The sequence below is a fragment of the Vicugna pacos genome, chromosome 1, assembly GCF_048564905.1.
Source record: "Vicugna pacos chromosome 1, VicPac4, whole genome shotgun sequence".
In the NCBI taxonomy this organism is placed as follows: Eukaryota; Metazoa; Chordata; class Mammalia; order Artiodactyla; family Camelidae; genus Vicugna; species Vicugna pacos.
In genome coordinates this window covers 38,147,028-38,268,923 of record NC_132987.1, presented here as the reverse complement: position 1 = coordinate 38,268,923, position 121,896 = coordinate 38,147,028, and the positions used below count along the sequence as shown (strand labels likewise).

Here is a 121,896-nt window from a genome sequence, read left to right as displayed (position 1 = left end):
ATTATTTGAGGGTGGAACTTGGTGATCGTATAGTTTAAGTGTTTTTTTAAAGTAACAACTCCTAAATATATACCACATATATATGTGTGTGTGTGTATGTATGATGTGTATATATGTATATATGTATCTTTTCCACATTTCATATTTATATTCTTTATATTTATATTCTTTAATATTTATATGTATATTATTTTCTATAATATCCCTATAAGAAAGCAATGTTGAAATTGAAGAGCAATAGTTATAGTAGGAAGAATTGGATTTTTTGACTTTGAGAAAGTAGCTTTTTTCTCTAAGCTTGAAGTTCCTAGTGAGTAGAATGTGCATACTGGTATCTCCTTCATACAGTTGTTGTGGAGCTGAGAAATACAGTGTAAATACGGGTTTTCTTAGACTTGAAAAATACTCTAAAGTGGGAGAGTAATACACACCTACTTGGAGATCTTTTTTTTTCCCTTTTATATTTTCATATTAGTATACTACTTTGACATGCATCATTAATTCATTATTTTGACTTAAAATAGCATGTGTGTTGTTTACACTTTTGCCAATGTATATTATTTGACTATAAACTGATAGAGCTGTCTGCAGCTCTGCTTATGTTGTACTCAGCAGAAAAAAATATAGATAATTTTATGATAATAATGGTGGCTTTTTGTTGTTGTATATTTTACATTTCAAACATCTATTTCTTTTCTTTCTTTAGATGGCAAAGAAGAAATTTACTAGATTAGAAATCTTTCTGATTGTCCTCTTTACTATAGTTACAATAATAGCTATTGCCCTGGTTGCTGTTTTAGCAACTAAGACACCTGCTGTTGAAGGTAAATAATGTTGAAAATACTTACACATTATAGTGAGCTTGAGATAATCCACAATAATTATGGATTTTTAAAAGTAATCTATATGAGATGAAATACATGAAGAAAGATCTCAGGTGAGTTACATAATTACCCCCATTTTTTCTATCTGTTATATTCCAAGTGTCTTAATGAAGAGTCATTGTAATTAAGGAATCTATGTGCTTTGATATTAATGGCCTTTCCCACATTGTGTTGCTTAAGAAACAGCAAAAAGGCAAAGGAATCAAGATGTTAATAGATGGTGGAATAATGATCTACTGTTACCAGTTCTAATTAGTGGAAAACCTAATCAGTGAGGTTTTGCTCTGGCTTTCAGACACTTGCAAAGGGGGATGGGAGACAGGGAGATAACCTCTTTGTCTTAGTTTAATTTTTTAAAGAGTGAAGTTGTATGAGAAAAACAGGTAAAGGGGACGTGAAACAGGCTTGAAATGTTTATCTTTTTTTCCTGAATATTTCTATCCTAATTTAGACTTGATGCATACTACTCTGGTCCACCTTAACTACTTTTTCTTTCTCATCATTCTCTCTTGACCAAATCAGAATTGGTAAACACATTACAAATTATCTTCTAGTCTAACCATACTTAGTGTTTTCTACTGCTGCTAGTCTTTTGTTTTATCTTTTTCTGGAAAACTGAAAGCTCACTGTATTATGAAGCAATCAAATTTATCTTAACCGTATCTGGTTGCCAGAAAGTCCCTTTTTATTATATAGATTTGGGATTTTAGCTTTCATTGCTAGTCCCTACTTTCTCTACTATTCAATTCAAAGTATCTTCTTCCTCTATTTTTCTCTTTCCTTCTCTAATTCTTTTCTCCTTCTCTACATCCTTTTCCCACTCATGTTTCTCCATTTTCTTTTTTCATCTGTAAAACACAATTTGTAAGTGCAGTCGAATGTAAATTTTATTTCCTTTTCAATCTACCTCAAGACCTTCTGGGAATATATTTTGTTTCTCTGAAGGAACAGTTAGTTAATAGAGCTTTGTACAGTCAGTTTTAAATATCAGTTGGATCTTTTCCTTTTGATGACTGGGACTTGAATTTGCAGGTCCTTTTTCAATGCAAGTTTTATTTTCATTATATATAAATCTATGTATACTTTCAATGTTTTCATTACTTGAGAATCTGAAAAATTAATTTAACCATGTTTTCTTTTATTGACCTTTTCTTTTCCAGAAATTAATGATTCTACTTCAACCCCAGCTACCACTCATACAACCACTGTGTATCCTGGTTCAGGAAAATGTCCAAGTGACCTAAATGATCCTGTCAATGAGAGAATAAACTGCATTCCAGAACAGTTTCCAACACGGGTCTGCAACAAAAGTCTTTGATATATTTATGAAAAGATATATAGTATAATTATATTAAGCTAATTATTCAATATTGGATCAATGCCATACTTTTAAAACTAGCCATCAGTTAGGCTGCATTTTTTTTATTGTATTTCTGTATGAACAGATAAGAGAGAATAGAAATTACTGAGCTTGCTCTTCTATAATTCTGTTCAATTCTAATTAAGAAATTAATGTTTTCCCATGTTTAACAAGCTATTGCTAATTTTTTAAATCTTTAGGAAATTCTGTCCTCTCAAATCTTCTTAAGAAGTATAACCTTTTACAATATAGAACATTTGAGAAAAAATATCTATATTCCATTTAAGTATTTGTGATGATGACATTAAAAGTGTCTTTGGAAAATAAAGTAACACTGATTCTTCTATTATTATTTATTTTTTATTATTTGGTAATTGGGGAGGAAAAGCTCAAATGGGAGAAAAGTAAGTGTAACTTAATGGATCACATAACCCTAAATTGACTTTTCCTTGTTCTTCATAACTTGCTTGGAATTAAAGGGTAAATGACTGAATGTGTGTGTGTATGTAGTGTGTGTGTATATATTGCCATTTTGCAATATTATATACTATATGCAAATCTGTAATATCTATATAATCTAAATGTTGTATTATATATTACTCACTACAATATATTAAATATTTATTAGAACATAATGAATATTATAATATATCTCTCTATATATGTATATCTATAATATATGTTATATCTAAAATACGTATTTTATCCTTAATATGTATATCTGAATCTTACCTCTCTCCCTTCACCACACACAAAATAACTAAATGAACTATAAAATTTCTATAGGTCCTATCCTACCCTTGCTACATCATAGTAAACAAATAATTTTCTGATAATTTGTGATGAAAAGTTGCAAATAGATGAGATTTTTTTTTAGGACAACATTAGAAATAGTGAGTCCTATTGCTTACCTCCTGATAAAAGAGCTGGATTAGATAATGTTTATTTTGATGCACTGAGCAAATTTTCCAGATATTCTCTTTAATTAATATTTACTGAGGACATGATTGAAGCTTAATATAGAATTCTGTTAGGAATAATATGGAGTGCTAGGTCCTTAGAAAGAAACAACATTTAAAAGCCAATGATTTAAGGTTTTGGTGCCTACTGTCAGTCTTTAAGTTCAGCCTGTTAGGTTGCTAAAGAATGTTTTCAATGTGAAACAAATTAAACTTAAGAATTTAACAAATTTCAGCTAATATATTTTATATTTGTCATCTAAGAAAAGAGGATGAACTTAAAATAGTAATTTAAAAACAGCTATAATTCTACCCAGAGTATATTGTCATTCAGACTTCCATAATATAATCCCACAGACTGGGTTTCAGACATTTGTTTTGTCACAGTTCTGGAGGCTAGAAGTCAAGGTGCTATCAGGATTGGTTCCTGGTGAGACCTCTCTTCCTGGCTTGTAGACAGGTGCATTCTTTCTGCATTCTTGTGCCTTCATATAGCCTTTCTTCTGTGCACACATACAGAATGAAAAAGAGAGAGAGAGAGAGAGAGAGAGTGTAAGCCCTGGAGTCTCTTCCTAGTCTTAGGGGAACACCAGGCCTATCAGATTAAATGTAGCCACATTGAAGATTATGGTTTTGTACATAGCGGGGACACAAATTCAGTCCACAACAAAAAGTCAATCTACTATGTATTATTACATATAATTCTATAGACATACACACACAAATAATAAAAGTAAGGCTGTAACAAACTTACTGTATTTTTACCTACAAGAGTTCATGCCTATTGATTAGTATTTAATGTATTTTAATCTTTTGTCTTTTCCAATGAAGCAGAGAGAACATTGAAGTTGGTTTAGGAATTAAAAATAATAAGGGAAAATGCCTGAAATTCTGAAAAATAGGTAGAATGACTAATCATAAAAAAAAGTATCAAAATCTATACAAAATAAACCAATTATTATTATTTTAAGCAGCAGTGGGGATATACATTGTTAAACTAATATTTTGGTATGTATATGTAGTGGGTTGAATAATGTCCTCCCAAAATTCATATTTACTTGGAACCTCAGAATGTGATCTTACTTGGAAGTAGGATCTTTATAGATGTAATTAGTTAAATGAGGTTATCCTGGATTAGGGTGGGACCTATGTCCTTATAAGAGGAGGGGATGATACACAGAAAACCATAGGGAAGAAGGCCTTGGGAAGATGGAAGTAGAGATTGGAGTAATGTACCTTCAAAGCAAGGAATGCTGAGGAATCCCAGGAGCCACTAAAAGCTAGTCTTCTTCCCTAGAGCCTCAGAGAGAGCATGGTTCTCCTAACACCTGTTCCCAGCTGTTATGACAGCCCTTAGAAACTAATACAGTATGTTTGGAGGAACTTCATGCAACATCATTTTACTATATATATATATTTTTTGAAAGATGTGATAATTTGCTTATTTCTTTTCTATTGCTTTCTCTTTGTTTTGTACCAATATTTTAAAAAATCTTTTATTAGGTCTACTATAAATGACAATTTTATACAATTATCTCTCTGAATTGCTGGAAGTATTTCTATAACTTAGATGACTAGAGGTAAAATTGCCTGATCAAAAGTCACACATACTATGAACTTATTTACAAAACAGAAACAGAATCACAGACAGAAAACGAACTTATGGTTACCAAAGGGAAAAGCAGGGGAGGGATGTGTTAGGAGTTTGGGATTTGCAGATACTAATTACTATATATAAAATAGATGGACAGCAAGGTCCTACTATATAGCACAGGGAACTATATTCAATAGTTTGTAATAACCTATATGAAGAAGCATTTGAAAAAGAATGTTTATATATGTATGACTAAATCACTATGCTGTACACCAGAAACTAACACCACATTGTAAATCAACTATACTTAATAAAAAAGTCACGCATACTTTAGATTCTCTTAGGTAGGCTCTCCAAAATGCTCTGATCCCTTGTACCGCTATTTGCAATGTTAATGTTTACATGTTTATGTGTGTGCACATGTGCATATGTGTACCTGATGCCATTTTAATTTTATGTTAAAATAGGAGAGAAGTTAACTTGTATACTGTCAGCTACTAACAGTGGAGGCTTTTAACATTTTTCAAGGCAAATAGACAAATGAAAAATACCCACAGATGCTCAAATTATGAAAATGTGTCACACTATTACATTTAAATATTAAGTAGATTTTTAACTGTACCAGTGTTAACACACAGCATCACCATATGGCTCAACTTTTAATATAAACATATGTAATTTTTCTTTCACTTCACCTAGTCTTTCCATATGGATGATAAAATTACTGAGAAATTAGTGTTTCACTTTATCTATTGGATGTAATGGCAGCAGCTAGTTGCAACACCTGGCATGTGAACTAGTTTAAATAGTTTAAATAATATTGAACTAATAATTATCTGGACATAACAACCTCAAACATTTTATGTAGGCTTGAATATAGGGCCATCTCTTCATCCTTATAGCTTCACTTGCAGCTTGATACATAATTGGTACACAATAAATATTTTAATTCTTCTGTGCTGACTACATGACAACAGAATAGACTAATTACACAAAGGACAGGAACCTTTAAAAGAACGTGAACTTACAATAATGTGTATTAATATGTGAATTTGATAAATCACAACTCAGAGCATCAGTCTTTGATAGGGTGTAATTTATTAAATTCATCAAATATTTATTGTTCTCCCAAGTGAAAGGAACAAAAGAATAAGTGATAGTTTAACACATATATTTGAAGAAGTAAGATTAACAATACTAACCATATAATTCCTTTTATAAATGTTTTATCAGGCACTTTGTGCAACTCGAGGTTGCTGCTGGAGGCCATGGAATAATTCTGTTGTTCCTTGGTGCTTCTTCGTAGATAACCACGGCTATAATGTTGAGGGAATAACAACAACAAATACTGGTGAGAAGTGTTCTATCATGATGATCCAGTATATGTTAAGTTAAATTAAAAAACATATTTAAAATTTTTCTTTAGAAAAGTAATTAAATAAAATCAAATGAGAAATAGGTACACAAGAATGTTTAAATTAGTTTTATTAAGGATTTATTTTTGCATAATTGTATCTTCCAAATGAAAAAAAAGGTCATTATTTGTGAGAAAGGCAATAAAATTAGAAAAATATGAAAATATTTAATTATTAATCTCTGTAAATAAAGTCAATGCATGAAAAATTTTTATTTCTCTAAGGACTTGAAGCCAAATTAAACAGGATACCTTCACCTACACTATTTGGAAATGACATTAACAGTGTTCTCCTCACAACTCAAAGTCAGACACCCAATCGTTTCCGGTTCAAGGTTTGGTTTTTGAGATTTCTAAAAATAAGTTAACAATAAAACGCATGTTATGAACACACCCTTCATCCTAACAAAATATTTTCCGTCTTAAGAAATGTTTATTCCAAAGCAAGGAACTAAGTAGACAGGTTACTCCACTTGTCTGAACCTGTCTACTTAAATATAACATAAAACGTAGTTCCTTTAGCAGTTGTTTTTAGACAATTTAATAGTATAGTCAATATGAAATATTTGATAGAGTCCTGAAAAGAATAAAAAATCAATAAACTTTAGTAATCTTTATTATTCAACTATTAAACTTTGATGAAAGATTAGTTCATCATAAAATTTAATTTGAGAAAGGTGCTAATTGTTCTATATAAATGTGACTTACACTGACTAGATCTTTTTAGTGGTATCACTTGTAGTCATGATTTTAAAGAAACTTCTGCTGTTTTTTTGGCAAGTAGTTTACTAGCATGGTCTTTCAGATTTGGCAATGAAAATACTATAGCCACCTTTTAGCAACAATTTCACGAGGATTAAGTTCTTTTTAAACAATACTCAAAATCCTCATAGGATTTTTAAGCAGGTGACCACTGAAATGCAACAAGGATAATTAAATTCATAAAATCCTAGTATTCAAGAATCAATATATAATAATACAATCAACAATTTTTATATTGGTCAATAAAAATCTTTATTTGATATTGTACTTTTATAACCAACTAATTCTATTTATGCCTTAATTTTTACAGTTTATTCTGGGCATAGCCTTTCAACAGTGTTAAAGTTAAGTTTATGACTAGATTAACAGCTCATCTGTAAAATTATTAAATTTATTATTGGCCTTTGGAATCTGCATTTAATATCTAAGTCAGAATTGAAAAAATTAGATAATAGTTTTGAATCAAATAATGCTAATTTTAAAAAATCTTTACAGTTTACTGATCCAAATAATAGAAGATATGAAGTTCCTCATCAGTTTGTAAAAGAATTTAGTGGATCAGCAGCTTCCGATACCTTGTATGATGTGAAAGTTACAGAAAATCCATTTAGCATCAGAGTTGCTAGAAAAAGCAATAATAGAATTCTGTAAGTAATTATTTTACGTTTATCTGAGTTTAAATAACTGGTCAATTTTATTCTATTTCATAGAATTATGATTCTTAATTTCAATGCATTTTCACAAAGAATGAATTTCCTCCCAAAAGAGGGTGGGTGTACATGTTTGTAAGGATTATAATGTTAAAGAGATTTTGATTTCCCATGAATGAAAGATGCAAGACCGTGAATTAAAATATAGAAATGGGACCAACCAAAGTTGAAGGTGGAAAGCATCACATACAATTTTAGTCTTGCCTATATTTTTGTATGCCTAGAACTCTTGTTGTGTCTTTTCCTCATTTATCATATTCTGTTTCCAATTTGTAGGATCAAATACAGAGAGGGAGTAATTTCTATAGTACTACTGAAGAATTTTTCATATATATATGCATGAAATTAAATTTATTTTTATACACAATATATTTATATATAATACATTTAAATTACTATATATAATTTAAATATTACCTAAATGCCCTCATTATAAATGTATTTTAAGGGATGTTTGTGGCAAAGAATTTAGTAACTTTCAAGATGTCTGCTCTTGACTCTCCCAGCAAGGTTAATTAAACAATTGTCAAGATTGAATCTCAGAAATTACTTTTCTTGAGTATATTTTAATAACTTTCAATTGACTTTATGTTAAATCACAAAAAAAGAAATGTTATTTGAGACTTATCATAGTATATATAGATAGATAGATAGATATGCATAAAGCATACAACCTTTTTCTTTTTGGAAAATGATTCTAAACTTAATTTTAGTCTATGTATTAGAGATGTGGAAGCCAGTATAGTACTGTATTAAAATCCTGTCTCTGAAGCAAGGCAAAACTGGTGTGAAATTTGGTGCTACTGCCTACCAGTTTGTCACCTTGAAAGCATGAATAAATTTGTCCAATTTGTGCCATTTGTAAAATGGAATTGATAATGATAGTTGTGTTTTAGGTTTGTGGTGAAGATAAAAGGAGAGAACACATGAAGGATCATATTGGTGATGATGAAGCAAATTGTGTTGGTGGAATTAACACGTTGTGGTTGTGGTATAATTCATATGTTCCTAAGAGGTGATCACAGCTCAAGATTGACATATTAAAATTGAAATATTCTGGATAATAATGTAGACCCATATTTGGTAGAACATTTTATATGTTTCTAGATTATTTATTTATTTATTTATTTATTTATTTATTTATTTATTTCATGGTACAGGTTTGACACCAGCATTGGTCCCCTGGTATACTCTGACCAATATTTACAGATCTCAGCCAGACTTTCTAGTGAATATATGTATGGTATTGGGGAACATGTTCATAAGAGATTTCGTCATGATTTAAACTGGAAAACATGGCCAATTTTTACTCGGGATCAACTTCCTGGTGATGTAAGGAACTATCTTTCTTGTTATGAATAAAATATTTGAGCAGATGATAATTTTAACCTATTTGAAACCATCATTTATTTGATGTCAGTGACACATTTTCCAGAAGCTTATTTACTTTAGGGGAGAGGAGTGATATTAGAGTTCTAAATTAACTCAATAAGTGACCAATAGATTTTATGAATATTTATAGATAGTTCCAGTTTACAAATGTTTTCTTTTTATTTTCATTTTTACATTTTATCATTCCCATTTTGGTCACCCTTATATTTAAATCTATCCATGGCTAGTTATTGCACTAGAATAATTCCAAACACTTACCTTGCTCTCCATAGCTTTGTATGCTATGTCATTTGCCTGTCTGTTGGACATCATGACCTGCATCTATACTTTCTCTTCTTCCATAACATATGATAATCTTTAATAAGTTCACATATTTTCGTAAAGGTTGATTCTCTTTCTAAGTGCTTTGAAGTTCTTTATTATTTTTACAAGTCATTGAGAGTTCATTTGGTTTTATTTCATAAGAACTCACCCCAAAGTCCCCCATGCAGGATTAGTCTTTACTTTCCAATCCTTTATTCATTTTTTATGACAATTATCACAGCATATTATTTGTATATATATTTATCTGTATTTCTAGAATATGCGATTCTTCAGGACAAAGACCATACCATTAAAAAAACTCTTTTTAAAAATAGATTCATGATTGCTTTAAGTCAAATGTTAGTGATTTTTTTTAAATATTAGTGTTAACTACTTCATTCCCCAAAATGAATAAATGAATTGTTGTTTGGTACAAAAATATTAATAAATTCTATCAATCTTTTTTAACAGCATCATTGTTTGTGATAAATACCTAATAAACACCAGACTGAGAATCTCATAGCTGTTTTTGTACATGTTTTCCTTTAAACCTCCATATCCAATCAGACAAGAAGTCTTTTTTCATTTACTTTTTAAGTGTATTTCCAATTTTCTCCACCACTTCTTCTACTTACCAGTTCTCAACAACTGTACTACAGAAGTTCTTTGAGGGTGGAAATCATCTTGGAATTCCCTGCAATACCTTGGGCAAAAATGGGACATAATCGATAAACATGCTGTTGTCCTATCATGAATAGCTCTTTAAAACTCATTTAATCATAATAAAACACAGAGTAAAGTTAAGTAATCTATGAATAGTATAATATATAGTTAAATAATATTTATGTTTTGATATATTCATAATTTTAAAAAGTTCAGTGTTTCTTATGTACAATGTTTCATATGGTCCATAGAGTAGAGAATTATGGCAATATGGGAGTAAGTTAAATATGAGGAGTAAATTACAGAAACAAATTGGAATTCATAAAGGCCATTTTAAATATAGAATCTATCTTTCAAAAATGTTTTAACTTTTAATTTTGAAATCTGTGCCTTATAGAATAATAATAATTTATATGGTCATCAAACATTCTTCATGTGCATTGAAGATACTTCTGGAAAGTCATTTGGTGTCTTCTTAATGAATAGCAATGCAATGGGTAAGAATAATTTACCTAATATTATGTTTAAATGAGACTTAACTTGAAATGGTTTAACTGCTTTATTTATTCCAATCATATATATCACATATCAGAGTAAAATTTGTTGTTAATGATTTAGTGTGTGAGATTATTATAAGCAGGTTTTACAGTTAGTTGGACAATGGATTTTTGCATATCAGTGCTTCCGTTTTGGGGACAGTATGCTATATTGTGATATTCAGGCACTTCCTTTTCCCTCCAGATGAACACTGAAACACATCCAGGCAAATAAAAAGTCCCATTCCCCTAGTCTTGTTTGTTAAATAAGTTAATATAAGATAAAAAAGAGAAAAGTCTATATGGGGATAGAAGAATGATTTTTTAGTTTATCATAATTCAAGTAATGTAGAATCTTTTGTTTTTAATGTTGTGAATGCAAGACCTATATTTGATAGGTGAATCAGTGATAAAAAAAGTTACAAAATTAATAATATTCCAGCAAGAGCACTCTACTATATAGTTAGTCAAGCAATTACTATGTCCTGCATATAGAAAAATTTAAAACCTTTGTATTTTTCTTAGAAATTAACATGTGGTAATAAGATCTTTCAGAGAATCTTCAATTAAAATAACCAACTAAAATGCTATTGTAGAAAAAAATCTTTTTGTTGTAAAAGGACTGATCCTCTATCCCTTGCTAAGCAGTTACAAGAGGAACTTTTGCCAACATCCATAAAAAGAAACATCTGGAATATCCTATCATAAACCTCATACATGGTGGCATTTTTCTCCTATATTCTTATCTTCAATATCTTATTTCCTCTTAATTGTATAAAAAGACTGTAAAATTATGTGATTAATATGAAGTACTTTAAATAGACATTGCAATTATTTTATCACTATGTACATTTTTACTATTTACATGTGCTCTTCAAATTTTACTTTGTAGAGCTTTTCATCCAGCCTACCCCAATAGTAACTTACAGAGTTACAGGAGGCATTCTGGACTTTTATGTCTTTCTAGGAGATACTCCAGAACAAGTAGTTCAACAGTATCAAGAGGTATGTGTACTTCAGGTCTATTTTATAAAATTTTTTCTACATGATTTTTCTTTCATCTAACATGTCCACAAATTTAAGTGATTTTAGCTAAAATATTTGTGACCTCTTAGTTAAGTGTATTTTTAAACCCTACCATTTTTCAGGTATGAGAAGGTAGTTTTATTTTCTTTTTCTTATATGACACCAATATATATTTAAATGTCTATATTTCTGATATCACATTGTTTCTTGCTTCTACACAGCTGAGATCAGGAATTGAATTTCTCTAAGATATTGCATGTTAAATATTTACTTATTTATGACCTTCTTTGGTGGGCTAAAATAGAAGGAAGTATCTTCAGGACTGAGCCTAGGCAATGGATATATATAGGTCATACATCCCTTTGGTAAGAATTCTGGAGGCAAGTGAGTTATAAGGAAGACTAGTGAAGCTTGCTGTTAACGTACAGTAGGTAAACTCCAGGTATACTGGCTCTTAAACTCAGGCTTAGAAGGGCAGATTTTGAAATATAGTCCAAAATTTTACATCTTAAGGTTACTGTCTAAACAACTCTCACTTACCAATTAAACAACTTCTTAGTGTACCTGAGCCCAGGATGGACATTAGAGAGGTGAGGAATCCAGGGTTTATTTTGAACGTGATTCTAAACTTTTCTCCCTTGTAATTGTTCTCTGATGACTGTTAGTGTATATAATTAATTTGTGATGTTGTCATGAAAAATAAATTATTTTTATTGGTATGAGATGTTCTTAACACCTTGTTTTATAGGTAAATCTTTTGACATATAATTCCCATTTCCTAAATGATTTCAAAAGGGAAGTAATTATCAAAAACTTTAATTAGGATGTAAAAATCTGAAATAAGAGTAGCTAGTGTTTTACACAATTGAATAATTTACACTAACAGTTCCCAAATTGCTGTTCATAAATTGAATTTCAGAAAAGCACACAAAATTTACAGTGTTTATAATAAGCAATCATAATTACTGTGTATGGTTATCACACTATCAAAACAGGCTGTAGCACATTTTTTTTTAAAGAATTTGACATGTGATTTGTGAAATGTTAGTGGAATAGTTGTCTGTTACATGCTGAGTAATGTCTGTGGTCAGCAATAGTTGAGTTTGAGTCATGCTTGACCTGTGAGTGCTGCATGCATGTAACATAGCACTTACATACATCATTTTATGGGTAGACTTGCAGAAGCTTGAATTTAAGCAATAAGATAAAAGACTCGTGTAGAGTATAGCACTATTAAGCACTGCTGCATTTCAGTGAGGCTCAAATTTTGTAGAGCATAGGCAAAAGAGACTTTATTTCTTGTTTGAAGGAAAACAAATTATCCTTTCTGTATAAGTTAACCCATTAGTGGTCCCAGTATGTTACACTTTAAAACATAATTCATTTGAATGACCAGATAGTTTTATAAGTTTTAAAGATAATATATGTATATAAAGTATATGATGAATAGTACACAAGTTAATATAATATATAATTATACATATTTTATATACTTTTATAAAAATAAGTTATGAATACATATAATGCACACACACAAAGAAATTTCAATCGCATGTCCAAATCTTTAAAGAAATTCTATGGAACATAAGATGTTTATGAATAGAGTTTAAAAATACTGATTTTGGGGGAATTATTTGATACCAAGTTATCTTAAAAATAAACTTAATCCTTAAACTGAATAGAATACAATAACCCAACATAGGTAATTTAAAAAAATTTTATTTAATAGTTTTTAGACATACATGATGAAGAAATAATGGATGCCCCCAAATATAAATATAAATATTTATATATAATATATACTTAAAAATGTAAATATTATAAGTATTATAAATATTATAATATATATAAATATGTAAGCCAAAGAAAACCCAATATACCAAATAAGTTGTTTGTCTTAACGTAACCTAACACTTAGTTTTCACTGAAAAAAATTAATATCAGTTACACTCATTTCCATGTGCAAAACCCCGTGCTCTGTTGTGATGAGACACTGGTATTCTGTTACGTGTGGCACTGAGCCTGCTTGAGCCATCAGGGAGTGAGGAGAGGTCAAGTGTCCCATTTGGCCCTTGGGGGAAGAAAGAAACCAAGCCCCTATATGTGAATAAGATAAATACCTTATGAAATAACTGGCTGAGAGCCTTGTAGACACATATTTCATTAATATTTTTGAAAACTGGAGAGAAACAAGTGTCAAAATGTAAGGGAATAGAAATCACATACTTTAGACATCTTTTCCTTCCATTATGACCATTCATTCATTCATTTTCTTGCTACAGGAAGTGGGAGTGTGGTGGGACAATTTATTTCTCTCTTATCTCTAGAGCTTTCTTTTCTTCTTTTCAACTTTCCATTGGGGCATAATATACTTTTGCAAATGCTACTTTTTAAAGTGCTACCTTTCTAGTTTTTTTTTTAACATAAAATGAACAAAAGATGAGGGACAGACATACACTTGTTAAGTGTTCATAACAACATTTTAACAGACTATCCATGACACATTTTAGAATGCAGATAACACTAAATCTTTGTTTAAATATGTAGTTAAACTCAAATCCATACTAGAGAAGTAACAATAAGGAGCATATTAATATTAGTTTCTAATGCTCATTGTAGAAACTAATTAAATATCCATTTACTTCAAGCTCATTGGACGACCAGCAATGCCAGCATATTGGAGTCTTGGATTCCAACTGAGTCGCTGGAATTACAAGACACTTGATGTAGTGAAAGAAGTGGTACAAAGAAATCGAGAAGCTGGCATACCATTTGTAAGTGGGATGATAGATTTGTGGGAGTATACACCAAGTTAAATATTGTCACGTAATAATAAATATGGGAAGCTGTCAGGATTACCATATATGTTATATATGGTATATATATATGTATATAGAGAGTATAGATAGATAGATAATTAAGATTCATTTTAATGATAAAGTACACTTTATGTCCATTTGCAATGCCCACGCATACCTGAATTTTGAGAACTGATTATGATTTATACTAAAATAGAACATATGTTTAAATGTGAACAAAATTATATTCATCTTTTAAACAGACTTTATTTTTAGAATCTATATACTTTTTAATGTAATAAAAATTTAATGTGAGGGAAAGGTGTAGCTCAGTTTGTAGAGTGCTTAGCATGCATGAGGTCCTGGGTTCAATCCCCAGTACCTCCATTAAAATAATAAGTAAATAAATAAGAACCTAATTACTTCCCCCCAAAATAAAAAATAAAAAAAAATGATAATTAGAATTTTTAAAAAAAGTTAAAAAAAATTAATATATTTTATGTAATGTGTAGGTTTTTGTTTTTTATACAATGAACCCTTTATTTGTGGGTTTATTATATATATGACAATACATATCCGGTGATCATAACTGAAACACATGTGAATAATCACTTAATGCTTTTGTACTTCAGAATTAGAAAATCTTGTTTTATAAACTATATCATTGCATCTTTAGTGAAATAAAGGGATACAAGCTCATTTACCTTTTAATTGTTTGTATTTATAATACTAATTCATTAGACTTGAAATACATTCTGCTAATTTTCAGGATACACAGATCACTGATATTGACTATATGGAAGATAAGAAAATCTTTACTTATGATAAAGTTGCATTTAATGGGCTACCTGAATTTGTTCAAGATTTGCATGACCATGGGCAGAAATATGTCATCATCTTGGTAATAACTGATTATATATGAATATATTTTTAGTATTTACACATTTATAGATTAATAGATTTTCTATAGTTTCTTCTTTCTATTGTTAGGACCCTGCAATTTCCATAGAGAAACGTACCAATGGAACAGCATATGAAACCTATGATAGGGGAACTGAACAAAAAGTGTGGGTAAATGAGTCAGATGGGACTACAGCAATTATTGGAGAGGTAAATTATGATATTCACTAATATATTGCTCCAATTTTCTATTGTGCAACAACAAATTTTTTCAAAGTGTGTATATGTATGTGTGTGTGTGTATTTGCTCTCAGATCTGGATTTGATATAATAATTGCATTGAGAAATTTTAGAAGAAATATTCTACTTATCTCTAAAACAGTTTTTGCAAGAATACAATTTTCAATTACGTAAACAATTAAAACTAATGGTAACAAAATATGAGATAAATTTAGATTATTATAAAAATTCTGATAGTTTGATATGAAATAATTACATATATAAATTGAGCACTTACATGCAGGTTATTAAGATTTATGGTTTACATCTTCATGATAGAATTGTGAGATAGCTATGATTAAAATTATTGCTTTACATGTGAAAAAAGTGAATTTAAGAGAGATAACTTTCTTCATATAACAGAACTAATAAGGAACACTGTCAGAAAACTGCCTTAACTTCAAAAGACATAATTTTAAACCAGGATAAATATTCTTTTGGAGACAACTTTGTAAGACATATCAAAAACCATTAATATCTAGATACACTGACTTGATAATTCCACTTCTGTAATTTAGTCAAAGGAAATAAAACAGGAGAAATTATCAATTTATAGAAACATATTTATTGTAACATTGTCTACAATAATAAACACTATCTTAATCATCACTTTTTTAAATCACATTCATCAAAGTTAAAATTTCTGATGAAAGCTTTCCTCAAATAATTATGAGTTCCATCAGGAAACAAAAACCAATATTCCTCCTCATAATGCCCAGTAATATCTCACAAAATACATTTTGTTATGACCTGTTCTATTGAATTTAGACAGATCAGATTGCCAATATACATGGATATAAAACAGTATTAATTATCCTAATACATTTGAAATTGAATTTCTATTGCCTAATATCATTATGTTAAATTTTAATTTAAATAATTTCAAGAAGCACAAATCATAAAGTGGTAGCATTGTAAATGTAATGTTTAATAACATGGACTCAGATATAAGATTGTCTAGGTTTGAATTTCTTTTGTGCCACTTATTAGTAGTGTGATTATGCAAATGTTATTCAACTTCTCTGTTCATCCCTTATTTCATCTGTACAAGGAGTTTAATTATACTGCCTACCTCATCTGTAAAGGGATGATAAAAATAGTATCTATCCCATAAAGTTCTAGTGAAGATTTAATGATTTAATAAGTACAAAAATAATTGGGACAGTACTTAGTACACAATAAGTGTCATATTCTCTTTTGTTAAATAAAAAATAAATACATAAGGAATTCTCTTGCTTAAATTTCTTGGGGAAAAAATGCCTTTGGAAATGAACTAGTGTGCTTTATTTTATCAGACAATGACTAGTATATAGTTTTTGTTTGTTTTTTAACTTAGCCTACTAGGATGCCAAGAAATAAGTTTAATTGAAGTCAAAACTAGCAGCTTCATTCAATGTTCGTATATTTTTCCCTTCTTAAATGCTTCATGTTCTCACTTTCTCTTTCTTTTCTTTAGCTACTTTCCCTTACATGCACTTTATAATAGGCCTGAAATTATTATAAATATAGATAGTACATGAGTCATTGTAACTTTGATAATATTTTACTCTTTACTTAGTTCATTTGAATTTTTATTTATTTATGTTTCCTTTTATTTATGTATTTGTGTGAATGATCTGTTCTTCCAGGTATGGCCAGGATTAACAGTATACCCTGATTTCACTAGTCCAAACTGCATAGAATGGTGGGTAAATGAATGCAACCTTTTCCATCAAGAAGTGAATTATGATGGGCTTTGGATTGTAAGTAGTTATTTGAGACCTGTGATTTTGGACAATGAATATAGATTTATTTTTCCATAAAATAATAACTAAGTTGCCAAGATATATTTTATAATGTATTGAACTTAAAAATAATGTTCTTATTATATTTTTCCAGAATGTATAGATCTCATACCTGTCATGTTCATGGGTGAGAAAAATAATAAAAAGTAAAAACTGTAAATTGAGATTTTTCTCATCCAGTAATATACTTTATAGGATAAATTTCATTTCTGTCACTAAGGTGTTATATCTTTATGACTAATAATTTTTGTTGAAAAATCATTGACAAGATTTGAAGATTATCCTATAATATAGTACAACTCCAAGGACATTTACTGAAGTCTGCAGTAGTCAAGCAATTGCAGCAACATGGACCTGAATAAGCCCTCACTCTTTAGAAACTTTTTTAGTTAGTCATGAAATACAACACATCAAGATTGGCAATAGGTTAAGTGTTTTATCTCAAGGTAAACAATAACAACAGCAAATAAAATTCTAGATTACTGGCAAAGTTATTAAAGAAAAATACTAATGTTTAAAAATTTCTTTGGATGAAGTTTTATATCTGTAGCTATTGTTGCCTGCTGCTAAATTTATTATTTAGAATAATGCTATATGATAGTTAACAATTTAGTGTCTTTTGTTATGGAAACTATAACACCATTTGGGAAATGAAACTACTGGTAACCCCAGAATTCTGTATTCCAGAAAAAATGTGTAATAAGCCCGAACACAGAGAGAACACCAAGGATGTTGTTCAAAGTATTACAACTGCCCAGAATTTTGGAAGGGGATATAATGGATGTCTAGAAATAGCTATATTTTCTTTGACTGTTTAGATCACAATACCTCTACTTTCCTGAAGTGCTCATTATTTAAATTATTCATTTAATCATTTCAATTATTTATTTATTTAATCAATTAAAAGTATTTATTTTGCACCATCATGAAAACATGGAGTTGAGTAAGTTAGGATAATCTTCAGGATTCCTACAATTGGTAGTAGAATGAAAATGGAGAGGATTTAGTCATTTGATGCAAAATTAGTGAGATTGCAATGATAATACGTAGCTTCTGGTAGAAATAACAACAAAAAAATTGTAATCTGCTCTTGAGTTTTGTTTTTAATTTTTGCTCCAATTTCAATGAACTATTTAATTTAAATTAAAGGTGCTTTTCCCTTTCTTTCTTTCTTTCTTTCTTTCTTTCTTTCTTTCTTTCTTTCTTTCTTTCTTCCTTCCTTCCTTTCTTCCTTTCCTTCCTTCTTTCCTTCCTTCCTTCCTTCCTTCATCTTTCTCTCTTTTTTTTCCTTCCTTATTTCTTTCTTTTTCCTGCATAAGAAACAGTTTGAGTCCTTTGGAGCAGAGTTAGAAGTATAAATGACGCCTAGGAATAGTGAAAGAGAATCTGATTTTACTATATAGAAAGATAGAATGCTCCATTTCCTACATTAATTGAAGACCGAAATACATGATTCATCTCCAAAGAGAGGAAGAGGATGGGAGGAAGAGGAGCATCTGAGAAAGGCAGGGTAGTTATGATTCTAACACAGAAACATTGTGACTCATGCTTTAAAAAAAACCCAAAACACAACATAATAATCAGTATGATTTCATAGGTCAGTAAATATCACTGAATTAATTATACTATGTACAAGCAGTAGATATTCTGCTTCCAGCTTTTTCTTGAAAAAGTACCGAATTCTACTGCTATGTTGTTTCTCTAATACTTTCACTTTCTTCAGATTATTTTTTCTGATTGAAAAAATACATAGTAAAAAGAAGTGTTATTTAAGTGATGAAATTTTACTTTCATGTCAGATTCTAAAATAGTTTTATAATTTACTAGATTTTTAATTTAGGTTCAATGCTAAAGCTTTTGAAGTTTAAGTTTAAATCACTTCAGAAAATGATAGCTTAATTGTAATTATAAAAGTAGATTTTGCATATAAACATGTTACACTTGAATTCTCTTTTTTTGTATCATTCTTAAGGTAATTTCCTAATATTTGAGAAATAAAAGCCTACTGTATTTGGTATAATTAAGACTGAAGCTGAGATTTCAAAATAAAAGCATTAGTCAATATTTTTAAAATTCAAAGACCATTTTCATTTTTCTGAAAATATAAGTATATTTTTGTGATCATGTTACTATTATAATTTTACTCTTTAAAATCTAAAAGCAGAATTCTTCTATAATAAAGTGTAATAAGTTAATATATATGATTGGGAAACAAAATTCATTGAGAATATATAGCCAAACATTTATATATCTAAATAATTGGAGGCTTAATTTCTCATATTCCCTCTATATTTTATAAGCTTTTTATAAAAATTGAAATATTTAAAATTTTCTATAAAAATAGGGTTATTTTTATTTAATTTAGTTTAAATGTGAAGTTATGGAATGCCACCAGCCTTTCATACAGTTTTCAATGGATTTTGGTGACAATGGTGACAATTCCTAGAAATGATCATTACTAGATCTGAGATGATTTGAATGGTACTTGAATATCTGTAGGTGTACTTACTATCACTGCACTGAGTCCTTTGCTTCACAACTTAGAATACTTTAAATCTACTGACTGTAATATTGAAAATATTAATCAAATTCAGTTTTACATGACATTAAATAAGTGTAGCATCACTAAATCATTTGAATAGGTTAGGGAAAATATTTTCAGAATTTTCAAAGATGCAAAAATACAAAACACATTAAAAGAAATACTAATAAATTGTGTTAAATTATGAGTAGTAAGTTTAACCTGTTAAAAATACATTTTTGCCTTATAGACAAGACATTTTAATAAAGGATAATCAGATGTCTAATGTTATGTTTGTTGCAAAATATGGTTAAAATCATGTAAAAGTGTTTAAATTTTATTTTAAATTGTTATTATATTACATTTTAAATATTTTATTTTTTTCTTAAGCTACATAAATAATGTCTATTTTGAGTGAATGCTGAAAGAGCTTGCGAATTTTATTGCAAGTTTCATAATTCAATTAGAATATATAATTCAAATAGAATAACATTAATTTCATGGTTAAATGCCTTGTTGTTGTATTTCCTCAGTGAATATTATATGTAAGAGGTATTAAAATGGCTTAGAAAAAGATTCTTAAAATTTAAAATAATGCAATTCAATTCCAGTTATGGGTTTCAGTAGTTAAAGCTGTTTTTTAATTTGATTCAGTTGGTGCATTCATGAAGAAAGAAATACTTAGGTTCATCTAAAATTATTGACTGTACAACTATAGTATGTCTTTGTATTAATTTTACTGGACATAGGAACACAAAATTAAACATCAGGTAATTTCAGTAAATGAATTTAAAAATGAATATATCAGTAAATTTCAGTAAATAACCCCAATGTATACTTTAGAAAAACTACATAATTGTCCTTCTTTGTGGTTACTAAGAAGATATTTAGGAAATGGAAACATTTACCTTTTAAAATCTGTATCACAATGAGAAATGTATTCTTTTCTCCCTTGAGCAGCCTTAATTTCTCACATTAATTCCATCTGGGCATGTGGATGGGAGAAGGGGACAGTGTTAGAGAGAACATTCTTCCTCTGAGGATAACAAAATAAACAAGGCACTTGACTGAGGATGATGCCTTTGTGAGAGCTGACAACATATTACAGAGATGTGGGAAATAAGGCTCAAAATGTACAGAAGTCATTTGGTGCAATTAACAGACGAGTAAGAAATACATATTTCTTGGCCATGTGTAGTGTAATATATGATTTTACATGAATTATCTGTTTTTAGTCTAAATATTTTACATAACTTGTTATGCACATAGAACTAGTAAATAGCAAGACAGTTTGGGGCCTCAGTTTACATGGCAAGAAAATCCATAAACACAATACCCCACTATAATAATCTCTGACTCCAAGAGATGTTTAGGTCACTGGTTCTCACAATGTGACCCAGCAGCCATAGGGTTTCTTGAGACTTTTCCAGGGATTCAATAAGGTCAGAAACTATTTTCATTAGAATACTAAAAAGCTATTTGCTTTTATTCACTTTCATTCTCTCATGAGAGTGTAGGACTTTTGGGCTAGGCAGAGTGCTGTGCCTAGCTGCTAGCAATGTACATCATAGAAGCTAGATATATGCCAGCGAAACTAATAAACTATGTTGAATAAATGAATGTGCTGCAACTATGTACAATAATAGACTCACAGTGAAAATACTGATACAACTATTTGGAAAAGACAGTTGCTTAATTCTTCTAATGTAATTAGTGCTTTATAGGTATAATTAAAACTAGGTAAATGAAATACATTTTGGTTGTATATAATTCCTTAATTCTATCTAAAATACCTCTCTTATCTGGTATATACATGCATGCAAAAGCAAAAATATTTTTCTAAGTATAATGACTTGTTGATACCCAGAGGTAGATCAGATAGTGGGTATAGTTAAGCAAGTTTGCAGGTTGTCATCTAGGACTTATGGAACATAATGGTTGCCCTAGATAAAATGTTTGCAAACAAACAGAGTTTTTGCTTCTATAATTTATAATTACTTAAAATCTGCTGTTCTTTATCTTATATCCACTCAGGACATGAATGAAGTTTCCAGCTTTGTTCAAGGTTCAAAGAAAGGATGCAGTGACAACAACCTGAATTATCCACCTTTTACTCCTGGTAAAGTTTATTTAATTATCTCTTTACTATTAACTGAGGATAACTGTCCTTATTTACTGGTAAATTCCAGGATATATTCCCAAATCACAAACTTTTATATAATTTTGAGAGCCTGAAATACATGTGTGTTTTTTTGTTTATTTGCTTGTTTTACTTTTGGCCAAAATATTTATGCCTAAGAAATGGAGCATACTTCTAAATTTTGGTGTAAAATATTGATTTATGTTTACCACTGATGAATTTCCCATTATTAAATAATTAATGAAGACAAACAGAATTTGTTTGAAATCATAATTTAAGTGACCATTTTTTTTTCCATGAGCACTTTGCTGTAAGTCTGTGCAGTTTATTAGATGTACCTAATATGAAGAGTTACATCTCACGTATTCTAAGAACCTCTTTTCACCATTAAAATTGGGTAAAAATTTTACCAAACAAAAAGAGGTGATCTTAGCGGAATAGATCACTTTAAGGCAATCTGAAGAAAGATAACAATAATTGTCACAACATCACATAAGTCTGCAAATTAAAGCAGAAAAACTGAAAAGCAGAGATTTAAATGATTTATAATTGTGTGACAGGTCTGCATGTATGTAATTAGATTATATTTAAATAAATTATAAAGCTTTCAAATGGGTCTGTAGTTACATGATTTACAACACAGATGGATATATTTCTATACACATGTTAAAGCCTATTTTTCATATGATTGTAATTAGGAAATGGAATATTTATTACTATAGTGCAAATCTAATGGTTAATCAATATGAGTGGAGTCCTAATTGGAACTTGGTGTAAATTGTCAACTTTCATTATTTTTAACTAAATATGATATTACATAGCATGTCATTTAAGGATTATAAAGTTTAAAATGGCAAAATATTTCTTAAGAAATATTTCTTTTATATTTTTTCTAAGATATTCTTGACAAACTCATGTATTCCAAAACAATTTGCATGGATGCTGTGCAATACTGGGGGAAACAATATGATGTTCATAGCCTCTACGGATACAGTATGGCCATAGCCACAGAGAAGTAAGTGCAGTTTCATTCAGAAATCCCTTTCATAATTATTGCCTGACATATATTTGGTGATTTACATATATTTGGATAATAATAAAAGTAAAAAAGCAAAGAAAGATAATATTTTTATAGTAAAAGATTAGAACATTAAAAACATCACTTCTTTTACTAATATTCACAAATTTGGAACTTAGTTATTAAGAACTATCTGGTATATGTATTTAGCTGTAATTCTGTTTTATTGTATAGATTTATCCTTACAAATTTTGATTCAGTGTGCTATCGCTGAATATTTGTTCTAAGCATGAACCTCACAACTGACCTCAGAGAATGGTGCTTTTAGAACAAACCTTTATTTTTTATAAACAAGGGTTTCAACTAAAATGTAGTTTTTTATTTAGTATCTCAAAAAGGAATTTTCTAATGGAATATGTTAATTGTATATTAAAAAGCAACATGATTACCTCCCCCCACCAAAAACAACAACAAAAAAAGCAAGATGATACAAAACAAAGGAAAAGGACAATCATATGTTGATTGCATACTTTTTCCAAGCATTGTACAAGGACCTATGATGCAACAGTCAACCCTAGAATCTGGGTCAAGAAATTTTAAATTTTCTCACAAACAATTGTGATCAAGTTTTAATACAAACCCATGTTTGTCTGGTCCCGAATCATACCATGATACCAAAAATTTTATACACTGTCTTCATAGTGTTTATTTACTTCACTTAAACTCAGTTGAGCATTATATATCATAGTGCATAAATAAGTAAATTTTAGAAAAGAAAAAGCAACATTGTAGTTCATATTATAAAGGTAATATTATAGAAAAAGCACCTGAGAATATTATTGTATTTTTACTATGATAGTGTGGATAATTTTATATACTATATTAATTTTTGTCTCCTTGTTCTGATTATTTTCTAATTATAGAAAAAAAATTGTCAGCAATACTCAGGTATCAATAGAAGTGAGATGAAAAATGCTCGTATTTGTTGATGGTGAACTTCTTGAAACAAATAAAATAAAATGCCTTTCAAATATGTAAATTTTATTTCAACATTGCTTGCTAATATTTGAAAATGCATGCATTAAGACATAAATAACATCATTGTGCCACAAAAATGTCTATCAGTTTCAAATTCTGATTATCACATTTTATAGTATAAAGAGATTTCAATGAGTTTAAATCATATATTTCAAAAACAAATACTGAGTAGATACAAAAAGTACATGTTTAATTTGGTAAAGAAAATCACTCATAAGTTTATTTTCTATATCTGTGAGTCTGTCTTTGTTTTGCAAATAAGTTCATTTGTGTCATATTTTTCTAGATTCCACAGATAGTTATGATGGGATGGAGGGATAAATTGGGAGTCTGGGATTTGCAGATACTAACTATTATATAAAAATAGATAAAAAACAACAGGAAACTGTATTCAATATCTTATAATAGCCTATAATGAAAAAGAACATGAAAAGGAATATATATATAGAATCACTATGCTGTACACCAGAAATTAACACATTGTAAACTGACTATACTTCAATAAAAAAGGAAGAAAATTATTCAAAGTCTAAATCATTTCTAAAAGATTTCTTTTCTCTCTGTTGATTCAAATGTATTTAACTAAGTAAATATTGATAGCTAAATATGGAATTGATATAATATAATGATAAAATGGTGGCAAATAATATGGCTTGGCTCTAGGAAATGTAATATATGAATTTAAAATTAAGATATTATAATTGATAAATGTCAGTATTTTAAAATAAATGTTATTTATTAATTAAATTTTATTTTTAGAGCTATACAAAAAGTTTTTCCTAATAAGAGAAGCTTTATTCTCACCCGGTCAACTTTTGCTGGAACTGGAAGCTATGCTGCACATTGGTTAGGAGACAATACTGCTTCATGGGAACAAATGGAATGGTCTATTTCTGGAATGCTGGAGTTTGGTTTGTTTGGAATGCCTTTGGTAAGCAGTTTTATACAATGTTATTCATAAAAACAGTAATTACACTTAATTTTGTAATTTTATCTGAGTGGCTTTTGGTGAAATGATTCAAGATATGTGACAGAAGATTTCAAGCTTTATTCTTAGAGAATTTATGAGAAAATTAAGAATGTGGATGATGACTACAACATTCAAGCTATTAAAGTGGGAATGAACAAAATTCAATCAAGTCAAACTAATTCATGAAACAAATATCAATATAAACAAGGCATAGAAAAAGCTTACATAATAAATATAAAGTACCAGAGAAAATGGTAAAGGAAAATTCACATTTGAGATCATAATAAAAGTAAATGTCAAAAGTCTAGATATATTTAAAATACTACACAATCAGTTTAGGTTAAAAAATAATAAAGCTGTTTCTCCTATTTAAAAGATAAAATAAAAGAACAGAAAAATGTATATGAGGCAATTCTAAACATAAGAAAACTGGTAAGTCCCTATAGCAAACAAAGAAAAAATATACATTGTTGATATTCAACACTAAATAGAGCCATTACATAACAAAATAAATTTAGAATATTTAAGAAATTATAGTAATTCATTTATTCCTTCTTTCATATACATTGAACAAATTGAAAACCAAAAACAAACCAAACAAACAAAAGAAAAACTAACACACACTGAGTTTTGAATTTGGAAACTAAAAAAATAATATATTATCAAATGATTCACCAAAATAACTGAATGGAAATGGGAAGAAAAATCTTAGAACTGAATGTGAACAATTTTATTTCATATCAAAACTGTGGGCTATCAGCTAAATTCATACTTAAAGGAAAAATTTTAGCCTTAAATGCTTAGATTAAAAATAAGAATGGTTAAATATTAGTGAAATCCATGATTAAGAATGCAGAATGAAAAACCAAATAAAGCTGTAGGTAGTGAAAATAAGAGAAGAAATGAATGCAATGAAAACAATGTCTTTAGAGAAAATTAACAAAGTTGAAGTACAAACGTGTCTGAAAATTGAATAAAGTTACAAATTAATGGCAAATTTTGTTCAAAAAAAGAAGAAATAAGCAATGTTACAAGGTATTTCAAGATAAGTTGTTAGTGTAGCAACTGATTAATAAACAATAGCTAAGAATAAATATTAAAACCAAGTGTAGGAATTTTTTGAGAGAATTTTAATAACTAAATAAATTAAAGATATACCATGTTTATGGATAAGAAGTCTCAAAATATTAGAAATATGCATTCTCCCCAAACTATTGTCCAAATCAGTGATATTCCAATTTAAACTAAAGGGAATTTGGAGAACATAAAAGATTATTCTAAACTTCATGTGGAAGACAGTACAATTTAAAGAAGTAGAAAAGAGCACAAGAATTTACCTTACCAGGTAAAACAGTAATATAACACAGTGATACTTAACTGTGAATATTCAAATAGATTAAGTTGACAAAGTAAGACATGGGCCCATGCGTTAATGGAAATGCGTTTAATGATAGCACTATCACTGTAAATCAACCATTCATATGAACAAATGATTATCCATTTAAGAAACCAAATAAAATGGATCCATGTCTCATACTGTACACAAAAATCAATCCCAGATGGACTAAAGACCTACATGTGAAAAGTAAACTTTAAACATCTAAGAAGAAAATATAAGTGGGTAAGTTTTTGACATAACGTTAAAAGAAAAATTTCTTAAACAGAACATAGAAGGGACAAATAATAAAGAAGCAAATTTGATTTCAACTAAATGAAAACTTCTGTTCATCAAAAGTCTATTTTAAAAAGTTAAAAATAAAATATTGCCTACTACTGGAAATTATATTTTCAATTCATATAGCCAATAAAGGATTAGTATTTAATTTGAAGTAAATTCGTAGAAGATAAAAACAATAGAAAAATTTAAAAGGATATAAATAGGCTATTCTATAAGAAGAGAAACCCATATGGACTCAATACAAATATGAAAAAATTTTCTGCTTTTCTTATAATTAGAGGAATGCAAGAACTTTGGTAAGATATATTGTATATATAGGTAGTAAAAATTAAAAGTCTAAAAATATCAAAAATTGTCAAGAAAATAGAGCAATTGGAAATTTTATGTATTGTTACTGTGATTATAAATGGTTATAACCAGGTTTGATTAAACAATGTACATTTCCAATAAATCAAAAAAAATCCTATGTAGATATATGTATTACAGAATGAGTAAATTTTTTACATATTCAGAAAGAAGCCAACATACACATTTCATAAAAGTATATTTTATAGTGATAGGATCCCATAAAATACAGAACTACAGCTACATTGACATAATTAAATCTCACAAAAATAATGCTTTGTGAGAAAAATGAAATGCAGTGTAATACATTCAACATATAATTTATATAAAGTGAAAAATCATGTTAAACAATGTTATATATTGTTTATAGATACAAATATACTATTTTGAAAAAAAAAGAAATGCTTGTAAACAGTAAGTACTTAATTAAGGGTAGTATTTTTTTCTGGAGGGTCCTTGAAGAAAAAGGAATGCAATTTTATATGAGTATATATCTGGCAATTTTTTTTTTACTCTTTTATTCCTACACTAATATATTATCAATGGGAAAAATCAAATCATAGGATGTGAGCCTTGGATTAAGAAGCAAAACATTTTACTAATACAATTTCAGCTTTATACGTTAGAGGCAAGTATATGGCAAAAATGGAAAATAAAGAAACTAGGCTAAGGAAGAGTGTGTGAAGACAGTGAAACAAAGTTTCTAAATAGTGCAAATTAATCATTTGAGGCATAAAATGTGATGTTCTGGGCAAATTTGAGAATCTATACATGATAAATTTTATATATATATATTACTTAGGTTGGAGCAGATATCTGTGGATTTGTGGCTGAGACCACGGAAGAACTTTGCAGAAGATGGATGCAACTTGGGGCATTTTATCCATTTTCCAGAAACCACAATGCTGATGGATATCAGGTAAATGCCTCTTGTTTTTCATGTTTCAATATAAAACACAAAAACAGTATTTTTAGCAATGTACTTAAATTTATATCTATAGAGGATCTGGGCTGAAAGTTTGTAGTATAATTCTTAAAGAAGAATTAGAGCTTCTCTTCTCAAGGCCTATACATATTTTGTATATTAAAATATGGTCTAATAAGGAAATCATAGAACATAATATAGTCACACCATAAATATTTTATTCAAGCCTAAGGCATATATATTTTCAATTAAAGCCAAAGATTTTTGTGAGTCTAAATTCTTAGATTCTACCAATATAAATTCCAGGTGACTTTTCTTCCATGAAAAAATATAATATACTATTAAGGATTTCTAGTTTTTGTTTCATTAAAGATACACAAGAAATTAAAGATATTGGAAAGCAGTTTGAGTCCAGAATCTTTCTATAATAAATAAAATTGGAATGACAGGTGGGGAAAAAATAAAACTAACACATTTACAACATGCATCTGAACCGATGGGGAGCTATTTTACCAACCCTGAGCACTAAGCATGCCGTAGGTTCTCATAGGCACATTTTTCAGAGGGAATGAGGAAATTAGGTGAAAACATAAGTCAACTAAGTGCATGTTGGTTGAGAAATTATTCACTCTTCACACACTGGGGCTTAATTCTGTTTGAGAAGAGGGACAACCACTCAGAGCTCAGCCTGGAAGGAAGCATGATAGTACAGAAGTAAAAGGTATAAATTGAGTGTTAGTCACTTGCTAAACTGCCTAAATGATGCTTTCAAGAAATGTATGTTATTGGGAAATCTTGGTATGAAGTGCATTATACTCTATGTTTATTTCTGTCCTCCAAAAAAGTAGATGCCAAGGCAGAATTAGACATGTTAGAGATTTATTGGTGAAATGCTTGTGAAGAAAAAAGGAAAGGAAGCAGGAGAAGGTGGAGATAGCCTTCAGATCACAATCCAGGTCTGAACCTGATGAAGATATAGGCAAAGAAGGAGGTTTGATTGGGAGAGTCACATACTACAGCCCAGTTCTAAGGAAGCCTCTGTCAGCCCCGTGGGGAGACTCCAAGGCAAAGTTGATCACTGGAGGAATCCTTTATCTCCCAGGAATGGGCCTGAACAGTAGTCCTTCACTGCTCATTGATTACCTGGGAGCAGCCAAAGGGAAATATGGCTTTAGGGTAAATATGATGGTGAATCCAGGGAGGCAATAGCTGGTACCCTCAGTTAATTTTGTTACCCATAACAGGCAATCTCAGTAAATTGCTCACATCGTTACACCTTGGCTGAGAGAGTCAGTTGATCTTGCTTGGGCTCAGCAGGGAGGCTGTCCTTCAAGCTGCAAGCCTACAGGCTGGCCAGGCAGCTCTGTTTCCCTTATCCCTGGGCTAGCTGACCACCTGGGCTTATCGTTCTAATGGCAATGGAAAGGGACAAGACAGCAAGTCCTCATGTAAGCACATTTCAAACCCTTACTTGAAGGTAAAGGCGTCACATGTACTAAGACTCCATTGGCCAGAGTATGTCATGTAACTGAGCACAAAGTCAAGTGGTGGGGCAGTACACTCCACCTTTAGAGGTAGAGACTGCAATGTTTATGTAAAAGATTATGTATGCAAAAATTGTGAGTACATGGAAGCATGAAAATTAGAACCAATAATTCAATCTACCACAATAATAGAAATAAAGTATTCTTCGTTAAAATATTTTTTTCATTTTCTCTGTGTATATTTAAATGAGAGATGCCCACTTTACAATAAAGTTTAATTAATAATATATGTAAATGAATATATAAAAATAGAAATATTCATATACTTTGATGATGGAAGTAGGAGTAATCACAACTTTTTATAAACAAGCTGAAAAGTATTCAATTTGATTTTCAAAAATGGATTAATGCTTCTATTTTAATTTTTATTCATATTCTAGCTTTCTTACTTCAATTCCTCTGTTTATCCCACAGCATCAGGATCCAGCATTTTTTGGACAGAATTCTCTTTTGGTTAATTCATCAAGGCATTATTTGAATATTCGCTATACCTTACTACCTTTCCTCTATACTCTGTTTTATAAAGCCCATATGTTTGGAGAAACAGTAGCAAGGCCATTTCTTCATGAGTGAGTATTATGTTCAATGTCTTTCAAATTATATTCAGACATATATTGAAAAATGAATGGAAGTAAATCAGATGTCAAGCAGATTTCTGCTGTTTGTTCTTACATTTGTATAAATGATTTGATGAATTGTGGAATGCTAGTAGTAAATATAATTAATTTGGTGAATTGGACAGGAATAATCTAGAAATGAAAGAATTATGTAGAATTTAAAAGCAAAAGATATGTAGAATATATTAGAGAAATATCAGTAAGCAAGATGAAATACAGAATTATTAAAACACAATCATGCACATATTATGACAATTATCTAAATATAGATCGAGTATACTATCATTACAAAACAACAAATTGTGCTTGTTTTGTATATCTTGACCAAAGCAGGACCTTCCCTCAAGAAATAACTAAAGATCCTTTCAAATCCAAGTTAAAATGGGAGTTTATAAAGAAAGAGTTTAAAGAGAAGAAAGTAGAATGTGAAAGATTTCTGACACTTTATGAACCTATCTTACAGGAGAAAATGAATTAGCCAAAACAATTGTTTACTACAGATAAAATTGAGCCTTATCATATATGATAGATTTTTTTTGAGTCCCAAATGAACTAATTTCCTCTCCTCATCTCTCCCCACTTTCTCATCTCTCTCCCTTCCTTCCTGCCGCTCTTTTTTTTGAGTGTTAGATGAACCATAAGGATGTAAGAACTGTTGATTCAAAATGACATATCAAACAAGTAAAATTAAAGTTAATAATTATTCCCAGGGAAAAACTTAAAAGATAAACCAAATGAGAGATTTGGATAAACTTATTTTTTATCTTTATATTGTAAACATTGTTGTTGTTCTTAGATTTTATGAGGATACTAACAGCTGGATTGAGGACACTCAGTTCCTGTGGGGCCCCTGTTTACTTATTACCCCTGTCTTGAGACAGGTAGGTTTTACAATTTTAATAAATTTATTGCTTAAAGGGAACTTTGTATAACCAAAGCCACACTAAATTACAAAACATTTGGATAATAAATTTTACTCAATAGACTGTTTCAGCCTGGTAAATGTCAAATTGAATTCTAAAATGTAGAAGAAATTTTGAAAAATTATAATAAATATATTAAGTAGACTTATGCTTTTCAAATATATAATATGTAACTGTAATTGGGGAGAAAATTATATACAATTAGTATTCTTCTTAAAAAGAGAACTATTTAAATTGTGCTGAACACTGGAATTTGACACAACACTGTAAAATTATTATGAATCAATAAAAAATGTAAAAAAAAAAGAGCTATTTATGAAATCAAATCAAATCTTATAATAATAAGAAGAAACTCTCATTTAAGTAGACAGACATTAAAATTTTGCTATATTGTAAATAAAGGAGGACTTGAAAAACAGTAGATCATATGAAAATGTTGAAAAACAGTAGAATGAGATATTTGTTTTTTACCTATTATTTAAAAGTCTGTATGTCATGGAAATATACAGAAATGAATGTGTTCACACTCACAATTACCATGTAGGATATAATAGTACAGATGCGTGCATCCACTATTTTAATTGCCATTTAAATTCATTTCATTTTTGCTTTTGGAATATTTTATATTGTGATATTATCTTAAACTAGTAAAATAGTCTTTTGAATATTACTTATAGAAATATTTAAGTGTAACAGTACAAAGAAAGTTTTATTTCCCTTCACTATGAAAATCCAACTTAATATTTGATGTGTTTCTCTTCTGTTAAGTATTGAAGTAAAAAAATATATGTATGCATATAAATTATCTTGCTTTATTTTAGGGAGCAACTATAGTGAGTGCATACATCCCTAATGCTACTTGGTATGATTATGAAACTGTAAGTAACCTAATATAATAATAGACTCCAAAGTATTATATTATTCAACATCTGTAAAGGAAACTTAACTCCAAACACACAGCATATTTTATTTCAGTATTTGTTATTATTATTAAAAACTTCTAAGTTTTAACAATGTGTTAAAGTCTATGCAGGTATATATACATTTTGTTGCACATGATTAATATGAAGTTATATTCTTTAGTATAAAGGCTTATCTGTTTTAAATTGTGGAAATAAAAGGTCAAGAGTAATTTTAGGAAGAAGTGGTAACTTATTTTAATACTTTTCCTATTTTACATATTTATCTTACAGCCAAAAAAACTGAGTATTGAGCTAATCATAAACATTTGTTTTTATACATTATATTGAAATGTTAGGGAAAGATTTTCATTTCAACCTTGAAAAGGCAACATAGCAGGATTCATACACACAGCCTATTTTTTTTTAATTGACCAGGACCTTCTGAGTATTTATTTTAAAGAGAAATATTTTGTATAGCATTTATATTTGCTAAGCAGATTTATTTTATAAGAAACAGTGATGATTTAAAAATCCTTTCTAAAGATGTGGTTAACTTTAAACAAAAACAAAAAATAAAAAGCAAGGCTAATTAAGAATATTGTTAATTATTGTAGAAGAGAAATGGATTTCTCTATGTTGATTTTTTTTTGATAAAGTGAACTTATTTTCCTATTGATTAGTTCAGTAAACTGAAAAAAAAGTTTTCTCTGAATGTTAGAAAACATGTTAATATTCATTAAAATGATATGAATTGCTAGTAATAAAAATTATTTCTGTGTGTACATTCTATGCGTAATTCTTGTGAAATGGGATTTAATATCCTTGAAATAATAAAAAATGTTTTTATCTTCCAAACATTAGGGTGCAAAAAGGCCATGGAAAAAACAACGTGTTGATATGTATCTTCCAGGAGACAAAATAGGATTACATCTTAGAGGAGGTTATATTATCCCCATTCAACAACCTGCTGTGACTACAACTGCAAGGTAAAATGAAAAGACATTAACTGAAATCTGAAATATAATTCAAGTTTTAATATTTCATATTTTATTAAGAATCAAAGATTCATGTTTAGTTTTTTTCACCAGAAAATATTTGACATATGTAAGGAATTCTTAAATATAACCATCATAGTTATGAAAAAGAAGAATAAAATTGTGTATATTACTACAAATTTCTTGATTTAAAAAGTGAACAGTTAGATTAGAAATTTATTTCCTGTGTCAAAAGTGTACTGACATTCTCTAAAGAATATGTATGATTAAATTGCTGATTCTTAATAAAAAATGAAATATTAAACTAAGTTATATAATTGATCAAATTGTCACTTTTTACATACTTGGATTCTCAAAACATGAATATCACAATGTTTTTCTTTTGGCTAAAATATTTTAAGTTAACAAATGAGGTAGATATTCCTGTTTAGGTAAAGAACAATATAGAAACTAAGTTTGTCAGTAAGAATAAATTTCATAAATATTTAGAAAAAAAGAAGAAACTTGAATATTCTGGTGCTTCATTTGGTAACATTCATTCTGGGCACCTGGACAGAACATGTCATGTTGAGTCCATATGTATCCCCATCTTCTACAGCACCCCAACAGAGAGACGCACTCTATTCCTTACCCTGCTGTATCTTCTTCATAGCATTAAGAATATCTGGAATTATACTGTTTACTTGTTCTTGTATGTAGTGAGTCTCTTCCTCTAGACTATAAACTCCATGAAGGCAGAAATGTCACTTTTCACTACTTTAGTCCCCTAACCAATAATAGTGTCAACCTATTATGGAATAGGATTCCTATTTTCTCTGAATATTTGTTAAAAGGAACAAGTTACTGAGTGAATCAATGAGTGTTAGTAATTTCACTAATTTTGCATTCTAGAATTATTTTCGTACTGTAACTGTTTCATGACTATGTTCTCAAAAAAATTGGTTTTACTCTAGTGCTATATTGAACAAGAGAAACATTCATTTTGATGAGTGCATGGTGGAAGAAATATATTCTTTATAGAGCAGTTACCTGGATTCTGTAGCTCCATGGGTACTATTTTAGGTTTAAAAACCTATAGTAATCTATAACTAAAAAAAAAAATCAAATGTTTCATTTCTCATGATAAAGTTAGCTTCACTTGTAAGATTATTAGAGATTCCACTTAGCATTTAAAATATTATCATATTATACTTCTCATTATTTTGTAACCTTGATACGTTATAATTTAAGATTAATTTATATGTGCCAAATACATGTTGAATTGAGCATTCATAAGATATATTTAATTTTATTGTTTGCGTTGAAATAGTATCACATTGTTTCATTTTTGCAGATGTCTTGGCCTCTAAGAAATTCCATATTATTTACTATATTTATTCCTTTTATTTATTTTCCACGTATATAAATTATTTTTCTCATTGATAAATTATTAAAAAGTATAGACATGAATTTTATTAATATCAATGTTCTTATGTGAATGCAGAACTCCTACAAATCCATTCTGTTGAAATTGATTTATGTATAGGATATTTCACTATTACAAATTTATTTTTAACATATATACATCCTAACTTGCTTAACAGCCGAATGAACCCTCTAGGACTTATAGTTGCACTAGATGAAGATAACACAGCAAAAGGAGACTTTTTCTGGGATGATGGAGAAACTACAAGTAAGTCTCAAAGTGATATACTTTTAAATGTTCATTTTGATGATGGGAAATTTTGCCTTCATTATAAAGTTGCATCCATTTAAAAAATGTGACAAGTTTTCATTTTTAATTTCTGTTTTTATCTATCTTAGGACTTTAAGTTACTTTATGGAATTTAACATTGTTATTTAAATTATATATATTTAATTACAATATTTAGTTTTGCCTTTTTGTTCATTGTAAAAGTCTTTGACAAGCATAGATATCTTTATTTATTAGATTATTATTTTAATTAGTTAATAAATTCATAGATGTGTAAATTGCATCATATTTTTAACTATCTTAAATGATTATAGTGATTAAAACTAAAATTTTATTACTATAAAAGAAAGCCAACATTAAAGCTTAAGTTAATTAATATCAAATTATTTAAGATAAGAATCTTAACATATAAATATTTCAAAATTTATTTCAATTATTAAGTGTCTTTAATTTCATTTCATGAGACCCAAACTTGAGAATTCAGCACACCAAAGAAGTTAAAAAAAGAGTCATTTTTTTTTACTAATATCTAATTATGCCATAGAAAACTTATGTTTGTATTTACTTAGTCAATTACAATTATCCTCATAGTTTAGATTTTTAAATGTTACTTCTTTTAATAGAGGGATTTTAGGTATGTATTTGGAATATGTATGTATAAAAAATTATAGTTTAGCTTCTATTATAGTTCACTAGTTCTCAGATGTATTAAAGAATGTCCTATATGCCTTTATACATAGTATATGAAACATCCAAATATCTCTAACTTAACTCCAAGAAGCAGTCTACTATATATGGATGTACTCTTACATTTGAAAATATGGAATCTATGAAAAAAAATCCTGTTCTTTTTAAAGTCTTATCTGTCTATAAAAATATAGATGATGACAATATATCTGCTCCACCAGAATATATATATATAATGTATGTATGTATATGTATTGTCTTCCCCTTGTCAGTTGATGGTAATTTCATCTCTACAAGATGCCAAAAACTTTAGAGTTGACTCTCTTCTCTCACAGCCTAGGAATTTCTCTTGGTAACAGCTTGATCCAGGTTCTCTCATCAGCTCCAGTATTATTGTAACTACTTTTCATTTTAATTACTGTAGTAGCTCCCTAACAGATCTATAGGTCAAAAGCTCTTGGCAGTCCCTTTTTACATTCTATTTACTACCTAGCAGATAGAGTAATCCTTTTAAAAGATGACTCAAATCATCACACCTCTGTTCAAAATCTTCTAATGATTCTCCATTTTACCCAGTTAGGAGCCACAGTCTTTACCAAGAGACAGAGTGGTCACCATGTCCCCCTGTACATTTTAAGCACATCAGCCTTCTTGTTCTTTTTCAAAGCCTAAGCACACTAGGTTGAGCTCTGCCCTAAGAATAGGTTACAAGAATTTAACTCATAGAAATTCTATAAGAGTGGATTTCAGCAGAACTAAATTTTTTATAATTTTCAGTTAAAGAATGTTGTTGAGATAATATCTCTATTTGTTGCACATGGGACTTCTAAGGTTATTATTATTTCTCAAATTTTATAAATATTCCAAATGCATTCCTTTCTTTCTACTTGCAAAAATGTATATTGATAATTTACTTCATATAAGATGTTTAAAAATACGAGTCGTGATTTAATCAATCTGACATCTATATACTTACGTGTGCTAAAAAATTAAAAATCAGAATTTTCTGAATAATGAATCAAACATGCAAACAATAAAATGACTTTCAATTCAGATTCTGATTCAAATTTTATTTCTTAGTATTAAGATTTTAAGGAAATTAATGTTACTGAATGTACTGCACATCAATTCTAGGATTCCCTTTATATTTTTCACTCTTATTTCTTTCTAATTATTTTAGTTATAATCTTTAGTTTACTGTTAAAGAAACATGTTGATATAAAGTTTTGTTACATATATGATGCAGAAAATAGTTGTTTTCTTCCATTTTCCTTGTTAAAATTTATTTGAATCTTTAACATGTCTCCACAGTCACTCTTTTTTTCTTCAAATAATTTTTAAAAATTGAAAGATGCAAAAGAAAATTGTGGATTGTTGTATTCCTGAGATAAACTGAATGTTATATGGTTTACTAGAAAGAGATAAAATATCATTCAAAACAACAAATTTAGAATTATATGTATTTTACTGTAAGCTTTGCATTCTCTGAATTTCCATAAATATTTAGCAGTATTTGAAAAATCGAGCTAGGCAAATATGTACTCATTATCTTTAATTCCTCAGAAAATAGGCTACCAAAATTGTTTCATTTGAAGATAATTAAAAATATAATCTATTTAATTTGCTTCCTTATAGTAATTTCTGTTTTTTTCAAATTTCCTGTGTTGTCTAACTATAAAAATAAAACAGAGAATTTAACATTACATTTTGTTCTGATAACTTTATTTTTTCCTATTTCAGATACTATACAAAATGGCAACTACATTTTATATTCATTTTCAGTTTCTAATGTAAGCATTCTCCTTGGACACATAGTTAAATATATACCTTGTTAATATCTGGGTTATGCCTTTATTATGGACCTTCCTTGGAAAGATGTTTCATTTACCTCCAGAATTCGATGCAAAGAAATGCAGTGAACTGTTAAATTGCTAAATTATAAATAAATTACTGTAACTTATAAAATTTGAATATAATAGATGAGTTTCTGATAATGAAATTCATTCACGGAAATATTTAGACTTCTTGTAGCACTATGTCTGGTTTAAGCAACATGTCTGTCCTAGGAAAATAATTTTTGAAAATGTTTTAATTTATCAATCACTGCAATATTTTGTCATGGCTTTGGAGTGAAAATAGTAAAACTATGCACAAGGTTAAATTTTGAATAATTAGTAGCAGTGATTTTTGTAGATGTTGGATTTCTTCATACATTCTTTTTTGCCAAAGCTAAGTTATTCTTCACTAACTTTAGGGCTAGAATGAGAAGGGATATACATGAGTTGAATCATGCATAATTTAGATTATCTCTGAAAAAAAATTAATGACATGTATACCAAAAATTTGAAAAGAGTTAACTAATTAGTATAATTTATATAGGGTACTTGAATGTGGAAAGCTATTGAGAATGGAGGATTAAATGATTAGTTCTTTTCCTATTATACTATATTATTAAATACTAAGTAATGCTATAATTAAATACTAAATACAAAATAACACTAAATAACTAGTAATATCAAATATCAAATATCAAATAAATAAATTCTTTGTGTAGGATAGAATATTTTATTAGAATTTCGTCTAATTCCTAAGTCCTTTGGCCTAGGATTTTTCACTTAGCAATTTTCATAAAAATATGTTTGGTTAATTACTTTTTTATTCAGTAAATATGCTATAATTTCTATATTTCTAGGACTGTAAGATTTAATCAATATAAATGTACACTTGTGCTGTTTGTATTCTATGACTTTCTACTTGATATATTATATTTCCTTTTTTCAGAACAAATTAGATATTATATGCACACATTCATCATACCAGGAAGGAACCACTTTAGCATTTGAGACTATAAAAATCCTTGGGTTGATAGACACTGTTACAGAAGTGACAGTGGTGGAGGATAATCAACCAATGACAGCTCACTACAATTTCACTTACGATGCTTCTAACCAGGTAATCTTTTTAAGATACAATCTTTTAAGATATTTTAGCTTTCACATACTGTTAAATTTAACATTATATAACCATTCAGGCTCTTGACTTTGTGATTTTTTTTTCTTCATGATATATCCTTCTTTTCGATCCCTTTTGCTGCTGACATTCCAATATTTGGTCATTTCAATTTATGTTACCATGTCAAACAAGGGAAATCCATACTAATTCTCTCTTTCTCTTTCATTTTATCTTGGCTGTTCACTAGTGTATGACTTCCTAATATTTTTATATCATTTCCCTAACCCTGAATTGTAACTTACCTATTGCATACAATAAAAATCTACATGTTTCAGTTTCTCATTTAAGACTCCTCTAAGGTGTTGATTTAATATGTTTCTTCAGTCAGTCTTCCTGCTTCTCCTTTCATGAACTCTCTCTTCTTTGATACATCTAGTGCTTTTTTCCCCCCAAATTTTGTTTACACTCTTCCCTTCTAGTAATCCTTTCCTTATCCTGTAATTTTTGCTTCTTTCAGCAGGTGTACTAAAGAGGGAAAAGGAATGGCAGAATTGGGCTGAAATTCCAGCCCTACAGTCAGTGCATTTAAGCATAATAAATTAATCTCTTGTTATCTCACCTTCCTCATCTGTAAAATGTAGTATTTAATAATAAATGTTATTGGGTAATAAATTAATGTATTTTAAATGTTAGAGAAAAATAATTTAAACATTGGAAGTGATTTTCATTGGTATTTGCTTTGCTGCCATTCATATAATCCTAATTATTAGTAATATCAGCATAAGTACTAAATTGTGATACAGAACATTTTCTATGGAGTATTTCTGTCTAACTCCTAAGCCTTCTGGCTCAGAGTTTTTCACTTAAAAATTTTCATAAGAATATGTATTGGTTAACTATTTTTTTATTTAGTAAAGACACTGTAATGTGTATATATATATATATATATACACACATTATATATATATATTCCTAGGACTGTAAGAAATAATCAGTGTAACTTAAATAATACAGGCTTATTGAGAACTTTATGACTCTAACAAAGATTATCAAGAGGGCATAATACAAAGTAATTTGATTTGGTTTTTATAATCTCAGTTTATATTTTCTATTTTTAAACTTATGTAGAAATTTACACAGTTGTAGATACATGTTTCTAATTCTGCTGTGCTTAGACTGATATTTATATGAATTTTTATTCCTGAATTATTAAAGTTAAGTTAAATATAAATAAGTAAGCTATGCATATTATTCCCAAGGCATATAAACAATAACCAAACAAAAATTTACAATATTCCAATAATGGAAATAACTGTGTACTAGAATGTGTGTCTGTGTGTGTGTAAATATATATATATATACATATGTATATGTGTATATATATATATATATCCTCCATATATAGAATGTGTGTATTCTATCCTCTTAATTTTTTTCTTTTTGTATAATACCGTATTATCTTCCCTCTAACTTGTCTCTCAAATATTTATAAGCAGTGGATAAAACTACGGAAATAAATAAATAAATATTCTCCTCCTCTGACTCTGGGAGCTTCCAAATAAACCAGAGCAGTCAATTTTTTCTTCGGTTTTTCTTCCTTGTGGGAATTAACATTTATTTCATACCGAGTATGCCCCAGGCATTGTGTGAGGTGTATTAAATTTTACATATTCATTCTATATAGCAACCTCTTTTAGTAGGGATCTTTATCCCCATTTGACAGGGGGAGGAAATTGAAGATGAAATAGGATAAACAATTTCCCTAAAGAATCATGAGCAATAAGTGGCAGAACTGAGAATTGAACTCATGTCTGCATTTCAAGACAATGTTTTTCATCAGTATTCTACAGTTTCACAGTTTTCCTGTCTTGAGGTTCTAGCTATTTCAGTGGCATGACATTTTTTCTCCTTTCTAGTCTTTTCGTTTAATATTGTATTAAAACTATTCATGATTTGATTTGAAAAAATTCTGTGGGGTTGCTGAATTTTATGAATATTAAGTATTTTTAAATTGTCCAGTAGTCACAAATACTCTTTAATGTTTTTTTTTTAATCTTCAAAGAATCTCCTAATTTATAATCTCAAGTTTAACCTTGGAAGAAACTTTACTGTTCAATGGGATCAAACTTTATTGGAAATTGAAAAATTTACTTGTTATCCAGATGCAGGAACTGCAACTAAAGAAAGCTGCGAGGATCGTGGCTGTTTATGGCAAACGGTAATAAGAATTTTAATTATTCGTGACATAGCTGTCAATGTAAACTTTACATAGTTTAATTTTAATTCTACTGCATGTAAATTAAATTCATCTAGAGAAGCATCTGAAATTTGAAATCAAGACTTTTGAAATTAGGAAATTAAGGAATACATAGAATCTATGCCACCATAGAAATCGCCCCCATCCCTCTCCGTTGCTTGATAAAGCAGCATAATCTATACCATTATGAACGTTTATGGAAGAATTGAAGAAAAGAAGTGAGGAAGGGAAAGAATTCTGAAATCAATGAAAGCCAAATAGTGAAGTATCTTTCCAATATACCTCCAATATCTTCTCTTTAAATTGCAGCTCTTCATTCAACTCCATACCCATCCCCCATTGCATTCAGTCCAAGGTCATTTATTTCCATTATCAAAACGAATCTAAAGGATGGGTACTAAAGTTCAAATAACCTCTAACGAGAAAATGTGAAAAATTTATTTTTTCCACTACTGTTAGTATTCAGCATCTTATAGATTTTTAGGTCAAATAAATGAAGCTTTAACATTAGAAGTCCATTAAATATGACGATTTAAGGTACAGATAAAACTTATGTTTCTTTAGACTTTACTGTTGATTCATTGATTCATTTAAAAAATATTTGAGAACTACTATCTTCTAGGCACTGTTCTAGATTAAAAAAACAAGCAAAAACCCTCTTCTCTGAAAGAGCTTATGTTCTAGTGTGGAAAAACAAACAAATAATCTAAAAATTATGTGTTATGTTGGATAAGTATTACAGAGAAAGATAAAGCAGGAAAGGGGAAAGGCAGGAGGTGGAGAATGGCAAAGGTGTAATTTTAATGATTGTACAGAGAAAGTTTCTTTGAGAAGGTGGCATTTACTAGAAGAGATGAAGGAAAGAAAAGAAAGAACAATATTTAAGAGGAAAAAAAAACAAAAACCTGAAGTACATCTGAAGTAAGAATGTACCTGGTATAGTCCACAAACAGCAAGGAACAGCAGAAGATGATATTATAGACATATGGAAACTGATAATGTAGACCAATCACTTAGACCATTTTTAGGATTATTATTTTTACTATGAAATAGAATGCTAATGGGGAGTTTTGAAGATGAATGAGAAGATTAATTTCCATCTTAATGGGACCATAATGGCTTCTGTGATGAGAACAGACTGAAGACTAAGACAGGGAGACCAGGAAAGAGGCATTGCAGTTATCAAAGAAAGTATTGGTAGACTGAGCCAGAGTGGTAGTGGTAGAATAGTAATAAGTGATTGACTTTTGTGCATGTTTTTAAGATAAAGCCATAAAAGGTTGTTACTTGATTGGATGTGGAATATGAGAGGAGAGAAGAGTAAAAGTGACTTGAAGTTCTTGGTTTAAACAACTGGAAAAAAAGAAGTAACAAAGATAGACCAAACTGGGGTGGGAAGGGACAAACATGGAGGGAAAGAGTTATGTTTTGGACAAATTAAGGTTGAGATGCTCAAATACAAATCCAAGTACAATTTTTCAATAGTGAGATATAAACCAAGGAAATTGAACATTTTATATCACTGGTAAGGTATAAAATTTAGATTCAACATATATACAGCATTGAAAGTCAAGTAATAGGATGACATCATGAAAGGAATGAGCTTGGATAGAAAAGGGGAAAAGTTCAAAAACTAAACCCTGAGTCATCCAACATTCAGCCTCAAGCAAATGATAAGGAACCAAAACAATTGAGAACAAATTGTTGAAGAAATAGGTTGAAAGCAAAGAAAATGTTGGTTCCTGGAAGCAAAGTGAACACGGCATTTCAAGACAGAGAAAATTATCAACTGTGCAAATTATGCTTATAAATCAGTAAGATAAGAACTGGAAGCTAGCATTTGTTATTTGGCAACATGGAAGTCTTTGGTAACTTTTATGAGAGAAATATTGATGGAGTCATGGGAGTAAAAACCTGGTCAGATTGAGAATGAGATTCAACTGAGAATGAAGAGACAAATTGGAGCTAATAAGTATGGTGAACCTTTTGTATTTTACCCTAAGGAAAGCATGAAAAATACAGCAGTAGTTGGAGAAATAAATGAGGTGACAGTTTCTCTTAAGATGGGAGAAATAAAACTGGTTTTTTCCATTGAGAATAACCTCTAGTGAATGGAACATTAGTGATGCAGGAGAGTTAAGAATTGCAGAAGAAATGTCTGTTGGCAAGAAGACATGGGATTGGGTGCACACATGACATGGTTCACTTTAGAACTTAGATAGAAGCACAAGCAGTACATATTTTGTAACAGGAGATAAAGAAATGGGTGGGTAGATGTGGTGTTTTGCTCTGACTTTTGTTCTGATTGTTTTCCTTTTCATACTAAAATAACTAGGAAAATCATTAAGAGATGATGAGAATAGGGAAGACTTTTTGTTGTTGGAGAAGAAAGAAAATGTTATCCAGGGCAGTATGATAGTGAGTGAACTAGGCAAATACAGTATGATTGAATCTTTTGGACAAACTCTAACTTTTATGATTACATAAAGGGAAAGCAGTCTGCATGACTGTATGCATTTTTCAAGCCACATTCAGCCACACTACTGCAGGTACTGAGAACTTTGAGGATAGGTTTTTTTCCCAGTATTGTTGTTCTGCAACTGAGCACAAGGATGCAAGTGAGGGGCATAGGGATTGAGATTATATGAAAAAGGGTGATTTGGAAAAGAAAGAAGCTTATTGAGGAAGGAGGTGATGATATCAAGAAGTGAGGGTTAAATTACAGTTGTGTTGTGTGGTTACTCTGGTCGTGGTCACTCAGCACATGACCCTTAATTTACTTATTCTGATAGGATAAAAAGAAAAAAAGTTAATCTTTTTGAAGGTTTAATATAGCAAAGAATTGTTGATACTTCCTAAATATTGATAATTTTAGAAAAATTTTATTTAGAACTTCTCAGTATCTCTCTGATTCTTCAAAATCATCTCTGTATTCACCTAATTTCACATTTGTACTAAAGCTGACATCAGATCATATTAACTCTAAGGTTTCTATTGCTCTAATGCCATCTAAAAACCTTCGATTTAAAAATCTCAGAAATGATATTACAATAGATAACTACTTCTCAAACATATAGATGTATGGAAAAGAGCAAGTTTGAACATTTAGAAAGAGAGAGAGAAAATACAATGATGCTTTTTAAATTTAATCAGTTAGATATTTCTTGGGTAAGACAAATTTTTAAGGAATTATCTGTTGACTACTTAGCCTATAGCAGTTATACGGTTTCCATAATTAACGAGTAAGATTATTTTCATCCTAACTAAAAATATCAATGCTGATAAACTATCAAGAAAGATAAATAAGAATACTTATAAAATGATAATGGGAAAGAAATAACGGGCAGAAAGGTAGCTACGAGGGAGATATATGCCGACTTTGCAATTTTCTTAAGTCTTTCATTTTCCTGGTTCCACTGGCACTCAATTTCATGCATTTGGAATGAGTACTGTAGTATTGCCATCAGTTAAGGGCTGCTTGAAGCTGAGAGTATTGGAAACATAAAATTTGATTTGGTTAAACAAAATAAGATTTCCTTTTTCTTATTAAAAAAAAAAAAGAATTCCAGGCCTAATATTCTGTTACCTCAATGTCATGTGTCTCCTGTTTATCATTTGTCTTTCATCCTCAAAGTTTTATTATGCTATTAAATATGCATTCCAAGCCTGGAAGGTAGAAGGCCAAAGAGCATCATAACTTAATCAGCTTATACCCTTTTCTTTTACAAAGGTCTGTGTTGGGGCTGGGAGGTGGCGGGGGTGGGGGGTCACATACAACTTCCTCAAAAGAGACTGGGAAATGTAGGTGGGCATATTGCTCCTCCCAACAATATATTAATTTAATAAATAAGAAGATGATAGAATGGATTGTGGTGAGGCAACCAGGCATCAGTGCCATAATGTATCATTCTTTTTCAGAGACCCTAGCTTCTACCACTATACAAAAGCTCTGATCTTTGATTATAGTTCCTATTTTAAATACTGGTCAGGATGTAATTAACCAATATAAAGCCCAGTCATGAAATAAGGAATCATACAGTTTGATTTGAACTGAAAGAAAAGAACTTTAAATTCATGACCTTCTAGGTTTGTTGTAGAGACATTTCACAGACAAAAATGGCAATAATCCATACTAAGTGTAAAAACAAGCATGGGATCAAAATTTATGAGTAATACACTTAATTACTTTCAAAGGCAGAACAGTTATTCTATATTCTGAGTTGAAAAATTGTGGCATTTGATTGTTCTGCTCTACTGGCCTATCTTTAGAGTCAAAATACAAATATTCTATTTAACATTTTAGTACATAATGTGTCATGTTGTATAATAAATATTTTGTGTTATGACTGCAGTTTCATTTCAACATTAAACAATAAAAAGTGTAAGTCATACAACATGTAATTAAACATGTCTACCTTATTTTTTTATTTAAATATTACAGTGCTTACATTTTCTGGCAATGAACATGTATTGTTTTTAGGCTCCTTTCGGATCCAAAGCACCTGAATGTTACTTTCCTAAAGAAGACAACTCTTATTTAGTCCATTCAACTCAGTACTCATCAGTGGGTATAACAGCTGACCTCCAGCTAAATACTGTAAATGCTCGAATAAAGCTACCTTCTGATCCCATCCCAGCTCTTCGTGTAGAGGTGAAATATCACAAAGATGATATGCTGCAGTTTAAGGTATCATTTATAAACTATTACAATGGATGATTCATCTCTCAAGGCAAGAGATCTTTAAATAGGTTAGGTGCTTGGATTTTTAATGTAATATTAAGGATTATTAATTGGGTTGATGACATTTTGTTTCTATAAAAATAAAGCTTTTTTTTTTGCTACAGAGCTTATAGCTAGATGCACAATAAATGAAACTTTTCATTTTTGCTAACTTGAGAATAATTAGGCAGATAGTGGTGTTTTTTTAATTATTTAATTCTTGATAAATCAATTAATCACTTAGAATTGGACTATATTGGTTGTCCTATTAAAATAAATGATTCAGAAAAAAAAATGCAACAGGATGCTTACTGTTTCCATTGTTTTTAAGTAGTGATATGAATTTTCTGACCAGTGCAATAAGAAATACAAGAGAGAATTTCTTTCAATAGTTACACTTAGCAATTATGTTTCACTTAAGAGTTCTGAGGAAATCCACTGAGAAAACTACTAGAAATGGTAAGAAAGATCAGCAAAATTACTGGATATAAAATAGTTATCTGCAAAAAATGTTTTACTGTAGACAATTACTCACCATTTAAAAGCTGAAATGTTGGCAGATCCCATTTGCAAAATCAAATGAGAAAAGCAGTCCAACAAACAACAAAAATATCAAAATCACAGGGATAATTTGACTGTTTGTAAGAAAAAAAACTATTAAAAAATGTTGATAGGTATTAAATAAGTACCAAAAAAATCCAACTGAATTGCTTTAAAGGTAAGTAATTTTAGATCAATTGTTGCTTCTAAAGTATTTCCATAGACTCTTGGTAAAATATTCTTTGAGACTTAATAGAATAACCTTTAAATAAAATAAACATGACAATGGCAATAGTTAAAACTTAAAAACAAGTGAAGATGCTAAAATGTACAAAATTAAAACACTATGGAGCTGCAGGTAGAAATACCTGATAGTTTATTGAAAAAAGGATGTCATAGGAGATGTAATATATATTATTTTTAATAAATATATATGTTTACACATAAAATAAATCAAACATAAGCCCAGATAAAAAAATTAGCTGCATATTTATCTTGTATCTGCCTAGTAAAGGACTTTAAAATTACAGATACAAAGGAAAAATCCCATGGATAAAAATCTATCTTGTATTACGTAAAAATGTAAAATATTTCAACATCAATAAACACTAGAGACAATTAGAAGGCAAACAAAAAATGGATAAGTATCTGACACATATATGACAAATGGAAAACAATTTCAACTCATACAATCATGAAAAATATTAAGACCTCATAAGCAGACATTCAACAGAAGAAGAAATAAAATTTGGAACAAAATGTTAAAATACACTTATAAAAATGAAAAGAACAAAGGCAGATACAAAGAATAGGAAAACTAACTGTTGAATAATCATGTAGCAAAAGGTTTATCCTCATCAGCAAGGAAATAAGTAAAAATTTTAGAAATAAAAATGCTTTTTAATTTAACATAAAATAGTATTAAAGAATGCATTTGGGTGAGAGTATTAATTAGTACACTAATTCTGGAAAACAGTTTACCAACAGATATCATAGATCCTACAAATGTTAGTATACTCTGACCTAATACCTTCACTTCTAAGTAATGTACTGGGGAAAGACATAAATGAATATAAATTAGCATTAGCATTCTTTGTAAGATCATACATAATGGCAAAAATATTGAAACAATTTTTTGTCTAATCATTAGATGGTAAATAACTTTGTATATCCAATATAAGAGAATGTTAGCTCTAAAAGTTATGTTTTTGAAAATTTCTCATTGTATGGAAAAATAAATTATAAGACATTAAAACAGATAAAATGCAGTACATAATTTGATTCCATTACATGTCGATGTATGCATCTGGAATTCTATATAGATATATGGGCCATGGAGACTGAATTAGGAATTATATAAATAAGAATTCTAAATATTCTTGTTTGAACCATTATTTAAATTATTTAATAATATGTACACAATATGTCAGCAATAAGAGCAAAACATATCTGTTGTCATTATTTCTCGGTGATAGATTTATGATCCTCAAAATAAGAGATACGAAGTTCCAGTACCATTAAACATTCCAACTACACCAATAAGTACTTATGAAAATAGACTTTATGATGTTGAAATCAAGGAAAATCCTTTTGGCATCCAGATTCGAAGGAGAAGCACAGGAAGAGTTATGTAAGTGACTGAATTATTTGACATGAAGGATACTTTGATTTTAGTTTAGGAGGGAAAAAATTAGATATTATTTTCAGACTCTACAGTGCTAAAGTGTCATCAAACCAAAGGTCGTTTTAGGTGTATTAAAGAACTTGGGTTATTTTAACATTTACAACTGAAACATAGTAAACCTGTGAATTACCATTAAGGATTGGTCTAAAATTTCATTTACACTTTGGATGTGGTTGATTTCATTACTAAATATCAGACCCATTTTTCTAATCAAGTGGGGAACAGAAACTGAGACTCCTATTGAAAAAGCATGATAAGTGCTGGCAAAATAGTAATGGAAATGTGTTATATAAATAATTTACTAGAACTGTTGAAATTGGAGGGGTTTTTGGTCCTAGAATTTGATACAATTAAAACTATCTCTGCCAGGAATTGAGAAAAATAGATATCCAATATATTTCTTAACTTAGCCAAAAAAATGTATTGAAATAATTATCCATTTCCATTTGTGTCTGGGTATGATAAGGTATACAGAGAAAAATGCTATTGCTTTTCATTTCACCTAACAAAGAAATACCATTATTATTTCTGATACTACTTGTATGTGTTTACAGAAATATAATTGTTTTTTGTTTTGTTTTGTTTTCAGCTGGGATTCTCGCCTACCTGGATTTGCTTTTAATGACCAATTCATTCAAATATCTACGCGTCTGCCGTCAGAATATGTATATGGTTTTGGGGAAGTGCAACACACAGCATTTAAGCAAGATCTGAACTGGCATACTTGGGGAATGTTCACAAGAGACCAACCCCCTGGTGTAGGTACCAATATTTGACTCCCCCATGTGGCAACTAAGATCATGATTTGTATCCTAGCCACTTCTTCAATATTGAAGTAATGAAAGGGGCTAGAGATCTCCAGAGCAGCTAGAGTGATTTTCTGAAAAACAAAGAAGTCACCATAAATTACAAGTGAAAGTAGATGATTGGATAACATCATTGACCTCAGTAAGAAGTGAGATTGTGACCCAATTCCTTACCCTCTCAACTGCAAAGAAAGAACATTCAGATTTGGTATTCCCTGCCAAATCTATGTTTACTTCCAGTTTTTAGAAAATAGCTGGCTAGGGTTCTCCTTGGAATTTTTTTCTACTCCTTAGATAAAGATTTGATGCCAACTTTTTCCTTTGTTACCCCAAGCTGCAGCTGTGCATTTTTATGAGGCTGTACTACTAGTCCCAGCTTTAGAAAATGTTTTTATATGTTCATGACACTTTTCCCAATATTTTGTCTTATTAATGAAATATATTTCATGAATATTAATGCACTGCACAACTAATATTAACTATAATTATTCTAAACGTATGAAAAATATATCGTAAATAAAAATATTAGCTCATTTCCATTTGTCACGTGTGATGTGTACTTAAAGGGTATATTCAGTATAATATTATAAATATGTGTACTATCACAACACTTTAAGGTGTTCAAGCAACATTTATTTGTATCACAGTAGCTCAAACTTCGATTATAAAAGCTGTTTTTCGTTTGTTCTAATTCGAAAGACTATGTTTCACCAAAATTTACTTCTTTAAAACCCTTCAATATTAGTTGGCATTATTAAGTTAATATAACCTTGATTCTCAATATATAAATTTTCTTTCACATGCTAACCAATTACTGGGATTCAGTGTGGGTCAAATATGTCAGTTTGAATAGGGATCATCAACTTGTAAGTCTTGTAACCTTTGAGAAAACATTTCATGACCCTGAGTGTAGGTTTTCTATTCTGAAAAAATGAAAAGATCTAGCTGAAAATGAAATTAAATGCTTTATATATAAACAATATATTATCATTTAAAATACCGTAAAATGTTACATTAACCTAAATATTATCATATTAAGTACTTAAGGGGTTTGATCATTTTAATCATTAATAGGATATTTTATTATTGAAAAAGAAATACCAATTAATAAATAAATTAAGACACATAACCTGTGGAAAGGAACCCAATTATCCTGAAACCACTGGTTTCTTACATTAGTTATTAAGGTAGTACTTTAGAGTGTTAGACATTTGTATATTCATTTGCATGTTCTCATTGCAGTAACAGTTCAAATAAATTATTTTCTAAGGGAAATGTGTTTGTGTGTGCAATAAAGGAACATTTGAATTCCTAGGCTCAGTCTTCTTGTGAACTTAAATATTACATTAACAAAATTCACATGCTATCATTATTTAAAAATATATTATGTTTTTTAAATTTTAGTATAAACTTAATTCTTACGGATTTCATCCCTATCACATGTCTCTGGAAGATGACAGCCATGCTCATGGAGTTCTCTTACTTAACAGCAATGCAATGGGTAAAACACTTTTTTAAAATTTCTCATATTTTATGTGACTCTTTAATAAAATTATAATTTATACAGAGATAAAATTTAATCATATTTTGGATTTCCAGATGTTACATTTCAACCAACTCCTGCTCTAACATATCGCATAATTGGAGGAATCTTGGACTTCTATATGTTTTTGGGCCCATCTCCAGAAGTTGCAACAAAGCAATACCATGAAGTATGAGTGTACTTTTTTTTATAAAAACATAAATTTTTTTATAATATAAAATAATTCTCTTAACTCAGAAATAATTTTTTCAAAGGTAATTGGCAGACCAGTCATGCCACCTTATTGGGCTTTGGGATTCCAGTTATGTCATTATGGGTACAGAAATACTTCAGAAGTTCAGCAAGTATATAATGACATGGTGACTGCACGGATCCCCTATGTATGTATATAAATTTTTAAGATACTATTAAACATGTCATCTATAAAAGCAGAATGAAATAATCAAACATACGTACTTTAAAATTATTTTTAAACATTTGACAATAATCAGTGCTTAGTAGCACAAAATGAATTCGGTATGGTATTTTATTGATTGTCTTTATCAGGTGGATAAAGGAAATGGGATAATACCATTCCTTTTCATTGTTTCTCACCAGTTCAATGATTGTGAGTTGTACTAAACAAGTTACTATGCACTTGCTTTTCTTTCAGAACCTTTGGGTTTCGTAAGTAGTCAAATACATTCCCCATATTCTCTTTAGATAAGAGTAAGAGTCCATAGGAATCTCTTTCATCAACTGATGTGACAAATTACAAAAAAGGAGACAATACTCGTCATGTTAGAATACAGAATTAGAGGGCTTGCCGAATATCTTCCCTCACTGTTTGGGAAACTAGATATTCATAAGTGTCCAGAAATAATCAGTCCCTGTGGTTTTATTTTTAACAAGAATAAGGAACCCTAGAAATCCTCCTAGTAACATTTAAACATTGAAATCTGGAATGCTTAGTATATAAGAACTCATTCTAAGAAGGATAAGAAGGACCTCATTTATAAGACATCAGTACATATAGTAGAATCCAACATATGATTGCTGAATACTTTATTATGGGGAAATTAATTATATAGGTTGATGATGTAACAATACACAAGTGGAAATTTTATAAAAAAAGAGATTGTCCATTATTAGGTCTACTATGTCAGCCATATTTTTATAACACCTAAAAGAAGTAATTGACCTAATATATATTAACAAAATAATTTTTAAAAAGGTTAGTAGGTCTAAGTTAAAGATTTTGTGATAAAATTAAAGCATTTATTAATTTAAACATATTTGTAAATACCTACCTATGAACTATATTTTGCTTTTTTAAGCCTGGGCTATTATTTCTCAAATGACTTTGGTGGATAATGAAAGAATAATTTTATAATAATTGGTGGATTTACTAATAATTCTTTTTTTCCTTTGGCAATGTTAGAGTTATTTGAAATTATTCCATATTTGCTACAATTGTGTTTCCAAAAATGGAGAAATACCTATTTCTGTATACTATATAAAATTCCAAACTGCCATTTAACATAATTTTATAGCCTCATAAATTCTTTACTCCTGTGTCTTCCTATTTCCTTTGGGAATTATGTAACAAAAGATACCGATTTGAGTATAGAGATTCCTCAGAAGACTAAAAATAGTATTACCATATGATCCAGCAATCCCACTCTTGGGCATATATCCAGAGGGAACCTGAATTCAAAAAGATGTATGCACCCCAATGTTCATAGCAGCACTATTTACAATAGCCAAGACATGGAAACAACCTAAATGTCCATTGACAGATGACTGGATAAAGAAGTTGTGGTATATTTATACAATAGGATATTACTTAACTATAAAAATTAATAAAATAATGCCATTTGCAGCAACATGGATGGACCTGGAGATTGTCATTCTAAGTGAAGTAAAAGCCAGAAAGACAAAGAAAAATACCATATGATATCACTTATACGTGAAATCTAAAATGAAAGATGAACTTACTTACAAAACATAAACATATTCACAGACATAGAAAACAAACTTATGGTTACCAGGGGGAAAGAGGGTGGGAAGGGATAAATTGAGAGTTTCAGATTTGTAGATAACTAAATAATATATATATAAAATAGATAAACAACAAATTCATACTATATAGCACAGGGGACAATATTCAGTATCTTGTAATAACCTTTAATGAAAAAGAATATGAAAACAAATACATGTATGTTTGTGTATGACTGAAGCATTATGCTCTACACCAGAAATTGACACAACACTGTAAACTGACTATGCTTCAGTAAATATATATATTTAAGGAGATAACTGATTTGAAAGGATTTTTACTTCTATACCAACATTTTACTTCTGTATCAACTGTTAACAAAACAAAACATTTATATGAGCTTGCTCTTAGAATACTTTGTGTCTTTACATGCTACTTTTATTTCTTGCACATAGTACTACTTGATCAATTCTCTTAAGCATTGAAACTTTCATATTGCTATTACTTTCATAAGTCTAATAGAATATAATAAACTCACTGTTTTGAATCTTATCCCGCTACCACAATTCTCATATCTTTCAGGATGTTCAATACACAGACATTGATTACATGGAAAGGCAACTAGACTTTACAATTGATGACGAATTCTGGGACCTTCCTCAGTTTGTTGACAAAATAAGAAATGAAGGAATGAGATACATCATTATCCTGGTCAGTATTTACATTTTATATTTTATCTGAGTGTTACTATCTTGATTTTGTTAATATTTCTCTCCTGAATGATGGACGGAAAGGTGTTTCAGAATATGAAGTATGTAACTTCGGATTCTCCTCCCAAATCTAAAACTTTTTCCTTTAACACATTTTATTTATATGGTCTGCCACAAGGCTACCTCAGTCTTAGGTATATCCTTAGAGACCAAAGACTAAACAAAGCTAGGAGTCAAAGGCAGGCTGTTTTCTATTTATTAGCCAAGTTACAAACTAGCCTCAATTTATGGAAGCTGTCACAAAGTGATGATGGATTTTCTATTCGTATACAATTCTCAAATCATTCTATGGGACTGCTTCTTATGCTTGTCACATTTAAAAATTTTCCTTCAAGTTACTGATTTTGTAGGGAGACTGTTTCATCAATATCTTACAGAAAGAAAGCTAGGCAGTCAGAAATCCCACTGGAGAAATAAAAACAAAACAAAGACACTAGTAATCTTGCTTGAAATCATAGCTAATACATTTTCAAAAGTTCTTAAAATTTTCTTCTAGGGAATTCACAAGACTATCTAGCTAGAACTCAGAAGTTTATACCGTCAGTCCACTTGTCAGTCCACATGAGAATACAATGGAAAATTGCATTGTTTCTTAACAGCTACCCAACTGGCTATACTTTCATACCATAGTTATCTGGCTTGTATTTTATTTTAATTTTAGGATCCAGCAATTTCAGGAAATGAAACAAAGCCTTACCCTGCATTTGAAAGAGGACAGGAAAAAGATGTCTTTGTCAAATGGCCTAACACCAATGATGTTTGTTGGGGAAAGGTATTGAATTGATATTTTGAAATAAAATAAGTATAAAAATGCCATTTCATTGAAAGTTTCTATTTAACTAAGCAACTGTTAAAGACATATTCAGAGTAAGAGATGTAATGATTTAATAGCTAATAAATAAAAGAACAGATACTCTGAGTTAAATCTCAATTACTAGAAACAGAGAAAGAATTCATATGCTATATGTTTAAATACTATTCGTTTCACCTTTAAATTGCTTTTTATTGTATTTCTTGGTACCTTTTATGTTTTATTATAAAACTACCATTAATAAGATGGCTACTCATCATTCTATACTACAGGGGTCATTTAAATGTTTGTAACTTCTCTTAAAAGCATCTTATTAATAAAATAAAGAATGTTGTTAAAAGCTATACTTACATCCCTGTCCTGAACGAGGAACATAATTCATTATATTTCATTTAAACAATAATATTCAGACCTGGATATATTAATATATAAAACATCTTGAGTTGGCTTATATATAAAAGAGTAAAGAAAAAAATATCCACTAGTCATAACTAGAATGAAAAAGAATCCCATAATGGGAGACATAATTAAATGTGATGTGGGATTCTTTTTGGAACTTGTACCAAAAATAGAATGTTAGTGATAAAAGTGGTGAAATTCGAACATGGCCTGCAGATTAGTTAATAGTGTGTTAATATTAATGTATTGGTTTTAATCATTGTTGTATGGTTATGAATATATTAATATTAGGGAAAGCACAACGATGGGTATAGGAGAACACTAGGTATAATGTGTGTGATTTTTCTATACATCTGAAAATATTTCAAAATAAAAGTATAAGAGAACAAAGTCTGTGATAAACTTAGTAAAAAAATCATAATATTTTAAGAAACATGCAAGTAGAGATTATGTGACTATAGAAAGAGATTTTTTTCTTTCCTGCTTTCCTCTTCTTATTCTGTACTTCTATACAATTTCTCAGATTTCTACCTTTACAGCACTATTCTCTGTCAACAACTAGTCCCTTGTATGTAATTACTCCTTTGAGGATTATCTACATTTTTATGTGGAACTTTCTGGTTTCTACAACATAGATTCAAACCCCAGAGCTTTTGGCATGCTTGAATTTGGGCTCTGTTTTGTGTTTGTGGCTGGCTTGGAAGAAAACATTGGTAGGCAGGGAGGCAAGAGAGGAGGATTTAGTAATAACTGTGAAAGCCAAGAAAATATTTGCCTCAGCATTGCATCATCCAACTCATATGTTCAGTTCTTTTCATACAAAATTTTTTTATCTTTCTAGATTTTAATCCTGAGTGATTGTAGAAACTATTTTAATATACCACATTAAGTTAAATATAGTATATACTTTTCATATTTATTTTTGACCAGAGCTTTTGGTTATATGCATTGCTTTTAAATCATTACCTACCACAAAGGTTGGTATTCTTTTCTTTTCTTTTTTTTTTTTTTTACATTTTTTATTGATTCATAATCATTTTACAGTGTTGTGTCAAATTCCAGTGTTCAGCACAATTTTTCAGTCATTCATGGACATATACACACTCATTGTCACATTTTTTCTCTGTGATTTATCATAACATTTTGTGTATATTTCCCTGTGCTATACAGTGTAATCTTGTTTATCTATTCTACAATTTTGAAATCCCAGTCTATCCCTTCCCACCCTCTACCCCCCCCCCGGTAACCAAAAGTCTGTATTCTCTGTCCATGAGTCTATTTCTGTCCTGTATTTATGCTTTGTTTTTGTTTGTTTTTGTTTTTAGATTCCACATATGAGCGATCTCATATGGTATTTTTCTTTCTCTTTCTGGCTTACTTCACTTAGGATGACATTCTCTAGGATCATCCATGTTGCTGCAAATGGCATTATGTTGTCGGTTTTTATGGCTGAGTAGTATTCCATTGTATAAATATACCACATCTTCTTTATCCAGTCACCTGTTGATGGACATTTAGGTTGTTTCAATGTTTTGGCTATTGTAAATAGTGCTGCTATGAACATCGGGGTGCAGGTGTCATCCTGAAGTGGTATTCTTTTCTTATTTGCCATATTAAAGAGGAGATTAATATGGAAAATGGGGCTAGTTTGCAAATGATACATATACCAAAACACAAACTGATAAAAATAATTGAAGGAATTATTGATCTGGAGCTCTTGAGTCTATAATACATTTCTAAAATTCTATTATACTTCATTTACAACAGTCATATCACACTGAATTTATATGAATTGGTTTCCCATTTTTTTCTCTCTTTGTAGGTTTGGCCAGGTTTGCCTAATGTAACAATAGATGAAAGTCTAACTGAAGATGAAGCTGTTAACGTAAGTTTTATACTGATTAACTATATAACTAAAGGAAATTCAGCACTCTGATTTAATGACCACTTTGACCAATAATTCATTTTGAATGCTTTCCTTAAAAAAGTGATGGCTTATATTCTAATTCTCTATATCAAACCATATTAAATCAAATTTATTTACTTCTAAATACCAACCTGTTTCAGTTACTCTGTTAAGCAATTTACATTTTATTTTATTTAATTCAAGCAATAATTATTTTTTAAAATTTTTATTTTATTGAATATTTAACATGACATTTACTCTCAACATTTTAAGTTTACAGTACAGCATCCTTCACCCTAGGGACAATGTTGTAGAGCAGATCACTAAAACTTACTCATCTTACATAATCAACACTTTATGCCTATTGAATAGCAACTCCCAATTACCCTTGAAACTCCAGTCCCTGGCAACTACCACTCAACTCTCACATTCTATGAGTTTGACTGCTTTAAATACCTCATATAAGTGGAATCATGCAGTATTTGTCCTTCTATGACTGGCTGATTTCACCCAGCATAATGTCCTTTAAGTATATTCATGTTGCCCCGTGTTTCAGGATTTCCTTCTTTTTAGAGACTGAATAGAATTCCTTTGTTTGTATATACCACATTTTCTGTATCAATTCATCCATCAATGGTCATTTAGGTTATTTTGACATCTTTACTCTTGTGAATAGTGCAGCAACAAATGTGGGAGTTCAAATAGCTCTTCAAGATCCTGACTTCAATTGTTTTGGGATAAATGCCTGAAAATTGGATTTCTGGATCGTATGGTAGACCTATTTTTAATTTTTTGTAGACTCTTAATATTGTTTTTCTTAGTGGCTGCACCATTTGCATTGATATCAACAGTGTACAGGGATTCCAATTTCTCTACATTTTTACCAACACTTGTTATTCTTTGGTTTTTTTTTTTTTTGGATAGTAGCCATACTAACATATGTGAGATGTTACAACATTATGGTTTTTACTTGTGTATCCCTAATGATAAGAGATATTGGGCATCATTTCATCTACCTGTTGGTCATATGTCTGTGCTCTTCAGAGAAATGTCTCTTCAAGTCTTTGCCCATTTTCTGTGTTATTAGTGTTTATTGAATTGTAGGACTTCCTTATATACTTTCAAAATTCAACTTTTATCAATATATGGTGTGCAAATATTTTCTCCCATTCTCTTGGTTGCCCTTTCACTTTGTTGATTGTTTCCTTTTCTGTGCAAAATCTTTTTAGTCTGATGTAGTCTCACTGGTCTATTCTGGGCTTTTTTTTTACCTATGTTTTGGTGTCACAGCCATAAAATCTTTGCCAAGACCCATGTCATGAAGATTTTTCCTTATATTTTTTTCCTCTGAATACTTCTGCAGTTTTGGGTGTTACATTTAGTCAGTTTTGAGTTGAGTTTTGTCTATAGTATAAGATAAGACTCTAATTTAATTCTTCTGCATGTGAATATCCAGTTTGTTAAAGAGACTATACTTTCTCCATTGTGTATTCTTGGCACCCTTGTCAAAGGTCAACTGACTATATATATGTGGATTGATTTCTGAGCCATTGGCCTATGTGTCTGTTTTTATGGAAAGATCATGCTGTTTTAATTATTGTAGCTTTGTAATAAATTTTTGAAATCAGGAAATGTGATGCCTTCAGCTTTGTTTTACTTTCTCAAGATGATTTTGGCTATTCAGGGACTTCTATGTTTCCAAATGAACTCTGAAATGTTTTTTATTCTATTTCTGTAATAGATGCTATTAGGATTTTGATAGGGGTTTCACTAACTCTTTAGATTCCTTTGGTACTATGGACATTTTAGCAGTATTAATTCTTTCAGTCCATGAACATGGTTTATCTTCCTATTTGTTCCTTCTTCAATATCTTTCAGTAATGCTTTATAGTTTTCAATGTACAGATCTTTCACCTCATTAATCAGGTTTATTCCTAAGTATTTTATTATTTTTGTTGCTGTTGTAAGTGGGACTAATTTCCTAATTTTCCTTTCAGATAGTTTATTGTTGGTGTATAGAGATGTAACTGACTTTTGCATGTTGATTTTGTATCTTACAACTTTGCTGAATTCATTTATTAGTTCTAATGTTTAATTGTGTGTGTGTGTGTGTGTGTGTGTGTGTGTGTTCTTTGGTGTTTTCTACATATAAGATCACATCATCTATAAACAGGGACACTTTTACTTCTTCCTTTCTGATTTGGATGCTTTTTTTCCTATTCATGCCTAGTTATTCTGGCTAAGACTGCCAGTACTGTGTTAAATAGAAGTGACAAGAGTGAGCATCCTTGCCTTCTTCCTGATTTGAACTAAAAAGCTGAAAATTTTTCCTGAATGTACATGATATTAGCTTTGGGAATTTAATGTATGTCCTTTTTTATGTTGAGGTAATTTCCTTCTCTTAGTTTATCAAGAGTTTTTATCATGAAAGAGAGTTGAATTTTGTCAAATATTTTTTCTGCATTTTTGTTGAGATGATTATGTGATTTTTATCACTTATTCTGTTAATGTGTTATATCACAGTCTATGACTTTTGTATGTTGAATAATCCTTTCCTCACAGGGAAATCCCATTTGTTCATGGTGTGTGATCCCTTTAATGTGCTGTTAAATGTGGTTTGCTAATATTTTATTGAGCATGTTTGCATCTATATTTATCAGATATTGTTCTGTAGGTTTTTTTAGGGGGCGGGGGGCTTGTGGGGTCTTTGACTTTGGCAGCAGGGTGATATTCACCTCTTAAAATGAATTTGGAAGTATTCTCTCCACTTCAGTTTTTTTCAGATGAATTTGAGAAGGATGAGCATTAATTCTTTCTTAAATGTTTGGTAGAATTCACCAGTGAAGCCATCTGGCCCTAGACTTTTCTTTGTTGGGAAAACTTTGATTACTGATTCAATCTCCTTATAAGTAATTTCTTCAGATTTTGTTTCTTCATGTTTCAGTCTTGTTAGGTTGTATGAAACTAGGAATTTGTCCATTTCTTCTAGGTTATCCAGTATGTTGTATAATTGCTTATCATGGCCTTTTATGATCCTTTTTATTTCTGTGGCATCAGTTTAATGTCTCATCTTCTGTATCTGATTTTATTTAACTTTCAATTTTTTTCTTAGTCTAGCTAACAGTTTGTAAATTTTGTATATGCTGTCTACAAGAAACTCAGTTTAGATTTGAGGACACACATAGACTGATAATGAATGTATGAAAAAACATATTCCATAGAAACAGCAACCAAAAGAGAGCAGGGGAAGCTGTACTTATATCAGACAAAATAGACTTAAGTAAGAAACTGTCACAGGAGACAAATAAAGGCATTATACAATCATAAAAGAATCATTCTTCAGTAGGATATAATGATTATAAATATATGTACACCCAACATCAGAGCAACTAAATGTATAAAGCAAACATCAACAGAACTGAAGGGAGAGGTAGATAGTAATACAAAAATAGTTGGAGACCTCAATATTTCACTTTCAGTAATGGATAAAGCAACTAGACAGAAAATCAACAAAGAAACAGTGGACTTGAACAACACTATAGACCATATGAATATGACAGACATATATAGAGCATTCTACCCAACTGGCAGAATATACTTTCTTCTCAAGAGCATATGGAACATTCTTTGGATATATTACATTGGGTCACAAAACAAGTATTAATAAATTTAAGAAAGTTGAAACCATACCAAATATGTTTAGTGACCATAGCAGAATGAAACTAGAATCAATGTCAGAAAGAAAACTGGAAAATTTGCAAATATATGGATAATTTCCACAGCACACTTGCAACAGCAAGTGGATCAAAAAAGCAATCAAAAGGGGAGTTAGAAAATATCTTGAGACAATGAAAATACAACATACTGTCTCTTATGGAATGCAGCAAAACCAGTACTGAGAGGGAAGTTTACAATGATATGCGTTCATTAAAAAAAAGACCTTAAATAAGCAACCTAAGATACACCTTCAGGAACTAGGGAAAGAAGGACAAACTAGGTTCAAAGCCAGCAGAAGGAAGTTATAAAGATTAGACCAGAGATAAATGAACTAAAAAATATCAAAGCAATAGGGAAAAAATCAATGAAACTAAGAGTCTGGCAATCAATCTTTTAGGTAAGTTGAGTTACCATAATTAAATCGCACACATTCCTGTAAGTGTGAAAAATTAGAGGAGTATTCTTACTGAAAATTTACCGAATTATTTCTAAAGTAGAGTTCAAAGAATTATGAATCATATTGTTGAGGGAAAAAGTCAGAGTTTTATTTCAGTTGGAGTTCTACTCATTAGTGTTGGGTAGTATTAGCAATACTGTAGAGGAAGGCATGGTTCTTTGTATAGATTTTGGAGGATAGCTTCAATTTACAATGGCTTATGTAGAATTGCTTTGGATTCTCTTCCATAAAATTGTAAAAGAATGTTGAATCACAGGTACCTGATGAAATTTATGGATATAAGCAATGATTTATATTAAAGGAATAAAAGCCATGTGATAATAAAATACACAGAAAAATGAATAAATTGTGGAAACAGCAGAACAATGAAAGTTAAGAAACAAAATATAGTGTTATCATTCTTACTATTTCTCATTGTGATCTAGGAGAGATTCCATAGAAAATGCTTATTGAATATAACCTATCTAAACCTTCTTTCTTTATGAGTAAAATGCATTTATTGGGCAAAGTGATGAAGTCCCTTTTAACTCTAAAAATATTCATGATACATGTTTTGTAAACCCCTATATTGTCTACTATGCATTTTTCTCTATGCACAATGCCCTCACATATTCTTGTTCATAGAGAAGACTGTTCTGTCAGTTACTGTGTAGTCAAAGTATGACAGGAAAGCATGCAGGTGATGCTGTTTTTCAGGCAATTGATTAACCTGCAGAAAGTCCATCCTCTGCTAACACACAGACCTTGAAGTTTATACGTATATGTCAGCAAGTAGGGAATTTTCTTGGTAGGGAATGGAGTGTATCACTTCCTCTCCACTGGGGAGGAGGAGGAAAGGGTTAAATGTGAGAGAGAAAGAGAAAGAAAGTTGGTTGAGTTGATGGAAAATTATGTTGGTTTTAGAAGGGCAGAAACCTGAATAAACAAAGTTTTATCAGAAAAATATGCTAAACCAAGGTCCTTTCCTCTCCCACATGCTCCATAAAGGTAAACCTGCAATGTAGGACTCTAAAAATATGGAGAAAAAAGTTCCCTATCACTCTAAGAAGCACTGGAAATATATTTCTGTGTGTTCTGAACTGTTTCTTTGCAATCCATATAGAACCCCAAGGCTGTTCTCTTCTCTCTCTGTGTATACCTTTCTCCCTCTACTCCCTGTTGCTCCTGGGGTGGTTGGGAGAAAATCATATACATTCATTCATTCAAGTTGCGATCAGGTTACTTTCACTTTCACTTTCACTTGTGCACAACTTGTGAATCTGACAGATAAATGTCTGAGTTAGACACACATGATCTCTCTTATGACTTTCTGCATGTGAGTCTGAATTTTTTTACAGGCTTCCAGAGCTCATGTAGCTTTCCCAGATTTCTTCAGGAATTCCACAGCAGAGTGGTGGGCCAGGGAAATTATAGATTTCTACAATAATCAGATGAAGTTTGATGGTTTGTGGATTGTAAGTAGCCTTTGAGCAATTTATATTTTAAGTGTAGTGATTATGCAAAATTCTTACTAGATTCTAATAATATTAAAGTATTCTTTGTGAAAATTAGCTCACTCATTTATTTTTCTGTAGAACTCTCTTATGCAAAGGTGTGTGAAAATACAGTTTTAACAATTTAATTTGTGTATATGGATGCTATTTCCTGAATATTAAAGTTGAGTATTTTCAATTTGACCAGGGAACCAAAATAGCCTCTTTTTCTAATGGTTTATAAATGCTTATAAACATTTATGTTATTTTATTTTCATTCAATGTAAGAATAAATGTCACACTCAACTGTCAGTTTTTGATGTAAGAAATCATAATCTCTTACAAATGTAGCAAAATCATTTGTTAAACAATCTCCTAATTTTAGGTTTAACTTTAAAATGTTGTTAATAAGATTTTTGATAACATAATTTTGAGGTAGCATAAAAAGAATTTATGATATCACAAGTAAATGTTTAACACAGGAGGTTTTACACAGTACTTCTCTAGATTTTTGAACATGACATTTCTACTCTGTTGATTTTTCAACATGTATGCATTAAATTACTTACCTTTTTAATTAAATAAACTTTATAGAGATGCTGTCATGTGCAAGCCTCGAGGATGTAAAATTGGATAAAGATTTTTTTAATTAATGGGAAATACAGGTTTATTTTATGTATAAAGTTATGTACTATAAAGGATTCTATTAAGTATATCCCCAAGAATTATATCTGGATCCCCAAAAGATAACCTTCTTTATGATGATAGAATCTCCTTTAAGTGGTAACTAATTTATATATTTACATGATAGTCCCTTTATATGTGGCTACTAAGATTCTGAAATGTATACTCAGTAGAGATACTCTTTGAAGTTTTCTGTATTTGTAAACCATATCTTGTGGTTTTAAAAACCACAAATTATTGTTTTAAAAAAATTGACACAAGGCTCCAGGGCAGAAGTGGAGGGAAGGACATAGGGGAACATACACTATTATAACTTAATTTTATGTCTAGAAACATAGAAAATAATTCACTTTCATACGTAGATTTTATCTACAAAGAAAAACAGGACATTTTGTTTTCTCAAAAGGAGATGTGAATTGTATACAAGCTGAGAAACACTGAGCCTAAACTAAATTCTTTAGTATTGTTGAGATACCTTATATTTCTGTTCTTTAGAATAGTAAATGAGCTATTATTCAAATATGCTACTTTAATTTACTGGTTTCTAAATTAGTTCTTTTTAGAAGATATGCCCTAAATTTGTTTTTTGTTAACTTTTCTTTCTCTTTTTAAGGATATGAATGAACCATCAAGTTTTGTAAATGGAACAACTACTAATCAATGTAGAAATGAAGTGCTAAATTACCCACCTTATTTCCCAGGTATAATATTGCTGCTATACCATTGATGTTATCTTGTTATTATTATTTATTAATCAGCTTTGTATCCCTGAAAAATTGCATCTGGAACTTAGAAAATATGGATCAAAAGATAGTATTGTTATAGCATTTGCCTGGCTGTTTACTCCAGGGCTTTATGTTACCAAATGAATTTTTTAAAAAATCTATTTAATCAATATTTCTCACCTAAATGCAAAAAATGTAGTAGACTTTTAGGAGTACACTAATTTTTCAGGTTTTTATAAATTCATATTAGTTAGTAACACTTTGGGTAATATAGTAAAGTTTTGTACATATTTTTCAGTCACAGTTACAACTGCAATCTTTTTTTTGTATATAATCAGCATAGACAAAGTGCACAAGTGTTTAAAAAAATCAATATTTTCAAACAATGATTGTTTTGCCAAAATATCTTATAGTTACAATTTATACATTCCAATATAGTTAAAGTTTTATAATATATTTTATTTTTATTAATTTTTCCCAGAACTTATGAAAAGAACTGATGGATTACATTTCAGAACCATGTGTATGGAAACCGAGCATATTCTTAGTGATGGGTCATCCGTTTTGCATTATGATGTTCACAATCTATACGGATGGTCACAAGTGAAACCTACGTATGAGTAAGCAGTCTTCACGATTATTCTTGCTATTACCTTTTAGATGTTAGATATAATGTTACCTACTTTAAGACACCTTCCTGCTGACTTTATCTTGCTTGGTCCCTTACGGCACTGAGAATAATTGTGCTTTTCTCTCTCTCTCTATCATTGTTTTATATTTTCATCCCACTCTCAACAGAATACTGAACCATTTAACTCTGTTCCTCAACATGTAGTTAGCTCATAGCAGGTGCTCAGTGAATAATTTTGAATGAATAATTGAGTGAATACTATATAATTTGATATCATCAATTAAAACATGAAAGCTTAGCTAAGTCTGTTATTTCAATCCATTATGAACGAATTAGAATGTGTCCATGACCTTGATCTCAAACTTTAATATCCATGTTAAACAAGCTCTTATATGAGGCTGATGATGGAACACAAGCCATTCTTTGCAAATCAAGTCTGTATTAACACTGTGCAATAAAATTTTCTGCAGTGATAGAAATGTTCTGTAATTCTGGATTGTCCAGTATGGTAGCCACTAGCCATATATGGCTGTTGGGTAATATGGCTAGTGTGACTCAGGAATGGAATTTTTAAATTTTTTTAGTTTTCATAAATTTTAGATAAATAACCCCACATTGCTAGTGGCCACCATATTACACAGTACAGCTCTAGATCACTGATTCTTAACTCCACATTGCAACCAATTAGAGATTTTTTTGATAAATGCTAATTTAATTCGTCTATATTATAGCCTAAGCATCTGAAGTTTCAAAAATTCTCCAGGTGGTTCTAATGAGTATCCAGGATTGAAAACTGAAGTTGGGGAAAGAATGTAATGCCTTTTTGAGTAAAGAGTATGGGTAATATTTTCTCATTTAGTGAAACATGCTTATCTTATTTTAAGCATCAAACTCTTTTCAACCTACAATGAATAAATTATTTAAGATATTATTACATAAATTAAGGAGTACAGATTTGTTTACTGGATCACAATGTAAGGGCACCAAGATCATGCAGAAAGACTAGGCAATGTCATTCTTAAGAGTAAACAAACTGGTCTTCAACAGTGCCATTTTACTAGGGCAGATGTTTCTTAAATGGGACAATTAACCCTACTGGAACGTATTATTGGAGCACAATTATCATCAGCTGACCTTACTTTACGATAAAACTATAGATATTAAAAGTAACAAAAATACTGAGAAATGACTGATGACCCCATTGGCAAAACTAAAGTATTTAGAAAGGAAAGTATGTAGTTGAAGGGAAAATTGAAAGAACATATTTTCTTCACAGAGGGCGGTAAATTGAATGTCTGGAGCACACTACGAAATCTAGCATGGGTCCTGAGACATTGTGGGATGCTTAGCAAATTTAAGTGAATCAATTATTATCCTACAACAACTATCAAAATTGTATAAATAAATCAAGGAAAGAATAACAAAATTCTAAGGAGTTGAATTTAGTGATGTTTAAGATCCATTTTTAACTCTTAAATAACATTATAAGGAAGATATCAGTAGAATCCTCCAAAGAACATCCCTTTAATAGTGTTAATTTTTCTCCTGTCTGTAAAATTTTCCAGTAAAAGTTTAACCATATTTGTTGTTTAAATTGAACAGATTAATGAATTTTAAATGTTGAGCTAAACTGCCCACTTTATGCATAGCCATAGACTTTTCATAAGTTTTAGATACTTTCTTTACATTTATTTTTTCAATTTTTTGAGAAAAAAAATTATTGAACTCTCCTTCAAATATTTTAGAGATTAAATATAGTCATTATATGTTTAAGAACCTTGAAAAACATAAAGGGGTGCTGTAAATAAATTAAATTCACATTTAGGCAAATTATGGAGAGTAAAGACTTTTTATCATTGGAAACAACTGAAAGGATTTTAAAATATATTTTTCCTTAAAGTTATTCAGACTGTAATATTTTATTGTTCTTTTTTGTGACTCATTTTTTGTTTCTCAAACTGGAACAAATTTGACATTCAACTAGTTCTTGTTATTGTGCTCTTTAACATGAAACAAACAAGCAAAAACCAAGGAAAGAACAGTAGATAAATAACCAGCCTAAAAGATTCAAACAGTTTTATAGAAAGAACCTTGGATATCAGTAGCTAATGGAAAAGTTTCATATATGAATCCCATATAAAAAGTTTTCAGTCTTCATTTGGTCTCTTTTTTTAATTTAAAATTTAGTGTTGTACTGAAGTCTATGCTTCAAATGTAGGGAGAAATGAATTTTTAAAATTTCAAGTTGTGTGTTCAAATTTGAGATAATATTCAGGGATTATTTAGCTATGTAATCTGTATTTTCATCTTCAACAGTACCTTGAATGACTCTAGAAAATTCTACATGTTTTTCATTAGAGATGACATAGAAAAATCAAAATCATTGACCCTTTTGGAAGTTCTGGTGGGGTTAAATATATAATTTTTAAGTAAATGCCTAAGATTTTTGTCATTGCAATCTAGAGTTAAATTTAAAAGTTAATAGATACAAACTCTTTTCTCACATATTCCTATAGACTGGCTTATTTAGCATCTTGGAAAGTTATATTGCTCTTCTATGTTTAGTGCATCTATCTACCTGGAAAAATGAGGTGCTTTTGCAATTTTTTTTAACAAAAAATAGGACTAGTGTGGATAAAAACAAACATGATGCAGCTCACTGTCCTACTTATTTGAAAGTTACAGCTGCAACTATCGCTTACTTAGCTCTTAGTAAACTGAAAAAATACTGAACATGCCTCTTAAATAATACTTCCTGATTGATATGGCTGAGTGGAACACTGATATAGCTGATAACAGTGTTCTTAAAAAATGAGATCTGAATCCTTAAAACTATTTCTGTGGTTTAGCCTTTCACATTCTTCTCACTAAAGGACATTTCAAATTTAAATTTTACATATACACTCAAAAACAATGGAAATATTTCAACATACAAAAAGCTTGCTATCCAACTCTAACACTAAAACTAAAATTACATTTTCTGATCTAATAGTGAATCTCTATGAGATGTGAAATTGGCAAATTACTATTTCTAATGGATAATAAATATATAGTACTAATTTTTTGCTAAGAATAATTTTTAAAGTCTTTGATTTTCAAAGAGATATTTGAAATAAATATTGAGAAAAACCTTGTAATAACTCTCTTTTCTTTGAACAATACTGGTCAATATTCTAAAATAATTTAATATCACTCAATGAGAAGTATCTCAGGTGTATTTACCAGTTGATTTCATCAATAATTAAAAACAAGAGTCAATTAGATTATTTTGAAATTATTATCTTTAGTAACCATGACAAAAGTAAAGATACTTATTTACTGTGAGAAGCTTTAAAGTATGTTTTCAAATTTTCAATTTCATATTCACCTTTCACATCATCCACTTTTGTAATATGCATGCATAGTTTTCTAAAAATCACTTTTTCCTTTTTGAAGGACTTTTTCCAGTAATTTGAGATACTTTTATAATTTTTATAATACTTTTCAAAAAATGCTCATGTAGACAGTTACAAACATGCAATTAAAATGCTTCTGTAAACAACATTAAAATTCTTTCTGTAAGGTAAATTTTCCAAAGTCAGCTGTTAACAGAGAGCAAACTTTCTTATGGTTTCTTAAAATTAAATTAAGTTCATTGTGACTAAACCATTTGTACAGGTGGAACATATTGGAAACATTAACAAAATATTTATAGTGACAAGATTTTAAATTATAGTTTTAGTGATAGCAAGTGATTTCTCAAATAATAAATATTCTGTGATGGGTTACAAAGATTTTTCTTATACTAGAGGTGAGATTTCTCCTACGGGAAAATTATTGTGGAAATATTTTATGCAGAATTCTTCTTAATCAGAAATCTAAGAAGGCATAGTTTAGTTATTAATTTAAAGCCTTCGTGAAGGTTTTTTTTGCAAAAGTAAGACATACAGCAGAAGAAAAATCCTTCAAGAGTATTTATTTCTTGCATGTGGACATTAAGAATTTGGGATAACTCTATCCTTGTGAACAAGTTTTAATATTAGTTAAATAAAATGAATTTTTTTTGCAAATTAACTTAACTTAGAATATATGATTCCAGGCACATTTTAGATTGATCATCAATTTTTTATTACCTATATAAATATACATTCATTTCTTGTTAAATGTCTGCAAATATATGTGATTTATATTAAATACATTATTGTTCCTAAATTAACTAGATCTTTTGTATTTGCTATAAAATTGAAGCAGTGAAGATGGTTTTCTTATATGATCTTTTTAAAGAAACACATATATGCAAGTAGGAAATTTTAAGTTAATAAATGCAGTTTTGTCTCATTATCAACAAATGGTTCAATATATCAAATATGTGTGTTTAAAATATTTGCAGTTTCTTGTAGTTTTGAGATATTCATTAATTAAAAAATTTCTTAAGCTGCTGTTATATGCCAAGGACTGTATTAAGTGTGAGGGATACAAAGAAGATTAAAGCAGCCCTTAACCTCATGAATCTCAAGGTCTCATTGAAGAAGCTTTATATATAAACAAATCGGTATAAACACTGTGATCTGTCTTTAACAAGGAAATGATTAGATATAGTTGATAACATGTTACTGGGTTACAAATCAGCCTAGTTAGGTATTTGAAGTATTTTCTCCTGATAAGTTCTGTAGTCCTTATTGATATACATTTTTTTTAGTAATATAAAAATAAACATTTTATTTCTGATTAATATAATAGTGAAAAAATTTTATTTTGGATACTTTTATAATTGTAATATCAGAGAAACAGAATTACAGCTAAAACAGATAATATAATACAGATAATATAAAATAATGCATTATTGCCTCATTCTCAGCACTAGAATATATTTTAAAATAAGTAATGAATTAATAAAGTAGCTCTCCAAAGACTGAGGAGGGGAGAACAGAAAAATACATGATCTAATTTTAAACACATTCTCTTGAGATCTGGCTTTGGACAAATTTTATGCTTAAAATAGAACAATTGCTTTTATTTTTAAGACCCAGGAAACCCTTGCTCTCTCTAAAGTACCCTCTAAAACAGAGAGTATTATAGCAAAGATTTTCTGCAGAGTAATACGGAGAATAAGTGTTAATAAGTTATAGTTGAGAAGCACTGCAACAATTAATAGAGCCTAAATCTTTATTCGAGAGAACATTTTTAAGAGGAATAAAATGAGTTCATTAAAAAAAACTCACATTATAATTAGTTGATTTGAAAATATCAGTAGTTGACTTAATTTGTATTCACTGAGCAAATAAATAAAGGCCACTTAGGCATGTCACTCTGGTAAATGTTGGAAGGGAAGAAAGATGTCCTTCATGCCTGTGAGGATTTTTTAGTGTAATGAGAGAAAACTCAATTATAAAGAGCTAGTTGTAATAAGAGACAGCATAGACAGCAAAAATCAAATCCTTCTTTCTTTAATGAAATGGTCCTAAGTAGAAATATCTGAAGAAAATACCTCATGTAAAAACTTACAGATCCTCTCCATCTGTATTAGTGCACTGCAGAAGGCAACTGGCAAAAGAGGAATTGTTATTTCTCGTTCCACTTATCCTACTGCTGGACAATGGGCGGGACACTGGCTGGGAGACAACTATGCAAAATGGGACAGTTTGGACAAATCTATCATTGGTATGTGAGAGCCACCATCTTTCTCATTCTTCTTTTAAATTTAAATTTAAATTTAAATTCTTTTAAATTTTCTATTAGGTACTCACTTTTGCTAGTTCATATACTTTGTAAGTCCTTCTCTGAGATACGCTTTTGGCATCATATTTTATGACAAATAGCATTATGAAAAGGCAGTGGGCCAGAAAGCAGGACCTGGGGTGCTGTGTAGAAGTTAATGATATCCAGCTAGTTTATGTTGAGAAAATAATTTCATCCCTTTTGGTCTCAATTTCCCTGTTGGAAAGGGTAGAAACTGGAAAATATATAGAGGTAAGAAGAAATTCTAGATTCTAGGGAATAAGAATCACTCATAGATGCTAAAGTATGAAACATTTCATACCAAATTTTGAAAGTTTTCTGAAAGTGGTCGATTAAAGAGTAAATAAAATAAAGTATCAAAGGAGAAATGGATTCTTTTCTGTTTCAGATCTAGACTTAAAAATACTTTACTATTTATATTAGAGTTCAAGGAAAACAATGTTTAGAAATATTCCTTTAAAATAAGAGCTGTGAAATCACATGCATTCTATTTTATTAAAGTAATCATTCCTTATAGGAGTTCGTCTAACAAGGATAATTCAGTGATGAGACCTATGGTTAAATGATAATAGAGACAGCCATTTATTTTAAAAACAGAACCAAGGAAACCACTAAGACTTTCTTCTCATACTATAATGTTTCCATAACAGTTTTGTGGTCTAAATGTGACATCTTGAAAATGTCAAGGAAGCGATATCGTGTCTTATTTTTATAAATGCCATTAACACTATAAAGTAAAAAATAATATATATAAATCTCATTAGAAGAAATATTAGAAAAGTATATTAATAATCTGAAAAATGTTTCATCGAATTAGTGGTCAGTATTAGAAACAGAACATATCAAAAACAGGAATAAGCAAATGTTAAAATATATGAAGTAGTGGCTTTCTACAAGTTTATTCCTCTTTTTTTTAAGGTATGATGGAATTTAGTCTTTTTGGAATGTCATATGTAAGTATCTCTATTCCTTTTATGTTTGTCACTTGTTAATATTAGGAAACAAACTGTACAAATTAATTAAGTGTAACTATATTTTAGACTGGAGCAGACATCTGTGGTTTCTTCAACAATTCGGAATATCAGCTCTGTGCTCGCTGGATGCAACTTGGAGCATTTTATCCATATGCAAGAAATCACAATGCTGCGTTTACTAGAGTATGTAATTACTGCGTTTATTCTTACTCCTTTTGCCCCACTAACCTTAAGCATTTTTTTAATAGAATTCACCCTTCCTGGATGATCTGGAGATGAATGCTTTGAATCTCTTTACATTTACTGAGGGTCATCTGAGCCCATCACTTTGAGAATTTTCTGACTTGGGTTCGACTTGGTTAGCTTGCATACTTACTATTGTTCTGTGTAACTTTGGAGTAGCCTGGGACGGTAGGGGTGAAAACTGCTTCTGGAGATTCTTACAAGCTGAAACAGAACAATTAAGAAACCAGTTTCAAACCAAATAATTAGAAATGAAAAGTGATTTGAAATACTAGTATCAGTACATGAAAAGGGCAGAACTAAAAGCATATGTTAAAAAAATGAGTTAATAAACTGAGGGAAAAAAGAAGGAAAAGGGAATCATGAGAAGTAATTTCTGTGTGGTGGCACAACTATGTACTTTACTAAACTGGAGGAACTTTGGAATGAAGAAGAGACAATAATAAAAATTATGGAACAGTATAAGCAGTTACAAGCATTAACTTTCAGTGAAGAATTGTAGAAGAAAGATAAATTATTATCAGAACACACCTTATGGGAGAATTGTAGACAACTGGTCTTTTACGGAGGGTTCTAGCCATTGTAAGTGAACGGTAGAGTGCATCACGTGCTGTGAATTCTTCATGTCGCCCTGGGAAATTTTGGAGTAAAAGGGAGAATTAATACTAGACAATGAAAAGAAAAATGAAAATTTATACAAGGTTAGAAGGCAGTATGGGACCACCCTTTGGAAGAATTTGAAAGTTGGGCGATAGAGACAAAACCTGAGGGGACAGGAATATTTTAACAGGAAAACTTTATGTCAATAATGCAGTTTGGAAAGCTGTATTGTTGGGAAATTGAGGCATTCGTCAACACAATCCTGAACAGGGATTCATTCAAGAAGAATTTATTGAAAATCTATTATTTAATATTTATAACATCCATGCCCTAATGATTTATAGAATGTAGGAAGGATAGAGATGATAGATAGATAGATAGATAGATAGATAGATAGATAGATAGATAGATAGATAGATAGATAGATAATAGATAGATTTAACAGCAGGTGCAAATAAATCATATGAGGGAAAACTAGACTATGCTAAAATGATTGGGATTTATGGAGGCTATGTTTTCAAAAGAGTGCTCAGGAAGTCCTCTTAGATGAACTGACATTTTCATTAGAGCAGACTTGAGTTGAGGAGAGCAACAAATATAAATACATGGGGGAGAAGAATTTCATTGTGGGAACAAGTGAAAGACACCAAGATGGGAATGTGGCTGGAGTTTTTGAGATGATCAGATAGGGGAGAGAAGACTGAGAAAGTATTTCTGAATAAAAATCTATAGAACAAAAGCCTCAGTGTAAGTTTATGAGGTAACATAATTAAATTTAAAAATGTATGGTTTAGAATTAAATGCTTGTTTCAACATGTTAAAACTAGAATAATATCAACAAAGTCAGTAAGCAGCAGTTACGATCTTGGCCTCTTTCTTCTGACCTGACTTTGAAACCGGTTAACAATAGGATCAGGTATAGCTTAATAGTTCTTGGACCATTTTACTTTCAAAGTTTTCCCTATTCTAACATTACATATGCCAGTGATAAGTCAGTCATCATACAAGCTTTCTTACTGTTGAAATCTAGAAAAGTTGGACTCTCCATAGATATGATACCACTATAAAGGCTTCATTCCTAATGATAGAAATTAAAAAAAAAAACATTGAAAGTGTTGCATGATGAAATTATGTGGCAACCTTGTTTGTTCTCCTTGTATAAATTAGAATATAAGATAGTAGTCACTTTCTCTGTTATTTTTTAACCAATAAATATCAGCAACTTTTTTATAGTCTTTTACCTTTCCAGTATCAATTTTAGTCTTTTTACTTGCAGAATGTATTCCAGAGCAGACGTCGGCATGTTCTTTTTTCTTATCCAACATAAATTAGGTTCTCTCTTCCTCCTATGCTATTGACTCTTTAGTACCATAATTATCCATTTCTCGTGAGAACACACAATGCACTGGGTCACCATGATGAGCTCTGCATGTCTCTGTTTATTTCAATCCACTTTTGTGTATTCTCTGCTAGACTTTTCACCCCTTCACTGAGTATCACCATAGTTGACAGTGTATTTGTCAGCTATTCAGATGTGAACTGCTCTTTACATATGTTTACCTAAGTGAAATCAAGCCGTGGGCTTAATTTGCATTGTCTTATTAAAACATTAATATTATTCTCTCTCTTTCCATTAGATGAGGTAGAAATACTACTCCATAAGATTTCTGTGAATAAAGTATAAAGCACATAACAATGAAGTAAATTATTCCATACTTTTTATTCTTCAAATATGATTTGAAAATTATGATTTTAACAAGGACAAGAGCTTATGACTATTTCATTTTGCTTTGTTTCAGAGACAAGATCCTGCTTCTTGGAATGAAACTTTTTCTGAAATGTCAAGGAAAATTTTAAATATTAGATACACTTTACTGCCCTATTTCTATACACAGATGCATGAAATTCATGCTTATGGTGGCACTGTTATTCGACCCCTTTTGCATGAGTAAGTGCAAAATTCTTTTCCTAACACAGAGGGATAGCTTTCATTTAATTTACTCAATAATCACATATGGTAAAACATAGAATATTCTAAGTCAGGAATTTTTTCATTTTTATTTTAGCATACACTTAGTATTGATAAACCAGTAAAAAATACACTGAATATTTACTCAAATTAAACAATAATATTCAAAGTAAAACTACCAAAATAATAAATTGATCAATATACCTTCTGTTCTAATAATAAGACAAAAGATCTAGATTTCTAAAAAAGAAAAAAAAAATCCTAGAATCAAAATATCCTGAGTAATCTAGCTACCATAATCCCTTCTTTATTTCTGGTAACATTTTATTAATCTCTTGCCTCTCTTATTTCCAGACTTTTCCTCTTTGTCTTTACCTTGTTAACTTTCCAGAATAGTTGGAGTATCAGCTCTGGTCTGAGTCCCCAGCCAGAAGCATTATTACTACCTATGCACACTCGTCCTATGGAGAACTTCTGGGACTTTGCTCCCATGGGAAGTTCTAGGAGTAAACCCAGCAGCCCAGTTTGGCATTAATCTCAGTTTAGAGTAAAACAAAACAAAAAAAACCCAGAAAAACAAACAACAAAAATGTGCACTTCCATTTCAATTAAAGAAAACAATGTGGACGTTCAATAGTGGCTATTCTCAAACTAGACAAAGCAGGTTTTGTTTTTTCTAGCCATTTATATCTCAAATCCAGAGGTACATGAACAGAAGAACCTTTAAGGACATATAAATCTATTGTTCAATGAGCTTAATTTACATAAATAAGCAAACTCTTTCTAAAGTTACCAAATCAAGATTCTTATCGTACACTTGTCTCATACTTTTCTCCCAGAGTGCTTATAATTTTTGCTTCCTGGTTTGTTGGTCTTCTAATAGACAAAGTTAATATTTGAACCTATGAGTTCTCTTCGAAGATTTCTCATTCAGTTGGTCTTACATGTCCATCACAACTCTCTGCATTTTGTCAGGAACTTTAGTCATGGTCTAGATTTACTCATAAATTATTGTACTACTACACATTGAACTCCAAGTGATACAATTGTTCTTGATTTTTTATGGTTTGATTTTCATTTCAATCCACAAAAGTTCATACTGCAAAATCTGATTTTAATAATTATTTTATGGTCTTCAGAAGAGGTAGATTTATTTGATTTAATTATTTGTAAATATTTCATCCAGGTTCTTCGATGAAAAGCCAACCTGGGATATATTCAAGCAGTTCTTGTGGGGTCCAGCATTTATGGTTACCCCTGTACTGGAACCTGTAAGTCCTACCACTTATTTTTGTTCACAAAATAATTTTTCCTTGGTTTATGTGTTTTTAATGACTATATCTTTAATTTCCAGTACGTTGACACTGTAGAAGGCTACGTCCCTAATGCTCGGTGGTTTGATTACCATACAGTAAGTAGTTAAGGAATTCTGGGGGACTGACTAAACAGAAATGGGTAACAGTTTGTTAACAGCCTGTTTATTAATGGCATACTTATTTTCCTTTCCACTTAAAAACAGTAAGATATTTCTTACTAATTACAGCTGAATCAAATTAACAGTGAAAGATAATTTATTCTGCCATAGTTGGTTATGTAGTCATTCATTTATTTTACCAACTAAACATAGAAATTGTACATTATGCACAAAACGTCATTGCCCTTTTACTAGATATGCAAAATGATCATTAAAAGTAATGCAATTCTTCCAAGAATAATATATATGACAAGTCAGAAATAGCTTTTGTGATTGATCAAAAAAACATACATCTTTTGCAAGTGAGCACCACAAAAACAGGTAGTGGTAAATTACTTTCAAAGTTTGCTGTAAACCAAGGAATAAGTATATATTGTAAGCAACTTGATTTTCTGAATAAATGTTTGTAGTTTTATTATGTTTTAAACTAAAAAATATATTATTTGATTTTATAAATGTGCCTCCTCAATCACCAATATTGCTGATGATTCTTACCCCTTTTGTTCTTTCTTCTAACCCTCTCATTTCCAGGGCAAAGATATTGGTATCAGAGGAACATTTCATACATTTGCAGCTCCTTTATATGAAATAAACCTACATGTCCGTGGTGGTCACATCCTACCATGTCAAGAGCCTGCTCAGAACACATTTTACAGGTAAGTGAATAATTCACTTACGTGAGCTCATATTCGATTTTGAGATACATCATGCTAAAATTGTCAAGAACCAGGAAATGTCTAAGATTTTACCCTACTTCCAAGCTTATATGCTAGCCTGCGACAGTTTCATGGATGCTGGGGCAGAGACAAGGGCCTTTCTTACTCATGGCATAGCAAGAAATATGTTTCATGTTTGCTTCAGTTTCCTCTGTCCCACAAGTTTCATGTGGGTGACAATGAGTCGCCCAAGTGGATGCTGCACATGCAGGAGATTTGTGTCACAGGTAAAGAATGCTGCACTTTGGGCAACTCAGCTTTTTATTATAGGCTGTAAGCAAAAGCATCCATTCTTTACTTTGAGGGGAGAAAAACTGTCATTGCCTCTGTATGCAAAATATATAGAAACTTGAAAGAGTCATGGAAAATTATCTTCAAATATGATAGGAATGTTTCCCAGGCTAAAATACCAACTGAAGCTTAATATCCTCTGTAAAAATATGCAAAGGTATTGATAAATAAATGTCTTGTATTTTAAATGCCTGTCTCACCTAAGACTTAATCATTTTTTCTGAGTCTGATCTATGGAAGGAAATATTAATTACTTTATGAAACATGATTTTTTAAAATGAACTTTTCTATAAGCTTTAAGAAAATATTGCTCAGAGGACTTCTCTTTCCCTCCATCTTTTCCAGTCTGCTTTTTCTGCCTCTATCAGTTCTGTGAAATAGTCCCTGACTCACTTTAGTCTATGAAATGTAGGTATCCATTGACAATATCCCTGCTTCTTGAAACTACTAAATCCCCAGCTGTCCACAGAAGAATCAGACCTGTTTTTAGCAGCCCTGTCCCATATGAAGATGAAGGGTAACTCAGATTTTCTATCCATTACCATTTATAACTGATCATCTGCTAAGACTCTGTGTGTGGTATTCTCTCCCTCTCATTCAGCAACATGTCCAATCTACCAGGGAACATAGGTCCACTCTGTCTCCTATGACTGATGTAACAGTGACTCTCTTATCACAGTCAGAGTCTATTTCCACTGACTAAATTCCTGGCTTAGACATTCAGATTCCAGAGGATTCAGTTTCTGTTCATCATCTTTTCTCATGCTGTACCCAGTCTCGTGGTGATCTACATGCTGACAGCCTCAGTTGGCATGAATAGACTCTTTCTATCTCCTGGAGCCACCCAGATCCATTTCTATCTACCTTGATATCAATTAAAGAGGAGAAAATGATTGTACCTGAGAAATGAGAGTTTCATGGAGGAGACCATTTGTAAGTTGTGCCTTGAATCTTTGTGTTAAGAGAGAGAAGTAGAGAGGCCATTTTGGGTGTGTATGTGTGGAGATTTTTCAATTGTAAGTAATACAGTACTATTCAGTCCATGGTTGGTTGAATCTGCAGATGTGGAAAACTGGATATTTGGATTAATACCCATGTTGTTCAAGGGTCAACTGTATACACAGAGCAGAGTGAATGAAAGTTGTGAAACTCTTTTTAATCTCAGTTTACATATTTTGGAAAATTATGGGTTATACCAGGTTTTAATGTTGCTAGTAAGATCTATTTATCTTTTACCTCAGTGACTATGAATTAAAATGCATGCTGAGGCATGCTGACTTTTTTACATGGAAAATACAAAGCTGCTATATAGATTGGAACTCTAGATATTTTGGATATTTTAGAAGACTTCCATAGCAGTACAGCCTTCAACATTTGTGATTAGAAAAGGCAGCACAATGTGTCTGAGAAATCCTTTCTTGGCCATATGAGGCTGTCAAACCCAATCACTTGTATCCTGAGCATGAAAGCAGATATTTAGTTCACAGGTAGGCCTGTTGGTAGGCACAGGCTTGGGAGGTATTGTGCATTCCACAGATAGGACTTGCAACTATGTGGCTACTCCTCACATTCTTATTAACAGTTGCCAGTAATAATTCAGTGATTTCTGCATGGAAATGTTCAGAAAGTTTAAGTTATATGAGATTGAAATATGTCATTAAAATAGTTTTATGTTAAATGTTCAATGGCAAGGTTACCTGAGAGAAGAATGAATATATCAAATAACTTACTATGGTTTTCATTATAAATGAGACCACTTCTGATTTGTTGCAGTAAGTGAACCCTTGAGATCAAAGACATGCATGATATCTTCTATTAAATAAGAAGGATTCTATGGTTTATATCTTTTTCCAATTAACTCATTAAAAAAGGAAACTCCTTTAATTTTCTTTGTCTAAAACAATTTATATTCTCTTTAACTGATATTCTTATTTGTGTTTCTTTGGACACATAGATGGATGTCATATCATAACAAGACATATGCTAACTCTAGATACATTGGTAAAATTATATTTCTTTTTTATAGTCGACAAAATTACATGAAGCTCATTGTTGCTGCAGATGATAATCAGATGGCACAAGGAACTCTGTTTTGGGATGATGGAGAGACTATAGGTGAGTGTTCCATTTAGGAGATAAATATGCTTGATAACATACATGTTATCCCATTACTATTATATTACCTATTATTATACTTTGGAAACTGAATAAAAAGCCAATAATATTATTCAAAGCTAAAAGAGTTTAATAAATAGTTGAATCAACTTAAAAAATAGTGTTAAAATATTTGAAGACTTTCTTCTTATCATAAATATATTTAATCCCTATGACCAATGTCTAGATAACTAAGAGATTTGTATGAGATTTGTATGTGTTCCCAGAGGCTAGTCCCCATGCTAGTCCCCACAATAGACACTCCATAGGTGTGAAGTCAACTAGCTGATGAGCCCTGTCCATGTGCACACATTGATGCACAAAGGATACCTCTAAAACATGAGATGGTTCAGAAGCAAAACTCAGATTTGGTCTCTGTACCTTATAGCTATAGTTTTTGTTTTGTTTTATTTTGTTTTAATATTCATCAGTTTTTTACATGAACAGTTTAAGAATTTAAATTTAAATCCTTGTTTATTCCATGGCTGTTCCTCAAGACCAGACTGGACTGCTAAACTTTTAGCAGTGTGTACTATGCTAATCATTTGAGCAATGTGTGCTCTGCTACCTGAGGTAGTTTGTAAAGAATCCATATTCTGTGGCCCATCCAAATTCCATTAACTTGGGTAGAGGCCCAGGAATCTGTCTTTGAGTAAAATGCCCCCAGGTGATTATTATGCTGTTAAGTAAACACCGTTAGAGGATTAGTTTTACTGGCTGCCATTAACAGTGCCAGCTCTACTAGATGGGAGTTTTGAACATTCTCCTGACACAAACCTTAGTCATAATAACTAACATCTGTGTGGTGCTATAGGGCAGTTCACTGCAATTTAAATAAATTATCTATAGATGAGAGATTTTTCATTAATAGCAAAGACATACGTCTTTCATCTTTTCAGGTAAATCATAGTTAATATTTTGCACCCATAAGAAGCAGAATTCTATTAGTAAATAAAATATATCAGAAAGTTGATATAAGAATCATATGGTAGTAGGCAAGACTCTTAAAAAAAAAAAAAACCTCTTCCTAGTATTTTGTGATTTAGAAGGTGAAGAACTCAACTGCTATTAGTTAAAATTCTGTGCTTTCAGAGCCCTGAACTTCATTAATACATTAATTGAGGTTCTACAAAGTTTGCAGCCTTTTCTCCTCACTGGGCCCAGCAGATTCACTTTTAATTTGACTGCAATTTCCCAGGGGTGTAAAATTGAGTTATGCATAATTTTCATGCTTGTCTTGGGATGTCTGAATCTTACAATCTAACAAATTGAGTTAATTCATTTTAACAGTAAGGGAGACAAAGCTTCTCTTAGAATTTTTTCTCCAGCTCTTTCTCTCAAACTAAGATGAAAGAACTTGTTACGACCTTTGCCCTGTTGAACTTCATGGCAGATTTTTGTTTTATCACTGGAAAGTAAGTGAGCATAATTCATATATTTCTCCATGATCTCTTTATGCAAGCATACACGATTGTTCTGGCCCATCGTCTCTACTTTTTTGGTTTTATTTCACAATCTCAGTATATTTGTTACAATTAAATATGAAGATTTCAGCTAATCCCCTGAAATTTCTTGAGTAAACAGCAACAACAGTATACAACAAATGCTTAGCCTCTGATTTATTAGATCATTAGTTAGATCATTACAAGATTAGATTTATTCTTCTGCAAAGAAGTTTTCTCTCACAGCAAGCTTGCCGGTCTACTTGATAGTCTAGATGGTATCTAAATGGTTTCCTCTTTAAAGTATATTCATTATTTTATGGAATATTATTATTTGTTGACATATTCTTTCTCTTAAAGAAAATCAAAGAAAAAGTAAAGTTATTTTGAAATGAGTGTACATTAAGTAAATTTTGACTGTTCTAGCTTAGTAAAATATTAAATTGTCCTACTCATCTTAGTGAAATAGACATACACATACCCTTGACCAAGATCACATATAGTATCTTTCTCTTATTCATTAAAAACAACAAAACTACTCATATCCTTCAAATAGCAGTCACTTTTGTTTTATCTCATAGATCTATACTTTAAAAATGGCTCTTAAAAACTTGTTATAATTATATATTTAAAAATTAAGATTAAAAATTTTGCCTCAAAACATGTTAAATAAGCCATGTATACATTATTATATATAGAGAAAAAATGTTTGGAGCAGAATATCATTTAATTTTAGTGTAGGCAAAATTAGTCATAAATTAAGCAATTTTTTCAGGGAATTAATGAATACAGTGCTGGCATGTATAAGTGGAAAAGGAAATTAAAATTTAAGGCTTTTTCAGTGTTATCTTAACACTTGTTTTAATCATGCATTTGACTCCACTTTTACCTTTCTGCCTTACACATGCTTGTTTGGTTTTACATATGAACATAATCATAGAAGTCAGGGAAGACTGGACCTGAGTCAACACTTGATAATAATTAGTTTTTCACCTTTGGCCATTTATTTAACTTTTCTGAGACTCACTTTCCTCTTTCATACAGTGGAAATGATAATAATACACAACTCTTAGAGCACTGTAATAAAGTACTTAGAATTTGACAAATCATAATATATTCTGGCTCTAAGATTATTTTTAAACTGATTTTAGATATGGTAAGATTATATCTTATTTTAAAAGATGAATATAAACCCTATATTTTATCAGCTTGGTTTCAATTCATATGTCAGTTCTCCTTGGACTGTGTTTGAACCAGTTATGTAAACTTAGAGAAAAATTAGATATGCATTGATGGTAGTTGGTACCCTTTGTATTACGAAAGAAAAGCAAAATATACTAGTATTTACTATAGTTTTTATTTGGAAATTTAAATACATCACTCTTTTGTTTTTCCTCTCCAGACACCTATGAAAGAAGCCTTTATTTCTTGGTACAATTTAATTTAAACAAGGTGTGTATTCATTACAGATCATTTATATGCAATTGTGTTAACTAATATTTGAAGTTTTATGCCATATTTTATATTTATTTTATATTTACATATTTTGTATATATTATATAACATATAGCTTTTCAAATATATGAATAAACAATTTGCTATACTATGAATACATTTTGGTTAACATACATGCTTTTAAAATATTTAATTGCTTTTGCTAGATGAAGGGTTTAAATTATCTCTTTGTCTTTTTAGACCACCTTGACAAGCAGTATACTGAAAAATGGTTACATAAACAAAAGTGAAATGAGACTTGGATATATCCACATATGGGGGAAAGAAAAGACTCGTGTTAGTGAGGTTAATCTAATATATAATGGAAATAAAGAGTCTCTTAACTTTATTGAAGACCCAAACCTGGAAGTAAGTGACATGAGAAAACATTTCTTTTTAAATGGAACTATGTCTACATGAAGGTTTTATATTTCTTAACCTTAAAGAAACATAATTATGGGTCAACTATGACCTTTCTTGTTTATTCATTTTCGTTAAACTCCCATCTCTATTTCCATATTATCATCCTTGGTAACTTATCATATAAATTAACTTAATGGCATCTATTTCATAATTATCCTGAAACAATCAAAGCAAAATTAAATTTACATTAAATCTCTAAATCATTTTTATCCTTTTATGGTAAAGTACCTCAAACCATAATACTTTTCAAAAACAAAATGTTCACATTTGAACATTTAATTTGTCTTAGATAAAATATATTTGAAAATTGTTGCAAAACTAATAAAGTTGTCTGTTAGCATCTGTGAATAATTTGACATGTGGGTATATGAGAATGTGATTCATACATTAAACAAAAAAATCAGAATTCATATGTTAAACTCCCTTTGCTACTAATAATGAGCTTTTTACTTTGAATAAATAATTTCAGGGCTTCTTTTTCTTTCCAATTAAATAAGAATATGCAAATGAACAATCTCCTAAACTTCCAATCCTAAATTCTGTGAAAGGGGGCTTTAAAGAACATATATTCTAGAAACCAGCTGTTTTAAGTATTTGGTCCAAATTTAAGGCTACATCTGCACTGCTAAAACTGTGTGAGTGTGTGTACACACACATGCCTATTTGTGTTTAAAGTTGAATAAAAACAACTAGCGTTTAACCAACTAACCACTTCAGATGAACTTAACTTACAAAATAACTAGTTGTTTGGCTGACTGCAACTTAAAAAATAATAACTGTTTTGGACACAATTTTATGTCCTCATAAGTTATATTAAGATGTGAGAGTTGAACATCACCTGAGAAGCCATTTCTTGCAGTTGAAACTTAACACTTGTCTTATTGTGACCTCTGTTTTGTAGGCAATGAGAATTTCCCCTTTAATATGTAGCTATGTCTTAATTACTACCTTGGCATTAAAATACTTCTATTTATTTAAATTTTATCAAGGTTGGGAAACTAGAGTTTTACATATTTAATGTCCTTCCAGGGTAAAATAAAAGTTGATAACCCAGCATCTCACCCCATTTTTCTTCTTTTTAAAATTTATAAATTTCCAAAGTAAGGGAATCAGTTATTTAGTCCAGTGATCTTATATAACAGACCAAGAAACTGTCCTTGAAAGAAAAATTAATTCCCCAGGAATAAATAGTCAATGATTATCAATCATAATTAGAAATCAGTTTTTTTGAATAGCCCAGTGTTCAATGAGATTATAAAATGATGGTTTTCCCTATATTTTCTTGTTCTTTATTTACTACTACAATGGTAAAACATGAAGCTCAGAGTTTTTACCATAAAAATAAATAAATACAGTCAGCTGAACAATGTCAAATAAGATATTTTAGCATATCAAGTATTGTTTCAAGTTAATTTTGACCAAAGATTTGGCATAAAAAACACCTTTATAGAGCAAAGTTTATCCCACTGCTTTCAAACACAGTCACAAAGGATTTTATGTATTAAGAATAAATTTTGTACAATGTCTCTTTATCTCAATGATTTCAAAAGCAGATACTAATTTTAGTAACAAAGGAGCAGTCCTTTCTAAGTGCATTTGAATAAAACAAATATATATGAGCACCTACTATTTTCTAAGTTTTTGTAGATATATGGGGAAAGAGGGAGTGGTCAATTTCTTTCTCTATCCTGGTTGCCCTTCTCCATGGATGTGGGTTATATGCAAAGGATGATTTAATTGCTCTATCAATACAAATTTTAAAACATTTCCTAGTATACCTTGTTGGTATCCGTATAGATATTAAAAGCTATGTCGTTGTTTTTCACTTTTGATATAAAGGAAGAAGGTTAGGTTTTCATGTAAGATGAATCAGCTTCAAACCTAGGTAACGGTATTAAGAAGATTATCAACCTTTTACCTTTTAAATTCTTCCACTATGAAGTATGGGAAATGCATCCAAAGATGCTTGGCTGTAGTAAAGAATACATTTTATAAAGCCCCCAAGAGAGTACCTGGTATTTGGTTAGCAGTAAAGGAATGTTGATTTTCTTCCTCTTCTCTTGCATATTTGGTGACTGAATCTAAGCTTTCTGAGCTGAGGCACTGAGAGTCATGTGAGTGTATCAGAGCAATGGAAAAGTCTAATGAAATCATCATATTTTAAAAATATTACAGGAGATTGAGTACAGCTGCTTAATTGGTCACCTCCATACTTAGTCCCTTTATGGTTTCATAGAGATTCTCTCCAGTGAAAGAAGCACACATAGAATTGAAATCATTGGCAATAAATCAAGCATCTTAAAGCCCTTTGAGATTGATGTAAAAGAAAGCATATTTCTAAAATCTAAATTGTGTGTATAGATGACTAGATAATATTTGAGGGTGGAAAGCATAGGGATTTATGTACTGCAATTATTAATAACTCCATATTTAGGAGTCATGGAGAAAGAGCAAAGTAACACAAATAAGATAATTGGTTACTAGTTTCAGTTTTTCATTGTATTTCAACAACCATTCTCCTTCTTCAAGATTTAATTTCATCATCTGTATAATGGAAGGGTTGGGTAAGATTATTACTGAAATGGTTGTGAACTCTCTGGAATAAAAATTCATCAAAATGAAGAAGAAAAACGAGGTATAGCCTGTTTAGTTATAGAGCATTTATTTATGGAAATAGTCTTTGTTTAAAAAAAAACAGTTTTGAATAAACAATTAATTACCATTTTACTTTTTTTTTTTTAGATATTAGATATTGATCTAAGAGTGAAGAATGTTACTCTAGATGACCCCATAGAAATCAACTGGTCATGAAGATCACCATCAGTCCCAGCTGTCAAAGGGAAATTAACAGCTGGATTTAAGTTTCACCATAGTTATAAGTTTCCCTCTTCATTTGTTTCTTATATTGCATAAAAAATGATTTTTATAACATCTGTCTAAAGTTATTGCATACTGAATATCAACTTTAATACTAATTTTACTATATTAATGTGGCCTAGATTCAGTTTTTTAACATATTTAGTAGAATTTAATAGTTCTAGTTACCTTTGCTAAGTATCAGCTAAAACTGTAAACTAGTTACTAAATATATATGTGTGTTAAAATATAATTAAAACAAGTGATTTTTAAATTAAGTGAAATTTTTGTGTAATTTTATATAATATTTTTTCAACATTTCATAGCTTTAAGTTACGTACCAATAATTGTCATCAGATTTAATTATTTTTAGTATATATATTTAATTAGAAAACATAATAAAATGTATATAAGCTTATACAAGGTACATTTCTCTTTATTTTCCAAAAAGGAAATTGTCATAAACAAATTACTATAGACCAAGTGGCTTAAACAGTAAACAGTTATTTCTCATAATTCTGAAAGCCTGGAATTTGAGATCGAGGTGCTGGCAGGTTTGGTGTCCGGTGAGAGTCCTCTTCCTGGTTTGCAGACAGCCATCTTCTCCTTGTGCCATATACACATATATATAGTAAAAAATCAAATAATTATTCGATCAAATAATTATTGTCTTAATTACCCAGGGCTTTCACATTTTGTTCCTGGTGTATGTTATTGCCATATCTGGTTAAGTTTTTTCTCCTATGATGTATGTCATTCATGTTTCTTAATGTCACTTTAGTAAGTATTTTAAAGCTCTTTGATATAACTTTGTTTACTATGGGTATGAATATTAGTTCATTTTTGTCATGAATATTAATAGTAGGTAGTGACCACTTACATCATTTCACTTTAGAAATGAGATTACAATAAAATAGATTAACTGGAAAGAAAACATATTTATTATGGTATTTTAGTCCCTTTACACTGTGGACTTTGTATCTTGTTATCAACTAGTCTTTCATTTCTTACTAGTATGTTTGGGAAAAATTATAGCTCAGTTAGATGATCCTTGATCCTTGAAATATATGAATATGATATATGCAGCAAGTCACAATATATGATTTTGGGAATTCCATTACCACCATGCTCACCCATCAATGGCTTCTCTTTACTCTTAAGGTAGAAATACAGCCTTCACATGAGCCCAAGGGCCTTCTGGAGCTGGTGTAAATCTATTTCTCCACACTGCCCTTTGGTCACACTGTCCTTCACTCTCCCTACTTCAATTACATTCACTTTCTTTGCGTTCCTAGAAATGCGACACTTCCTACAACTTAAGACATTTGAACATTCTTCTCTCTTTGGACACTTCTTGTTTTCCAGGTAATAGCACAACTGGCTCCCTTTTCCTTCAGGTCTCTGATAATTGTCACCTTCTCAATGAGATTGTTCCTGACCACACCGCTGCATTCCCTACTCCCCTTCCTTGTTCATCGTTAGCACTTATTGCCATAAAACACACTGTACGTTTTAACTACATGCTGGTATATTGCGTGTCTCCCCACCCTCAGAATGTGAGCTCTTTGAAAGCAGGGCTTTGTCTTATTTGCTCATTGCCTTATGTCTTAACTCCTAGAAGAGTGCCTGCCAATGAGTAGACAGTCAAATATTTTTGGAGAAGTTAATTGGTCTTATTATTTAACTCTCCTGACAACACTTGAAGTTTGTATTTTTACCTCTATTTTTTTTAAATGAGGAAGCTGACTGTGAAGCCCAAGCCACATGAAAGTGGCCAAGCAGGGATTAGAATCTCAGCTGTTTGGCTGCAAAGTATTCTGGTTTGATGCCCTCACGTGCACTTGCATGAATCAGGAATGGCAGAAAAGAAGGTGTTTCCTCTAATAGAATGGTTATTATTTTACATGGAAATTCACTACTTCTACCTATTTTAAATGATGTCTGTTATAAAGAAACAGAAATCAGTATTATTTACCTTGGTGCTGATGGGGTTCTGCACTTAATTAGACATGTATGTGGTAAAATTTAGCTGACCTGAGGAGCATTCTCACCCTTGAAACTTCAAAATACAGGAAATATTTACATTTGATACACTGAAAATATAGATGCTTACTTTTTCAGTTCAACACATGCTAATAGGTGTAAATTGGTTTAAAATAGGATTCAGAAATGTGTTTTATCTCTTCAAATATTGTTAACATTGAAAATAAACATTTCCTTAAAAGGAACAAAATTTCCCTTGCTAGAAATAGTGTTATGAAATAAAAATTTTGGAAACTACATTCTACAGTTATGATAGTAGAATCCCCGCCAAACACTACCAACAGCCATCAACACAACTACTACCATAGCAAATACATGATTATTATTATTTTTTTGAAAAACATGGTATATTTGCTCAAACACAAGACCATAGTAATAAGATAGATATCCAGTTGAAGATTGTTGATCTGAAAGCTTTATCTTTGGTCTATTTTAACACCCAATTGTGGTATACAGAATAATGCTCCCTCAAAGAGGTCCATGTCCAAATTCTTAGACATGGTTACACAGCAAAGGAAAATTAAAGTTGCAGAAGAAATTAAGAAACTAAACCTTGAGATGGGAAGATTATACTGGATTATTTGAGTAGTCCTGATGTAATCACAAGATCCTTATAAGTGGAGAGGGAGGCAGAAGAGAGTCAGTGTTGAACAATGCGATTGGCCGTTTTTAGCTTTGAAGATGGAACGGTAGCAAAAGACAAGAAACACAAACAATTTCTAGAAGCAGAAAATGTAAGAAAACAGATTTTCACCTGGAGCTTCCAGAAAGAATGCAGCTCTGCTGCCACCTTGATTTCAGCTGGTGAGGCTCATTTCAGACTTCTGACCTCCAGAAATGTAAGACAACAAATTTGTGTCATTTTAAGCAACTAAACTTATGTTTATGATATTTTGTTGCAGCAGCGATAGAGAATGAATACAGGGATATTTAAGGTATAACCTTAAATGATACTCAGAACCACTGTTTTGAATCTGTAAGTAGTATCTTAGAGGAGAAGCACTAATAATGTATATAACAAGAATGACGTCCATAACTATGGTTCAGGAAGATATCTAATCCCTAAGGGCAAACCCCTGCATCTGCTTTCTGATGTCCACACACCAGCCCATAGCTGTCACCATGGAAAAATGTCTTCTCTTCTGGGTTCAGTATCAGATACAAGCACATCTAAAGGAGCCCTTTGGCAAGAAAATCTGGAAAATGTTTACAGGTCTAATGCCCCTGTGGCAAGAGTTTATAAAGATGGGTGTGGTATTGAATATCAGCAAGTATTACTGGGACTATTTATGACTTTGGGTAAAATTATGTAATTATTTTCATCTGTTAAAAGGGCCAGTAATAGTACCTACCTTATTTGTATAGATTAATGGAAATGGTCCTTGAAAATAATTTAAAGGAAGTGTGATACATGGAAAGATCTTAAAATAGTTTAGAAATTGTTTTAAGAAGAAAGTATTAAAATACTAATATATGCAAAACTTAGATGGTCATGTATTTAAATCCTGATTATAATATCACTTACTAGTTGTGTATATTTGCTAAGTTACTTAATTCTCTAACCCTTCTTTTCCTCACTATAAAATGTAGACATGTTCATCTATGAGATAACACATGGTGGACACACTCATCAGCTTATTGAAGGCAATGTTATTATTAATAATTATTATCACAATAAATTTACATTTAATATCTTCTGATTTGATAAATTTGTCTGTCAATAAATGAGAGCTGAATACAAATATCAGAAATGTGAAGCAGGACTTGTGATTACATTGTAAGTCTAGCTTTATCTTGAGAAAGGATGTTAAAACAGATAATTCTTGACAAGCCTTTTCTCCCTATTCCCACTCCAGTCAAAAACTATTGTATGTTAAACTCAACTGACTTGAAACCTGGGCTTTAGTATTTAGTGAATGATGAAAGCACATAATAAAACAAATCATCTTGGAATGCCTATATAATATTTAAAGGTACTAGAAAAGATTTTTGTTATTTTTAATTGTCTATTACTTAAGTAAATATAATGCATTGCAATTTTTTGAATTGAGCAAGGCAGAAAATTACAAAGAGAAGAAATTTTAAATCACCTAAAATCACACCACCCAGAAATGACGTTATATACATTTGATGACCACTGTTCTAGAGATCTCAGTATTTATATATACAGAGAAACACCAAAAACTGTTTCTTAGTGTCAGAGCATAAAAATTTCAGTAGCTTTTGTATTCTTCTTTCTGCTCTTCTTACACATTTTATAACTAGTACTATCTTAGAAAAATGTATAACTTATAATTATAGGGGTTACCACACTACAGCTTTGTTTGAAACTGTCATTTTATAATGTTCTGCTTAGATTGTCATTAGCAAATGTTAGAAAAGATAAGATGTTATTCTTTTACTTCTAAAACAAGAAAACAATCATTTTTCCTTTAACTTTGACTTTACCATCTAATGACCATAAAACTACAGGTTTTCTAGCACAACATGTTTTGTGAATGTGTGTGTGTGTTATTTTCTGAAAGAGGTTTAATTAATTCTAATCTTTAATGAGAAACAAAAATGTGTAAGTCTATTCCCAGGATTCAAATTTCCAAATTTTATACCTACAAACTACCAACGGAAACTTTAGGTAACAACCTTAAGCCCCACATTAAGTTTACTGAGAGAGCAGACACAAGTGGCAAGGAGGGAAACTGCACTGAATTTTTGATGCTTTGCAGTAAACTGGGCTCAGTTCCCAGATGAATGCCTCCGTTCCACATAGAAGACTTCCAACAGGTGTATGATTAAAATGCGTTTCACTACGAAGTTGCAAATTACCATGCCAAAGACTTCCAAGTCATTCATGAATTGTTCAAACCAAGAATGCAAATGAAAAGTTTTATGGCATTCCATTTCAGATATTTATACTTGCACTTCTGGCTTGAATTTCCAGAGTTTGCTTTGAATTATTTAAAGAAGGCTATAACTTTGACTTTTCAGACTGCTTGAGAAAAATAAATCCACTCATGGTAACGATAAAAATCATTCACCTGAGTTTGTAAGACTGTTGGGCAAGTTCTGATACTTGGCTGGTTCAGTAAGGCAGTAGTAGTGGCTACACATACAGATTTCTCTGAATTACCATGAGCATCTTCTTACTAGAGATCTCAAAAATGTGCATTTAAATTTTAGCACTGTAAACTTTCAGATAAATTTATTATGCTTGAGAATAGAATCTGCTAGCTCTGAGATGAATAATATCTGGCTGTTTTGAATTTTTAGAAACCATTTTGACATAGTTGCTCTACATTTTACTTTGCAGAAATGAGAATTTCATGGCTGTAAAGAATTGCAGTACAAAGAAGATTAATTGCCAGGAGTAGAGCATCAATAGGAAAATCAGGAGTAGAGGAGAGCTGGCTCAGCAGGTGCCCATGTGATTTTCTTGTGTGGCTTTGTAATGGGGAAGATGGTGGTAACTTCAACTGAGATATTGAGATGATGAAGTAGGGAAATGGGGGGAAATTCCAGAATATAGAGGGGGAGTCGATGGACAGATAATTTGCTAAAATTAGCTTTTTTTTTTTTGATGTGCAAGGACGGAGAGGATCAGGTAGAAAATGATCAAACATTTTGCCCAAGTCCTGCAGCTAGAAATAGTGAAGTTAAATATTAAAAGTCAGCCTTTTCTGGCTCAAAAGTCAGTCTCTTACCCAGTATATAGGTTAAAAGCATGCATGTAAATGAAATAACCACTGAATGGCACATAACATAAGGAAAACAATGGGCTAAGGATAGAACTTGGAGAAAGATCAACATTTAATACTTCAAAGTAAAAGAAACTTTTGAAGATCATTTAGGATGGATGATACTAAAAAACAGAGAGAGAGAGCAATCTCCTGAATTCAAAGAGAGTAATAATCTCACATTAAAATGAGGAGCAAAAAAAAGTTAGGTACACAATATAAGAAAATAAAGCATTTTATGCAACTTCAATAACAATACGGTATAGTATGGGGGAAAAAAAAGGGTGGACTGGAAACCAAAAGATTCAGTCCAGCCCACAATGAAGCACTAATTTCCCAAAAAAGCATTAGTAACTAACTTATCTTTAAATTAGAGCTATTTTATAGCCAATCCCAGATTAAGACCTTTTTTTTGCATTGTGCAATTAGTTTTTTTTTTTTTTTAATGGAGGTACTGGGGATTGAACTCAGGACCTTGTGCATCCTAAGCTATACCCACTTCAATTAGTTTGTTAATATTAAGATACCATTTGCACTTTAATGCTCACTTGTACCAAAGAAAGAGGAAAATTATAACAAAGAAAGATGAAAATTTAAAGAAATTCTAAAAAAGAAAAGGGAAAATAACTGAAATTTCCAGAGATAGACTCTTCTTTTTCTTTCCATTTTTACTTTTTTGTTTGTTTGTTTGTTTAGGCAATTTCTTTCCCCTGGCTATTATATTGCAATGTTTGATCATACAAGATTTGATTTTGTACTTAATAGATAGCTAATGCTTACTGGAAATACATATAGATAGGAGATGTTTGTAAGAAAATTTCAATAGTATGAGTAAACTGCCATGTTAGCAAACACAGAGTAATTATATTACTCATTAATATTGAAAAATCATTGAGACTCCAAATGGTTATCTCTTGAAGAGTTGTATTTCAATATTTCCTATTGTGTGAGTTAAAATTTACAATAGCAAAAACATGTAATCATTGCTTATATTGTTTCATTCTAATATGCAGTAAAATATACATGTTGAATTAGTCTATTTCTTAAAATAGTTAAGGCAAAACATTTTCCATTTCTTCATTTTGTAATAAAATGTGTAAGTTTTTCATTTTTGATTCTAAAACATAAAAATAATTGTCTAACCTCATATGGCTACACAATTGGAATATTTGTTTCCAGAGATTATTCTGGGGAAAAACTGAAAAATTCTATGTATCAGCCTCTTTATGAAGGTTAAAATGTTCAATATTATATGAAACATATTGTGAAATCCTGAAATATTGAGACCTATATAAATTAGTTTACACAGCAATTTTCAAACTTATATGCCCATCAGATCTGTTTTCCATAATAACACCTTTCAACATGCAGTGGAATTATTGTCCCAAAGACTATGATTAGTAGAGTATCGTTACAGTCCTCCTCTTAAAATTTACTTTTTCTCCCTATATGTGGGTTGTACTAATTTGGGGAAGCAAGGTAACTCATTTACTGAAATTCCTAGTTTTATTTCCTAGATTACACAGATTATTTTCATAGTCAAATCTGATCAGCGTTACAATTACAATTCTCTGTGAGCTACAATTACGTCATGATTCAGTATATCATTTTCCAAATTATCACAAGCATATTTTGGTAAAAAACACATTATTTTCCAGTTTTACAGGTAGAAACCTAAAGCTTCTCATTTCAGAGTAACATGACAAACTATTAGAATATTTTGAATTAAAATCTATTTTTCTTCATTATCACTGAATACTAGACAATGCTTCCCAGCTGTTACGCAAATGATTCTCTGGGAAATACAATCAATGTTTTATTCTGACTCTAACTATGTATGGGACTCTGTTACAATATGATACACATGCATGGGGCAGATATGCATATTCCACAATATTGCCTCTCTTTCAACAAAGGAAGAATATGGATTTTATAGGATGAAACATTTTTTACATTTAAGATTCCCTAGAGGTTTGAATATATTATACCTATGATGTTTGTTTTTCCCCAGGATAATTTAACCATGGACTTTTTTTTCTCTTTTCTCTCTCCTCTCCCTCTCTTTTTTCCTAAGGAGCATATCTCCACACCAGTACCAGGACACATCAGGAAAGACTAGAGTCATTTCTCATTATATTATTCTTAGTTGCTTGAAATGTGGAATTCAAAATATAACCACCTAAATAAGTAAATAAATGTAAATAGAAATGATTTGTTTTAAAATTAAGTATTAGCAGCATTTTACATCATCATGCATTTAAGTTAATTTTGTTACCTAGTAAAGTATTACTTAAACATCATTAAATCACATTGTTTAGGTACTCTAGCAAGCTGAAACATTCTTTTGGGAATATTCTGGGGAAAAAAATGGGTTGACAAATAGGACCATTCGTTCTTGAAAACAATATACATGATTTTTAATTAACTTTTATTTTCTTTAAAGTAATAGCATTGCTCAGGAACAATCAATTATAGCTATTCTGTTTTGTAGCCATGCAAAGTTGTGTATTGTTTCATATTCAGAAAGCTAGTGGGTGTGAGTGTGTGTGTGTGTGTGAGTGAGAGAGAGAGAGAGAGAACATGAGCATGTGAACTATTGAAATTACTTAGAGGTGAATTATGAAGAAAGGTCTACCTTGCATCCTCCTGTATGGAATGGCTGCACAACTGTACAACATTAGTTTTATTTCTACATTGAATACATTGAAACTAGATGTAGAAAACTAGTGAGAAGTTTAGGAACTGGTCATCAATCTATAGAATTTGGCTTTATTCAGCCCTATATCCCTAATTCCTCAAATCCTAATCCTATGCTACCAGCCAAACCTTCCAAGAAAGGGATGTGTTGAATTGAGCTGCTGCAGTCTAAATTATGATAAAAAGGAACAAAATCATTGAGTATACTTACCATTTATCCTGAAAAATAGTAATTCATAAACTCATCTATAAACATTACATATTCTGTTCTTCCTCACTTTCATAAAGTTAAAACACTTATTTTCAGAAAAGAAAATCCATCTAGTCGTAATGGTCATAAAATGTTAATATTTAGAAATATTTATAAATAGAGTGAAAGAACAAGGAGTATGATACTCTCAGGTGTACTGATTATGGTTTATGTAGCCCAAACAAAGAAGAAAATAGAAAGGAAGATTAATGTAAAGTCAGATAATTTTTTACTAACCCAGGGAAGAGATGAGACTGAGCATTCTGGAAGAAACTGAAGAGAAAATTCAAAGGAAATCTTGAGGTTCAGATCAAATGTATAAAACAAAAGTAGAAATCCTTTTTGATATTTATTAGTGAAACTATTAATAATAGTACTTCATTAAAAAAAGGGAAAAATTGAGATAAATACTAAATGGGATATGATAATAGGATGACAATTTTTACCTAGGACCTTGCTGGGCAAACCAGGACCTATGTTTACTTTAGGTATAAATAAGCATTCTGATTTGATTGGAACTTTTTGTCATGAAGTGACAGAATCCAACTTAAACTTGTTCATGCCCATCATACTACACATGCATATACATACCGAGGAAGAGCCAGCAACTCAAGGGATGCCTTCAGTTCTTCCTTCTCTCTCATCATTTGTTTTCATTCCCTATTTTTCTTAATTTTATTTCAGTGAAGCTATCCATGCATGACAGTAAAAAAGAAGTCATCAATATTTCTAGGCTTTTTTTATCCTTATAGTTAATCATTTCAAAGAAAAGAGAATGCATACTTTTTAATGGTACTAGAACAGTTTTGAGAGATGATTGATGTACTCCACTTTGGGGGGGGTCAACCATCTCTGAAACAATCAGTGTGACCAGGTAGATAGGATGTACTGATTGGCTAATCTTTGTCAAGTGGCCAACCTAGTCACTGGGAAACTAGAACCATGAGATTGGCAGCTCAAATAGATGAAAAAAAATGAAGTTCTCAAATGAAAGGATGTTGGGGAGACAAAAAGTACCAGATAGTCCCTGTAGTATATTGGTGGAGGTGTCTAGAAACTGGCCTCCATAGAGTGACAAATATATATTGTGACAGTGGAGGGATGATTGTTTAGAATAGATGGAAAAAAATTAAGGATAACCTTGAAATTCAAGCAAAGAGTTTTAGATTAGTAAAAGGAAATACTAGCAATAAAAAAGAGAGAGAAACAAAACCACTTTCTAGACTAGTGTTCTGCAAAAATTTTTCATGAATTTTATCCTTTCTGTGCCAAACAGCAGCAGTTAAGCTATGTTTTGCATGACTTTTGCATATGCTCTAGGTTTGCCCATGAATTAAGGCAAAAGGGTTGTAGGATAAACTCAAGTTAGTCTGAGTTCCTTGATCCTCTCCTTCATATTGATTATAGAATATTTCCTGGCATTTTTAGGATTTAGTAAGTTCATACAATGAAAAATTAGGGAAGCAATCATACACTTTACTCAATATAAATGGAAAGTGGAAAACACAGATATGCAATAGCTTGCCTACTACACAGTATAGCTTAACATTACCTTTTGTGTCTTATTACTTGGACATTTTGAAGAAGAAATAATTTATTACATCAACTTTTATTTCAATAATTTATATAGTCTGCTCATTACTGTTGAACACATGCAGAAATATCCTTGACAATAAAATTAGAAAGATAGCAGTGCATTTGGTGAGAAAGGACGTAGGGTACCCTATGACATGCATACATGTTTGTAGTAAAGAGGACAAGGTCACAGCAGTGAAAATCAAATAAAACCACAAATAGAATTCTCTTTAAAAACAGAAAAAACCTAGCTTTTGTAGATAGTATTCATTATCTACAGCATTTAATGATAGGGGACAGATAACATCTGGAGAAGATAAGCAATAGAATGCTCTGATAAAGAATGGAGCACACACAAAATAAAAAGCTTAAAGTATATAAGCATTGCTTAAAAGGTTAGATAAAATGGATCAGGAATGTGAGTCACAGATTTAGGTCTGGTTCACCAACTCACTCCTTGACTTGAGTCAAACAATTTCACATATTAATTTAACTCTTTGGGAAAATAAATCGGGAAGATGCAATAACAGGGATAGGGGTACTTCAGGGCCCACAAATTGAAATTATTTTGTGATGGAATCTAGGCTAACAGTAAAAAAAAAAAACATCTGCCATCAGGAAAGCAGATAATCATAAACGGAACTAAAACATCACCCATTAGAAGAAAAGAGATACTTAATATCAACATTTAGTAAGGAAGAATCAGTTCTGGGGATCTCAAAATATGTGACATGAATTTTATTATACTACATTAATTGTCTTCAGGTAAAAAAATTGTATGATTGTTGACCATTCAGAATATACACTGTGTAAAAGGAACCCAGCTCTATAAGCTTAGGGATTTTTTCCATTCAGTCATTAGAATAATATTTAAAAAATATACCAAAAATTCTAAGGTAATTGCTCCTAGAAAACTATTTAGGGTAATGTTAACTTACGTTTTGGAAGCTTGAGATCAATTAATATTCATAAAGTAGATATGAGTAACTCTGGACTTTACATATGTATTATTTATGATTTACTTCTACCTCTCCTCTACCAATTCTCTCCCAACAGCTTCCTGGCACCAAGGATACATAGCTATACATTATTTTTTTATCATGATATGATCACCTTGAGAGTATGCACAAACAAGTGAATTGTTATTCCTGGAAAGAATTCATGCTAACCAGATGGCAAACTAAGAAAATGGGGAGAGAAAAGATTATTGACTCCAGAAAAACATACGAATGCCCTGCATTGTAGGAAAAATATTAAAATAAGAAGGAAATTTAAATTTGGGGGATCCAAATTCAGCAGTGAGTTGTATTTATTCCTTCAACAAAACTTTGTTGAATATTACATTCCAGGTATCGCTCAGTGCTTAGAAACAGAGCAGAGAAAAAGACAACCCCATGTTCTCATGGAACTTACATTATAAGAAGAAAAGGGAGAAAATAAATAAGTATACAAATTAATATAAAATGCAATATCAGGTAGTGGTAAGAGTTAGGAAAAAAATTAACGCAGGGTAAGTAGATAAAGAATGACAGCATGGACACAGTGGGAAGGACTGTGAATAAGTACAATCCTTTACAAAAGAGCAAGCAGGTGAGATAAAGGAAAGTGAGATGATGCAACAATGTTCAAATTTCATCTTCCCTAATAGACATTTTGTTACATAAATAAAATTATTTTAAAACATAAATCTAGTATCCAAGACAGATTTTATTGTTCTTTTCCAGTTTATTTAAAAACCCAATCAGGTAGTATCAGTCCAGCCATGTTCAGCTAGTCATACTCTTTTCAGATGAACCCTGGAAAACCACTTTGGCAGCTTGTAACAATGAACAGGCTTCACCCCTTCTTAGGATGACAGGCATGAAATGTAAATAAGTTATGTGGGTCCCAAAATTAATCCCTATGTTCACTGTCTTCAACACTGCCAAATTCACTGGAAAAGTAAAAGTATATAAAAAAGTAAAATTTTAAGTTGAATAAGGATGAAAGTAAAACAAAAAAAAACTGTATATATTAATGAAAACTCAGTTTATTAAAAAATGTACTGAAGCTCATGGACATATTTTCAAGGGTCTGACTTGCGACTGATTTATGGAATTTTTCTTAATGGCTCAGTGATACTGAGAGCCAGTATGAGAACTTGAATCTAAAATTAATTTTAGCAGTAAGCAGAACAAGGAAAGGAAGTATATCCTAAGCAAATATTAAGATTTCATTGACCAAGTGACTAAAAAATGTTATATTGTTTCCTTTGCTAGTAAAGGCCAGGTGCCAGCTGCTAAAAGTGAAAAGAGAGAAGCTAGCTTTTTGATTAAGCCATAAGACAAGGATTATTTGGACTTTAAATGATAGGGTGTATCTTGTTCTATCAAGAAAACAGGATTTTTCTCTGGGTTAGTTAATTGGGGAGTTTAAACTCAACGCATAGAAAGTAAGTTTCCATTATTAAAATAACCTAGAAACAAGTTATTAAACTAATAAAAATTTATCTTATACTTCATAGTTTGTTGTGATTATAAAGTTGATGCATTAAGAAATTAAATACCAAGGAGTTCATATCTTTTGAAGACTGGTTAAACATTTTAACTCTGTCTCAGTCCCTGTGGTACTAAGTATGATAAGACACAGTGACTCCTTCAAGGAGCTTGCGTTCTGGTGGGCTACCTAGTCAAGGGCGTAAATGACTATAACACAGTCCTGTGGGTCTGTAAAAGTGTGTGAACAGGATGCTATGCGAACAAGATAAATAGGGTACTATGGTATTACTGCACCTCACATTCCTCAGTAAATCCCATTTGGTCATAGTGTATAATTGTTTCTTGAATACCATGGTTTTTTTTTTTTTTTTGAAAGAAAAAGGTGTTTGCAAATTTTTTTTAAAGCATCAAAAATAAATAATGCTCATACACATGAGAAAATCTACTGATATTATGTCCTCCAACGCACACTCTTAACACAGGGCACCTTCATCTTCTTTACTTGGAAAATAAACTGTTACTGGTCCCTAAGGGGTGTGCATCGCCTCTGTGACTCTTAACAAATAACCAGGAGCCAAGTCTATATAATGAAGTGGGAATACCGAGTACCGAGGCTGATGACCTTTAGCGCCATGAAGAACGGACCTGCTGGGCCAGGTCCTGCCAGGGGGCCTTGGAAAGGTGGTACTTGAAGAAGTAGCCGGAGCCCAGGACGTGGTAGTTGGGGCCCTGCACCGGCCAGCTTAAGTGGGAGAGGCCGAGCTGGCCATTGCGGACAGCACTGCAGGGCGGGCGGAAGGAGATCCGGTGCCGCAGGCGCCGCTGCACCACGTGCCGCGTCAGCCGCTCCACCACGTGCCGCGTCAGCACCTCCGCGGCGCCGGACTTAAGGTGGGAGGCGGCGCCTGAGGCCCAGAGCTGCGCAGCAGCGGGCGGAGCGCGGTCCCTTCGGTCTTTCCCTGTGTCTGCATGGCTGGCCTCTGTCGTGACCACCGCTCCTCGGCCTCCGTAGGGCAGTCACACCTACACTCCTCATGACATGGTGACAAGACTTGTGTATCATTACAGTTAATGCTCATCCTAACCACTTAAGGTAGGTAAAAATACCCTGGTATATAAGAAATGATTCACAGCAAGATAGAAAAGTGCTGGTCGGGAACCTTGTCCAGCCTTACGTGTGCAGTATGAGCCAGGTCTGCCTGGTCTTCTGAGACCCCCGGTTCTCGTGCTTTTGGGCCCAGCCACACAGGTAGGCCAGAGCCAGGGGGGCCCCGAGCGCCTGGCCGGTGGGCTCTGGGCCGGCGACACCCGCTTCCTTTATTCCCTGCGTTCCTTCCTCAGCATTCTTCTGGACTCTCTCGTCCCCAGGGGACACCGCCCCAGCGCCGCTGCTCCCTGGAGGATGGCGGGGTGCAGGTCACCTCCGCAGGCCTGGGCCTGTGCTTCCTCAATGCCCGGCGTGGCTTCGGGCGCCAGCACCATTTCTTCAGCTGACCTCTTCAATTTTTTGTTCTGTTTCTCAGTCACTTGAATAACTTCTGTTTTTCCTGCCACTGCCTCGTTTACTCGCTAGGCTCTCCCCTCCAAGGCAAGCTCCCTGGCTCGGGGCTGTTTCTCCTGGGGCCGCGTGGACACGCGGGAGGAACCCACCGCGAGGGAGGGAAGGCCGGGCGGAGGAATAGAGGCCCGACTCGGCCAGCGGCCCCGGGGGCCACGCTCTCCTCAGGCCGCTGACTACTGCACAGCCAGGCCCTCCGCGCGCCCCGGCCGCCCCGCCGGCCACGCACCCGTGCGCCGCGGCCTCCGACTCGCCACCCACCTCGCCACCCACCTCCCTCGCCTGCCTGCACATCTGTGATTGATTTATATTAAAAGCTATTTCAAAGAAATGTTTTTTTCATGAGTCCAAAACTCTGAAATGCATATGTGATGTTGAATATTTTAAACCTCATGTAATTACTATTGGTGACTGAAAGGCACAATTGCTGATCAGTTCACTGATATCAATTACATGAAAGACATGAAAGATCCTTTCTGATGAAGTTAAATTCAAAAGCCTTCTTGAACTGCTGAAGATTTGCACATCCATGGTCAAAAATACTTCAAAATTCTGGTAATGGTAAAAGATATAGTGATTAAACATCCTCATTTGAAAATATGCTTGGTTTTTCTTATGCTTTTCCTTTTCTTTGCCTATGGATTCTACTATTTTTATGAAAAAACACAGTAATGGAGGATCATATGAACTCTGTGATAGAGGAACAGCACAAAAAGTGTGAACTATTGAGTCCAGTATGTTTTACACCAATTGTTGAAAAGTAACTAGTAAAAAAACCTAGTTTTGAGCCAACTACTATGTTATTTAATTTGTTAGAGGAGGAGGTTGGATTGAAAGGATAAGACTTCCGTTTCACTTACTCCAATCATGTATTCAGAACCTGAGATCACGCCACTGAACAGCTGCCAGGTGGAAAGTTATTGTCAAAATTGCAATTAGTCTGTCCTGAATTTATTAGAAGAGAACACAGAAAACGTAATCATATTGATAAGCATGTTGATAAGCAAAAGGTGAGCATATTGTTGGAATAATTACAATCACTTTTCTGCTAATCCCTTGTTTTGGAAAGTTCTGTCCTCATTTTCTGCACTATATTCTCTCCATGAACTTTCTGTTTCTATCTAGTCTTAGTGTCCACAGATCTCTGTAGGTGCTTTAGAAGTTATTTACAGAGGCTAATAATTTACCAGGTCAGTTGGTTCTTCATCTTGAGACATATCCCTTTTTTTTTCCCACTGATTCATGTCCCCTAAGGAACAGAAATTTCTTAACGGTAGAATATATTGTTTTTCTGAAAGTTATTGTCTCTGAACTAACCTCAGTTCTTCGTTTTCCCATCTCAGTTTCCTGCCTCAAAAGGAAGCTTCTTAAACCTGCTTTTGGGTCTCAGTTTCCCCTCTTGGGTTGGAAACAACCAGAAGCTGCAGGCTTGGCCCTTTTCCTGCTTCTGAACAGCTTGGTAGAATATATACCGTCAGAGCTTTCAGGGCAGCTTGGCGGATAGTCAAAGGCACTTAACAATCTCCCGGCTACTAAAGGACAAATGATGTATCAGAAATTCTGAGATTTATGTGGTGGCATGCTTTCTAGTTCCAAAAAATAATGAAGAAGTTTATCTTGCTCAGGTGGACTGTTCACTGCCATCTGTCATAAAAACAGCAGTTAAGGTTTGTGTGGGCCATTCTTGCCCGTGACTGGATGTGATTCCCACAAAACCCTGACAATAGCTACTATAGAAATCATTACTCTCATTGTATAAGCTGGAAAAAGAAGTTCAGGGCATTTGCTCAAGTTTCTCATATGAAAATAGAAGTCATACATTTTTGTTAAGATTGTTATGAGAATATACATGATTTAATGTACATAAATGCACTGAGTTGAAAGCAGAGTTTTGAAACTTTGCAGGTGTTTAATAACTGCCAAAAACAGTATAATGAAAAGTAATATAATGTTAATAATTTTAAGGACTAGAATTCCCATTTTCTGATTCATGATCAAAAGTAGCTTCTAATACTCTTGTTCAGTTGTTTCCCATAATTTAGTGCAATGTTTGGCACATTATAGAGACTCAAATGTTTTCCAAAGAATAGGTGCTTCTGAAGCTTTATATACAGAAGGGAATAACAGGTATTCCAAATAGCCAAATGTTACAGTGTTTACATTTTTCCTTTAAAAAATAAGTCATTTCAAAACTGCAGAGACAGTTATAAGGACAAGGAAAATTATACCAGATAATACTAGGTAGTACTATAATTACATAATGTTGGAGTTAAGCTATGCATGCAGTTTATTTCCTCTTTAATAAGAGGTATAATTTTTGAAACTGTAATCAAAAGTTGTGTTGTTCAAAACTGTTTGTTGCATCTTTATGGTATGAACTTACCATTATATGACTATTCTGACAAGTAAAGGAGACTATTCTCAGTATACAAAATAAGTGTGCCATATGTCTTTATATTGAGATTAGTTGATATTAATCTTATGATATTTTAAATTTTAATTAGGAATCACACATTTTAGCATACATTAAGCTATGCTAAGCATTTTTATTATAAAATATTTAATAAACAGGGTAAACATCTTCAAATTCTAAGCCTGAAAAAATACATTATTTATGTTTTTTTTTCTTTTAGTTATAGATAGATGGCACAAGAGTTCATTTAGATCTGGCCAGAATTTACTGTGACCCTAACTTTACTAATCTGGCCAGAATTTACCGTGACCCTAACTTTACTAATCTGGCACTTTACGGATTATTGGGTAAATGTGAGCTTTTTCACCAGAAAGTGAATTTTGATGGTTTTAAATGTAAGTATTTATTTTACATTTCAGCAAGTAAAGAAAATGACAATGTTAATTACTAGTATTATTCAGACCTAATGAAATATCTTTTCCCTTCCCATTTACTAAGTATTTATTTTAGTAATTCTAATCATTTTCTGTTCAGATGTAATTTCTGTTCATATAAAGGGAGGGAGAAGGAGAAATTTCATTCTCTGTCTCTGTTTACTCCTCTACCCCTTTTCCATTCATAGAATTAAGACATGAAAAATGTATCTTTTTTTTCCCTCTGGAGCTTACTAATTTTAAATATAGTATGAGCTCTTAATTGCCAATGGCATACATTTTTGAAGTAATGGCAAAAATTGCATTAAAAGAACAATGTTCATTAGGACATATGAGGATTGAAATCAGTAATTTAGCTTCATGTGAGCTATGCAGCCCCTACTAAAGTAAAACTTCTAATTCGAAGAAGTTCACAAGTTCTGAACTTGTGTTCAGTACCAGGCACTGGGTTAGGTAACAGTAGTGGTCTGATCTGGGAGTGATTTTTGTCTTTCTCAGGGACTTTTAGCAATGTTTGAAGGCATTTTTGATTGTCTCAAGTCGGGAGTGTTACTGGCATCAAGTGAGTTAAAAGCCAGGGATGCTCTTAAACATTTTATAACGCACAGGACAGCCTCCCAGAACAAAGAATCTCACCTAAAATGTCAATAGTGCCAGTGTTGAAAAATTATGGGCCCCAGGGATGTTAAGATAAAGTAAACACATAGTTGTGTATTTAAAGCATTGTATCTACTTTGTGTTAAACTTTGCACAATATTAACTTATTGTCATATTTATCTAAGAAAAAGTTTCACTTGAAAATATATGGCTTCTTTAAAGCGTATCAGTAGCCTCTGCTTGTTGGCAATGGACAATGCGTTACATCCCTTTACCCATGATCTTGCTGGTACAAGATATATTTTAGTTGAATTCAAGTCTTATACAAGACTTTGCCAACAGACCTTTCTTAGCATATGGGCTCAGTAACAATCTTCCTCTTATTCTCTAAGCTCCAAAAAAACTAATTTTCTGTCCTAGAAGTGCTTCCACTAGCACATTACACAGAATGTATATTCTAGCAGAAATACTGGCAAACTCTCTCCTCATCTTTGATTACAGGGATTATAAGGACCCTAAACTTGGGATGCATTTCTAAAGGGTATAAGCTATTCGTTTCACTGGGTACTTTTATCTAGTACATACAAGGTGGAGGGCCTGAAAAATTTTTCTAGCTATGTGCAGATATTGAATATCTCATCTAGCAATGAAAAAATATTTAAATATTTATAATGCTGGTTAATGAACTCTTTGACATTTAACAGAAATAAAGATAGTTGAAGACATTGGAGTAGCTTCATATAGAAAGTGGACACTTGATTAGAATCTTTCAAATACTACTTTATCACTCTAGGGTGAGTGTGTATTCCTGATCAGAGTTAAATATTGTGCACGTATTGAGATATTTTAAAATAAATAAGAGGCAACCTTATATTCACTTATATCTCACATTCATTTTGCTAACACAAAAATTGATTAAACACATGCCCAAGATTACATAGATAGTGAATTACTGATCAAAATTTGACAAAGGCTTGTTTAACTACAAAGTTCTTACTCTTATCTTCAAATGCAATAATGTTACATGTGCAAATAAAGTAGTTTTAAACAATAGGAAGACATACTCTCCTTTTAAGTAATTGTTTTATCTTTTCATTTTTAAGCATATACCATATACATAAACACACAAATGATGTGTTCAGCTTGATTAACTTGTGTTTTTGATTTTGATTAATGTATATCTCTGTGTAAACATGGAAATGTAATTTTTAAATAATAGAAACTATTTAATCACTCTTTCCTTTTGAAAAAATAGAATTCATGAGAATTATGTTGCAAGGACAAATGCCTGGCTCATGTAGTGGAAGGTTGTGGGTTGTATTGCACAGTGAAGATGTGGTCCATATCCTTGTTCCTTTGAGGGCTAAAATTCACTAGAATTAATTTCTAGTGAAATGTGATCCTTTAATAACTAACATTGATAAAAATGAACAGTTAAATACAGAAGTCCTTTCATGAGTTTTCTTTGAATGAAGATAAAATTTGGATTATAGAATCTTATTTAAAGAAACTTAATTTGATTAGTTTCTAGTAACACTAGATGAAAAAGAGATTATCTCCAGCCTCAGGTTCATGGCTTCACAGGTCCCTTCTGGGTTTAAGTGCTTTGAGCTGAATTCTGATTTTACCTGATTTTGGCTTCCAAGAGGAGATCTTAAGTAAAACAACAACAACAACAACAACAACAACAACAACAACAACAACAACAACAACAACAACAATAGTTGCTAGTATATGTTGAGCACCTTCTAACTGCACTGAGGACAACTGGACCCTTAAGCAGATTACTGTTTTTTTCTTTTCACTTCATAAGGCTGCGAGATAGTAAGGCAATAGTTTTGCTTCTTTACATATCAACAAACTGAAAGGTGTGACTTAGAGCCTTGCCCTGCTTTGTATTTGAGACAGAGAATTAGTTTATAAGCAGAAAGGAGGACAGGAATCCATCTAGAGCTCAGAAAAAAACCTGGAAAGCTAACACAATCCTCCCGTCATCTCTTTGCCTGTGACTGATGGAATTCATCTGTTGTGCTGACCTATGGTGAGGAAATAGGTTCCAACCAGAAGTTCTTTATTTACTGTAAGCCTGTGGCTTTGAAACCTAAATATAGAGGACAGTTCAGGGATTCACCTGTGGTTCAAGCAGTCGCAATTAAGGTACCAGGTTTAGAGATTACACACATGGCTGTATGTTCCATCTCTGTGTGGACGAGGTACTACCCACCTGGTAGTAGAAGTGACCATAAAGATAATCTGAAAGGTTACCATTACATTGTCAGGAAAGCTTAATTTGCCATGAGTCCTGTATAAAAGATGCCCCCAGATCTGTCTGGAACCCTTACCTTCCTACTATACATTACAGACTCACAATAGAAAAAGTAGCATGTATCAATTGATTTCTTTTTTTTTGTTTACTAATTTGTTGAGTTCTTTTATAGCTAAATTCTTAAGTATAAGAATTCTTTGTGTTTTGTGTACATACTATTGTATTTAAAATACTGAATATAATACACAAATCCCTTGCTTTGGCCTTACTAGAGAAATATGTAAAGCCATACACAAACAAATCTGACTTTTAACTAAGATGTTTTATTAAACATTGGATAATTCCTCAAAATAAAACCTAATATCTCACTTCATTATTTCCTTCTAGAAGTCTCATGAAAGTTTAATGAATTGCAACTCCAAATTGTAATATATATTTGTCTTATCCCTACAGTGGCCTGGTAATGTGATAATAATGCTTTTAAACATAAGGGAACTGAAATTATCTAAATAATGTCTAGCAACCCCTCCCACACTCAATTTTTTTCCTTTGCATTTCTGTTTATTTTGTATTGTGCTAAAAAAAAAACACCTAACATGTGATGTACCTGCTTAACAAATTTTAAGTGGACAGTACAGTATTGCTAGTTATATGCACATTGTTGTACAGTAGATCTCTACAACTTATTCATTTTGCATGACTGAAATTTTATACTCATTGAATAGCAACTCCTGATTTCTGAGTCCCTTCAGCCACTGACAACCACCATTCCACTTCCTGTTTCTATGAGTTTGACCACTTTAGATGCCTTGTGTAACTGGAATCATTGCAGTATTTGTCTGTCTGTGATTGACTTATTTCACTTAACAGATAGTCTTCATGGCTCACCCATGTTGCAGCATATGGCAGGATTTCCTTCTTTTTTTAAGGCTGAATTATATTCCATTGTATGTATGTACCATATTTGTTTTATCCATTCAGCCATCCAGGGACAATTAGCTTGTTTCCACTTCTTGGCTGTTGTGAAAAATGCTGCAATTAATATGAGAGTGCAAATACCTTTTTTGAGTTCCTATTTTGAACTCTTTTGGATAAACACATAGAAGTGGGATTGCTGGATCAAATGATACTTCTATTTTTAGTTTTTTGAGGAATATACATACTAACACTGCCTACATCTTTTTCCCTTCCCACCAACATTCTGCAGAATGTTGGGGTTCCAATTTCTGCACATCCTTGCCAACAATTGTTATTTTATATATTATATATATATATATTTTTTCTGTGTATAGGAGAGTTCTTCAAATTTTCACCCAAGTTCTTTCAATCTTAGGTTAGACATATCTTACAAGCTCTGTTCTTATACTGTTTCATCTCTACCTTTCTGTGTGCTCTTGTGGCTCAGGTAAAACTGGTGGAACCTAACACCTTATTCATTTAATATGTTTTTCTTTATTACTCTTAGTCCAGTTTAATAAAACATTTTTAAAATAAAAGATGAAAAAATTATAACAGCAAAGCAGCCAATACTACTTCATATCAATATTAATTTATTAGATTTAATAGTGCTTATATTTCAGTTATCTACTGTTTATGCCAATGTCTGAAAATTGACAATATGCCATTAAAAGTTATAAAACTATCTTCTGCATCCTTAGTGAAAGAAGAGAAGTATTTAATACATTTCACACATTTTAAAAAAAGTTTAAAATAATACAATTATTTAGACTTAAATAAATTGGAAATGAATAGCATGATTGATGCTTTCAAGAATGATAGCTAATTGACTGCTGCTCTCCCTTGGTAACCAAGTATAGGATGGAGAATTTGTCTTCTTTTTGAAAGACAGTTTTCCTCAAAGCAAGTAAGATGTCTGAATTTAAATAAAGATATCTTAGAAGTATGCTTTTTCGGGAGATTTAGATAACCCATAGCCACAATCAAGAGAGAGAATAATAATGAACTGCATAAGTGTATGGTAATCCAAGCAATATAAACTCTTAAAATGTCAGTGAGTCATTATTTAACCATGCATATTTATCTATAGTTATGCATTGTTCTGATGTCAACAGTGAGCTAAATGTCATTACAGTATTCCCCAAACTGGTGTGTTGGGAAATAATAAAACAAAATCCAAACAAAACAAATCAACACATCTTACACACACACACACACACAATCATACTGCTATGTTATAATAAAATAACGTTTTATGTTCCAACATGTAAAGGAAGTACTGATACAGAGAATTGAAAAAGTAACTTTACAGAGGGACTTCTCAGGTGCTTTAATTTAACGTGCTACTATGACAATATGCACTGAGAATCTCCAAGAAGTAGGCACTCTGTATATCTTCACAAACATGCATATTCAGGAAAAACTTTTTCAGATCACTTCTGTGAACCTCTCTGAGAACAGAACTGCTAACTTACATCAATGCATTAGTTATATGTGGCTTTAGGAATCAACATACATTTAAGATGTATGGATGAATATTCTATAGAGTAACATTCAGTAATAGGCTAAATTGAGTCCATACAGCTATATGATAATTCACAATGCTTTTTAGCCAATAAGAATCTTGAAGGAGATTGGACTGTGGTACACACAGTATTTTATCTTATTTTTTCTCACTTAAAATATTGGAGAGTCTTTCCAGGTCAATAATACACTGATTCCATTAAAGAAGAACTTCAGTTTTCAGTTTGCTATTATTATTTTAATAGCCTGCCTGAAAATTCATAGAGAGTATTATAATATATTGTTAAGGATGTAACCTTGAGTTTATGATGGCTCAATCCTTACCAAAAGCTGTACTGAAAGAAAATACTTTTTAGGGAGTACAACCTGAAGAAAATGCATATGTCCTTTTTGAGATTTGTGAAAGATGACCCTTGGATACAACCCAGATGATCAGAGAGTGCTGCTTAGGTCACATGCAGTTCAAATTTGCTGAACTCTGCCTTAGCATAATGTTACAAAAAATGACCCTTTGATGTTCTCTGTTGTATTTTCTGCAGAGCTATCATTAAAAAACAATTTATAGCGTAGCACACTATTTCATGAAGATTCTTGCAAGCAAAATGTGTTTTTGCCGATTAACTACTTGTTTTTAACTTATGGGTGTAGAACAATTTAACCATTAATATGTCCTACTTTTTGATGGTTACTTGCAAATCCCAAAGACTTGCTATCTTCCTTTAGCAATTTTTATAAGTTGCTTATAAATGACATGCAATTTGAATTTTAATGCTGCCTACTCTTATTTTGTTCCTTGATCTGATTTTCCATAGGTATGTTTTTACCTTCTGGTATGATTTTATAAGCTATTTCAAATCCTTTTTCATATTGAAGCAAGGTAAAAATTATTACATAGTGAAAGACATAGGTAAATGAATACAGGTGGTTCTTTTGTTCATATAAGGCTAACTGTTGGGGGAGAATCCACATTTTGGCTCTTGAGGACTAAGACCATTGGTTTCTGAATGTGGCTTTTGGGAACAGAGGTTTGTGGATGAGGTATGTAGTTATGAGATTTGTGTTGCAATGAATGTTTGCCCATTTGTTTAAATTCTCCTGTCAACCTCTTCAGTTTGGTTCATATATCTATTTAACATGACCCCAGTAATCTTCATCACATTCTTTGGTTTTAGGGATTAAACAAGCAAACAAACATTCTGTGGTTCAGTCTACATTTCCTATTCCGGACCTGGAATTTTGCATTTAAATAGGATAGTTCCCTTATAAGAAATGATTAATTTAGAGTCTGCCATCAGAATAATAGGATGCTTGTTCCTCATTCCTCATTCCTTGATTTGGTCACTGTTTCCATACCTATTGTAATGAGCAGAGCTGGAAAATATGTATAATATAAAAGAGGAAGTGTATTTGGAATTATATTGATATTTCTAGTTTTAATTTAGAATTGTGTTTTTTCTTACTTTCTTTAATATAGCTTCTATTTTTTTTCATAACACTAAAAATCTTAGCTCCTATGCACTAATGTAACTATTTGGTATGCTTATTTTAGAATAAAGATATTAATATTATCTCTAACAGTATTACAAAAAGCTGTTTAAGGTTGTTTTTCCTTTTTTCCCCAGTTATTTTTATCCACAAATTACTGTGCTTTGAGGTCACTTAAAATATTTTCTTTCAGCATGATGGAGCTACCAACTTAGGTTTAATAGTCATATTTTGCTCATGGTTTTTAGAGGTTGCTTTTTTTTTCTACTTTTATTTAATTTTTGCTTGATATTTATGCAGAACTTTTACATGCCTCCAATGTCGAATTTACAAAGCAGAGTATATTCAGAGATGTGGAGTTTTTATTTTCTAATTCTCATTTCTGTTCTCCACATAACCATTTTATTCACTTACACTTATTACATATTTAAGCAAATATAGATAATTTAAAATTTTGTTTCTAAAATACTTGTTGCCTCAAATATGTTTTAATCATCTGCATACTTAAATTTCTTTTATTATAACATCAGAATCTCATGGGACTCACAATTTCTCTAAATGATAATTCAGCAAAAGGAGACTTCTTGAATGATGGAGAGTCTAAAGGTAGACATATTATATATAACATATCCCTGGATGAGTGAGATAAGTTGTTAAATGCTCAAACAGTCTAATAAAACTAGTAGCTAAGCATAATCATTTTGCTTGATCTAAAATTAAGGGTGACTCATCTACAAAACAGAAACAGACTTGCAGGCATAGTAAACAATCTTATTATTACCAGGGGAAAGGGGATGGGAAGAGTAAATTTAGGAGTTTGAGATTTGCAAATATTAACCACTATATATAAAAATAAACAAAAACTGAATTTCTTCTGTATAGCACAGGGAATTATAGTCAATATCTTGTAATAACCTTCAATGAAAAAATATGAAAATGAATATATGTATGTGTATGCATATATATATATGCATGACTGGGACATTATGCTGTACAACAGAAATTGACACATTGTAATTGGCTATATTTCAATGAAAATAAATGACATTAAAGGTGACTAAAATATAACTAAAATTGATTTTCATTTGTGATTTCTGAGAGTCTAGAAAGAATGTCATGATAGGCAAATATTACTGAAAAATCATTTTTACATGCATGCAGTTATAAAAAGGAAAAAATAGAAGTAGAAACTAAGAAAGAGAATTTACACTGTGTACACACAAAAACACAAAGATAAAAGAGGAAAGAAAGAGAGAGAGAGATAAAAGATTAGAAAGTAGGATTCAACATAGTATTGGAAGTCCTAGCCACAGCAGTCAGACAAAAAATAAGTATCCAAATTGGAAGGGAAGAGGTTAAATTGTCATTATATGTAGATATCATGATACTATACATAGAAAAAACTAAAGACTACTCACAAAAACTGCTAAAACTGACAAACTCAGCAAAGTAACAGGATACAAGAGTAACATACAGAAATCTGTTGCATTTCTTTACACTAACAATGAAATATTAGAAATGAAAAGTAAAAAAAAAATTGTTTTAAAATCACATCAAAGAAAATACTTAGTAATAAACCTGAACAAGGAGGTGAAAGAGTTGTATGCTGAGAACTATAAAACATTGATAAAGGAAATTGAAGGTGGTTCAAAGAAATGGAATGATACCCCATGCCCTTGGATTGGAAGAATTAATATTGTTAAAATGGCCATACTACCCAAAGCAATCTACAGTTTAATGTGATCCCTGTGAAATTACCCAGGATGTTTTCACAGGACTGGAACAAATAATCCTAAAATTTATATGGAATTACAAAAGACCCAGAATTGCCAAAGAAATGCTGAAGAAAAAGAATGAAGCTGGAGGAATAACCCTCCCAGACTTCAGATAATACTACAGAGCTACAGTAATCAAAACAGTGTGATATTGGCACAAAGACAGACATATAGATCAATGGAACAAAATAGAGAACCCAGAAATAAACCCACAGACTTACAGTCAGTTAATCTTTGACAAAGGAGGCAAGAATATACAATGCAGAAAAGACAGTCCCTTCAAGATACAATGGAGGAAAGAGTGTCTCTTCAGCAAGTGATGTTGGATAGCTGCCTGGAAATCAGTGAAGTTAGCATACTCCCTCACACCATATACAAAAATAAACTCAAAATGGTTTAAAGACTTAAATATAAGGTAAGACACTATAAACCTCCTAGAAGAAAACATAGACATGACATTTTCTCACAGAAATTTTAGCAATGTTCTACTAGGGCGGTCTACCAAGGCTATAGAAATAAAAGCAAAAATAAACAATTGGGACCTAATTAAACTTCTAAGCTTTTGCACAGCAAAGGAAAATATAAGAAAAGCAAAATGGCAACTTACAGAATGGGAGAAAATATTTGCAAATGATGTGACTGACAAAGGTTTAATTTACAGAATATATAAACAGCCCATACAACTTAACAACAACAACGACAACAAGAAAACCCAATCTAAAAATCGGCAGAAGACCTAAAAAAGGAATTCTCCAGTGAAGACATACAAATGGCCAAAAGGCACATTAAAAAATGCTCAACATAGCTAATTATCAGAGAAATGCAAATCAAAATGAGGTATCACCTCACACCAGTCAGAAAGGCCATCATTAAAAATTCCACAAATGATAAATGCTGGAGAAGGGGTGGAGAAAAGGGAACCCTCCTATACTCTTGGTGGGAATGTAGTTTGGTGCAGCCATTATGGAAAACAGTATGGAGATTCCTCAAAAAACTAAAATAGATTTACCGTATGATCTAGCAATGCCACTCCTGGGCATATATCCAGGGAACTCTAATTTGAAAAGATACGTGCACCCCAGAGTTCATAGCAGCACTATATACAATAGCCAAGACATTAAAACAACCTAAGTATCCATTGACAGAGGACTAGATAAAGAAGTTGTGGTATATTTATACAATGGATACTACTCGGCCATAAAAAAGAATAAAATAATGCCATTTGCAGTAACATGGATGGACCTGGAGATCATCAGTCTAAATGAAGTAAGCCAGAAACAGAAAGAAAAATATCATATGATATCGCTCATATATGGAATCTAAAAAGGAAAAAGAAGACAGTAATGAAATTATCTACAAAACAGAAACAGAGTCACAGACATAGTTAAAAAAAAAACATGGTTACCTGGGGGAAACAGTGTGTGAAGGCATAAATTGGGAGCTTGAGATTTGCAACTATTAACTACTATACATAAAATAGATAAAAAAACAGATTTCTTCTGTATAATAGAGGGGAACTATATTCAATATCTTGTAATAACCTATAATGAAAAAGAATATGAAAAGGAATATATGTAGGTATATGATGACTGAAACAGTGGCTGTTCACTAGAAATTGACACATTGTAACTGACTATACTTCAATTAAAAAAAAAAGAAAGAAAACCATGAGAAAAAAGCCAAACATATGCTTTGTAAGTTCCTGCAGCATTTATTGAATGCAGACTAAATATTTGTTCCTGATATTCTTTTTTTAATTCATTGAAGTATAGTTAATTTACAAAATTATATCAGGTGTACAACAGTGATTCAATATTTTTATAGAGCATGAATCATACAAAATTATTAAAAATTATGAAAGGGAAATGTATGATTAGATGTAAGATTCAGTGTAATTATCTTAAAAATTAATATTAATTGTTCATGAGAAGCAAAGCTTTTCCTAGCCCTGAGAACATGATCTCTCATAAAAGGGACATTGAAAGATGTGGAAGACAATATATTTGGCAGCATTACTACAGATGACACCATAGTGAGTAGCACTTGAGTGGAGTTTGGAGTAAAAGTTGGAAGCATTGGGGTATTGTGATATCCACCAAAGAAATGTGTTGAGAGTGGTTCATAAAAGTTCTCATCACAAGAAGTATGTGTGGTAGTAGACATTAACTAGACTTATTGTGGTGATCATTTCCAATATATACATATATTGAATCATTATGCTGTAAACCTGAAACTAATAAAATGTTATATGTCAATAAAAAAATAAAAGAGAGAGAAAGAAGAAATTTGGACAAAGAAACACCAAGGATGAACATTTATTAAAAAAAAGACCAGGTGAAGACATACCTGGAAGTGGCTATCTGCAAGCCAAGGAGAGAGGCCTCAGGAGAAACCAAACCCACCAACACCTTGATCTTGGACATCTAGCCTCCAGAATGGTGAGAAAATAAATTTCTGTTGGTTAAGCCAAAAAAAGAAAAAAAAAGAAAGGAAAAAAAAAGAGAAATGTACTGTTCTCAAAGAGAAATATTTTGAAGGAGAAAAATAATCTAGATTTATTCATATTTTAATGTTATAAAAACTTCTCAATATTATATAGCCACAGATACTTTGTATGTTTACAGAATGAATGTATTTTACATAATTTGATATTACTGTGCCCACTAAAGAATCCTTAAGAACCTAGAAGAACTGAAACTATATAGAAATATTCCAATATTATATTCTTATTTTACAAATGAGGAATCTAAGTTTCAGAGATAAGGGTTTTAGTAAAAATAACAAATTATAAATGTTAAAATCAGGAGAAAGCATGAATTCTTACTCTTTTTTTTGTTGTACCATGCCATCTCTGTCACGTATGCATCAAAATTTGACTCTTATTTAAGATAGTAATAAGTGATATAATAGTTTGTATTATTTCTGTGCATTATCAAAATAAATGAGAACTAAAAGAATCCATTATTGTATTTTCAAAGTTAGTAAAATAATTTTACAGATGTTGTCTCATTTGACACTCAGAGCAACTTTGAGATATAGTATTGTTGACTCCATTTGTTAGTTTAGAAACAGAAAATCAGAGAATTTGTGTGGTTTCTCCAAACTCATAACTATTAAACAATAGGAGGGGATTCATATTCTAAGATTTTGAGTCCAAATTTAGCATTTTTTTAATAATATATAATTTTCAGTACCATAACAGCTTAATCTGTTGGTTGAGGCATTTATTCAATAAACATTTATTGAATACAAGTTTATACTAATTATTATGTGAGAGATAGAAAAACACATAGTTGTAAAAAGATTTAATTTCTGCTCAATAAAAATTTACAGTATATACAGCAAATAAAATGACACTATTCATTTTCATGACCAAAGTTAGTTTTCCAAATGTTCTAATAACTAGTTCATTTGCTGTTAATAAACTTTTTTGCATCATGAGTGATATCAAATGGTAACTCACCAAAATTTGCCTGAGCTAGCACTACTCTAGAATAATGTCCATTTGTTACCCAAAAGGGAAAAGGAAAAGACCCCAATTCTTGTCTTAACCAAAAGATAAGATTTACAGACGGGAGATGGAAAGCGTTGTGTGGCAAAAAGATTCTAAAAGATTTATTTAGGAAAAGAAGAGTACGCCTCCAAGAATGGGAGGCAGGCTGAATCAAGGGGGAATTGCGGTGTTCTTTGTCTCCTTTCTCTTATACCGTGGCTTAGAGGTGATCTTTTGATGGATTGATGATTCTTGTCCCTGGAATGCTTAGTCATGTTTAATCCCTTTGCACATGTCCTTTCCCATGATATTCATAGAAAAACCCAAGGTGGGGGGCTAATTGCAATGTTAATTATAATACAATGAACATTGGGTTGTGTCCAGTTAAGTCCTTTCTGCTACCTACAGTCGTGGCTGTTGGGTCTTAACCGGTGGTATTCGCTGGTACTCATTTAGAAGAAGTAAAGTCCCTTTATGCTGGAGGTGGGCATAACGCCATTTCCTGAACCATCCTCTCTTCTCCTTCACCTGTCTGCCTGGTGCCCCCACTTATCTAACTATGTAACACATTTAACACATTTGCTTTATTTAAGATACATGAGTGTATGTTTATCACTAAACACAATAGGTGACACTGTGAGAACTGTTAGTAGTTATAATACTAATGAGAATTGTTAATGGTTTTTATGATAAAGGTAAAAAATAGTAATTTTTATGTATGCTGTTATAATGAAAAATTCACTTGGTAAACAATGCATGCTGAATGGAAATTCTTCACAGTGATGTTATTTCCTCTTTTTAAATAATCCTATGACAATTTAAGAGGTCAAGTAAGGATCACTGTGAAATGAGTTGAAAGGATTACTGGCATCATTCATCATTTTTATATTGTATTACTATAGTGCAAGACTTTTTTGAACTTTAATGAATGCTACACTTGTCTTTGAAATTTACAGTGATTTCCCAGTCATGATGTATATAGTCTGATTCAGAATTTCTTTTTCGGTAGAATATAAAGCACATTTAAATGAATGCTAGGAAAAGTCATCACCTGCATAAGATATGAGAGATTCTTTTTTTTTTTCCTTCGTATTTCATTTAGTCCTCATCTTCATTTACCAGGCTTTGACCTCTTTCCTGTTTTTTCCCCATAATTAAATACCTCTGTAGAATAATGGTTCTAGGTGCCCCTTTTGGAAATCAGACTCAGTTACAATTTGGGAACTGATTCAAACTAGTTATGTGACTATGGGTAAGATGCAACACTTCTATGATTCACTTTCTTTTTCTGTAAAATGATGACTGGAAAAAAAAAAAGCCTCAACTAATTACTACAAAAAACTCATTTAGTATATGTAGTAAATATGCCCCAAGTTATATCTCTAACCTTTATTGTCCACATTATAATTAGAATTAAATTGAGGGATGTGAAGTTATTTTAAGGAGGATTAAACAGTAAAACTATTGTGTTTAAATATATAGTTATTGCTGTAGAGGGGAGAGAGAGCAAACAGCATCCTCCTCACATGTAATAGTGTTGTGTCTTCAGAAGAAGAGGAAAATATAAGAACTCTTGAGTTTATTAAGAGTAAGAGTAAGAATGTACCTTTAGTTTTGGACAAACCTATCTACTTAGTAAACATTTCCTGGCTTGTTTCAGTTAACTTACCTCTTTAAGAAATGCATATCTTATTAACAAAAATTAAGGTTATTTTTTTAGAAATGCTCTAGCTTTACTATGGAGTAACTTTTGTTCTGTTTCAAATAGTGTAGAAAAATGCAGCTACATTTTCTATGGATTTTTAAATCTCTAATATAAGAATTTTCTTTGGATAAAAGTGTTTCCTGTGGGTCTTTACAATGAAAAGTTTTATACTTCATGCTATATGTGCCTTGCTTTTGAAGATATGATTGCTAGGAACAGTGGTCATCTGCATAAGATATGAGAGATTCCTCATATCTCCTTTAAAAGTTCATATAAAATAAATATTTAGATAAGTTTCCTATGTCTGAGTCAAAATCAGTAAATGTATAGTTTCACTATCATTTTATTAATAATAGACTTCATTTATTTCTTAAATTAATGTGTATTTTTAGCTTAATAGAAGAGGGTGAGCTCTTGGAAAATTCAGCTATGATAGGCAAAGATTAATAAAGGAGGGGAAGAAAGTCCTATAATGCGCTATTAACCTAAAATAACTTATAAAAATAAAGTAAATTATTATAAATAAAAATAAATTATAAAATTTAATTTTAAACATATACTTAAGTTCTCAGTGCATGTTTTAGACTAGCAACTAGATGTCCTTTTATCTTCACTGAGGCAGAGCAAAAGAAAATGAGTATGGACTGCTTTAGGTTAGCTCTCAAGGAAATTGGATAGGTAAAAGAGTGGAGATGTAACTTGACTAAAATATTTATAAGAATACTGTTGATTCTGTGTTGCAGTGATAATTTTTTCCCATGAAGTGGAATAATTGAATTGCTCATTGCTTTTATAAACTGTTTTTATCTTGATGAAAATGTGAATATTTGAAGCATCATAAAACAAATACTTCCAGTAACTTAAATTTATGATTTCTTTAAAGAAATTAATGCACCTATGACTGTTACATCATTTCTTACCATTATGACTCCTCACAGGAAGTTGTAAAAAGAAGGTGCATACTCCATTACTCTCTACTTTGAGGGGATATGTGTTTAAGCATATTTAAGAATGTGCAGAATGTGGCAGCAACATTTCCTCAAGTATACTTCTGCCTTTATTTTAGATTCTCAATAGATAACCTAATATCTAATGTTTAATTTTTTTTTCAGAATCACATAGCATTCATTGACTTATACACAGTCACAATATCTACAGGAAAAAAATTTGAATTTTTCTGATATTAAAGTTCTTGGAAAAGAGACCAGACCTATATCAAATACAGCGAAAGAAACAATCAAGAAAGCACACCTGCTTTCTCTTTTAATTTTAATGATGTGAATAAGGTGAGTAAAACCTAATTATGTATTTTATGTCTAAATATAGTTCTGGGCTATCTAAAGTTGTTGCTAAAACAGATTCATAATATTTTAACAATTTTCCCCTACAATTCTAATTCAACTTTCAATTCAATTTTCTGCTTATTTATATTCAATTAAGTTATCATAGTAACCTCATTCTTTCAATACTCCTTCTGTTAATTATTAAATTTCTTCTAGACTGTACCAATAGCTTCCTAATCAGTCTCTTTGAATCTGTACTTGGTCTTGATTAGTATCATTGGATACAGTTTCTAAAATACTACATTCATAAAATCATTTGCTTTGCAAAAAATCTTCTGTGGGCCTACCCTAAATATCTATTGTATAAAAATGCAAGTGAATTGTGCTGAAATTCAAGACTTTCAATTACCTATGTGCAAACAGCATTTCTAAAATTGTGCCAGGAGCAAATGTTTAATATCACCAACTTGTTCATTTAGCTATCTATTTGGTATATTATGGGTCATATAGTAGTGATAGCTATCCTAGTTGTTGTAGTAATTATAATGCCTATATTTATTCATACTGGACGTCCCACAATATTGATCTCATTCAATCTGTACAAAAGTATTTTAGAAGAATCATAGTTATCCTCACATTATAAATGGGAGAACTAAGATTGAAAAAAATTATTGGTAACTAGACCCAACTCAGGTAGTGGCAAGTGGCAGAGACAGGGTGTGCATCTTGGCTTATTATATGTCAAATTATGTTCTTTCTAAAGGGTTAAATCAAGGTAATCTTTGACTCAGTAAAGGATAGTTGTTCAAGCCTTATTCAGTCTGTGTTCATTTAATAATGTCTGACTTGTTTTCTACTACCTATTATATTATGTAAACCACTAGCTTAAGTCAAAGTCAGATTTGTGTCTAGAACACTTTCATTTTAACAATTCTAATGCCTTTAATTATCATATTTTATTTTCTAGAGTTTCTAGCTTTTGAATTATTACTTGTAACTTAAGAATGTTTCAAATACAATTCTTCTAGAGACTTCTATCCTGGCATCAGAGTTACTTAAATAATTTTAGGAAATAGCCCAATAGCCATGTGACCATTAGCGAATTATCTTTTTATTCTCAGTCTTGTTTTACTCTTCTACCAAATGAAGTGGTTGAACCAAATGGCCCCAAAATTATCTTTCCTAAATAGTGTGATTGTCAGCTGAATTAATCTGTTTAATCCTCAATTACTTAATCTGTAAATATATATATAATACATATATTTCTATATTAAATAATAGTACCTACCACATAGGGCTATGGAAATTAAGTGTGATTTTATTTATGAAAGGATTAAACAAGATGATTGTGTTACTGGTGGATCCAGCTGGTGTTCCAGGTTCTTGTCCCATCCCGAAAAGAATTCAGAGACAAGACTTAGAAGTTAAAAAAGTAAAGTGAGGATTTATTAAAGGATGGATAGTACACTTTCAAGGGGAGAGCAGGCAGGCTCAGGTGAGGAGCTGCCCTGAGTTTTTTTGGCAAGTTAGCTACATAGGGTGTAAAAATGAATGGGACCGCTGGTGTACATATGTTTTCCTGCATTTGGCTTGTGCCCCTTCTTTCTGCCCAATTCCTACCATTTGGTCTCTGTCCTCCTTTCTCTGCTCATATCTAGCTATCTGCCTGCTCTAACAATTGTACGTAATGAATATTTAACAAATGGAGTTACTATTTTTGTTATTGTTATTATGTATCAGAACCTATAGTCATACTTGGTGAATAATTCCAGATACTGAATAAGTATTTGAAAATTAACAAATATTAATAGACATTTTGCCAACATTTGTTCTTCTGTGGTTTCTCTGTACTTTGAGAAAATAGTGTCACATTTATGATTCTGGACAAAACGTGGTGAGATGGTATGGTAGGAATGGTGGCCTCCCAAAGATGTCTGCATCTGAATCCCCAGAACCTGGGAAAATGTTATTTTGCATGGCCAAAGGGACTTTGTAGATGTGATTGAGTTAAGGTTCTTTTGGTAGGGAGATTATTTTGGATTATTTGTGCCCAATGTAATCACAATGATCATTGCAAGAGAAGAGGGAAGTAAGAGAAACAAAGAAAGGGATGTGACAATGGAAGCAGAGGTCAGGGTAAGAGAGAGATTGAAGGTACTGTGCTGCTGGCTTTGAAGACAGAAGTGCCCATGAGCCAAGGAATACAAGTGGTCTCTAAAAGTTCAGAAGACAAGAAACTGGTTTCTTCTCTACAGTCTCTAGGAGGAACAAGGCCTGCTGACACCTTGATGAGAGCCCAGTGACCTCCAGAGCTGTAAGATAATGAATTCATATTTTTTAAGCTATGGAGTTTGTGGTAATTTGTTACTGCAGCTATGGGAACTTAATACAAATGGTAAAGTGGAATGAGAATGAAAAATAAGAAAAGGAAAACTGAAGAGAAAAGGTAAAAGATGACTTTGTAAATTTGTGAGGCAGATGAAATTCTTTGTAAGCTATAAAGTTCCTACTCGTGTGTCATTAAAGGACAGCCACCTCCTCCAGTGCTCTGTTACAGACTCATATTAAATATTTGTAAGGCTGAAATGTTTTGCATTTTAGTGAGAGAAATCCCTAAAGTCAAGCTAATGAAGTTTTAATGCTGTAAGGTCATGCAAAAGTCTGACCATATGAAAATAATTATTTAAGGAAGCAAGTGGGCTTTTCATGTGTCCAAATTTCCATTTTCTCTAAATTTGAGCTTTGCCATGAGTGTAAAGTTGTTCTGTCTCCCACAGAGAACTTCTGAAATAATCCTCTGTGAAACAATACTCTGTCATCTATTCATCTCTCTTATCTGCACATTCACTTTGACCGTCTTTTGTGTTTCACCGTAATATCTAATCCTCCAGTGTAGCTGCATCCTTGCTTCTGACCTTTTGCTTTTCATCAGGCAATTCCTAGCCTTTTATCTCTGCCCCTTCTTGTCATCCACACTGTGTTGCTAGAGAAGTCACACCAATGTGGTGGCTGGGTTTTCAGGACAATTTTGTTTTTATTTTTTCTACTAACACATTGTTTGGCCTTCTTGATGCCCAATATCATTATCCTTTTTAAATCTTTTAATTTGGAAAGTTATATTTTCCTTTATTACCATTATTTCACTCTGAAAACTCTCTCCCCGGCAAACATATCTCCTAACCTACAAGCTTCCCCATCTCGTTAATTGCCACAATCATCCAGGTAGTTAAATCCAAAATCTTACTACTGTTGCTTTCCTTTCCCTTGACCTCATATCCATCATCCTCATAAGAACTATCACTTCTAACTCCAAAATGTATCTTAGATTTTCCATTTTTCTTTGTATCTACTGCCACCATCTTAATGCCACCAACCCTCATTTTCTCTTAACTGGTTCTTCTGTTTCCTCTTATGCTTTTTTCAGATAACTTCCCATATAGTATTCCAAATGATTTCTTAGGATGTAAAAAATCATATTTGGGCCTTGCTTAAAATATGACAATGGCTTCTTATTGAACCTAGAGCTAAATTCAAATTCTTTTACCTGTTACATAAAGTTCTTCATGGTCTGACTGCTGCTTACTTCCCCAGGCTCATGGCTTGTTATGTTCTTGTTGCAGGAAAATGGGGCACAAGAGGATGGTCATGTCCCAGGTCTTAGGCAAGCTCTACCAAATGAGGGTCCTTAGCTTTGTACAGGAAGGTATTCACGAGTGAGCCCTAGTAAAGTGAAACCAAGTTTATTCAGGGAAATACACACTTCATAGACAGAGTGCTGTTTGTCTAAGAAGGCAAGAGAGATCCTGGGAGATGGGGTCATCTTGGAAAGTGAGACTGGCCTTGAGGTGTGGGGTGGCTAATTTTTATTTTATGGCTAATTTCATTTGCTAACAAGTGGAAGGATTACTCTAACTATTTTGGTGAAGGGGTGGGGATTTCCAGGAATTGGGCCACCACCCACTCTTTGGCCTTTTATGGTTAACCTCAGAAGTGTCATGTTGCCTGTGGGTGTGTCATTTCACATGCTAATACATTATGATGAGCATATAATGAGGCTCAAGGTCCACTGGAAGTCAAATCCTCCACTATCTTGGGCCTGGTTGGTTCTAACCAGTTTATGTCTTTTCCTCAATTGCTGTGTCATTCTTTTAATGGTTGTGCCCTGCCCCCTTCTCTCCTGTCCCATTCTCATTTAGTCACTTATTTCTAGTCTTAACTCAAATTACAATTGACTCTTAAACACTATGGAGGTTACATTGCCTACTCTGCGCAATTAAAAATCCTACACTACACTGAGAAAACTTTAGTTTGTCTTCCCTGTGGGCAGTTTCTGTAGCACTGTAGTATTTATTGAAAAAAACCCGTATATAAATGAGCCTACACAGTTCAAACCCGTGTTGTTTGAGGTCAATATTTCACTTCTTTCAGTAAGCATTACCATTTTCTACTGAAAAGCGTTGTCTTATCTTCAGGAAACTTCTTGAATGATTTTGGTCCCATTTTTTTTTTACTTGGATAGTTTCATCTAATTCTTCAAGTCTTATTTTAAATTTCAACTCCTATAGAGGAATTCTTGTTCACTTGATTTAAGCCTGATCCTCTCTGTCAACTTTTTTCTCTATCTCAGCCCACTGCATGTTTTTTCAAAGTGTATTACCTCTGTTTACTGTAATATTTATTATATTATGTTAAAAGGTTTTCTTACCTTTTAATTTTGTTTCTGTGCTGAAGCAGAAATCATACATGTTTCATTTTGCAACAAATCTCCAACAATCAGCACTGTACCTAATTAATATAAACTGTCAAGTGTGATTTGTTTAGTGAAGAAGTAAATGAAATCCTCAGTTACATCCCATGGCATTGATTTCTTACATCAATAGAATGATGAGAATTTTTCAAATTTCTCCTTTTCACTTCAAATTTCTCCATATTTTAAATTATTTTATTCTCTCCAATTTCAGAGAAATACTAAACTCAGCTACCTGAATGACTGGTCCATCTCTCCCAACCCCCCCCCCCCCAGAATTTCCCTTTTCCCATTGTATCTTTAGTTTCCCTCCTTTCCTGTAGTGACTTTTCCCACTTGACTTCCAAGAACTCAAGAAATTCAGTCCTTGACTGTGCTCACTTCTTTCTTGCCCATCTATGTCTACCATCTATGTCTAATGATTTAAAAGCATAGGCTGTACTCCATACTATTTTACAACCCACTTCATCACCTAATGTGATGGCTGCTCTGCCAGCAGCCCTCACTAAAATGTTTGTCAAAGAATATTGATCAATATTTATCAATCACAAACCTCTCCCTTTGGGTTTTTTTTTTTTTTTCCCCAGCTAGTTTTCCTATTGTGTCTGACTCGGAGGCTGTCAGCTTGAGATTTTTGCGGCAATCTTAACTTTCAATTGATTTTCCTCTTTATCTTTTGATACTCTCTTCTTTTACTCTGCATCTAAAATGTGAACATATTTCAGTCTTAAATTCTAATCTTTTTTTGAACTATTCTCACTGTGTCAAGGTTTACATCTATTTCACTTTTCACATCTGTATAAAAGTTTCATTCATTATTATGCTTTATGCATGACAAAGTTCTCAATAAATATTTTCCATGTAGAATTGACTTAAAGTAGTATGCCTTATTTCTAACTTTAGTTCTTCCAAATTTGAATCTGTTGAGTTGGACTGGCATAGTCACCCCCAAAATATCTGCCAGATAGATTGGATCAATGGGGCATAATCTGAGTCAATGAGCCCTTCTTTTAAAAGTGATAGAAGCTGCAAGAGAAATGAAACCATTTTCTGTAAACTTCCTACATTAGACAAAACCATAGTGATTACTTCTCTGCATTAATGGAGGAAAAGAAATATG

General features: G+C 31.4%; 1 protein-coding gene across 1 annotated transcript; it reads left to right on the top strand.

Moving 5' to 3' along the window:
• The first annotated feature begins 706 nt into the window (after positions 1-706).
• SI (sucrase-isomaltase) lies at positions 707-83,885 on the top strand. The gene is made up of 47 exons (XM_006200847.3): positions 707-824; positions 2,045-2,181; positions 6,031-6,148; positions 6,437-6,546; positions 7,469-7,620; positions 8,844-9,015; positions 10,439-10,538; positions 11,470-11,582; positions 14,252-14,377; positions 15,171-15,302; positions 15,392-15,511; positions 17,209-17,322; positions 21,920-22,004; positions 22,923-23,040; positions 24,841-25,012; positions 27,877-27,993; positions 29,958-30,112; positions 30,957-31,041; positions 31,905-31,961; positions 32,847-32,971; positions 34,564-34,652; positions 37,101-37,150; positions 38,142-38,312; positions 40,375-40,530; positions 45,050-45,256; positions 47,305-47,459; positions 48,103-48,271; positions 49,724-49,820; positions 49,919-50,031; positions 50,117-50,242; positions 52,423-52,551; positions 53,272-53,382; positions 55,643-55,705; positions 61,238-61,354; positions 62,670-62,757; positions 63,263-63,401; positions 68,919-69,052; positions 70,049-70,083; positions 70,171-70,287; positions 72,747-72,895; positions 74,103-74,187; positions 74,271-74,327; positions 74,922-75,046; positions 77,424-77,512; positions 80,396-80,445; positions 80,689-80,856; positions 83,653-83,885. The coding sequence occupies exons 1-47, from the start codon at positions 707-709 to the stop codon at positions 83,719-83,721; spliced, it is 5,484 nt and encodes a 1,827-aa protein (XP_006200909.2). The 3' UTR covers positions 83,722-83,885.
• Positions 83,886-121,896: the final 38,011 nt, after the last annotated feature.

What these genes read in the sequence shown, in the direction of transcription:
- SI (XM_006200847.3), top strand. Translation starts at nt 707, where the DNA reads ATGGCAAAGAAGAAATTTACTAGATTAGAAATCTTTCTGATTGTCCTC. An exon ending in TTATCCACCTTTTACTCCTG is followed by an intron (nt 22,005 to 22,922) that starts GTAAAGTTTATT and finishes ATTTTTTCTAAG; the next exon opens with ATATTCTTGACAAACTCATG. An exon ending in ATTCATTTTCAGTTTCTAAT is followed by an intron (nt 37,151 to 38,141) that starts GTAAGCATTCTC and finishes TCCTTTTTTCAG; the next exon opens with AACAAATTAGATATTATATG.